This window comes from Megascapheus bottae, chromosome 3, assembly GCF_031878675.1.
Source record: "Megascapheus bottae isolate mThoBot1 chromosome 3, mThoBot2.hap1, whole genome shotgun sequence".
Taxonomy (NCBI): Eukaryota; Metazoa; Chordata; class Mammalia; order Rodentia; family Geomyidae; genus Megascapheus; species Megascapheus bottae.
Window position 1 is genome coordinate 63341115 of NC_143511.1, and position 144179 is coordinate 63485293.

The following is a 144179-nucleotide window of genomic DNA, read 5'->3' on the forward strand; positions in this document are numbered from 1 at the left end:
CAGCTCCCTCCTCCCACCCGCAGCCGGCGGCGGAGCCCGGGCAGCGCCGGCGGCACCAGCGGTTTGGGGGAGCTGCCCCGGAGTGCGGGGGCGTGGCCAGAAGCCGGCGCCCGCGGCTCCTCATTGGCTACCTGGTTGGGCCGTGGGCGGGGTTTGTGGCTGGGTCCCGCTAGGGCGCTCGCAGGCGGCGGGAGGCGGGGCCGGCGGGAGCCCGGCAGCCAATGGGCGCGCGTCCCCCGGAGCAGTTACAAAGGGCCGGAGCCAGGCCGCCGCGGCGGCGGGGGAGGTGGGGCGAGGCGAGGCTTGCCGAGGCGAAACGGCGGCCGGGCCGGGCCGTGCCACAGGCGGGTGGCGGCGGGACCATGGAGGCGGCGGCCGCTGCTCCGCGTCGCTGGCTGCTTTTCCTCGTGTTGGCGGCCGCGGCGACGCTGTTCCCGAGGGCGACGGGTGAGCGGCGGCGGCGGCGGCGTCTGGAGGGCGGGCGGGCGGGCGCGGGGCGCGCGGGCCGGGCTCGGCCTCTGGCTCGCTCTTGCTCTTTCTCAAACATGGCGCGGGGCCGGGGGCGCAGGTGGCGGTGCTGGGCCCGGCCGGGCTTTCCTGACCCGGCGGCCTTCCCGCGAGTCCCGGACTGGGCGCCGAGGCGGGGCGGGGGCGTGGGTCCGAGCGTGAGGCGTGGAGGGGCCGGGCGCGCCGTGGAGGAAGTCCGAGGCCGCCCGGCTCCGAGCTCTCCGGGGGCGCTGGCGTCGGGACGGACGCTTCGAGGTCGGGGCCGCCCGGGGGGACGAGAGTGGGCGAGGGAACCCGCTCCTCCGCCGGGCTCCGTGTGGCCTTCCGGGGCTCCCCGAGCGGGCTGGGCCCCGGGAGCTGCGGTGAGCGCGGGCGCCGGCGGTGGGCTCAGAGCCCGGAAGGCTTCCCAGGGCGGTGGGCCGAGGTCCCGCCGGGCTTGGCCTCGACCCTGCTGCCCTCGGTGGGGGCGGCTTCTCCGGCCAGGGGTTGGGGGGGGTGGTGGGTTCGAGAAGCTTTTGTGTGGGTTAGGGGGTCTGGCCGGCGAGCGGGGCGCTCCCTCCGTTTCTCCGTCTGGAAGGGAGTCCCCGAACCCCAAGGCTAAGGGGTCGTCTTCGCTCCTAGAAAAATAAATACATAAATACCGGAACGCGAGCCCTGGTTTTTCCGCGGGGCCGTGGAATGTTTGAATGGGAAGGATTCTGAGGCTCTGATCAGACGCTTCGATTTCCTCGAAGGATGGATGGAGACATTCCCGGCGATGTTTCTCTTCTTGGAGTGACTGACAGTCGTTGAGAGACAGATGTTCTTGCCATATAGCTGGATTTCAAGGGAGAATGTTTCCGCGGTTTTCCCAAGTAGCAAATCAGGTTGTGATCGATGGTTGTCCCGTTTACTCCGGTGAAGGAAAGAGTGGCGGAAAAGCATGGTTAGCAACAGAACCAGACGAAGAGGAACCGAAAGGTAGAGCGACGGCACTGGCAGCTAAAATAAAGCGAAAGTTCATTTGTGTCCGAAGTTGCACAGCAAACGTCAGAAGTACAACAGCACCCACCCCACAACCTTCCAGCGCGTGGATGCATGCCAGTTGTTAATCCTTAACAGCTACTGTCTGTTAGGAGCTTGCTATATTGTAAATACTTAACACACCCAAGTGCATTGTTCGACTGCTACACACAAAACAGTCAGAGCCAGTGGCTTGTGCCCTGTTAATAGATGTAAATACTGAGGTGTACACTGAGTCACGATGGATGCATACACGTACAGAGCAAAGTAGCCCCATTTTTCCTTTTCCATTTGTCTGATGAGCACCTGATATTTACTGCTCACTTTCAGGTTTTGCCCTAACAGCATAAATATCAGATTAGTGTCTTTCTGGTTCCTAGAATATTCTTGAGTTCTGACGCCTGCATTAGGGAAGACAAGAATATTTCAACCTTGGCCTGAAGAGAGAGGCAAAATAAAATAACTAAGTGCTCAGGTGGAAGAATAAATTATGTATCAAACGTAAGCAACATTTTCATGGCATTACTTGAGTAAGCTGGTTTATTTTTTTTCCACCGAGGTTAGGAAGTGTTCTTGCATTTAAGTAGCGGTATTGGCTTGGTGCCCTGAAGGAGTGAGCAGTCGGCAAGGGCACACACACCCTACAAAGCTGGTATCTTTGCTTTATGAGTGGAAGCCTGAGACATCACCTTGTTTGCTTGACCTGGTTGGGTATATTGATATTTGAGTCCAATCTTTAATACATTCTAAACAAGCTTGTATTATTCTTTCCTCAATAACTTAGCTTTTCTTGAACAACTTGGAAGTTCCTTTTATTCTGAGAATTAGTTGTGGGTTTTTAAATTTAATTTTGTTGTAAAGGTAATGTACAAAGGGGTTACAGTTACATAAGGTAATAAGTACATTTTCTTCCCCCCCCTTGTCCTCCAAGTTGTAAAGTTCATTTTCAGCTGTTGCATTGGTTCCACCCTTTGTCTAATCATTTTGTGATTTCCCTTACTCAAATCAGATAAATATAAATGTATGTACTGTGACACAGGCTACCTGTGTCTTTTGGTTCTGATACTGGGGCTTGAACAGGGCCTGAGGACTTGTCCCTTAGCTTTTTTTTTTCACCCAGGCTGGCATTCTAGCATTTGAGCCACACACCCCCCCTCCCCACTTCTGGCTTTTTGGATTAATTGGTGATAAGTGTCTCAGGAACTTTCCTGCCTAGGCTGGCTTTGAATTTCAATCCTCAGATGTCAGCTACGATTACAGGCACCCTGATCCGTATTTGCTTTATATCCTCTCTCCAACCATAGATTTTTCTATGGGAAATAGTCCTTTGGTACACAATTCAGTACTACTTCTATAAATATTCCTATGTGACAGTATTGTTTGTTACCTTTCTGCTGTTTCATAACTTTAAAAAAAATCTAAAATCCAACTTTTCCCTGGTGTGCAGTTATTAGTTTAGTCTAGCCTGCTTTGCTCCAAATCTAGTTGTTTTTGAGTGTTTTTTCCTTATGATTATTTTGTGTGTGCTGCTGTGGAGCCAGTTTTGAATTCCACTTTTGACTCTTTGCTAGTTAATTGGAGATAAGTTTTGAGATTTTTATCTGGCTGGCTGGCTGGCTGGCTTCAAACTGAGATTCTCAGATCTCAGCCTCCTGAGTAGCTAAGATTATAGGCAAGAGATACACAAGTGTCCAGCCTAGTGGGTTTTTGTTTGTTTGTTTTTTATAATCATCTAGGCTTTCCTATGAACTATTGCCAAGCTTAGCTTCCTGGCTATCCCTGTAAAGTTTTATAAGATTTCTCATTTGTACTCAGCTCTCAGAACAAAATGTGAGGTTTATGCTTAGGGTCACCTTCAGATATTCAACCAGATATCTCACTTTTCATGACTGCAAATCCTCACTTGTAGTGATTTCTGCTTCCCCACTGACTCTTGACTGTTTAGCTTTTTCTGTGTTTAAGAAGAGTAGTTCTCAATTTTGATTTCCTGTAGAGGTTTAATTCTCATTGAACTCTTTTCTCTTCTGAATTGTACAGCACTTATAGTTGTGTTGTCTATTTCTACCATCTTGCACTGTTATTTAACTGTGTTAGAGTTTATTTTAGGTACTCAGAGGGCAAGGTTCATGACTTTCTTTCATGGCCTTACAACCTAGTAAAAATTCTATTCCATATAAATGTTTGTTGACTAAATGAATTCTATTTGACTAAGCAGTCCTACTATTGTCTTTATGTAAGTACAGATTATTAAATGGTAATTTATACTTCTGCATATATAATCAGGAAAAGTTGTATGGTATTGTGAAGGAAGCAGGTGATTATTTAACTTATTACTCTCAACTTGACCACTAGCTATACCGACAATATGTGATTATGAAATCAAATTAGTGTGTATTTCAGTCTGAGTTTGCCATTTTGTATTGTTAGCAATTAATAGGACTAATGGTCAATCAGCAATTTCCATTGTGTCCCTTGTGTTTTGATTGGTTAGAACCCTTGTAATGTCAGTTAAGTACTTTTAATATCACTTCTTCAGAGACATTGGTATCCAAAGAGGCAAGTGATTAGTATAGTTGGGTGATGGGGTAGGTTTCCTGGACACTTTCATGTTTAAACTGACTTGGAAAAGGTATCTAGAATTTAGATGGCCAGAGAGCAAAATGTGATGAGTATTACATATTTTAATTATGTTTCCAACTGTACTGGAGTCTACTCCAGGAAGAAAAAATCAAAAGTTTTTGTGGTAAGTTCCTCATTCTGTATGTACTTTGCTTTGGAAGTTTGATTTATTAACTCCTATTGTTTTTTCCTATTTCTAAAAACTGTAATATGTCTCTTGCAACAAAAAAATAAATTGGCGAAGGGACCGAGAATACTGGGATGCCCATAAGTTTGGGGCATTCTAATGGTGAAAGTCATAGATGTATCCTTACTTCAGTTCATAGATGGAAAATTAAAGGTTAGGTGAATGGCTTAGGGGCCTGTAAGGGGCAAACTAAAACAGGAACTTTGATTTTCTGATTTGAAATCTTGTGACCTATATGGCACTTTAAAATGTGAAGGCCTAGAAGATGAGAAGGAACAGGGTTGGAATGACTTCCTTAAGTGAAGTAAGTCTTAAATTCTATAGAATTTATGAAAAGTAAATTCTACAGTAGGTAGGATAATGATTAGAAACTAAAAGTCCTTTAGTGAAACGGGCACTAGTGGCTCACGCCTGTAATCCTAGCTACTCAAGAGGCTGAAATCTGAGGATCACAGTTCAAAGCCATCCTCAGCACAAAAGTCCATAAGACTTTAACTCCAATAAATTATTCAGAAAAAGCCAGAAATGGTTGCTGTGGCTCAAGTGGTAGAGCATTTGCCTTGAGCTAAAAGAAGCTCAGAGACAATGTCTAGGCACTGGTCTAGGCAACATCTAGTCCCAGGACCTGTCCCCCCCCCCAAAAAAAAAATCCTCTAGTGAAAGACCAATATCTTTATGATTACCTATAAAAAGATCTGGTACAGTATTTGTTGATTGAAAAAAGTGAGGTGAAAGTAGTTTGAAATTTGGTCTTGTTTAAGTAAGGTGTAATTGAATTAGGGTATAACTGAAAAACTTTTATTTAGGTCTAGAATTTTAAGTGAGCTGTTTGGTTCTTGAAATTAAATGGGAAAATGAGGTGTTCAAATAATCAAGAGGATGGTACACTGGTTTATATAATTCTAGCTGAGTGGGAGATTGAAATCCAGAGAATCTCAGTTTGAGGCCAGTCTGGGTACCATGAGACTCCAAAATAACTAACAAAAAACTGGCATATATTTAAGTTTTAAGGGTGGCATTATCCTGAGGAAGGCCTATGTGATGTAAGTATATCTCTTTTCAAACCAATAGCATCCTACAGAGTTGTTTTAAAACTGTGCCTTTTGCTGCTCTCTTGGTCATGACTTACGTAAATACAGTATTCTCTTGAACAGATGAACTGTGGTTTGTTACCATGTGATTGAATCACATTTTTGCTTCCTGCTTCTGAATTAGGGCATGCTTTGCCGAGATTTTTATACTTTGTTTTTTAGAATAGGCAACAGGAAACTTTTGAAGTCTTTTCAAATGAATGATATTGACTCAGCCTAATTCCTTAATACTTCAGATAATACTGATGTCATCTCCTCCTCCTCTTCCCTCAGGCCCTGAGCTCTCTGTCCCTGAGCTTCTTTGCTTAGGGCTAGTGCTTTACCATTTGAGCCATAGCTCCACTTTCAGCTTTTTAGTGGTTAGTTGGAGATAAGAGTCTCACTAGTTTTCTTACCTGCACTTTGAACTGTGATTCACAGATTTCAGCCTCCTGAGTAGCTAGATTACTGGTGTGAGCCATTAGCAGCTGGCATTAATGTCTTTTTAAAATAAAATTTTGCTAGCAGTTACTACAAACATTAAAATTTGCTGCTATGGTGAGTTAAATCCATGTTTAGCCATGTAGATTGTTTCTTACCCAGAGTCATTCAGGTAGGCTTCTGGGGAGTATCCTTCTTCAATGTGAAATTTTAATTGGTCAATGTCTCAGGTTTTTTTTTTTTTGTTTTTGTTTTTTGGGGGGGGGGGTTGGGTCATGGGGCTTGAACTCAGGCCTGGGCGCTGTCCCTGAGCTTTTCAGCTCAAGGCTACCACCCTGCCCTTGAGCCAAGCCCCATTTCCCATTTTCTAGAGGTTAATTGAAGGTAAGAGTCTCAGGTCCTTTTGTGCCCAGGCTGGCTCTGAACCTTGATCCTCAGATCTCAGCTTCCAGAGTAGCTAGGATTATAGGTGAGAGCCCTCGCACCCGGCAGTTCTTTTTACTTTTTTTTCCTTACCTTTTTCTCAAATACCGTGGAATAAATCTAGTTTTTTGTGGATCCAGATTTATAGATCAGATCTGGCCTTTATATTTTCTTCCTCAGTTTAGCAGTCTGAAAGCAGTACATACAAAGAATGATTTTTAACTTGAAATACAATTATAGCTATTCATATAGGTTGTTTTGACATTTCTTGAAAAAAATGTTAGAATGTGCCAGTTAGTCAACCTATTTTGTCTTATTTGATTTTATAACTAGGCCTGAATGGTTGAACTTTTTTACTTAAGTGCCGATGAGTTCCCTAAAGACGTGTGTGTGCATGCACCTGCCAATATTGGGGGCTTGAATTCAAGGCTTTTCACTCTTGAGAGACTTTTTCTGCTTATAGCTGGTGCTTTATCACCTGATATTCTTTTTTTTTAAATTTTTTTTTATTGTAATTAGTAAAAGGGTTACATGATATTTGCCAGATAGGAGGTGCATTAATTCACATACATTGATACCCTTTCACATGTCTTGGTATCACCTGATGTTCTATGTTGAGCCATACCTCCACTCTGGCTTTTTGCTGGTTCATTGGAGATAAGTCTTTCAGATTTGTCTGCCTGGGCTGACTTTGAAGCCTAGAACCATGTTCTTCCGATCATATCCTCCTGAATAGCTAGGATTGTAGGTGAGAACACCAGCCCTTAGCTTCCAAAAGACTTAAAAAAATCCATTTATTCTTAGGTTCAGGTCACCAATGGTCTGAAGATAACTGGTATGGATGACACTGGCATTAACCCAAGATTCTCTTCAATTTTCTTCAGCGTCAAAAGAAAGCCACTTCAGTTAAAACAGACACCAACTAACAATAGAGAAATGATTGTGCCTTACCCATGAATTCAACCTGCTTGCTTTGATAGAATTTACTGGGAATTTGCTTAGATTGGAATCTGGTTTATTGTCTATAAAATCCTGTCAACTGAAGATCTGGTTTCCAGGTTTCCTAAGACTTGAGTCTTGCTGCTATTGGAAGCTTGCATTTGAGCACGCCAGAGTAAATGTTGTTTTCATATACAGTAAATATGTTGTTAGGACCATGTCAGCAAGAATGTTTATTCAGGGGCCGGGAGTTTGGCCTAGTGGTTAAAGTGCTTGCCTAGCATGCATGGAGACCCGGGTTCGATTCCTCAGAACCACATACATAGAAAAAAGCCGGAAGTGGTGCTGAGGCTCAAGTGGTAGAGTGCTAGCCTTGAGAAAGTCCAAGGACAGTGCTCAGGCCCTGAGCTCAAGGCCAGGACTGGCAAAAAAAAAAAAAAAAAAAAAGAATGTTTATTCAGTACTAGGGATTGAACTCAGGCCCCCAGAGCGGCTTCACCACTTGAATCATGTCTCCAGTCCTTTTGCTTTTAATTTGGTCCTGGGGAGTACATTCTCATACTCCTTTTTTTGAAGAAGTAGGGAATAGAATCTCATACTACTTTGGGGGGAGTGGTGAGTAGGATCTCAATAAGACCTTTTGTGGGGGGGTGAGGAATAGGATCTCATACTGTGGTTTTTTTTAGTAGGGAGGTAGGATTTTATACTGCTCTAGAGGGGAGTAGGATCTTGTATTACTTTAGTGGGGTAGGCTTCAGAGACCTTCTTGCCTCCCCAGGAGCTAGGATGTAGGTAAGATCCACCATACTATGCCTTCAGCTTTTGTTAATTAAAGTTTGGCTTCTTGAAACAGATGTGTACTGAGACTTGTAATCTTTCTTTGAAGTTACAGTCTTTAGGTAATTCGAATCTCCTTGATGATTCAACTATCTGATGATAGTTGGTTATTTATGTGTATTGGATTTATGTATGGTCTTAGAAACATTTTGCTTTTCAATGTAAGACAGGCACAGAACTGAAAACAACTGAAATTTTGAATTTGAGAAAAGGAAAAAAAAACTTATCACCAGCTAACATGAACTTTTTTGGCTTTTATCATGTCTCATGCCTATAGTTTTTTAAAATATATTTTGTAATCACTTCATGTACATCAAAGCTAATAAAATTGTTTTGAAGTTGGCATATAGCTAAACTTTTAATAAATATTTCCTAATGATTAAGATGCTGAAAGGTATAGAAAAACTAAAAGGCAAAATTTCTTTTCAAGACATATAATAGTGAGGAAACAATAAGTTTTTTTCCTTGTAGGAAATATCTTCAATAAGGAATTTGGCTAGAGAATAACTAAGGGGAGATTAATTCTCAATCAGGTAAAGGTGAAGGTAGCTAAGTGGACTTGTTCAGGCGGCAGTGAAGGTAGTAGACTGGAATCTGCTTAAATTGGAAAAGGATCTAGGCAAAGAACTGACTTGACAATAGTCCCTTTGTACTGCAGTCTTCTTCAGATTCCAGGTAGCTAAAAAGCCACCTTTACAGGAATATTGTAATCTTGAAGTACTAGCTTGGATTGAGAGCACTGCAGAATTCACTGTGATATTTTTCCCTTCTGCTTTATATCTCTCCACAGTCCCTCTCCCAACACACTCTCTCTCTCCCTCTCTCTCCCTCTCTCTCCCTCCCTCTCCCTCCCTCTCCCTCCCTCTCCCTCCCTCTCCCTCCCTCTCCCTCCCTCCCTCCCCCCCCCCTCTCTGAAACTTAAAATATTTGATCTCTGGTTCCTGGCTGACATAATAGACAGGAAGTTTGTGTTTGAGACATGAATTTGCACTACTGGCTTCAAGTCATGGTTGTTGAAGTTACAGGTGTCACTTTGCTGTTTCCTGCAGCTCCCTGGGGGCTATCTTGTTCAGTGCTACTGTTCTGCTTTACTAACAAAACACTGCTATAAGTTCTATCTCTAGTCTGTTTGATTGAAAGTTTTTTTTCTTTTCCAAGTTTGAAGACAGATTCAGTTCATTTGTAATGAATTGAAATTTATTGAAGTTTTCAGAAATTTTATAAAATCTTTGTTTATAAGAAGAGACATGGATCTGGCAAATATCATGTAACCCTTTTACTAATTACAATAAAAAAAAAAGAATAGACATGGACTCCTCTTTGGGGATCCTTTCCAAATGGACAGTCTTACTACTTTCCTTTCTTGGCTTTTCTTATACTTTCAATAAATTTGCACTGTTAACTAAAAAAAAATAGACATTTGGAATTAGGTTCTAATTAGTACATCTCTCTAGGGACTCAGTTTTTAAAGTAGGTTAACTGTTGACTTACAGTATTTATAACATGCCAAGCTCAAGCTTGACTTTAGTAGATATTCAGTCAATGAGAATTATTATATTTTTAAATAAGCAAAGGACTCTCTTTTGGATGAACCAGAATTACTTGATTGAGAAGCACATTTCAGCTCACAATGAGGAGCTATCAATAGAAGTTATCAAAAAATGGAACTATGTAAGGTAGTTTGTTCCCTGTGACTAGACTTACTCAGGCAGAGGCAAGGTAACCATCTTGTCTTAGAAGTTGTAGAAGAAATTTCTTGGATTATGTGGAAGGTTAAATTTGATTATCTCAAGTTCTGTTTTTACTTTAGGATTTTGTCCTTTTATGGGTAGTCCCAACTTGTGTTTACTGTTATTGGCCAACATACATACAGGCTAAACCACTTTAGAATTTATGGTTTTGAAAAGAGGACTATTGGAAATGGCACTGTGGCTCAAGTGGTAGAACAACAGTCTTGTGCTGTAGCTCAGGGATAGTGCCCAAGCCCCATAACCCCTCCCCCCCCAAAAAATGAAGACTATCTTATTGAGTGAGAAAAAGCCTACTTATTGATTGGCTTATACTTGAGCCCTTTTACGAAAAAGGATTGGTAACTGAAGAAACTTGATAATTTGCATAGATCACACTACCAACTAGTGAGATACCATGAGGATTTCATTGCTTATTTTGTTTAAGTAGTACTGAGGTGTGAATGCTGGGCTCTGTGCTTGAAAGGCAAGTACTCTTGTCAGTGAGCCACACCCTTAGCTAAATCTCCACCTGTCTTAAAATACCCAGATGCCAATTGCCAATGCTCAGAGACTCTCCAAGTAGTAAAGGGTTATCTCTGTTCTTGAAGATCTGATTCTTTTTCTCTCTGTTCTCTCCTTTTCAAAAAAAAAGAATCCAAGAAGCTTGAAATAAAATTGGCAGGATCAAAACTAAGGATCATGAAATAAAAGAAATAAGAACCAAAAGGTAAAAAGGAAGAAATTTCCTAAAACTATATCTGAGGAGAGTTTTGGTAGTCACGCACAATACTTAGCTTTTAGTTTTCCAGCAGCAAGAACAAATAAGGAAACCGGAGGATTTGAATGAATTCTATTGCTTCTTACTGAAAATTCATGAGGAGCCCACCGCCTTCTTAATAACACTGAAATGGCAGTATTCAGAATTTCCAGGAAGTAAGGACTTCGCAGTCCTGGTTCTTGTTCTCAGGCTTCCTAACATGTATTGGAGGGTTCAGTTTAGTACTAGTACTACACCATCTTTGTTCATTAAGACTCTGATCCAAGTATGTACGCAAGAGTACCTAATGCTAGTGCAGTCACTGATATAAAGATAGGACATTTAAAGCAAGCTTTGCTAAAAGCTACAGAATCATGAATAGAGAGCAATGTGAAACTATTCATGTTGGCTTACCAAAGACATTTTCTTAATGTCATTATCATTTGACCTGTATCCATTTGGCAGACATCTTGAGAGAATTGGTATAAAAAGTAAACAAAGCAAGATACATACTTTTGTTCACACAGACCCAAGCAGGGGAGATCTAGAGAGTGTCTTGGTCTTTCCTGTTTGAAGAGCTGCATTATATCTGGGTGATGGATTTGGGGAATGACAGCTTTGAGAAACCTCAAAGGTAGGTCTGTGACCCTACCATGCCAATCTCAAATAACCCCAATATATATATGGTATAATATATATAAATGATATATCTTACATATACTACTATATAATGTATATAATATACCTTACATGTCATATAATATAAATATGTATGAGACCCACAGACATTAATGTGAGGGGCATTCTTTGGTTGAAGGCATCCTAGTTTCTTCCTCCTCCTTAATAGAATCTATCATGAAAGTCTTTGTATGTCGCCATTGTGAACTACAGTGAACAATTTGTGTTTGTTACTCAGTGACTCATAAGGATAACTACTTATTCTGCAGTTGGCTGCTTTAGGCCTGTTTTAGTGTTTCCTTGATCTCACTAACAGGGCTGAACCTTCTTATTTTTGGTTCACTTGCATCAGGATAACCATTCTATTTAGATTTCATAGGTGTGAACCTCAATGATTACATAATAGTGTATATTTATAGGTCTAGGACACCTTGTGCAGGCATCCTATTACATTTCTACAATATAAGAGCCTGAAATATACAGTGAAATACAAATAATTCCATGAGAAATGCAAAAACCAGCAGCCTTTTCTGTTAGAAGCTAGGACTAATAAATAAGCAGGAGCACTGAACATGGAGGATATAACTAAGCATGAAGATTACAGAGATAGAAAAGCAGTAACTGTGACTTTTTATTTATATGTACATGCATACACATGAGCTATACATATGATTCTTTTGCTTGATGTATTCATTTACAAATTGAACTATAATGTGCTCTAATTGAGTCTCTTTGTTTAGCACATGGCTGTTGATTTGAGTATTCTCCAATTGAAAGGCTGACATTTTAATTTTGTTATTCAGTGTGCAACAGATTTAAATGAAAACATCAAGATGGTCTATTGTGGAATTCCTTCAACAATAATTATATGCAATTATTTTCCAAAATAAACAAGTGAAAGTAGTTTTATTTTCTCATTTTACATTTGGAAAAAACAATGTAAGTCAGGGACCAGCTTCTTGTCTTTCTCAGTGAGGACAGTTATTTTCCAGGATATTTTTTCCTGAGCTGTGCTGGACTACCATCTCTCTCCTAGGTATAACTTTTTTGTAGCTAGAGTGACAGATTTGTAACACCCTGCCCAGCCTTTTGATTGAGATGGGGGGTCACTTTTTCCCATGTAGTTGAAACTATAGATGTGAGCCACTACTCTCATTTCTTTTGTATTTTCTGTAAATACGGTGTGTCATCTGCAAATAGTGGCCATTCTGTATCTTCCTATTTTATTTATTTTTCCTGTTGTGGGGCTTGAACTCTGGGCCTGGGCATTGTTGCTGAGTTCTTCAACTCAAGGCTACCACCCCACCCCTTGAGCCATAGCACCACTTCCAATCTTTCTATTTTATGCTTTTTTTTTTTCCAGTTGGTGAGACCGCTAACATATTGCTGAGGAGATATAGTAATAGTTACCCTTTTTTATGTATGATTTCAAGGGAAAGCTGTCATTCACGGAGTTTTTTGAAAGATTTTATAAACACTGATTTTTACATCATATTTCAAATGTCATGTTTAACAAACAAGTATTCAAGAAGGGATTCTCTATATACAATCACTGGCCCATAGATTTTAGAACATAATTAAAATTAAGCTGAAGGTTTGTATGTCACTGATATATATTAGTCTATATAAATAATATAATATTATGTCTATAGGATATATATCCCATCATAAATTTTTATGTCTATGTAGTTATGTTTATACCTCCAAGACCATGTCCATAATCTTGGGTACCCGAATATTGAGTCATCGCTCTTGTACTGTTTGGATCTAGTATCTATGTATCAAGGAGACCATGCACCTTTTGTTCCTTTGGTCTTGACTTACTCAACATGATTCCTCTAGTTTCATCCACTTCCCAGAGAATGCCATTATTTTATCTTGTCTGTTGACTATGTAGAATTCCATTGTGTATATATATGTACATATATATGTATATATATATCACATTTTTTATATGCATTCATCTGTAGTAAGGCATCTGGGTTGTTTCCATCGCGTGGCTATTGTGAATAGTGCAGAGATGAACATGGCTGAGCAGGTGTCCTTATCATATCAGGGTAGATGAGCAGGAGTGGTATGGTGGGCATTCATGGATTTTTAAGTATAGTATTTATGTCTTTAACTTAATATGAGTATCTTCACCTTTTTTGAAGTTTACTGATTTCAACATATCATGATATGTTGAAATTTTATCAGTGTTTGGTCCCTTTCCTCAGGTGTCATTTTGTAGAGAAATTTCCCTTCTCTGTGTCTCTCTGCAGTTGGCACCTCTATTTGTTGGTGGCTTGTTTGTTCTTGGCCTTGTGAACTAGAAGGCAGGAATTAGATCATTACATCACAGTCCTCATGAAGGGGTGTCTTCTCTATTTCACGTTTGCTCCCCCTAAAGGGATAAACTTTTCTCTGTGTGCACACTTTACTTTTCTGGGGAAAGGTATTCAGGCCTTGTTCTCTGCATTTAAAATTATGAACTTGTGTAGCACCACAAGCTCATGTCTTCAGCTAGATCCTTTGCTGTTGGCAGGGCCAAGTGCTAACCTCCTCTGTCCTCAGTGGTGGATGGTGACCGTTCTCTTCTTATACTCAGTTAGGTTTTACACCTCAGTCTTTTAGCTCAGAATCATCCATCACTGTTACTATGTTGGTTCATCACCCCACCTCTATATCCATGCAGCCAAGTCACAATGTCTCCTACAGCTTTTTGCTTCCAAAAAGTCAGGGTTGAATTCTTTGTCTCGAATTTTTCCACTTGGTGGAAAACACCACCAGGATTATGTGGTAATTCTTTCATTTTTCTTTCTATGCTTTGAGATTGCATCTAGAGTGTATTGATGTAGCTTTTAGGACACTTCTGTTTCTTCTATAAAACAATGGGCTAGGATCAAATGTTTATCAAGTTTTATCTTGAACATTTAATGGTTAATAAATTGTGATATTAACTTATTTATTAGGGACAGTGCATATAAATTTACACAATGGATATGTTAAAAACCTTGTTTATTTGGTACCTCTATTAATTTGACACTATTATCTAAGTACCTCTCTACTACTAGTAAAGTTCTTGACCTTCCCCTGTTCAGACAATTATATTACTATATTATTATAAACTTCACGTAAGTGTTTGTGTATAGGGAGAGACAATAGCTCCTGTGAATGTTCATAGCTTACATGTCTATGGTTTATATCAATGTTGCTTCCCAAAACTGCCTAAAGACTAGTTGTGAAAGGGAGGCAAGAAGAGTGATAATGGAGATGAGATTGATTGGAATATAGTGTAAATAAACTAATTTTTTTAAAGGTGACCTGCGATTCTTTGTTCATGTTAAATTGGTGAATAGTAGAAGAAATAAGCAAAACTTTTTTTCTCCTTTGGTTGGTCGTAGGGCTTGAACTCTGGGCCTGGGTGCTATCCCCGAGCTCTTCAGCTCAAGGCTAGTGCCCTGCCACTTGAGCCACAGTGCTACTTCTAGTTTTCTGGTGGTTAATTGGAGATAAGAATCTCATGGACTTCTGTGCCCAGGCTGGCTTTGAACCGCAATACTCAGATCTCAGCTTCCTGAGAGGTATCTCCTAGGATTACAGGTGTGAGCCACTGGCTCCCAGCTACAAAACTGTTTTGTTAGATGCTGGTTCTGTGGTAAGTTCTAAGCCTTAAATCTTCATTTAAACCTCAATTTTCTTGTAATTAATACTATAAATTTAGGAAATAAATTGAAACAATTTAGGTTCATAAAAGACTTCCTTAGGATTACTTAATTCCTGGCTGGCAAAAGTAGGATTGGAAGCATGTTCTTTTGTCTCTGAAGTCTCTGAGTTTATATTCTTATAATACCAGTGAGTCCAATTAAATTTAAAGAAGTATGCCCAAACATGTTTAGGTGACTATATTTATATATGCACACATACATACAGAGTTCTTGTTTCAGTACTTGCTGTCAAAAATAGGTTTCCCTACTTTTTGTTTTCAAGGCAGAATGTACCAACCTACTTTTTTCTTAACATACCTCCAAAACTAAAAAGGCCATTTGACAGAGCTATAATTGGTGCAGTTTTGCTTCCTGCCCACTGATCCATTAATAATATGACCATTTCACTATCCTTAAGCATACTTTGAAAATATAGCTTTCTAATTTGGATTATATCATAATTTATAGCCATTGTATTGTTGATATTTTTAAATTTATAAAAACTATAAGGAATCTGTGTACTTATTGTGTCTTTGCTTTTATTAGTAGTTACTACAATTATTACTGTTTTTGTACTCTAGGTTTTGAACTCAGGGACTCAAGTTCAAGTGGTAGAGCTAGACAGATGTGCCGCCACTTAAGCCATGCCCATTTTTGCTTTTGCTAGGATCATGTAATTATTCTCTGGCTGGCTGAGATGGTCTTATACTTGCTATGTATCTGGGATAACAGGTGTACCACAACATCCAGCTTCTTGAGACGTGAGCTTACTTTTTACCTAGGTTGGCCTCTAACCGTGATCCTCCTGTTCTTAGCCTCCCATGTAGCTAGGATAAAGATATGAACTACTTTTTTTTTTTTTTTTTTTTTTTGGTCATTGGTGGGGCTTGAACTCTGGGTCTGGTGAACTGGAGATAATAATCTCACGGAATTTAGTGCCCAGGCTGGCTTTGAACCTTGATCCTCAGATGTGAGCCTCCTAAGTAGCTAGGATTACAGGCATGAGCCACTGTGTCCAGCTTACTATTTCTTTAGACTAAATTTTAAGGAGAATGAATGGATTAAAATTCTCATTCTTTCTCTCTCTGTCTCTCTCTGTCTCTCTCTGTCTCTCTCTGTCTCTCTCTCTGTCTCTGTCTGTCTCTCTCTCTCTCTCTCTCTCTCTCTCTCTCTCTCTCTTTCTCTCTGCCTCTGCCTCTGCCTCTGCCTCTGCCTCTGCCTCTGTGTGTGTGTGTGTGTGTCTATTTATCTATCTATCTATATCTATTTTTGTGTGTGTGCATCCCAGTCCTGGGGCTTGAACTCTGGGCCTGGGTGCTGTCCCTGAGCTTTTGTGCTCAAGGCTAGTGCTCTACCACTTGAGCCACAACACCACTTCTGGCATTTTCTGTGTATGCAGTACTGAGGAATCGAACCTAGCAACTACTCTACCACAAGACCATGGTCCCAGCCCCTAATTTTTAAAAATCATACTAAAGTGAGGACTGGTAAATTTTATATCACCTTTTATTTAATGTAGGAGATCATTAAGCCTGTGCTTAAATATCTTTAAAGAAGTCATGACTTTTTTTTTTTTTTGGCCAGTTCTGGGCTTGAACTCAGGGCCTGAGCACTGTCCTTAGATTTTCTCAAGGCTAGAACTCTACCGCTTGAGCCACAGCCCCACTTCTGGCTTTTTTCTATGTATGTGGTACCGAGGAATCGAGGGTCTTTGTGCATGCTAGGCAAGCACTCTACCACTGCCCCAGTCATGACTTTTTGAGAGAGCTGATTCTATTGTAGGGAGAAGTTATAGTAATTAGGAAATGATTTTTAAAAAAACTTTTAAAATTATTAATTTAATTTGCATCTCTAAATAGTTGGAGGAAGTTTCAACTTAACACATTTATTTATGTGTATAATGAATCTTGATCAGAGCCCATTATTCTCTCCCACTTCCACCTGTCCTGTCTACTCCTTCTGTTTCCCTAGTTCATGTTCCATTTCTATATGTGTATGTCGTCTTAATGATGCATTTTTTTTTATTCATTTGCCCCTTCCAATTTTCTTCTTCCCCTAGTCTCCCTTCTATGCCTCTGTGTGTGTGTGTGTGTGTGCACGCGCGCGCGTGCGCGCACGCTCGCTCATAGGGCTTGAACTCAGAGGCCTGGACACTGTCCCTGAGCTTTTGTGTGCAAGGCTAGCTCTCTACCTCTTGAGCCAAGGCTCTCTTCAGTTGTTTTTGGTGATAACTGGAGATAATAATCTCTTGGACTTTTCCTGCCTGGGCTGGCATCCAACTGCAATCCTCCAATTTTAAGACATGTTTTAACTTCTTAATATTCATTTTGTTAATTGTAGTCAGTTTGATTATATATGCACATTGCTCTGTATATGTTTACACACATGTTTTAGGTTTAATACAACATATGAGATGTGTTGTCATCCTTGAGCTTGGCTTCCTTTGCCCAATATGGTGAGCGTGCATGTGTGTGCTCGCGTGGAAATTGAATTCAGGGCTTGGGTGATGTCACTGTGCTTTTTAACTCAAGGCTAGTCCTCTGCCATTTGAGCCAACACTTCACTTCTAGATTTTTGATGGTTAATTGTAGATAAGAGCCTCACCAGTTTTCTTTCCTGGGCTCATTTTGAACCAGATCTCAACCTCTTGAGTAGCTAGGACTAGAGGCGTGAGTCACTAGCACCTAGCTGTGTGTGTGTGTGTGTGTGTGCGTGCGCGCGCGCGTGCACACACACATACAACATGTGTCTGTATACACATATATACATACACATATATGTACACATATATACACACACACACACACACATATATATGTATATATATTGCTAGTCCTGGGAATTGAACTTGGGACCTGGGCACCACCCTTGGACACTTTTTGCTCAGGGCTAGCACTCTGCCACTTCGGGCTTTTTCTGTGTATGTGGTTTCAGGAAATTGAACCCAGGGCTTCATGCATGCTAGGAGAGCACGTTACCACTAGGCCATGCTCCTAGCTCAATATATGTTTTTTAATGAAATAATATTTACTGCACACTTACTTTAGTAAAATAAGTGGATTTGGTTGCTAAATTGAGACAATGAAATGTTTGTCTCCCTGGCAATGGTAACTTTCAGTTCCAACTTCAATTCTGATTCTCAGACTTAAATCTATGTGGCAGGTTGATATTCGGGTGATACTTAGCACTTACAGTATTGGATATTTGGGGGATTTTGTGCTTAGTTTTTTTTTCCCTATTATCATGGATAAACAGTCCCTTCTGTGAAATTTCATCTTGCCATTGGATAGCTTGTGCTTAATGCCCCTTTCTCTGCTACTAGTTAACATATTGGCTAATTCTGTGGAGGCTGCAGGATTGAAATATATGAAGTATTGTGGACAAACAAGGAGCGGGTTGGAAATTTAGAAGTTCTTCCATTCTTCTGTGATGAGATGGGGCTTCAATTATAAATGACTCTTCTTAAGGTTTTTAAAAGTGGTGGTAGTTAATGGAATTTATCTTTGATGATAAAATTTTTATTCTGGAGACATAAATGTAGAGTTAAAATGTTACCCAGATGAGAGAAATTTTTTACGTTACACTTTATGGCACCTTTAGGGTATTCTATGTTGTTTTGTTTTGATTTTTGGCTGCTATTGGAATTTGAACTCAGGGCCTCTCACTCTCACTTGGCTTTTTCTACTCCTGACTGAACCATATCTCCTCTTCCTGGTTATTTAGAGACAAAAGTCTCGCAAGTTTGTCTGCCCTGGCTGGCTCTGAACCTTTTAGTTGCCAGATCTCAGCCTCCTGAGTATCTAGGTTTAGAGATATGAGCTACTGATGCCCATGGTTACTCAGTTTTGATAAGCTCACTTTGACATTACTGCTGCAGGATAATCCTAGGGGGATTGAGTTGAGAATCACTGATGACTTGAGAAATAAACTCCAAATAGATGGCCAAGGCCTTAGACTAGTCTACAGAGATAAATAGAAAAAAGAAATCTTCTTGATATGCTTCAACTTTGGAGGTAGAAGAGGAAGAAACAAGAGAGGAACAGTCTCTTTGAGAAGGGGGCAGACATGTCTTAGTGTTGAGAATGGAAAAAGGGGGAAGTATATCTAGTCTTGACCTGATGATAGAAGGGTTGTCATTAGTGCCTTGAGAAGAGGTGTATTAACTTTCACCTTCATCTTCTGTTGTGTGGTGAAGTAAAGTGTGGGGGGTAGGGTCAGGGAAATGGGGAGCATTATCAGCAAAGTGAAAGATTACAGTTTGGTCTTTGTTGCGAAATTGTCATCTCTTTCCCTTTAAAATTGCTGAGATATCTCAGCAAGAAGGAGCCTGTGAATCCTTCCAGGGTCCATAGTTAAAATCATGACCTTAGGGAAATAATGTTGCATTTGTTTTTAAAGAAGTTGGCTTTACCCAACATCTAGATAAGCCTAGCAATGTTTCCTTGAAGCAGTTACAGTATGAAGTTGGAACACAAGAGTAAAGCCAAGCTGTTTAGAGATGTAGACTTGAGATGTAGCAAAGGGTTGAGTACAGAGGAAATAGGAAAAAGGTAATGTGTCAGTTAATAAAAGGAAGCTTGCCACTTTGTCTCGTATATATAAAGCATACTGAATTCAATTGAAAGGTCAGGAAACTTAGAGAGGTGTTCAAGTGGAATTCTGGATTGAGAAATATGGCTAATAGAAGGATAGGGCAAAATACCAAGGGTTGGAAACAGAAAGAAAAAATAATTCAAACCCCAAAATGGTCAAAATTAAAAAAAAAAAAAAGACTGCGAATGTGGCTTAGTAGTAAAGTGCTTCCCTAGCATGCATGAAGTCCTGGGTTTGATTTCCCAGTACCACATACACAGAAAAGGCCAGAAGTAGCTCAAGTGGTAGAGTGCTAACCTTGAGCAAAAGAAGCTCAGGGACAGTTCTGGGCCCTGAGTTCAAGCCCTAAGACTGGCTAAGTAGATACATATTAAAAAAAAAAAATTAAAAGACTGGCCGGGAGTTTGGCTTAGTGGTAAGTGTGTTTGCCTAGCATGCACAAAGACCTTAGAATACATACATAGAAAAAGATGGAAGTGGTGCTATGGCTCAAGTGTTAGAGCTCTAGCCTTGAGAAAGCCCAAGGACAGTGCTCAGGCCCTGAGCTCAAGCCAGGACTGGAAAAAAAAAATTAAAAAGGGAATTGATGGTTCCATATATTATACCTAGGCTGTTTACCACTCTACTTCTCTCAACAGAAATATGGGTTTCCAGCCGGGAGTTTGGCCTAGTGGTAGAGTGCTTGCCTAGCATGCACAAAGACCTGGGTTTGATTCCTCGGTACCACATACACAGAAAGAAAGCTGAAAGTGGTGCTGAGGCTCAAGTGGTAGAGCTCTAGCCTTGAGAAAGTTCAAGGACAGTGCTCAGGCCCTGAGTTCAAGGCCCAAGACTGGGCTTCCAAACCAAGTTTTGGTTAATCTTGGCAGTAGTTAGAAGTAATAGTGTTTCCATATGTAACCCTCAGACACACTGAAATGGAGTTAATGCCCTGTAGTAGTGATCAAGAGCCAGGATTTCACCTTGAGAGTTATCATCTATACTACATAATACAGTGGATATAGCCCTAAAGGTTCTGCTGTTCCTTAATTGCATTACTTCCTGATGTGCTAGTACTTGGTTTCTGATCATCTTACATATTGCACTAAAATCTAGAAATTGAAATACTGACATATTTGGCAATATTTGGAAGTCTCATTGATAGTGAAGTCTTTGTGCAGGAATTTTGGTTAAGCTAAACTTTAGTTGCAAAACAGTGCAAACAATTAAATGATAATGATCGACTAATACCGTCTGTGCTGTGCCTAGCCAGTGTTATCCAGAAGGCTGGAGTTTTGTTTTGACTTTGATTGTGAAATGTATTCAGATTTTAGAAATGTTAAAAATGTGAGGAAATATGCATATTAGAATTAAGAAAGCTGTACCTGCTAGTAGAGATTTGAGTATGGAAACAAAGTTATACATTATAGTAGAAAAGGATTAAGCAGGTGTTTGTTACTTTGCTATAAAGCAGAAAGTCACAATCTAGAAATCTAAACCTGAAGCTGATCTATTGATCCACTCAGGAGTCTTTGTGAAGGGTAGGATTACTTAGTATGGGGATACCAGTTTAGAAAATGTATGTATTTTATTTATGTTCATGAGACAGTCCAGTGGGAATACATTCCACATGTGATCTTGGTAGAATAGTGTTATACTTATTTTGATATCTTAAGTTTTGATTTCTTATTACATGACAGAACTGAATCACAAGTTGATGATATTTAACGTTTTATGTTGTTCTGTCAATCTAGGATCCTTCAGTAGGATTTTATGCACTTTTTTTTTTGGTGGGGAGACATGTTTCATTGTTAGAGTACACATAAAAACCACATTTGGAACAGTGTTGTTTGTCATATGTAACAATTCTGTATGTTTATATAATTTGTATTAGTTTCAAAATATATACAGTATCATTTTCTCTCAATGAGATGATGAATTAATTTAGATTTGTTATAGTCATTTTGTTGATGAAATATTATGGTTAGCATCTTGAATGGTTACTTAAATTTATAATCTAGTTACTAGAAATGAAATCCTAACAATGAGGGGAAAATGCAGTCAGAATAGCTTTCTCATTTACAGTTATTTAGTAAGTTGGATGTCCTCTGTACATGGCCAACATGGGGAAAGCTTACCTTTTTTTTCTGGGAGATTTTGGCCTTAATTGTGAAATCAAATCCTCAAGTTCTTCTAACTTGAATGCTGTGTGTGTGTGTGTGTGTGTGTGTGTGTGTGTGTGTGTGTGTGTCTGTCTGTCTGTCTGTCTGTCTGTCTGTTTTAAGACAGTTTTGCTATGTAGCCCAGACTGGCCTGGTACTCCTGTAAAACTTATCTTGCTCTCCTACCTCAGAAGAGTTAAAGTACTTGGCTTATTCTCTTTTGGGACTCAGGGTTTTAGTATCTGTGTAATGCCTTATTCCTCTCCCCAGTGAGCTACTTTGTTTGGCCTAGTGGTAGAGTGCTTGCCTAGCATACATGAAGACTGGTGTTCAATTTCTTGGTACCACATACATAGAAAAAAAAAGTGGTGCTAAGGCTCAAGTGGTAGAGCTCTAGCCTTGAGAAAGTCCAAGGACAGTGCTCAGACCCTGAGCTCAAGCCCAGGACTAGCCAAAAAAAAAAAGAAAAAGAAACTTAAGCTTCTGGGTTCATGAGAATCTTTAAATTCTCTTAATTAGTCCACCGTATGTAACTGCATCTTGTGTTCAATCAAGACTGTTAGTGGCAAAAAAAAAAAAAATCTTATTCTTGCCTGGGTAAGCTTTGTGTTATATGATATTTATATTTTTCTGTGTAAACATGATTTGTTCTTATCAAAAGATTCTTACTGAATCTAGTAAGAGAAACCTTGATGCAGTGAGTTTTTCAGGTTTGCCATAATAACCTCTTTGAAAGAAAAAGTACAGAATGTGTTTTTTGTGATGTTTCTTAAATGATCAGATATAACACTAGACATAAAACTCATATGTGTCTGGCTTATTTACCTCTGTAAACCAGATCTGCAAATTAAATACAAAGAAAACTACAGAAAATTCAAATTAATACAATTGTTCAATGTGGCAGATGATGTTTAAATTTCATAGTAGTAAAAAATAGCCGTAGGCCTGATTTCATTTTAAATCTGTTTCAGTATTTTATCTTTAGTGACAATAAGAACTATAAATATAAATGAGACACTGTTTTCAGTATTTTAACTTCAGAAAAATAAAATCTGCAAGTGCCTTGTCTTATCAGTAGTATTATAGAAGATATTTATGACTTTAGGGCCTTGTTGATAAGTTCAGGGTAGTAAGATGTTATACCTAACCAAAACATTTGCTAGCAAGCATTCCTCAAATCTCAGTTTTAATGAGGTGACATTTTGTTCTCTGGAAGACAGAGCTAGCATTATTGAATTATTAAATCCTCATTAAATGGTTTTCTAAACCCATTGTTGCTGAAAGTAAAAATGGAAAAATGATATTGAATACTTAACACTCATATTACTACTAATTAACTTCTGCAAATTGTATTACCAGGACAGGAGTCATGTAAACTTATTATAGTGTGTATGTAAGATTTATTATTGTGCATATATGGTATTGGCTGTTAGTCTATTTGGGATTTACCATGCGTATTTGGCTCTATGCTCCTGTGATTCAGGTTTTCCCCTATCTTGTACTCAGGTAGAATTACTGAAAAACTTGTGTATAATATGCCACAAGGACATTGGGTCTGAGTGAGCTCTTTATACAGCTGCAGAAGCAGCAACAAAAGCCTAGCAACAGTGCTTATTTAGATACTGGTTACCTACGATCAGAATGTTTATCATTATTTTTAGATTATCTCTGAAATGAAAGTGTATACTTAATTCTTAGTTTCCTCCTCCTTTCTGATATGACTGTGAACTCTTGTTATGGGAAAATATTTTAGCAAATATTTTTCTGAGCATTATGTAAGGATCCAGAACTCAAAGATAAAACAAAAACAAAAGACATCCTCCTAAGGTGATGAGTGATACTTTAATAACAAACATATATAGATTTGTGCTTATCCTTACAGTATGCAGAGAGATATGGGAACAAACTAAAAGAAATATTATTTCTCTGATAGTCTGATCTGAAGAAGAGCTTGTTTGAAGAGGCTCTTAAAGGGTGAGAGGCAGAAGAGGATGTGTTTAAACTAGGCAGAAAGAGAGGTTATAAAACAATACATCATAATGAATTTTATAAGTCTTAATTGTAACAGTAGATGTTTATTTAGCACTTATCTCACATATACTGGAGCAGCCATGTTGATTTTAGAACTTACAAGTATTGATAGCAGTATTTTGTAGACAATAGCAGTTACTGCATTGTATTATAATGATGTGCATCCATAGCCACAGCTTTTGGGTGGAGTAACTGATAAAGGTGATGTTTAGAAAATACAATTAACCAACTACTCAAGAGTAAGGTCACTTAGGACAGTAGTGGGGTCTTAATGTTTTGTGAGACCACTTTGTATGTTCTGTTGAGACCTATAGAACTTCTTGAAAATGCAAGTATGTGAAACATTTGGCCTTGAGTTTCATGGGATTCAGATGTTCTGAAGCCAGTCCATAAATTCTTAGATCTGAGTCTTTCACTAGAAAATTGTACTCAGTGAACTTGTACTTAACCACCTAACATCAACCTCAATAACTACTGTCTCGTAACAATGTTTAAATAGGTTTATGGTTATTTCTCTTTCTTGTATTTTCTTTTTTTTTTTTTTTTTGCTTGCTTGTTTGTTTTTTGGGGTAAGCTCTTACTGTGTAGTCCAGGATGGCCTTCAGCTTATGAACTTCTTGTGCTGTCTCCTAGATACTAGGATTACAGGAGTATACCATCACTCCTACATCTCTTGTGCTTTTCTGAGTTTCTTTCATACTTGAGAAGAATTATGTCAGATAGTTAAGCTGTTTATAAGGAAAGGAAAAATTTTTTCTATAGTTAAGATGAAACTTTGCTGGCCTGTTAAAGGGGGGCACCTGTGGCTCATAATCCTAGCTACTCAGGAGTCTGAGGTATGGAGGATTGTGCTTTGAGGCCAGCCTGTAGAGAAAGCCTGTGAAAGTCCATCTCCCATTAACCAACAGACAGCAAGACTCTAAGGTAGAGTGCCAGCTGTGAACAATTGCCCCCGAGTTTAAACCGTGGTAGACACACACACACACACACACACACACGAAACACTGTCCTCTTCCACTAGAAAAGGGTAGATGGCTTTTCTCTCATTTTTTTTTTTTTTGTGCTAGTCCTGAGCTTGAACTCGTGGCCCAGGTACATCTTTTGAGCTTTTTTATTCAAGGCTAGTATTCCACCACTTGAACTGCAGCTCCCCTTCACAGAGTGTTCTGCCCAGGCTGGTTCTGAACTATGATTCTCTGCTTTCAGCCTCCTGGATAGGTAGGATTACAGGCACCTAGCTCTTCCTTCTTATAATAATGACATGTGATAGTACCTGCAGAGTGTTGCCAGCCAGAGAAGCCCACCTGAAAGCCTTGTCCAGGTCAGTTATTGTTTAAATCAGACCTTTCATTGCTGTTACAGTATACCTGACAGAGACAATGCAAGGCAGGAAGACTTTACATTGTCATCATTTTAGAGGTTTCCATCTTTCATAACAAGGAGGGTTTGAAAGAGCAGAGTCACTTACATTATGGTAGCCAAGGAACAAAGTGGGGAGGGGAAGGAAGCAGGGCGTTTCTTCTTTCTTCCATAGCGGCCCCTACCCCAGCAGCAAACATTGATAATCACATTGCTGGTATAAACTAACTTATTGAATTGATACTGCAAGTCAAGTCCTAAGGCATACAGAAATACTCTTATCAGGATAATATTCTAGAGATTCAGAGGTAATCCCAGAACTAGTCAAGGCTAGTTCTGAAGACAAGTCTTTTTGGGGAATGTATAGAATTGAGCAACAGAGCCCTTCTGAGTTGAACAGTAAATATTCAGGGAGTGATTATGTTCCTAGCATGTAGTCTGCTTAGCTGCTTCTTTTGTAGGTACAGTGGGCTTCTTGTGGTCTCATATTGGAGATCCCTATAACATACAGGCAGATTTTCCCTTTCCTATGCTAGTGAGTAGTAATTGGAGAGTCTTACTGGATTTAAGGACATAACTTTGCTTTGCAGATTTAGGTAACCACAGTGAAATTAAGTGTCCGTGTGCTACTTAAAAAGGGTTTTGTTTTGTTTTTTAAATGCTGCTGTGTATCAGCCATAGTACAAGATGGTAGACTTACAGAATGATTAATGGATGTCTGTGGCCTTAAAGAACTTAACAGATTCTTTATGGGAGAAAATATTGGATATATCAGGGTACACTTGCTTCATTGAAAAGCGTGGCTGAGGGAGTGTGTATATATCTGTATAGATAAGAAAATGTTGATAATAATTAAACTTTCCTAAAGGGGTCATTTCTGTAGTTGATTCATAAAATTTAAGTTGTTATGAATGGATTTATATTCTCCAGTTGTTTGTGTAGCTATGTTGTGTATGTGATTAGAATGTAAATGAGTTGCTTTATGCTAGCTAGAATATATATTCTCAGTAGTTTGCACAAAGAGTGTGCTTGGCTCAATATGACTATATTTGCATTACTCCGTTACTATAAATCCACTAAAATGGCATTTCCATCCTATAGTGAGTCCTGTGCTAGTGTTTTTACACATTACTTCTCATTTGGGATATATGTGAACGCATAGTTTTAGGAGGTGTAACATTGAAGACTTAATTGTACCTTGCTTCAAATGGGAGGGCAAATCCTTGTCATAACTCAGCAACATTTTATATAACAATTTTTGTTTTCTGTACTTAGTAGCAAAATATTTAGGAAAAACTCCGGGTGCAAATATCACTATTTCCTTGGGTTGCTGGAGATGTATGGCTTTCAACAGAATTTGGGTGCTCTAAGAGCAATGAAAAGTTTTGATTTTTGAACAGTGAATATAAATTGACATAGAATCAAGAATATATTAACAGAGCTGTGTGCTTGTTGGTCATACCTGTAACCTGGCTACTCAGGAGGCTGAGATCTAAGGATTACAGTTCAAAGACAACCTGGGTAGGAAAGTAAGTCCCTGAGCCTCCATCTTCAGTTAGTTACCAAAATGCCAGAAATGGACTGTGTCTCAAGCACTAGAGGGCCAGCCTTGGGTAGAAAACTAAGGGTCAGCATTCAGGCCCTGAGTTCAAACTCAAGTATCAGCACACAAATACAAAAAAGCATATATTAACAATAAACATTGGATAATTTCACACTTAATATTGCTTTTTTTCTCTAATGCAGTCTTGTTCTCTCTTTCTAGCATTACAGTGTTTCTGCCACCTATGTACAAAAGACAATTTCACCTGTGTGACAGATGGGCTCTGTTTTGTCTCTGTCACAGAGACCACAGATAAAGTTATACACAATAGCATGTGTATAGCTGAAATTGACCTAATTCCACGAGATAGGCCATTTGTATGTGCACCCTCTTCAAAAACTGGCGTTGTTACTACAACATATTGTTGCAATCAAGACCACTGCAATAAAATTGAACTGCCAACTACTGGTAAGTCATTCTGTGACAGTTTTGTTTTCTGGATATTATAAGAAAGCTTTTAGATTCTAAATATTATTTCAGAACTGGATGGGATTTAGAAATTATGTAGCCCAACTTAAGGTAGAGGCAAGAAGTGACTTGATCATAGATATAGAGTAATAACAGTAACCATGATTTTGACTACTGGATAGGTGTTAAAGAAAGTTAATACCCCCCCCCTTTTTTTTTGGTCAGTTGTAGGGCTTGGATTCTGGGCCTGGGCACTGTCCCTGAGCTCTTCAGCTCAATGCTACCACTCTATCCCTTGAGCCACAGCACCACTTCCAGTTTTTTAGTGGTTAATTAGAAATAAGTCTCATGGTCTTTAGTATCCATGCTGGCTTTGAACTGTGATCCTCAGATCTCAGCCTTTTGAGTAGCTAGGGATTACAGGCATGAGCCACTGTACCTGGCTGTGAATAGCCTTTTGATGAGTCCTACAGGACAATATGTCCTTAGGAATTCTGTTTTTGATCTTAGAGTAATTTTTTTTTCTTTCTTTTTTTTTTTGCCAGAGCTTGAAGTCATGGTCTTGGCACTGTCCCTAAGCTTTTGTTTAAGGCTGGCACGCTACCACTTGAGCCACTGTGCCACTTGGAGCCTTTTCTGTTTATGTGGTTCTGAGGAATCAAACACAGGGCTTCATGCGGGCTTGGCAAGCACTCTATCCTAAAGCCACATTCCAGCCCCTGTGTTCTTTTTATATAATGATACAAAAAGAAAACATTCCACCTTTTAAATTAGTCTTTTAGTAGGAAGAGGTTGACAGCAGCACTGAACAGTCTAGATGAGGTTTTTTTTTGTCCATTTAGATGCTTTTAACTTTGTAGTTTTACATATAAACTAATTATATATGACTTCTAGGTTGGTTTTTTTTGGTCAACATTCATATTTGGTACTATAGAAGGTCTTAGTAGAACTTGTACTTTGAGGACTTCATTGACTCTTAGGATTGGTTATTTTAAAGTTCTGAATTAGGGTCCGGAGTTTGGCCTAATGGTAGAAGTGTTTGCCTAGCATGCATGAAGACCTGGGTTCGATACCTCAGTACCACATACATAGAAAAAAAAAAGCCAGAAATGGTGCTGTGGCTCAAGTGGTAGAGCTCTAGCCTTGAGAAAGCCCAAGGACAGTGCTCAGGCCCTGAGTTCAAGGCGCAGGACTGGTAAGAAAAAAAAAAGTTCTGAGTTAAATGAAAACTTGCTACTCTGCCCAAGTCCCAGATGCCTACTGTAATAATTGGGAATATAAAAATAAAGGGAAATGTATACTAACACCAGCAGAATGAATGGAAGAATTCCACCACATACCAATACTTGGAGGAACTGCTGTGGTTTTTTTTTTTTTTTTTTTACTGATGACTAGACTAGCAGGCTATCCCTAGCAAAAACCTACCAGTACTGTTAGCTGGAGAATTGGGAATAAGATTAGTTTATAAAAGCAAAACTGAATTCTCCTTAGCAAGTAGTTGGTTTGGTATTGGCATTCAGGAACAGATCATAGTGCTCAATTAGAGATGGTGCATGTTTTATGTTGATTAAAATAAGAAGAGGGCCAGAAGCATGGCCTACTGGTAGGGTACTTGCCTAGCATACATAAAGCCCTAGGTTCGATTCCTCTGTACCACATATAGAAAAAGCTGGAATTGTTGCTGTGGCTCAAGTGGCAGAGTGCCCAGCCTTGAGAAAGCTCAACGACAGTTTCCAGGCCTTGAGTGCAAGCCCCAGGATTGGCAAAAAAAAGTTAGTTAATTAATTAATTAACAATAATAATGATAAAAATAAAGTAAGAACTGCTCCTGTAGTTCAGAGGAAAAAGGCTAGCCCTGACAGTTATGAAAGGGATACAGTCCTCTACTATGACTTCACAAGCCTGTAATTTCTTTCTTGTTTACTTTGCCAGTCCCAGCACTTGAGCTACAGCACCACTTCCAGCTTTTTCTATGTATGTGGTACTGAAGAATCGAATCCTGGGTCTTTGTGCATGCTGGGCAAACACTCTACCACTGGGCCAAATTCCTGGCGCTAGACTATAATTTCTTTGTGACATTATGTAAGCATCTGTAATTCTAATATGTCAAGAAAATGATCATTCTTGAATTTTGCATTCCCACTATTTGAACTTGAAATATAGAGTAGCAATTTGTAAGATCTTGTGAAGAAGTTACCTCATTTTCAATGCTAAACAGATTCCTCATTTCCAATAGCAAAAAATTACCAAAGAAAAAGGTTTAGTTTTCAAAGATGGGGAAGGATCGACTGAACCAAATAAATTAATGTACTTGTTCTCCTATGAAATGGTCTTACCACTCACTCAGGAAGAACTTTCAGACAGTCCAAGGTCTGCTTTCAGTTATTTACCACAAAATGAGGACTTTTTTATATTTTAAAATTTTTAAATAAATGTAATATTGAGAGCAAACAGCAGATTGGGATTATATAATTTTATATCAGTTTAGAGAAAAAGTAAGTGAGCAAATGAAGATGAGGACAAAACTACATTATCCAAACTGCATTCAGAGACGATCAAGCAAGATTAGTGAAAAATATTTAAACAAATAATTGCTAGCAGAATAATTTTCAAGAATGTGAAAGCATCATATAAGCAGTTAAGACACTAGTTAGCCTAGAAAAAGGTAATAGAAAAAAAAAGAAAAAGGTAACAGAAATATACCCATAATAAATAATGTAAAAGATTGTCACCCCCAAATCTGTCAATAAACCAAGGTTTTTTGTTTCAAAGACAATCCATTTCAGACAATTAGGTATTCAGTGGAAAATGATGTCCTTCCTAAAATAAATTCTATTTTGTATAATAAGAAGCTAATCCAAACAAAAATAGGATAGGAAAGATATGATATTTTTTAAAAATGGTGGTAAACAGTAAAACAAAAGTTCAGAATGAATGTCAAAATAATTGGACTTAACATGTGTCTGAATACACAAAATTATTAAAAAGAGATTATAAGAAAATAAATGGTTGGGAATTAAAAGCCCAGGTGGTTAACATAGTCTAAGAAGAGTATATATGTATAAAACTCTCCTTTAGGGGCCCAGAGCTTAGCCTAGTGGTATAGTGCTCGCCTACCATGCGCAAAGCCCTAGGTTCGATTCCTTGGTACCACATACTCAGAAAAAGCCCAAAGTGGCACTGTGGCACAAGTGGCAGAGCACTAGCTTTGAGCAAAACGTGTCCAAGGTCAGTGCCCAGGCACTGAGTTCAAGCCCAAACAAAAAACAGGCCGTGAGTTTGGCCCAGTGGTAGAGTGCTTGCCTAGCATGCACGAAGACCCAGGTTTGATTCCTGGGTACCACATACATAGAAAAAAAACTGGAAGTTGTGCTGTGGCAAAGTCTTAAGAAAAGTCTAAGGACAGTGCTCAGGTTTTGAGTTCAAGCCTGATAACTGTCAAAAAAAAAAAATGCTGGAAGTGGTGCTGTGGCTCAAGTGGTAGAGCACTAGCCTTGAGGAAAGCCCAAGGACAGTGCTCAGTCTCTGAGTTCAGTCTCCAGGACTGGCAAAAGGCAAAAACTCTCCTTTGATAAAAATAAGGATACATATCCATATATATATATATATTTGTGCATCATGGAGCTTGAACTCTGTCTGGGTGCTGTCCCTGAGCTCTTCAGCTCAAGCCAACTGAAATAAGGATATATTTTGCTTTTAAAAAAAAAAAAAAAGTAGCTACTCAGGAGGTGAGGTTTAAAGCCAGCCCAGCAGGAAAGTTCATGAGACTGTTTGTCTCATGAATGTTTGTTCTGGCCTTGAGTCCTGTGACCTGTGATGATAAAGCTCTGGGGCTAAGTGCTTGCCGTGGCCACTGATGAAATGTGAGGGATTAGGAAGATGTGAGTGCCACCTGCAGTGCTTTGTTACTGTTGATGTTTATTTCACTTGGGTCCCTTTTTCAGTGAAGCAGTCACCTGGCCTTGGTCCAGTTGAGCTGGCAGCTGTCATTGCTGGACCAGTCTGCTTTGTGTGTATCTCACTCATGTTGATGGTATATATCTGCCATAACCGCACTGTCATTCACCATCGAGTGCCAAACGAAGAGGATCCTTCGTTAGATCGGCCTTTTATTTCAGAGGGTACTACATTAAAAGACCTAATTTATGATATGACAACATCAGGGTCTGGATCAGGTAATGTAATTGTTTCATCTTTTTCCTATGTATTTTTTAAAATTACAGTATTTGGTTTATAGTATTTATTCAATTATAGTATTAGATTTTGTTAAAACTTAAGACAGTATTCCAGGTTTGCACCTAATAAAAGTCTTTAAGCTTTGTCTCTCTCTGACTATGACTAGTTTAGTATAGATAAATTGGAGCTTACATTTTTGCTCTTGGAACAAGTAAATCAGCTCCACAGTTGTATTAATTTCTAAGTATTCTTACATTGCCTAATTTGTTTTTCATGAATATGTGAGGTAGGAAGGATGAGGGCAACTGTTCTCACAGATGAGGCTCAAAGGTTTTTTTTTGCTGGTCCTGGAGCTTGAACTTATGGCTTGAGCACTGTCCCCGAGCCTCTTTGTGCTAATATTATATCACTTGAACCACCGTCCTACTTCGTGCTTTTTCTGAGTAGCCTTCATTTCTGCCCCAGCTGGCTTCAAACCTAATCCTCAGATCTCAGCCTCCTGAGTGCTAGGATTACAGGCTGAGCCACTGGTGCCTGAGCTAAGTTCAAAGATGTTTAAATGATATGCAGCTACCTTTTCTATTCAGGACTGGCTAGCAACTTTATTTTTGTATTTGAAAACTGGCACGATAGAAATGTGTGTGAAATTGGGATGTTATTTTATCTCAGGTTTGTGGGTTTTTTTTGTTGTTGTTATTGTTGTTTTAGTTAAACCAGTGGATTCTTAGTCATTTTCTTCAGAACAGAAAGTATGGCCACCTTACTATTTAATGTAGCTTTGTGGGCACATGACCTCTGAGATGTTTACTTTTCTGTTTCGTTGATTTTTATGGGATCAGAAATGATACTAATGGCCAGAATCATCCGAGGTAGATTTTAGCATAAATATTTCACTTTTAAAATGAGAGAGAAGTATCTTTTATTTTTTTTTCTCTTTGATGAGAGTGGAACATATTCCTATTCACTGCAGTTTTGGAATTTAATACTTGGCCTAGACATCAATGGATCAAATTCCAGCACAAGCTTGGTTACTAATTAGTCCTTGGTTAAGCCATATTTCCTCTTTGGACTTTTATTTCCTCATGAGAAGTACAGAACAGAAGCTAGGCACGGTGTCACATCCCTGTAATCCCAGTACCTAGGAAATAGAGGCAGAAATATCATGAGCTTGAGGCCAGACTGGGCTTAATAATAGTGGCACCCTTTCTCAAACAAATGAAAAATTAAAAGAATACAAAACACATTCTTTTACTAAAAATAAAGCAATTTGTTAGAACTTTACAATGACATATGTATATAGATTCTGTCTGTCTGTCTGTCTGTCTGTCTGTCTGTCTATCTTTCGAAAACCTTATCAGCATCAGAAAAGGGCAGCCTTGAAGCACAAAATCACATTAATGATGTAAAAAGCCCACATAATGACAAATATCTTTATTTTAAGGAACTTAATATCTATTGTTTATGTAGACCAGTACATTAAGTATCATGAGGAAACTTACTCTATGACCTGAAGCCTTCTGTAAAACTTGATAGTATATATTCAGTAAATTTATTCTTTCCCTGAACCACATACAGACTTTTTCTGGAGCCAGCCTTTTTCTTAAGACTACCTTAGGGGTTCCTTGAACCAGTTTGGGAATGAGACGATTAGACGATTAGACTAAGAAGGAGCAGCTTAAGTAGTGAAGATATAGTGAGAGAGAAAGAGACAGAGAGAGAGAGGGAGAGGGAGAGGGAGGGAGAGAAGGAGAGAGGGAGAGTGTTTCATTGATTTGGAGTTAGTTCAAAGGGTTCCCAAAGGGGGAAAAATATTTTTAAGTAAGTTATGCTGTTCTAAAAGTCACAAAAAACTGGGGTAGCCGACAATCATTTGAAATTAATCCCTTGGACAGTTAGGGTGCCAACTTGTACCCAGGGAAATCAAAGCAGTGCATGCTCACAAAGCTCACGTAAATAAAAGCATTACTGTGTGCATGGCAATGATTTCTTTCTTTTTAAAAAATTTTTAAAATTTTATTGTTGGGACGTTATACAGAGAGGTTACAGTTACATTTCATCGGGTAGTAAGTATGTTATTTCTTGAACATTGTTACCCCTTCCCATGTTTTTCTTTCACTTTTCCTCTCTTCACCCCCTCCCATTCATCTTGTTTTTCCCTTACCTTCCCTTTTTCAAATAAACGTATATGCAATATACCAGGTACCACATTCCGATACAGTAATAACATGAGGTAAACCATAAGGGGAAAAAAGAAAAATAGAAAAGAAATAGTTTCACATAGTACATTAAGAACAACAATCACAAAGATAAACCTGTTGTTTCCATATTGTGGAGTTCATTTCCCTTAGCTTCATCCTATGTGGACATTTGTATATAGCTTTTGAGTTATTATGATCCTCTGTTAGGAGAAGCCTGGAGGTATACTAATTGTTACAAATGAGGGAAAACATGGATCCTATGTTTCTTTTTTCCCTAGTCTTTCCATTTCCTTACAAATGGGCGATGTCATTCTAACTGATGGCAGCATAGTGAATTCCATGGTGTAAATATACCACAGCTTCATGATCATGGCATTGATTTCTAAACAAGCTTATGTTTGTCTCTTAAAATATAGACATGCAGAATGAATTATTCTTTTTCTACTTAATGTATTTTTCAAAGTTCATCAGGTATCCCAGCTCTGTATTTTCTGAACGCTTCTTTCATTTTACGCCTTGCTCTGTAAAACTTTGCTGATGTCTCATGCTTCATTTATTTCATCTTTAAACTAAAAGCTATGAAAAGCTTGTTAATGGATTATTGTGAAGTTCAAATGAGACATGTTTGTGAAATAATTAGTAAAATTGAGTCATGTCCAAATAGCCTTCTTTCTCTTTCTCGGTGAACTTCTCCAAGCAGAAAAGTCCATTTCCCTTACTGCTGCCTTGTACATAACATTCATGCCTGTGAACAAGCAAGATGATTATTCACAATACTCTTTTTAGTTCTTCACTCATTGAGGAAAAGGTAAAGTAAAGCATTTCCTGTTTAGAATTCACATGTTCATAACTCATTACCAGCCCATATTTGAGGAAAGACCTCATCTCTACCTCTCAAAGCCTAGTTTTAACTTCAGAACTACAGGGAAGACTATAAAGAACTGTGTTGTAGCAGCTCTGTGAAGATAACCTAATCACTGTTGTATTAATATTAATCACAGGTTATACCTGTACTCATATTTAGGCCGTAATTAGATTGTAAATTATATGCCAGTTTTTGAAAGAGTGGGGTATGTGTTTGTTAGGTTTTATGTGTGCTTGTGAGCTCTTGTATTTTATGTGTATTTTCGGGTCTTATTTTCTCTCCCACAGTTTTAAAAAAGGGAAAGTAATATGATAATATGAATTTAACATGCTTATTTTTGTCACTAGAAGAAAATTGTTACTTTAAAAATGCTTAGTTATTCATATGGGTTAAATCCAATAGAGAATATCATGAATCTAAATTTGGTTTTTAATTTTATTTCTGTATCTCGAATCCAGTGTGAAGGGAAGGCAACATTTCTCATTTTCCTGTTAATCTTTCCTGAGCATTACTGTTTATACATGTATTAAACCTGATGGGTATTTCTGGACTTCCTGTTTTTGATAACTTCTTTATTTACTCATTTGTAACCTCTCAATTTAATCTCTTGAAATGAACTCTTCAGTATGCTTCTAAATGTGTGCTATGGCTCTCTATGGCTCTTTACAAAGCTTTAAGAAAATTTAGTGAGTCATTTACAGTAAAAAGCACATAATGATTAGAAATGGATTGCTCATAGTTCAGAGTTCCTTGATTTATTTAAATCAGAGCTGTTTTTCACAGATTTGTTTTTAGCTGGAAATCTCCTTGTACATAAAACAATTGTTTATAATTAGAATGTTAACTAGGGAGGGTATACAACAAGAAGAAAAGACCCATCTGAGAAACTTAAAGACAGAAGAGAAGAACTTCTGACCACTTTCTGACCACATTTGGACTTAGAAGCATTTTACATCTAAAATCAGAGGGTAGATAGTTCATTTACTTTGATCTAGTTAAATAGATCAAAGACAGATTGTAAATGCCATATTTATGTCTACATATCTTGTGTAAATAAAATACTAGTATAGAAATTATGTTAGTATATTTTAAATGATAGTTCCTTAGTGGCTAGAGAATAAGATACTAAAAGATTGTCCCAAATATAGAATGTCTCTCTCCTCTCCCCTTTCTTTTTCTTTCTCTCTTCTCTCCTCCTATGTTTGTCTGTCTCTGTCTGTCTGTCTGTCTGTCTGCCTGTCTGTCTCTCTCTCCCTCTCCCTCTCTCCCCCTCTCTCCTCCTCTCTCTCTCCCCCTCTCTCCTCCTCTCTCCCCCTCTCTCCCCCTCTCTCCCCCTCTCTCCCCCTCATGTCTCTCTCCTCTCCCCTTTCTTTTTCTTTCTCTCTTCTCTCCTCCTATGTTTGTCTGTCTCTGTCTGTCTGCCTGTCTGTCTCTCCCTCTCTCCCCCTCTCTCCCCCTCTCTCCCCCTCTCTCCCCCTCTCTCCCCCTCTCTCCCCCTCTCTCCCCCTCTCCCCCCCTCTCCCCCTCTCCCCCTCTCCCTCTCTCCCTCTCTCCCTTTCTCTTTGTGCAAGTCCTGGGATTTTAACTCAGGGCCTGGGCATTGTCACTAAGCTTTTTATAACTCAAGGCTAAAACTTTGCAGCTTGGCCTAGCATTGAACTGCAGTTCTCAGAACTCAGCCTCCTGAGTAACTAGGATTAAAGGCACAAGCCACTGGTGCATAGCCCAAATATAAAATCTCTTAAACATATAGATAAGTTAAATTGGTTTTTTTACAAGTAAATTCCTTTAAGTGAAATAAGTATGACTGTATTTAAATATACATATTTTAGAGTAAAGCAATGTCAGTTACTAAAAATAAAAACAAAATACAACTTTTCCTATTACTTTGTATCATTCTTTCAGTTTCTATGTTACATTGGCCAGTTAGTAAGTCTGAAATCTGCCTTGAAACAGTTTCTATGTTAAAATTTATTAAAACTTAAATCAGAGCTTATTTCAGTATTTTTATTTATTTTTTTATTTTTTGGTATGCCAGTTTTAGGGCTTGAACTCAGGGCCTGGGGGCTATCCCTGAGCTACTTTGCTCAAAGCTGGCACTCTACCATTTGAGCAACAGCCCCACATCTGGCTTTTTTTGGTGGCTAGTTCGAGTCTCATGGACTGTCCTATCCAGGCTAGCTTTGAACTGTGATTCTTAGATATTAACCTCCTGAGTGGTTAGGATACAGGTGTGAGCTACAAGTGCCTGGTGATTTCTGTGTTTCTTTTTTCTTTTTCTATTCTTTTTTTTAAGTAGGATTTTTTTTTTTTTGGTGGGTTATGGGGCTTGAACTCTGGGCCTGGGTGCTGTCTCTGAGATCTTCAGCTCAAGTATATCACCCTACCCTTGAACCATAGCCCCACTTCCTATTTTATTAGAGATTAATTGGAGGTAAGAGTTTTAGGTCCTTTAGAGCCTGGGCTGGCTTTGAACCGAGATCCTCATATCTCAGCCTCCTGGTAGCTAGGATTATAGGCATGAGCCACTGTGCCCAGCTCTGTGTTTCTTAAGTTATCATTTTTTTTCTTCTGTCTTACCAAAGTCTTTTCTGAAATAAGATTTTAGTATCACTTCCCCCTAACCATGGCACTTTTTTCAAAGTCTGTCCTCTTTATGTACAGACTTCATTGGTCATTACACTGTCCTTCAGTGCTCTTCATGTTCTGGTGATAGTTTCCCCTCCCTTTGGGTAATCAGACTGGTTCTTGAAATATGCACCTTTCCTACCTATTGTATTTCTTTTTTTCTATTTTGGTTCTGTCCATTCTATAAAACACAGACAAATTGAACTTACTTTACAAAGCTTACTTTGACCTTATGGGCTGGAGTTTCTGGATTATTTTATTGTACTATAAAATTTCCCTTTTTCATTTGTTGTTTTTGTTTTGTTTCTTAGATGTAGTCTGTATCTCCTTAGTGACATTTAAGTTCCTTAAAGGTAGAGTTTTAGGACACCTTCTGAGTCACTGTATATTACAGTGTTTGAGGAACATGTTTCTGATTATGTGATTATTGTTTGTTTTTGTCTTTAGGTCTACCACTGCTTGTTCAGAGAACAATTGCAAGAACAATAGTATTACAAGAAAGTATTGGCAAAGGTCGATTTGGAGAAGTTTGGCGAGGAAAGTGGCGGGGAGAAGAAGTTGCCGTGAAGATATTCTCCTCTAGAGAAGAACGTTCATGGTTCCGCGAGGCAGAGATTTATCAGACTGTAATGTTACGCCATGAAAACATCCTGGGATTTATAGCAGCAGACAATAAAGGTCAGTAGCATTTGCTGACCCATATGGAGGATAACAAAGTGTAGTTAGGACTTTTTTTTAAAGATTCACTACTCACTATATTTGGTGAGAAATAGATTTGAATTGTAAAAATGACATCCATTTAGTCAAATATAAACGTTAGGAAACAGACCCTTCATTCAGGTTGTCTTATCTCATAGCCAAATGGTTCTTATTCTCAAATTGGCTTAAAATGGAGACCTGTAATAGAAAGTCACATACTTGTTCTGTTTTTCGTTCTGGGCAGTTAGTTGAATTATTATAAGGTTGAAAAAGTTTATAAACTGTGGTTGGTCAAAATTTGAAGTAGGGTAGGGCTTAGATGTTTGTTTCTTGTAATTTCTTCCAACCCAGTAGGATATTTTGGTATATACACCAATGACCTTATTAACAGTTTGGTCTCAGATGGTGGTTATAGATAATTTTTAATGAATTTTTTTACACTTCTATATTTTCAAATTATTTACAATAAGCATCTTTTGCTTGGTTAAAAATATCTGTGCATTTCCTTATATATATATATATATATATACATTTACAGAGTATATTCAGTATGCAGAAAAGTAGAGAATAATATGTTAATTACCCATCAACCAGCTTCAACAATTATCAACTCACTGTCAATCACTGCTCTCGGATCTACTTACTCTACACCTAACCAAATCGAACCAGTCCTAGATAACCTATCTTTTCATCCATATACATTTCAGTCCTTATCTTTAAGTGATAAAGAGTATCTTCTGTCAAACAAGCATGTCTACCATTGTGATTTCTAAATGTTTTTCAAATATCCTGTCTGGTTCAGCTCTTCATTTATCTATTTCCAAAAAGACAGATTGTTTATTCAGATACAGTCGCAAGTACACATACTGCATTTGGTTGATACTGCTCATATGGCTCTTAAAAATCTTTGGTTTCCTTGCACTGTTTTTTTTGTTTGCTTGTTTGTGTTTTGCAACTTACTTGCTGAAGAAAATAAATTGTCCTGTGGGCTTATCAAAATCTGCAATTTTCTAATTACAGAGACAATATGGAATATCACTTAAGCCCCTGTATTTTTTTTAAAACCTGGCTGTTAGGTTTAGAGGCTGAATCTAATTGAAGTTTTAGTGGTTTTCGCTAAATACATACTAAGTATACTTCCTTCTTATATCAAAAGAGACACATAATACTTATGCTGCTGTACAGCAATGGCTGTGGGTAGCAATAATCAGTGACTACTAATACTTTACTACTATTTAAATTAAAGCAAAAGTCCAAATAGACAAAAGTAGTAGTCACACTTAGACCAAATTCTTTGTTCTCATTTTGTTTTTCCTACGACCTACTTAACTCCTCCCCCAATCCTTAGATTTTTCTTTCCCCTCTGACTTTCCTTCCTTTTTGTCTATTTTATTTTTTATTTATTTATTTTTACCAGTCCTGGAACTTGTACTCAGGGCCTGAACACTGTCCTTGGGCTTTCTCAAGGCTACAGCACCACTTTCAGCTTTTTTCTATGTATGTGGTACTGAGGAATTGAATCTGGGTCTTTGTGCATGCTAGGCAAGCACTCTACCACAAAGCCAAACTCCTAGCCCCTATTTTTATTTTTATTTTTATTTTTTGTCAGTCATGGGGCTTGAACTCTGGGCCTGGGCACTGTCCCTTGAGCTCTTCAGCTGAAGGATACTGCTCTACCCCTTGAGCCACAGTGCTACTTGCGGTTTTCTAGTGATTAATTGGAGTTAAGAATCTTGTAGTCTTTAGTGCCTGGGCTGGCTTTGAACTGCAATCCTCAGATCTCAGCCTCCTGAGTAGCTAGGATTACAGGTATGAGCCACGTGCCCAGCTTTTTTATTTTTTTAAAGGAATATGAAACTATTTATTGACTATTGTTCACCATTATTTATAATAAAGTAAACAGTATATAGTTGGGTAACATTCTGATTAGTACAAAGGTGTTCTGGCTTTTGTGGAACCAGTAACCCAGTACTGAAAAAAATTGAGCCTGGGGCCAGGAGTTTAGTCTAGTGGTAGAGTGCTTGCCTAGCATGCACGAAGACCCAGGTTTGATTCCTCGGTACCACATACACAGCAAAAAGCTGGAAGTGGTGCTGAGGCTCAAGTGGTAGAGTGCTACCCTTGAGAAAGTTCCAGGACAGTACTCAAGCCCCAAGCCCAAGCCCAGGACTGGCAAAAAAAAAAAAAAAAAAAAAAAAAAATTGAGCCTGTAGGTAAGGAATGAGTTAGGGAAAAGAAAAAGCATGCAGGTCAATAAGTATAAAATTTTGTTCACTCATTTAGGCCAGCAGGTCCTAAGAACTCGAAATGTCTAGCCAGCTGATTTTACATTCCATGAACTGAGTCTTAGATAGCTCATGATCCATGAGCTTTTAGTAAACGGATTCTAATATTCTGTAAAGAAATGGTCACTACAGAAACTTTTAATGAAAAGGAATAAAAATTTATCTTAGTTTTCTCATCTGGGTGAGGGAAGTTGTTGGTAGAGATACTTTTCCTTTCAAGAATTTTTGCTAACCTGTTGCATTTGTATATTTATGGCAGAGGCTAGAGGACCTAAAGTTGAAGCTAGTCTGGCTGCTTAATAAGTTCAAGGCCAGCCTGAACTCCCTAGTAACCCTGTTTTAAACAACAAAAAAAGCTAAAAAAAAAAAAAAAAAAAAAGGGCCAGGAATGTAACTCAATGATACCTTGTTTGCCTATATATGCAAGGCTCTGGGTCTGATGTCCAACACCTCTAAAGCAAACTCTACCTCTGTATTTTGTTTACACAAAAAAAATTCAGAATGGCCCTTCAACATAACAGTTAAAGACAAGTTGTTCTGATTAAATAATAACCAATGAAGTTGCCTTATGTATAAAAAACACAATCTGTTCCTGAATGCAGAGGAGATATACTGTGGTATTAAATATTATTTTCTGGTCTTCAACTTGTGATCCTCTTGTCTTAGCTTCCCAAGGCCTGGGCCTAATGGCTTATTCTTGTTATTCCCTCAGCAAAGGTTCCAATTCTACAAGTACTAATTGTTCTCTTAAAGATTTTATCTGCTCTGATTTCATGTTCTACAATGGTGGTGACTCCTAGATCTGCATTTTGAGTTTAAATCTCTTAGGGTTTGTATTAGGATGTATATTGCAAATTGCAAATGTGGATAAAGATGCCAGAGCTGCTGTGTCTGACTTTCAGATCCATTTGTTAAAAAGCAGCAAACAGCAATCATGGTTTAAAGCCAGCTTGGGCAGGAAAGTCTCAGGGACTCTTATCTCCAATTAACCATTAGAAAGCCAGAAGTAGAGGTGTGAATCAAGTGGTAGAGTGGCTAGACTTAAGCACAAAACATCAGGAACATCATCTGGGCCCTGAGTTAAAGCTTCAGGACCAGCAGCACTAAAAAAAGAAAAAAGGGCTGGAATGTAGCCAGAGGCAAAGCATTTGCCCAGCAAGTGCTATGTCTTGGGTTGGATCCCCAGTACAAAAAAAGAGCTTCAACCAAGTAAGGGAATGCTGTCATCTAGTGGTCACTATAGGAACTACCTAGCCCTATCGGTTCTTTCCTATTCTGTCTTCTTTGTCAAGAGTTAATGGACTTACTCAGAACCTAGACCTTCTACCCCAGTTCCCTATTCCATTATTTACACCTTACTGACTTAGCTAACTACATCTCATAATCCATGTTTATGCTCAGGCTTTTGCCTAACTTTCTGTCTCTTTGGTCAGTTGCCTCGTGAAGAATCTCCTTTTCCTTTACCGTAGTTCCTTTTTATTTCTTATGTTTGTGAACATTTCAAATTTACTCATGGGCTAATAAGCATTCACCTAAGCTAGTAATGTACTTAAAGATAAAGATAGTTTGGATAGAGATATAAGGGCTATGAAAAAAAGTTAATTAAAAGCTAGGATTATTAATCTAGTTCTTTGGAAAATACTGAGAAATTCCCTCTGGAACCTGAAAAGCTACATCTCCTTCCTTAATCTCTTCTAATCAATGTTGTTTTTGAAGTAACAACCTTCAAAATGCAGGATTTATGTCAATTATTTCTTTAATATTACAGCAAGTGGGGAAGGAAGAAGCCTATTTTAAGCTCTTATTTGCCAAGTATTGTATTACCTGAAATTTATAAGACTAGTACTATGTTCTTTTTGAAATCTTAAGTGATATAGAATATGATACAATTTTTTTCTAGAGGATCACCATTTAATCTTACCTCCTTCTGTATAGCCTTAAAAACTGCCACCACCTCACAGTAATAAAAAAACAGAAAAATTAACAATTATAGACTATTACTTTCTAACAAATGGATTTTTTTGGTGGATTTTAAAAAAAGATTTAAAAAAAAATTTTTTTTATTGTAATAAAAGGGTTACATGATATTTGCCAGATAGAAGGTGCATTAATTCACATACATTGATACCCTTTCACATGTCTTGGTCCCTATTACCCTCCTCCTCACCCCCATGTTGTTTTCCCCCCTTCCCCATCCGATTTCAAATAACCAAATACAAATATATCCAATATATCAGATAACAAAGTGAGATACTGTAACAATATGAGATAACCAAGGGACAGCAAAAGAGCTGAGATTTTATTAACATTGATTTTTACATCATATTTCAAATGTCATGTTTAACGAAAAAGTATTCTAGAAGGGAATCTCTATATACAAATCACTAGCACATAGATTTTAGAACATAACTAAAATTAAGCTGAGGGTTTGAATGTCACAGGTACCTATCAAATCTATATAACATTATGTCTATCGAGTATATATCCCACCATATATTTTTATGTCTATGCAGTTATGTTTATATCTTCAAAACCTTGTCCATAACATTGCGTACCCAAATATTGAGTCATCGCTCTTGTAGTGTTTGGATCTAATATCCACATATCAAGGAGACCATGCGCCTTTTGTTCCTTTGGTCTTCACCTATCTCGTTCAACATGATTCGCTCTAGTTCCATCCACTTCCCAGAGAATGCCATTATTTTATCTTGTTTGTTGACTATGTAGAATTCCATTGTATATATACATATATATATATGTATATCACATTTTTTGTATCCATTCATCTGTAGTAGGGCATCTGGGTTGTTTCCATCACTTGGCTATTGTGAATAGTGCAGAGATGAACATGGCTGAGCAGGTGTCCTTATCATATCCTGGGTTATGATGCTTAGGGTAGGTGCCCAGGAGTGGTATGGCGGGATTGTAGGAAGGTCTATTTTCAGTTCTTTAAGAAACCTCCAAACTGCCTTCCAGAGTGGCTGAATTAGTTTACATTCCCACTAGCGTGCAGTAGGGTTCCTCTTTCTCCACAAACCCGCCAGCATTTCTCCATGATTATTAAATAAAAGAAAAAACAGAGAGGCCTTGGTTAAGAAACTTTCTACTGTCATGTGAGTGGTAAAACTGACAAGCCCTGGGGCCGGGAGTTTTGGCCTAGTGGTTAAAGTGCTTGCCTACCATGCATGAAGACCCGGGTTCGATACCTCAGTACCACATACATAGAAAAAAGCCAGAAGTGGTGCTGAAGCTCAAGTGGTAGAGCTCTAGCCTTGAGAAAGTCCAAGGACAGTGCTCAGGCCCTGAGCTCAAGCCCAGGACTGGCAAAAAAAAAAACCAAAAACTGACAAGCCCTGGATTCCAACCTAGGTCAGAATGACTAAAGTGTGTATCTTTTACTGAATTACTCTGTCTCTTAAAGTCATAGGATTTTTGGATTTTGTCTTCATAATTTAATTCGATTTTTCTAGCTCTTAGCTTTTAAATAATCTTTTGTGCACTAGTCTAACCTTGGAACCTACCAAGCATCTTTGCCATTATTCCTATAATGTAACACATTTCAAATTCATGTTAATGGCTTGCAAAGGAACTTTTAAGAATTCACATTCATACTGGGCTGGGAGTTTGGCCTAGTGGTAAGAGTACTTGCTTAGAATGCATGAAAACCGGGTATAATTCCTTGATACCATGTACATAGAAAAAGCCAGAAGTGGTACTGTGGCTCAAGTGGTAGAGCTCTAGCCTTGAGAAAGCCCAAGGACAGTGCTCAGGCCCTGAGTTCAATCCCCAGGACTGGCAAAAAAGAAAACCAAAATTCACATTCATAGTTGTTTAAGTCAAAATCACCTTAGGTAAAACTAAGTTCAGTTTGCTTATGTCACAGGCACCAGATTGGTTTTTGTTGTTGCTATTTGTTGTTTTCTTTCCTTTTTCTTTTGGGGTGGGGAGGGGTAGGGCCTTGAATTCAGCCTGGGCTGAAGTGGCCACAGCGCCACTTCTGGTTTTCTGGTAGTTCATTGGAGATAAGAATCTTTCTGACTTTAGTGCCCAGGCTGGCTTTGAACCTTGATCCTCAGATCTGAGCCTCCTGAGCAACTAGGATTACAGATGTGAACCATGCCTGGCTTTTGTTTTTTGTTTGTTTTTATTTTGGGGGGCGGGGTCATAGGGCTTGAACTCTGGGCCTGAGCACTGTCTCTGAGCTCTTCAGCTCAGGGCTACCGTCCTACCGCTGGAGCCACTGCCCCACTTCCCATTTTCTAGTGATAAATTAGAGATATGAGTCTCACATTCCTTAATGCCAGGGCTGGCTTTGAACTGAGATCCTCAGATCTTAGTCTCCTAGTAACTAGGATTACAGGTGTGAGCCACCACACCTGGCTTGTTGGGTTTTTTTTATTTGTTTGTTTTTTGTTTTTATATCCAATGTCTTACTTGCTGTCTTTGTGAACTATATCCATGGTCTTTCACTAAAGATCACTATTCACAGAAGGTCATTCACTTGTCTACCCTTCTATATACCCATTGTGGTAACAGTAGACTCTTTGATACTTCTTACCCTATTGTGGTATTTGTTTTTTATTTTGCTTTTTTAATTTTGGAAACTGGCATAGAACTCCTAATCTGACCCTAATGTAGGCACTTGAAAGTCCCAGACTTGATACTATATCAACTTCCTACAATTCCTTGGCTCTTTAATAGAATTCTTAATCCTTTTTTTAACCTTAAGAATAAATGGATTACTTGGAGTACTTAAAGGATGTGTATTAAAAGTATAGAACAAATTGAATATATAACCAATTGTGAAGGAAATTCAAACTTAAGGGGAGAGGGACCATGTAGTAGTATGATATGGAGTTGAGAGTAACTGTGATATTAAGTTTGAACATATAAACCATAAAGTTTCTACAACTCAACTGAAACATCATTGTTGTTTTGCAGACAATGGTACATGGACTCAGCTTTGGTTGGTGTCAGATTATCATGAGCATGGCTCCTTATTTGATTACTTGAACAGATATACAGTTACTGTGGAAGGAATGATCAAGCTCGCTTTGTCCACAGCAAGTGGTCTTGCCCATCTTCACATGGAGATTGTTGGTACTCAAGGTAACTTTTCAAATAGTTTTATTACTTAAAATTTCAATTATCGTGAATCTAATGTGTATTAAATAGCATTCAGCCTCTGTAGGGGTATTTAAATGGATTTTGTTTTCTTAAAAACATTTTCTGTAGAAAAATCTCAGTGTTAAAAGCCTGGGAATTTATTTAGAGATTTTTTATTTTGTAGGTTTTGCAACAACATGGGTATTTTTGTGAATTCTTAAAAGTGGTATTCAAACTGAGTGCTGGTGGCTCATATCTATAATGCTAGCTGCTCAAGAAGCTGAGATCTTCCAGCTAGGCAGAAAAGTCCATGAGACACTTGCCTCTAATTTGCCAGCAAATTCCTGGTACTGGAGTTGTAGCTCAACTAGTAAGCCATGGCTGAAAATAAGGTAGAGCTCCCTAGTCCTGAGTTCAAGCCCAGTATTGGCACCTGTGTGTGAACGTGCCCCCACACACACAGAGTTGAGATGTTAGACTGTAATTAGATTTCATGTAAAGCATCCATAAGATACCAATACACCAACAAACTTTTTTCATCTTCTGTCTTTTTTCACTGTAATTCTTTGAGACTTACGTTGTTAGAGCATCATATTTTGGAGCATCTTATTGTTTCCATTTTCTTTAAAGACAGAATTTCAGAAGCTTCTGGTATAGAGAGTCATTTGAGACTGTTTAGTAAAAGTCTAGGGGTTACAGGTGATATCGTGGAAAAGCCTGCATTACAAGAGGGTAACTTTTGAGCCTAAAGGGGATTGTGACAGGTAGTACTTCTTCAGCAATTATGGTTCTTTTTGTTTTTTTTAGGAAAACCAGCCATTGCTCATAGGGATTTGAAATCAAAGAATATCTTGGTGAAGAAGAATGGCACCTGTTGTATTGCAGACTTAGGACTGGCAGTAAGGCATGATTCGGCTACCGATACAATTGATATAGCTCCAAACCACAGAGTAGGAACAAAAAGGTAAATAAGTGGTATTTAGTGTTTCTTGAAATCAATTTCTTTTCTCTCTTCTCATTCATATGTGCATGTCTTTGCTGAAATTCAAACTTGGTATTTTACTGGATTGGCCACAGGAATAGTCCCATTGTCTTTCCTGTTCTGAAGGCAAAAAGATGTCTGATGATAAAAGGTAGCACTTCCAGAAAGTATTTTCATTAATTAGATTAATTGTAAAACAGTAGTAACATATTTATAGGTTATCCTCTATCACCAACATCTTAATAGGTATTATGTGTGCATGCATGTGCACGCACTCATGCATGTACATGTCCTTATTTAATGCCTACAATGAATTCAGTGTTGTAGCTACTCCAACTGTTCCCATTTATTAACTTGCCTATCTTCCTTACAACTTATGCATGGACCGTGTCCTTTGCTTTTTTTTCTTAACTTACATCCTACATTCATCCTTTCTCATAGAAAGCTTTTTGTGATCCTCAGAACTCTTGAAAAGCTTTTTCTGATCTCAGCCCAGGAAAGGCTGTCATAGCACAGTGAACCTAGACCATTGAGACATTTTCCATGTTATGTTGTAACTGTCCATTTATCTGTCTTGCATGTTTTATTGGATTGCACACTGCTTGTTTTGTGTATTGTAACTATCTATCACAGTGCCTGCCAAACATGTGGGAATCTTCTCAGAAGAACCTAATGAGATGTCCTTACCATTAATTCACAGATGAGGAAACTTCCTTGTAGAGGTTAAAAACTGTAAACTGTTTATATGGATGATAACCTGAAGAGCACAGATTTCTGACCCCAAAGTCCTTGTTCCATTTACCTAACAGAACATTTTTCAGAACTACTATTTAGAACTTGAAGAATGCTAGCAACTTTAGCCTATCTAGCATATACTTAGATTTCTGGATGTAGTGAGTATTTGGAATTCTCCATTGGCTTAAGAGATCCTCAACAGAGGTTGCTGCAAGTTTCCATGGATCTTGACATATAACCTTCACAGGGTTTTTGAAACTTCATAACCTTGTAATGTAGTTTTAGCTTAAAGGCTTGTTCCCTGAAATATGTGTCTGCCCCTTTTCAAGTCCTGCTTTAGTTTAATTATTGTTCCATATTAAAATACATAGTACATAAGGCTAGGGTTCATGAGGTTATATTTAAATTATAATTGTTATATGTGTGCCTTCTATAAGCCCAAATCAGATTTCAGGTAATATAATGAAAACTCAGGGTGAAATTACCATTAAGCTTGAAATTGCTGTTTCAGAATTTCTGGTCATTTACTTAATGTCATTAATTTACAAACTACCCTGAGTATTTGGATATTTTTCTTGAGTCTGATATCTCATGTAAATTGTGTATATGTGTATGTGTGAAGAATGTCAGAAAGGATATTCATTCAAATGTTAATAGTGGGGATAAAAGTACTTTGTACTTTATATATTTATGAAAGCTTTTTTTAAAAAAAATAGGGAATGTGAACCATTTTTTTAAAATTATCACAACTGTGGTAAAGGTAGGAAAAGTTAGTTGTAGTCTTATACTCCCAAGGAATTTAAAAAAAAAAATTCAAAAATAATGTGGCTGCTGCTATTTAGTAAAGTAGAATTTTGTCTTCTTTCTAGGTACATGGCTCCTGAAGTTCTAGATGATTCCATAAATATGAAACATTTTGAATCCTTCAAACGTGCTGACATCTATGCAATGGGCTTAGTATTCTGGGAGATTGCACGACGGTGTTCCATTGGTGGTAAATGGGCTCTTCTTTCTCCTTACAGTTTGTTATGAGCAGAAGTTGTTCAAGAATTGACTTAATTTTATTGAATAAAATCCTACAGTTAATGACAGGTGATCACTGAGAGTGCCAGAGAAAAAATGGTATTAAAACCTGGAGTGAAGGAAATGACAAGGCATGCCAGTCAGTTTACAGCTATATCTTTTGACTCTCAGGCAGCATCAGAACTCAATCTTTCATTGACTTAGGCTATAATTATTAGAATGAATGGCTGCTTATAAAGTCATGCAGAAGCTGTTTCTGGCATGGACCTTGTCAAACTTCTTTTTCTTGAGATTGTGGTTATTTTTGCCAGCTTGATTGTTAGAGAGTAATATAGTGATAATGCCATTACCACTAGGTTTTCTTTTAGATTAGAGCATTTGTCTTTTAGATTAGAGCATGTGTCAAGAAACAGTGTCATACCAGGTGCTGATGGCTCACACCTATAATTCTAGCTAGTCAGGGGAGACTAAGATCTGAGGATTGCCGTTCAAAGCCAGCCGAGGCTGGAAAGTCTGTGAGTCTCTTCTCTCTGGTTACACACACACACACACACACACAGCTGAAAGTGGTACTATGGCTTAACTGGTAGATTATGAGCAAAATGCTCAGGGACAGCGTCCCAGGACGGGCACACACAAAAAAAGTGTCCTCGGTTTTGAGATCCAGACTTAGCTGAAACTTAGGACCCAAGGTACTGAGGGACAGAGTATGCTTAGGAATTATAGCAACTGAGACATAGTATTGAGAAATACAAATAGAAAGGACTTTCACTTTAAGCTTGCTTTACATGGTTCATATCTCATTGATGAAGCATGTATATGCCAGTACCCAGAAAGACACTTGTACAATCACAAAATAAAACCTCATTTGATCTCTAGTAGTGCTATCGGGGGGAAATGTCAACTTGATCAGTATAGTTCATTAAAAATAACCTTTGCCTATCTCATGGCTTTGATTAATTTCAAGGTATGGGCCAAATAGTTTCTCAGTTGTGGCTGTTGATGCAGATAGACGCTTAGTGCTAATTACCTGATTTAGTAATAGGTCATTATAACAGTTCTCTCAGGTGGTACTCCTGATTGTGTGACATTGGTGGAATAAATTCTTCAGAATCTATTGTTTTAACCTCTATAGGAATTCATGAAGATTACCAACTGCCTTATTATGATCTTGTCCCTTCTGATCCATCCGTTGAAGAAATGAGAAAAGTAGTTTGTGAACAGAAGTTAAGGCCAAATATTCCTAACAGATGGCAGAGCTGTGAAGTGAGTATTTCTCCTTGACATTAAGCCATTTTCTAAATTGCTTCTGTTTTGTATCAAGAAATTTCCTTCTTTAAGGAAAACAGACTGGAATTAGAATTTAATTTTCTTTCTTTTTCAAAGTATTTAAACCAGTAAATGAAAGTGGTATGCTTTTCATGTTCACCTTTAAGCACATTACAAGGGTCAGAGAGCATTTTCAGTGGCACTGATAGATTTCAACATCGTTGATCCAGATGAAGTAAGACTGCTGCCCTTTAGATGAAGTCCTCCCTCCTGAGTTACTGGGACAAGTACTCCGTTGGAATTAGGAGATCTGTATTCTAAATTGTCCGGCTCCTATTTCAGAGTTGACGCTTATACAGATCACTTTACTTCTCTGAACGCAGCATCCCTTTGTAAGATGAAGAACTTGTTTAACATGATTGTGAAGCAGTTTTCAATGATTTTGAGTCTTATTTATCTGACTGCCCTGGTGACTATTAACCAAGAGTTTGGGGAAAATGATTTCCAACAGTGTCAATAGCTTCTTATTCCTAGATTTTCCAAAAATTTTTAAACTGTTTCTTAGTTGTAATAGGCAATTATTAATAGTGATGCAACTTTCAGATCTGATGTTTTGTAGCTTATGACTAAAAAACTAGTCATCAGTAATTGATATATAAATATATGTATATAAATAATGTAGGACTGCATGTAAACTGTATCAGAGAGTATGCTACCTATAGCAAAAAAAAAAAAAAAGTATTCAGATAGGCATGGAGGAGTGACAGTTCGTTGTTGTTAGAGAATTTGCATGTTGTGCTGGGAGCATGGCCTAGTGGTAGAGTGCTTACCTAGCATGGGCGAAGACCCAGGTTCAATTCCTCGGTACCACATACATAGAAAAGGCCAGAAATGGTACTGTGGCTCAAGTGATAGAGCTCTAGCTTTGAGAAAGTCCAAGGCCAGCATTCAGACCGAGTTCAAGTCCCAGGACTGGCCAAAAAAAAAAAGAATTTGCATGTGACACTACTTGACAAGTGATAATATCTGGGTTTCTTTTGAACACTTTTTTAAGAAAAGTTTTAAATTCATAGTGAAATTGAAGTCACATTGATTGCCCATAGCCCATATGTCCCATCCCCACACATGTATTATCCTTCGTTTTTATTTTTATTTATTTTTTTGTGGGTCATGGGGCTTGAACTTGGCCTGGGCATTGTCCCTGAGCTCTTCAGCTCAAGGCTACCACCTTTCCCTTGAGCCAAGCCACACTTCCTGTTTTTTAAAGGTTAATTGGAGATGAGTCTCAGGTCCTTTTTTGCTCGGGGTGGCTTTGAACCTTGATCCTCAGATCTTAGCCTCCTGAGTAGCTAGGATTACAGGTGCGAGCCACTGCTCCCAGCTGTCCTTTATTTTATCACATTGTCCATTGGTCACAAATGATGAACCTACTTTGATACACCATGATCACACTCTTCATTGGGGTTCATTCTTATTACTGTGCATTTTGTTACTTTGGGCAAGTGACAACAGTGTATATTCATCAGTTTACATAGCAGCATACAGAGAATTTTCAGTGCTCTAGAACCTCACTATATTTTTGTAAGTTCAACTCAGAGGTCATGTAGGCTCAAAACATATCCAGTTTGGCACGAAAAATATTGATAGTTCTGATATGACAACCCACTTGCTGCCCCAGCTGTAGATTATTTTATTTCAAATATAAATTATTGTTATTTTCAAGGTTTTCTACAGAGGAGTTACCATTTTATAAATAATGAGAACATTTCTTTTGGGGGGCAGTGTCACCCCTTCCTTTGCTTTCCCTCTGCTTCTCTTACTCATTTTTACCCACAAGTTACATAGTTCATTTTTCACATAGTTTTTACGGAATACTACAGTTGCATTTGTTTGCCCTTCTTCTCTCCCTTTGTACTTCTCCTTTGTCCTCCCACCCACAAGGAATAGTGTCTTTTATAAACGTTATCTGAAGCTAGGCTCTGGTGCCTCGCTCCTATAATTCTACCTAATCAGGTGTCTGAGACCTAAAGATTCTGGTTCAAAGCCAGCCTGGCAGCAAAGTTTGTAAGACTCTTATCTCCAATTGATCAGTAAAAAGCTGGAAGTAGAGCTAAGACTCAAATAACAGAAAGCTGTTCTTGAGTGAAAAAGCTGAAGGCCAGTGCCCAAGCTCTGAGTTCAAGTCCCCAATATTGATGTACACACACCAACCCCTACACACATACACAAATGATACCTGGATAATTCAAAGTATGGACTTGAAGTATTTACATATTCATTTAATAATTACAGCAGATTATTGCATGCAATTATTTTTAAGAGTTTATTAACATTTTTACATCATATTTCAAATGTCATGATTAACAAGTATGCAAGAAGGGAATCTGTATATGCAATCACTGGTACATAGATTTTAGAACATAATTAAAATTAAGCTGAGGGTCTGTATGCCATAGTTATTACATACAATTATTAAGCATGAAGAAAATTTAATGTTTATGAATACATACAGTTTTCAGTTACTAAATTAATGCCATTACTATCATTTTTATTATTTCTCAAATTGGTATTCTTTTAATGTACTTATTTAATCATTTACTTTTCTAGGATATATATGTACATATATATATATATATATATTTTTTTTTTTTTTTTTTTTTTTTTTTGCCAGTCCTAGCTTGAACTCAGGGCCTGAGCACTGTCATTGTGGTTTCTCCAGGCTAGAGCCATAGCACTACTTCCGGCTTTTTCTTTGTATGTGATACTGGGGAATCGAACCCAGCTCTTCATGTATGCTAGGCAAGCCAAACTCCCAGCCCCTAGGATTTATAAATTTTTTGAAAATGGAACTCATCAAGAATATGAAACTGACAGAATTCCTAAATATGCCTCTTCTAGAACCTTCTGACTATTTCCTGTCTAGACTTGTTCTCAAGGCCAATTGAATAGCTTTTATTTTGGGATTGCTTTTATTTCATATATTGAAATCCTCTTTTTTGGATCTCATGTCTTCCTGTGTCTTTCCTTATTCATTGCTCCACATTTCAGGTTTCTACTCTTAAGATTGCATCTTCCTCCCCTTTCATATTTTAATTCCTTCTCTAAATTATTTTTTTCAGCATTTACCACTAATAGGCCATGGCTTTTACAGTAATTTATGTATTATGTGGCTTAGTCCTTTGGACTCTTAAGCTTTGGGGATTTTGTTAGTTTAACCGCTATATCTCTCAGCTTAAAATGGTACCTGGTATATGTTGAAATTAATTTATGTATGTGCTTGCATCTAGTCCTTCTACTTTAGAAACGTGATCTTTTCTAAAAAATTCCCGAAGGAGTGTTGAATTGCTTCCTTCCCATTTTCTTTCTCTTATTCTACTCTAGTAAGCTGAATATTAAATTTCTCCTGCCCTTTACTTTTCTTCTAATTGGTCGTTTTGTCTTTTTCTCCACTTCCTGGAAGGTTTATTAGCTTCATCTGTTTTTTCATTTGTGCATGCTTTTATATTGATTTTGCTTTTGGGGGAACCACAGATATCAATCTCTTGGCTCCTTCTTCTTAGGCCATTATATTTCCAAGAATATTCTTTTGTTTTTTTGGTTGGTTGTAGGGCTTGCAGTTGATTTCTCAATTTAAGGGAGGCTCAGCAGAAATAGAGTCATTCTTTGCCTTGCCAGCACTGATTTAAGGTTCAACCTTTTGAGGTCTACTAAGTAAATTATCCTTGACTGTCTTTCTAACAACGGGCATGACTAACCTCACTTGGAAACAAATAATTTCTACTTATTTGCTGTTAAAAGTAACACTAAAAGAAGGGGGCCGGGAGTTTGGCCTAGTGGTAGAATGCTTGCCTAGCATTCACGAAGACCCAGGTTCGATTCCTCGGTACCACATACATAGAAAAAAGCCAGAAATGGTGCTGAGGCTCAAGTGGTAGAGCTCTAACCTTGAGAAAGTCCAAGGACAGTGCTCAGGCCCTGAGCTCAAGCCCACGACTGGCAAAAAAAAAAAAAAAAAAAAAAAAGTAACACTAAAAGAAAAACCATGTACCTAGATCATTTTAAAAGAAAATTTACGGGACTAGGAGTGTGACCTAGCAGTAGAGTGCTTGCCTAGCATGCATATGAAGCTCTGGGTTCGATTCCTTGGTACCTACCACATACACAGAAAAAGCCAGAAATGGTGCTATGGCTCCAATGTTAGTCTTGGAAAAGCTCAAGAACAGTGCCCAGGCCCTGATTTCAAGCATCAGGACTGGCAAAAAAGAAAGAAAGAAAAGAAAATTTACAGGTAAGGATTCTAACCCAGATAAATGACAAGTAGTGTGTGCATTAATTATTTTTCTTACATTTCTTGTAGGCTTTGAGAGTGATGGCTAAAATTATGAGAGAATGTTGGTATGCCAATGGAGCCGCTAGGCTGACTGCCTTGCGGATTAAGAAAACTTTGTCACAACTCAGTCAACAAGAAGGCATCAAAATGTAATTTTGCAGCTTTGCTGGAACTCTTTCTTCAGATCTGCTCCTGGGTTTTCATTTGGGAGGTCAATTGTTCTACCTCACTGAGAGAGAACAGAAGATATTGCTTCCTTTGCAGCAGTATAATAAGGTCAATTGAAAACATCCCAGGATTTCTCTGGACCCAGGAACAGCCATGTGGGTCTTTCTGTGCACTATCAAGGCTTCTTTCCTAGGAAAGTTTCAAAATATGTGTAATCTACCTTTAGTTTTTATTAACAAAACTTGTTTTTTTTTAAAACGATGATTCTGGTCTTAACTTTGAGTAACTCTACTGTGTTGAAGATCATCTTTAAGGGAAAAAGCGGGATTGCTGAATTACATAAAACATTTCTTATTTTTCAAGAAAATGATTTACTCCTGGTTAGTACATTCTCAGAGGATTCTGAACCACTAAAGAGTTTCCTTGATTCAGACTTTGAATGTAGTCTTCTATAGTTTTTCAGGATCTTAAAACTAATACTTATAAAACTTGTATTTTGAATCTAAAAATGACCTCATATAGCAGTGAGGAACATAATTTATGCAATTGTATTTTGTATACTATTATTGTTCTTTCACATATTCAGAATATTACATGCCTTCAAAATGGGATTGTACTATACCAGTAAGTGCCACTTCTCTGTCTTTCTAATGGAAATGAGCAGACCTGCTTAAAGTCTCTGTGTTAAATCTTTTAGTGTTTGAATTCAAAAAGTTATTTATCGGTGTAGCACAAACCTTTTTTTGTCTTTAGGACATTTTTGTGGTATGTTGTCCAGTATTCCATTTTGAAATGCCTTTTTCCTACCGAAATGTGCTTGAACCACTAAAGAAATGCAGTGGCATTAATAAATAAATGGTCACCATGGTCGTGCTGGAATATCCTCACATGGAGCTTTTTAGTTTGATTGTGTTGTCTGCATAACTTTAGAAGTCAAGTGGCACTCTAGAGGCTTACAGTGCTCTAATAATTGTTCCTTTATAGCAAAAAAACTGTTTTCTATGTGGGAAAGTTTGTCTAGCTGCTTGTGAGAAGTTGTGTGGTATTCTGTAAGCCATTTTGTTTTTTTTTATCTGATCAAAGACAGTGTTATTTTTTTTTAAGAAATCACTTACATTGAAGATTAGGATATGGGTAATGTTAAATACTGGGCCTTTTTCTAGGCAGGAAGAGCTAGTTGAATAGATCTGCTTGGTGGTCACATAGTCACACTTGTTATTTATGTATTTGTTGGATTCTCTGTAAGGTTAGAATAGAGTGAGCTTCACTTTGAGGAAGGCAACTTATCTCCTGCAGATGTTGCAACTGCTTAATTTACGTGGTTACATAGTAAATTCAGTGCACCCTTGATAATAGGAGGGGTAGTAGCTAAGGGACATTCTGAGTAGAGGTTCTACCATTTAAGGATGTTTTTACATTAAAAATACATGTTCAGGGGCCGGGAATTTGTTCTAGTGGTAGAGTGCTTGCCTAGCATGCACCAAGACACAGGTTCAATTTCTCAGTACCACAACATAGTAAAGGCTGGAAGGGGTACTGTGGCTCAGGTAGAGCCACAGTAGAGCTCTAGCCTGGAAAAAGCCCAAGGACAATGCTCAGGCCCTGAGTTCAAGCCCCAGGACTGGGGAAAAAAAAATGTTCAAAGTAAATTTGTCATGTTTTTTTCACATGGAGTTGAAACTAGCTTGTTAATGACTGGCTTTTACTTCCAGTTCTGTCAAGTGTTTACAGGGCTGTTACAGTTTTTGAAGGTTTTTGTTATTTTTTAAATTTTTTTCTACTGTGATCTCATTCAGAAGGGGAAAACTAGCTGTGAGGCCAGGCTGTGACTTCTGTGCTATTAGTTCCCCATAGAGGGGTCAGAAGAATTTTTTTTTTTTTACCATATTTGGGCTAGCAAGAGATGATGAACACCTGAATAAGGTACATTCTGATAATGTTTTATTTCATACATAGAATAAATTCGGAAGATGATTTGGTCTTAAAACCAAAGTAGATTTTGAATGAATGACATATCACATAGGAATATAGTGTCAATAACATAATGGGGAAAATGTGCTTCAAGTCAATATTTTGACTACAAATTTGAGTTTTCTCTGTCACTACCATGATTTCATTGGAGTAAATAAGTTTGAGAGGTTTGTTTTTTCATAGTTGTTTTATACTACCTGTTTAATAAGCTCTAGTTCTATGGTCAGGTACTGTTTTGGGCTGTTTTGTTTGCTATTTCTAGGCCTTTAAGGCCTGCTTTATGAAACCCAGGGGACCAATGCATTTTGTCACTAAAACTATTTTTATATAATTTTAAGAACATACCAAAAGTTGTCTGATTTAAAGTTGTAATACATGATTTCTCACTTTCATATGGGGTAATTAACTTTTGCTAAAGATATTCCTTATTATATCAAAGATTGAGTTACAGTTATACTGTTCTTGTCTTTGTAGATAAATGTATTTTTGATGAATCAGGGATTTTCTTTTTTCAGTTGGAATTTAGTTCTAAATTGAGTTTACATGTTACTACACTAATTTCCTTTTTTGGGTAGGGATAGCTTGAAGAATCTCAATTGACTAATATTGAAAATGAAATTACCTTAAAAAATGACAAAGAACATTTACTGTGGCCATCACAGAAGATAAATTTGACTTGAGTAGTACTTCAGTCCTGCAAAAAAAAAACACCTTTGTTTATACAGCCTATCTAAAGATGCTCAATTTCTGAGGTTTAACATGACTATAGTATATCTTGTGGCAAATGAACCTACTATATCTTCTTGTCAATACTCCAGAGGAGTGAGGGAGAAAGATGTGTAACTCATTAGAATGTAGACATCCCGGGTTCTTCTTTCATATCTCACCTCTGTTTCTCCCAGTCTGCTTTTCTGCTTGCCCCTGTCTCAGAGACCCTTTCCAATCAAAGAGTTGCTTTTGAGTCTTAAGAGTAAAATGGTGGATGGAAATTGTGGGACATACTTTGATTTCCTTGAGTTGTTGGATATAGTAGGTAGTAGTCTCCAGGTCTAGACAGTAAACGAAAGAGGCTTGGGATGCTCCTGCCAATTGCTTTGCTTTGACTCTTTGCCATGGATAAGAAATAGGGTGACTGCAAGGTAGCAGCTGTGGCAATGGGTGTTGTGACAGAAGCAAAGACCTGTTGTATTTCCTTGAAGGACCTCAGAGTGTGAAGAGCTGAACTTGCAATTCTGCTGTAATGTTAGTGCTCAAGAAGTGCCTTGAGTTGATGAACAGTGCCCTGGCCACCAAGAATTCCAGATTTCAGTTCTCACTGCAAAGTGTAAGTGGTGAACTGACATTCACAGTCCACACATGTATGACTTTTCTTTCTCTGAGAACTGTCAGATACTGACTTGTAAAATGAAGCTCTAATAAACATGCACAACAAAATCAGTATCCCTCTAGATATATCAAAAGTTTATTTTTCATGCAATGAAGTAATGATTGTAAGTCAACTGTTTCTTTTGTTTCATGATTGGCAGTGTTTGAATTGCAAGGCATGGAGGTTCCAAGTGCTGGTTCTTTCATAGGTCTGTAGAAAATATTCAGATGTTTAGAAATTCTGAAGAGTAGATGTATACTGCAGCTTAGCAGGTCTGGTTTGGATCCTGGAGTACCAGGGCCTCTTTCTAGGAATGCTATGAGGATGATCTTACGTTACGTTTGGTCCTGTTCCATAATCTTATTTGTAAACGTAAATTTTTAAAAAATATATGGTTCATAACATTCAACTTGTTTCTTAACACTTAAAAAATTTGTTTTTATTTTTTGATAAATTTGTGAATTGAATATCATGTACCATGTTTTGATACCCTCCTTTTCAAGTTGTGCCAATGGAATGGGGTATTTAATATTTCTTTATATGTCAAGGAGATGCTTCAAAATGTCAATTGCTTTAAACTGAAATTACCTCTAAGAGACCAAGGTACATTTACCTCATTGTGTATATAATGTTTAATATTTGTCAGAGCATTCTCCAGGATTGCAGTTTTATTTCTATAAAGTATGAGTGTTATTTTGCAAAATTACTGGAACGGTACTGTATTGTTTATATTTGTACCCCAAATAACATCATCTATACTGTTTTTATTGTATTTGTGCAAAATTTTTTAAATTTATCAGTGTAAGCTTTGCCCTTTAAAATATGTACAGAACATGTCCATATAAATTTTCATTTAAGTTGAATGATTTTCAGAAGCCTGTAAAAGAGGAGAGAAAACGTAAACTGCATTTCCCCATAAGTCTTTAAAAGCTGTATATTGTATTTGTAGTAATATCCAAATGAGCTGTAAATAGGAGATAGAAGAGTGATGCTTATGTTAAGTTCTTAACACTACAGTAGAAAAATGGAAACAATGCAAATAAATTCCTTTTTCCCAAATGCCAGTGGCTTCATTCTTTTCTGGAGGCTGGGTTTGACTAAGCTTCCAGCTCATTCAGGAAATTGTCAGACTTCATTCTATTCCATGGGGTTGTAGGACTGAGGTCTCTATTTCCTCACTAATGTTTAGCCACGCATCACTCTTAATATCTAGAAGGCACTCTCATTCCTAGGTTCAAGACCCTCTTCCACCAAGGCGCATTTCCTTTCTCTCATCACCTTTCTGCGACACCCCTGCCCCTTTGTTCCACAGCCTCTACAGTGAACTTGCTTCCCTCCTCTGGTTCTTTTCTTTTCTTTTTTTGCCTGCCTGGGTTTGAGCTCAGGGCCTGAACCCTGTCCTTGGACTTTCTCAAAGCTAGAGCTCTATCACTTGACCCTCAGCATCACTGCCGGCTTTTTATATGTATGTCGTACCGAGGAATCAAACCCAGGTCTTCGTGCATGCTAGGCAAGCACTCTACCACTAGGCCAAACTCCAGCCACTACTCTGCTTTTAAGAGTTCATTTTATTACACTAGGCCCATGTAAACAAATCCAGGATTACTTGTCTTGTCAGTAGCTTCATTTGAATATGCAAAGGCCTTTTACAGCATTGCCAAGATTTATGCTGGATTAAGTAAGCAGAAAATGGGGCTCTTTGGGATAGATACATTTGCCTGCCATAATAACTAAGTTGTTTTTTCTTCTTTAAGTGGTATTAGATTGTACAAAACAGTAATTTTTTATTTTTAATAAATTTTATTGTGATTAATAGAAGGGTTCATTATATTCACCAGATAAAAGGTGCATAACTTCACAAACATTGATACCCTTTCTCATGACATGGTCCCCATTTCCCTCCCACCCTTCCCCCAGTTATCTTGATTCCCCCCTTCCCTATCCAATTTCAAATAACCAATTAAGCACATATAAAATATATCAGATAACAAGGTTATCTCATATTGTAACAATATGAGATAACCAAGGGATGGCAAAAGAGATGAGAGATAACATAATACATTAAGGACAACAGTCACTCATTATATGGTTTTTGTTTCCTTATCCTGGAGGTCCTTACATTTAGCATCATACTATTTGGCCTAATGAAGAGACATTTCTTTAAAAAAAAATAGTACAGACTTAAAGGTAAGAAACATGGTATCAGACACTATTCAAAACATCTTTCAGACAAAACAGTAATTTTAACACAACTGTTAAGTTTACAGCAGAGATACAATGTATAATAGTAACACAGAGGAGGGAGTAGAAAATAAAGCAATATTAGAACAAAACTTTTTATTGGAATTACATTAGCCTTAATCTAGAGAAGACTTGGTAATTTGAGACATATTATTGCAGTCCTTAGAGCAATAACTGAAACATACTTAAAAATAGTTTGAATAGCAGCACACTAAACATGGAAACACAAAAGGCAGTCTTTCTGTGTCTGATAGATGTCCCTAAATCCTGGTTATTCCTTAAACCCTGTGGATTTTCTAGAAAAACTATGGTGAATGCCTTAGTGACCTAGTAAAAGAAGGCAAGCATTCTCTGTGTGTCCACACAAAGTGAAGTTACGGAAAGCGAAGTCATGACAGGAAGCAGATGGCCTATGGTAGGCAGACCAGGAAGTTTCTGGAAAAGGGTTAAAACTACAAAGAAGATTATACTGAGGCTTGAATGTGTTGGCCCGTCTGCAGATCCAAGATAATACTGTCTATTAAGATGTGCAAACATTTTTAAATTGCAAGAAGATAAAAGGCCAGTGATGTGATTTCAAGTTCATATTTGTTGTAAAGACAGTCACGAGGTCAAATTCACTTTAAGAAAAAAAAAGACCAACAGGCAAGCAAAGCTACATTAAATGTTAAATAAAATGAACACTCAAAAGTTAGAATTGATCAGGATATATAAAAATAAAAAGAGGGGCCAGGAAGTATGGCTAGTGGTAGAGTGCTTGCCTGGTATGTACGAAGTCCTGGGTTCCATTTCTCAGTACCACATACACAGAAAAAGCCGGAAGTGGTGCTGTGGCTCAAGCAGTAGAGCGCTAACCTTGAGCTGAAGAGACAGGGATAGCGCCCAGGCCCTGAGTCCAAGTTCCAGGACTGGCAAAATAATAATAATATAATATCAACTATCTGGGGCCTGCAGAGACAAACTCAGACAGAAAAAGTACAGAAAACTCAATCCCTAGCTTATCAACCAGCAAAAGGCAGAAAGAGCTGGCGCTCAAGTGGTAGAGTGCCAGCTAAGTGAAAAAATAGACAATGCCCAGTCCTTAAATTCAAGCCCCAGTACACACACACACACACACACACACACACACACACACACACACACACAACACTGCTGTTGGCTAACTTGTCCTGACATTAATCCCATCAAAGCAATACATTTTTTCCCCATGTGTGCATAAAATCTTGGCATGAAAGACCATATGCTGTGCCATAAAACAAGTGTTAAGGAATTTTGAAAGGATTGAAATAATAGAAAAGAAACTGAAAACAAGTTAGACTAGTCAACAAATATTGCAGGTCTTGAAATGTACAAACACTTCTAAATAACCAAGTATTATAGAAATCTCAAGGTATAATTAATTTCAACTGAATGACGAGAACACGTTAAAAGTCATGATATGCGGCTAGAACAGTGATTTAATTACATTTTTGTACTTTTTGAAATAATGAAGATAAGTACAAGATCTTTAAAAACACAATGTTGGGGGCCAGGAGCATAACCTAGTAGTAAAGTGCTCGCCTAGCATGCACAAAGCCCTGGGTTTGATTCCTCGGAACCACATACACAGAAAAAGCTGGAAGTGGTGCTGTGGCTCAAGTGGCAGAGGACTAACCTTGAGCAAAATGTGTCCAAGGACAGTGCCCAGGCCCTGAGTTCAGGCCCAAGGACTGGCAAAAACAAAACAAACCACAATGTTAACATCCAACAGCAAAGTTTATATACGAAAACCAAATGAAATGTGTCCTATCACTGTAAGCCCCATTAATATCCAAAAATCAATGGATTATTCACTAGGGATTCCATATTCCTAGATACCACTGGGTGCAATGAGTTACGACAGTGCTGTTCTGTGGGTGTTTGGTTTATTTCTCCCAGAATGCCACTTAACTTTCATTAAAGATAAACTATTTGTCAACAAATCTAAAACTTTAAGCAACATTACTAGCCCTTTTTGGCTTTGGGAGGATTTCTATAACTTTTACCTTGCTTTTGGGACACCATTTATTTTGAAAGAGGCATACATTATATATATATATATATTATATATATAATATATATATATAATATATATATATCTTTTTTTGCTGTTCTGGGGCTTGAACTCAGGGCCTGGACACTGTCCTTGGGCTTTCTCAAAGCTCTACTACTTGAGCCACAGCCCCACTTCTGGCTTTTTCTGTGTATGTGGTACCCAGGAATCAAACCCAGGACTTCATGCATGCTAGGCAAGCACTCTACCACTAGGCCACACTCCTATGTGTTTTTGTTTTGTTTTAAGAAAAAAACAGGTGGAAATGCTTAGATCACATGATAGATTTAAACAAGAATGTAGGATTGACTGAGTTTCCCATCAACTGAACTACGTATATCATGCAGTTTTGAAATTTCTTTTGATATTTTTAAATTTCTTTTTCCATTTTTACTGTTTGGTTAAATGTGTAATCTACAACTAAGGCAAGGTTAATGTATCACGTTAAGAAATGATGGAGCCCACGTGATTGACTAAATAACAATGAGTATGATGAGTATTTATTTCTGGACAAATTTGGTGTCAAGTTCTCAATCCAATGAAAGCCATCTCTGAGATGCCCACAGCTATGTACTTAATGGTGAAGAGAATGCTTTTCTCCTTAAATAAGGAACAAAATAAGATTATCTACTCAAGAAAAAAAAAATGCAAAGCCCTCATTCTTTGCCTCTCAAAGCTGACTTAAAGGCATTCAAATTAGGGGATAAAAAAGTTAAACTGTCAGCAGAAGTAATAATCTTGTGCAGTTCTAAGGAAAACATGCACAAAGCTTTAAAAATACCTCTAAAATGGGTGTAGGACACAAAATCAGTATTTTTAAAAATTCAAATTATACTTGCAGTCCCCCAAGAATTAAAAAGAAAACTCACAAAGAATTAAGAAAAATAGCAAATTTATTTCTCTGCAAAAACAAATACTACTGGAAGATTTAAAAAGAATTGAGGGGCCGTGAGTTTGGCCTAGTGGTAGAGTGCTTGCCTAGCATGCACGCAGACCTGTGTTTGATTCCTCGGTACCACATAGATAGAAAAAAGCTGGAAGTGGTGCTGAGGCTCAAGTGGTAGAGTGCTAAGCCTTGAGAAAGTCCAAGGACAGTGCTCAGGCTCTAAGCCCAAGCCCAGGACTGGCAAAAAAAAAAAAAAAAATTGAGGAGAGACTTTCCATGTCTATTGGTTAAAGCACTTGATACAATTATGCAGTTTTCACAGTTTACAAGTGCGATTACACTCTTGGAAATATCCCAGCAGAAACTTTTTTTTTTGATGGGTCCTCGGGCTTGAAGCTAGTGCTGTACTATTAGAGCCACAATGCCACTTCTGGCATTTTCTGAGTCGTATATTGGAAATAAAAGAGTCTCACAGACTTTTCCTGGCTGACTTTGATCTCAGCCACTAGTGACAACTAGGAGTAAGATTATTTGAAAATAAAATAGAGTGATTTCCTAACCCAGCTTTGAAATTACACTAAAGCTGCATTCATCAAGGTAGGTTGTTGGCATATAGAGAGGCATATGGAAGAGAACCTTTACAGGTATGTCCAGTCAACATATATGGCAAAGCAGAGGAAAAAAGGAAGTGTTTTCAGTAAGTAGTGCCAGGAAATCGGGATGCTTGTGTTTTTAAAGGAAACATGCTGCAGTGGCTCAAGCCAGTAATTCTAGCTACTCAGGAGGCTGAGATCTGAGGATCGAGGTTAAAGCCAGTCTGGGCACAAAAGGACCTGAGACTCATCTCCAATTAACCTCTAGAAAACAGGAAGTGGAGATTGGCTCAAGGGTAGGGTGGTAGCCTTGAGCTGAAGAGCTCAGAGACAGTGCCTAGGCCAAGTTCAAGCCCCATGACGATCAAAAGAAAGGAAAAAAGAGCAATGAGTAAAATAGACATTCTAGACCTAATAGCACCAAAGCTGTACAGTTACTAGTAGAAAATAGAAAATCTTGATGACCGTAGCTTAAACATATACTACACTATGGCACCAAAAGCAACAAAACAAAACAAGTCATTAACAAACAAATTGATTAGATTGCATTAAAATCATTTGGGCTTTAAAATACTTAAGGGTAATAAGAGATGACAACAGTTAAAAGGAGCTATTTTGAAATGATCTGATATAAAGTTTATTTGTATTCTGAATATATATAAAGGAGTTACAAATCAGAAGGACAAACAACCCAATTTAAAAAATGGCCATAAGGTATTTTCAGCTATGTTCCCAGGCCATAAACACCACCTTACATTCCCCTTTGAACCCCCATAAGCATTTTATTTTTTGCTTTTCTTATCTCCTTGAAGGAAGCAGGTTGTTTTCGCACATTTTCCTCCCCAAATACCTAATCCAAGAATGAACAAAATGGAATTAGTGGTTAGTTGTCTACCAGCTCTGCTAGACAGTTGGATATTTGTTTTCTTAGGGAACTTGGCATATTTGGGGTGCTCAAGTGCTTCTCTGAAGGACTCACCAACATGCTTGTTTCTGATGCTACATCTTTTTGTACACTCTTCTCTAAACCCCTGTGCTGAGATAGTATTGCATCCTGTGGGTCTGAGGCTGCCTGTTGCAGCTCAGTGTGAAAATCCCAATTCAAGTACTCTGACTTATTTCTGTGACTCGTGTGCCTAGGGCCCAGGACTTAGAACAGACTTGGACAAAAGCTTTCTGAGTGAACCAGCACCTGTTTCCAGGAGTCCTGAGTAAGATGTGACAGGGCAGGATGCAGCTGTGGAGCTGGTTACTTATAGGGGCAGTGTTCCACTTTGGGGACCCCCAGTTTTCATGCAGGGCCTTTTGTGAATTTGGTTGGTAGGTTTAGTTTTGGTGTCCTTCCTTCATGACTTACCAGTCTCCCACCTTCCTTGGCTACTGTATTTTATTTAGTAATCATTAAGTTCCATTGTCCTTTTATTTAAAGTAAAAGTGTTTTTACTGCTTGACAACTTGTCATGGGGCACTGAGTATATACCAAATCCTGCCCATATTACTCCTTTGCATCTCTTTTCTTACATAGTTTCTCTCCTCACATCTTAGAATTCTTACTTCTGTTATTCTAGACCTTATCCCATCTCAGGGGCTTCTTGAACCAGATGATTTTAGAGTTTTTCCAGTTCTCCTATTTGGTGATTCTAACATATATTTTACTCTGTTTCTTTTCTAAATTCGTAAGTGAGTAAAGTATGTTTAAGTCCTAGAGAGATGTTTATATTCTCAACCTTAATTTTTAAAATTTTATTTTTGGATGAAAGAGAAAAATCATATTTATTAGTTAAGACAACCACAGACTACACACAACACACCTGCTAGAAAGCCTTTTTATACTGTTAAAAAATTTTTTTGCCAGTCCTGGGCCTTGATCTCAGGGCCTGAGCACTGTCCTTGGGCTTTTCCTCAAGGCTGGTGCTCTACCACTTGAGCCACAGCACCACTTCTGTCTTTTTTATGCATGTGGTACCAAGGAATTGAATCTGGGATGCATGCTAGGCAAGCAGTGTACCACTAGGCCAAACTCCCAGCTTTACTGTTAAAATTTTTGAGGTTGATATTTTTTTCACAACTTCACAATCATCCCCATAAATGGTTCCAAATTAAAAGACCCTTATCAGGACAACGAAGGGCTAGGCGCATTGACTCATGCCTGCAATCTCAGCTACTGGGAAAGTGAAGATCAGGGTCACAATGGCCATAAGTTAATGGACGAAGGTCCAAGGTTGGTCCCTGGAGAAAATATGAGACCATATAAAAACAAAATAACAACTAAAGAGCCAGGCTGGTGGCTCACATCTATATTCCTAGCTACACAGGAGTCTAAGATCTGAGGAGAGTGATTTGAAGCCAGCTTGGGAAGGAAAGTCCATGAGACTCTTATCCTCAATTTACCACCAAAAAGCCAGAAACAGAGCTGTGGCTCAAGTGGTGGAGTGCCAGCCCCAAATTCAAGTCCCAGTACTTCCTCCAAAAAAGAAGTTTCAAAAGAGCAAGATGTTACTCTGTTATACCCCGCTCCACTTGTCCTTCTGAGTGCCTCTCTCCAAGCCTTTTCCCTAGTGTGGCCTGGTTACAGATTTGCCACACATGGGCTATTTATTAGAGTCAACAACATCCATTTCTTAACAGTGCTGACTGTTGTTTCCCTAGCTTCTCTATGTGAACCCCAGTTTCTTATACAGCCCAGCAGACTATGCTTCTAGTATAAGACAACCCTTCAAAAAGTAATGTGCTAAAAAATATAAAAAATAATATGCAAAAAACAGAAAGAAGAAAAAAGAAAAGACTGCCTTTTCAATTTACTTATTTTCTAAATCATCTTCAATAGGTGGCAGTGTTGCTCTTTCATTGGTTTTTGGTCTGTGGCAGGTTGTTTTGTTTTAATTTAAATTGTTATAAAGGTGCTGTACAGAGGAGTTACAGTTACATAAGTCAGACAAGAGCCCAGCTCTTTTCGAATAGTGTTGCCCCTTTCCCTCATACTGCCCAGGGTTTGTTTTTGTTTGAATTAATATAGCTGAGGTTTCTATTCAGCTTTGGGGAGAGGGTTCCTTAGATATGCTCTTTTAATTCAGTTTGACTGTTTTGCTTAAGGTTTTGGCCAAGACCAGTAAGTCCCTTAGGCAGACTAAAAATTGAATAAATCTTTAGTATTGAAAGTATCTTAATTACATTCTACATGGTTCTGAAGTGTCTTGCTTCTTAAACTCAATAAGTAAAAATGGAGAAAATTTCATGTGTTTTGTTATATGTGTTTATATTTTTTAGATATATTTTAGATTTGTGTTGGCTGTGGATGTATAGACGTGATAGAGGTCTTTGTTAATTGCTCTTATAGTGGTGGCCCCATGGACTGTTCTGGCTTTCTGTTCCTTGGCTCTTCATGTAGCATTGCTTTGCTATTCCTTTGAAGAAAAAGTTCTTAGTCCTGGTGTTTGGAGATGTAGTTTTCCTGTGTTCTTTCTTATGTGCTTCCTAGCTTCCAATATTTTCCTCATTAGACTTTCTGTGTTGTTTGCTATCCTTGAGAGGATTTCATTTTTTCAATAATCCCTTATATTTTATTCTAGTAGGTCCATGGCATAGTGGAAAAGGGGATAAGTGTGCTTAAGTTGTGACTTCTAATCTAATGTATTTTGCTAACAACCATTTCCTTCATTCATGTGGTTCAAAGGGCATAAGAAAGGTACACAAAATTAAACATCCTTTTCATTCTATTCTTTGTAAAGATGACTTGTACTTTTTATTGGGGGGGTGCTGGTCCTGGGTCTTAAACTCAGGGCCTATGCTGTCCCTGAGCATATGTGATCAAGGATAGCAATCTATCACGTGAGCCACAACTCCTGGCTTTTTTCAGAGGTTTACTGAAACTAAGAGTCTCATGGGTTTTCCTTCCTGGACTAACTTTGAACCACAGACTTCAGTTTCCCGACTAGCTAGGATTACAGATGTGAGCTTCTAGCACTATTTTTTTGTTCGATTGTGTGGCTTGAATTCTGGGCCTGGGCACCGTCCCTGAGCTCTTCAGCTCAAGGCTGGTGCTCTACCATATTGAGCCACAGCGCTACTTCTGGTTTTCTTATGGTTAATTGGAGACAAGAGTCTCATGGACATTCATGCCTGGGTTGGCTTTAAACTGTGATCCTCCAATCTCAGCCTCCTGAGTAACTAGGATCACAAATAGGAGCCACCGGTGTCTGGCCTCATTGCACTCTTATATCTGTGTAGCTCTTCTTCCTTTAGAAATAAATATCCAATGATTCAAAGCTCCCAACTGCTCAGCTAAGGAGGACATTGCCTAGATGTGTCCACGTGATTAAGATGTGGCCAGTGGTAGGTAAGCAGAAGCATTGCTTAGTGCTTCAGAGACTCCGCTGCAGGTGTGGCTGCCTTCTCCTTTCTTTATCCTCCTCCCCAACTAGTTGGGCTGGGGATATGGAGGTGAGCCATCTTCATGCAGGCAGAGGGCCATACTAACGATGTACTGATGCAGAGCAACAAAGTGGAAGGAACCTGGCCCCTGGCACTGTTTATTTCTGCCCTGTTTAGTGGGAGAGAAAAGAAATGCCAACTTTTTTTTCTTCTTTTGCCAGTCCTCAGGTTTAACTCAGGACCTGGGTGCTGTCCCTCAGCCTCCTTGTGCTCAAGGCTGGTACTCTACCCCTTGAGCCACGGAACCACCTACAGCTTTCTCTGAGCAGTTTACTGGAGATATGAATTTCACAGACCTCTTGGCTCAGGCTGGCTTCGAATCGTGGTCCTCAGATCTCAGCCTTCTGTGTAGCTAGGGTGCCCCCAGCACCTGGTTGCCATCTTTTTTGAATTTTGCATTTGGGGATCACTTCTCCTAACAGCCTCTGTGGTGTAACTGATACAGTAATCTCAGCTCCCATATAGTAGTCTCAACTCCCTTTTCTTTTCTAGGGCAACCATGTGAGCACGTTGCTGGGATCTGTCCAGGAATAGTTCACATGCAAGACCCAGTTAGCTCTTGCCTCCACGAATGCATGCATGCATACATACATAAACACACATGCATACCTATAGACCCTTCTTGGCTTTTACAGAAATAAGGCTGCTATTTCTTAAAGAGGTCGGGCTCTGTCTTCTTTATGCTGACAGGTTGAGCTCTGCCACCAAATATGTACTCTCAAACCCTCCCTCTCTTCCGAGACATTTCCTGCTGGGGACTTTTTTTCCTTTTCCCCTAGGGAAAGAGTGACAAAATTGTGCCAGCCATAGAAATAACCTCTCTGTGAGGAGTTCTGACTAACTCATTTGTGAGTGAAGAGTGAACCTTTCTGGGATCTTTGGATGCCAGACATTGGCCCAGGGTTGGCGGGTGGGTGAGGGGGGGGGGGTCACGGATAGCCAGAGAGGCCCACAGGTGAATTCCAGTACCCATTCCGTAACCCAGTCCAGGTGCTGCTCAAGAAAGGAAGCAGTTGTGCCTTTCCCTTGGCCTTTCTCCCTTCCCCCACATTTCTATGCTGGGCTTTAGACCCTGGCCTGCTCCTGTGAGGTAAGGCCCTGGAGCTTGGACAGTGTTCTCTCTGAACTTTCTCCCTTTATAAAAAGGAGTAGTTAAGGCTTCCACTCTTGTTGGCCTGGAAGGGAACAGGAGCCATCAGAGCTCAGATTGCTCCTCTACAGGGAGTTTCCTATGTTTCCTTTTTCTTCATAGCAAAGCCAAGTTTGCCTATCCCTGGTTTTCCTTCTTTCCCAAGGTGATAATATCTCAGGGTCCAGTATAGTTATTCCATCTATTGAGGGGATGAAGCAGTTTGAGCCAAGGACCCCTTGATTGATACCTGGCTTTGCTAACAAACTTGTAGCACATGATCCCTCAGTTCTCTAGGCAAGTGAAAGCACCACTGGGATTTTTCTAAGTCCTCGTTCTGATCACGGAAGAGTTAAACATATGCAGGCTCTGCTGTCCTGGGTGGGGGGCGGGTGCCAGCTGGTAGTCCCAAGGCCATTAATCATCCAGGACCAGCGCTGCCTGAACCACGCTTACCAGCAATTAACCCAAGGTAGAGGCAGCATTGTTACCGCCCCATGCCCTCTTCTGCACGCCCAATTACTCAAAATTAACATTTACCAAGCAAAATGCCTGTTAATTGGAAGGGCAGTCAAAAGAAAGGCCACACACCTAACAGTCTAACTTAATAATCTCAAAAGCAGCCATTAATTAACAAGGGAACATTTCCCATTCAGATCTTGTTTAGAGAGTTATCTCTGTCTGGGTTTCTGAGCTCAGCTGTGCACTCCAGCTGCCTTCCAGGGCACCTTGCTATCAGCTCGGATGATTGGAGAGAAAGGGGGGAACAAGCCCCACTCGTCAATAGAATGTACTCCCCTCCCGTCCCCATCTCCTGGCCAGGGGCCTAAAAGATTCCTGGAGACCATCTTCTAGTGCCTAGATGGGGGAAACTGGAGCATACATGAAGGGTTCCACGCTAGCAGTGGCCTCCCTGTGCTTGGTTATCATCCTTCCTCCCTCTGGAACTCCACTTGACCTGTAGAAAGCCTGCTACCCTTCAGCTAATGATAGACGTAGCTTAAGTCCCGCTCCTAGGCTCTGAGCCTCTTCAGAGCATCCTTCCTTCTCTCTGATCCGTTAGCATCTTCTTTTCTCCAGTGACTCCCATTTAAGACAGCTCAGCTAGCTGGGCACTGTGGCCCACATGCCCCTTCTGAAGGACTGGAGAAGCAGAGATGAGATAATCACTTGAGCTCATAAATTAGAGACCAGCCTGAACAATGCAGCAGGACTCCAATCTCAAACAAGACAACAAACCCTAAACAACCTCCCCTCGGTGTGGAACTCTTCCGGGTAGATATACTTTTGCCTCTTGTTCCCTCTCTCCCACTCTCAAATCACCATCACCTACCTTCTCACTGTCCTGGAGATGTGGAGCTACAGTAACTTTCTTGTCATGAAACCATGACCCTCCCTCCTGTCTTCCCTTCTTCCTCAAATTCACTCTCACTGAACTTCCCCATACTGTTCTTGTGTTTGTTTGCAGCCTTTCCTTTCTTTCTTATCCCCTCAAGATGTCTGTGCTGGGTTCCTTCTTATTCACTTAGTGGCTTCCATTGCCAGCTAGATGAGGAGGCGACCTGACAGCCCAAGGATCGTCACCATGACAACACTCAGATCTCTGTACTGACTCCTGACCTGACTCCTGAGCATCAGACTCATAGCCACCCACCCAGGAGGCATCTCGTGTGGGAGTCTTGTAAGCATCCTCTACTCACAGCCCTCTCAACAAGCTCATTGCCTTTCCCTGGGTCTGTTTTACCTCCAGAAAAAGCAGCCCCTCCCTGGATCATGTTCAATTGGTCAGTTAACTTCAAATCCCATATATTGATCTCCAATAAGAGTGTCCCCACTGCCATGAGTTTGGCTGCATCAAGTTCTAGGCTTACCTACCGCAGGCACAGTGATTCTGATAACCTGGGAGTTTTGTGTGTGTGTTTGGTTGGTTGGTAGGGTTTTTCTTTTTTCTTTTTACTTTTAGTCATGGGGCTTGAACTCTGGGCCTAGGCACTGTCCCTGAGCTCTTCAGCTGAAGGCTAGTGCTCTACCACTTTGAGCCACTCTGCCACTTCCTGTTTTCTGGTGGTTAATGGGAGATAACGGTCTCATGGACTTTTGTGCCCTGGCTGGCATTGAACCATGATTCTCAGATCTCAGCCTCCTGAGTAGCTATGTTTATAGACACAAGTGGTTGTTTGAGGTTTTGTTGTTGTTTTTGGTGGCTTTTTCTTTACTTTAAGTGTGTGTGTGTGTTAGTATAGGGGCTTGAACTCAGGGCTTGAGCACTGTCTCTTAGCTCTTTTGCTCAAGGCTGGTACTCTCCTATTTGCACCATACCTCATTTCTGCCTTTTTAGTGATTAATTGGAAATAAAAGTCTTGTGGACTTTCTTGACTAGGCTGGCTTCAAAGTATGATCCTCAGATCTCAGCCTCTGCATACTTACGATTACAGGCATAATCCACCAGCACCTGGTTTTTAAATCAAGTCACCCCGTTGACTGGCATAGCATGGCTCCATGAAGGTCATGCTCTGTAGAACACTGTACATGCATAATACATGGAGTCAAGCTCTTTAGAATCCTCCAGACCATGCCAGTGTGACATTCTGAGAAAGTTTCTGGACTCTTATGAAGGTTCTGATCCAAGCCTCTGTTTCCTTTCAAGAAATAAAATGAGAACGGGCACCAGTAGCTCATGCCTGTAATCCTAACTACTCAGGAGGCTGAAATCTGAGGATTGCTATTCAAAGCCAGCCTGGGCAGAAAAGTTCGTGAGACTCGTATCTCCAATAAATTAACTCAGAAAAAGCTAGAAGTGGCACTGTGGCTCAACTTGGTAGAATGCTAACCTCAATTGAAAGAGTTTAGGGATAGCCCTGAGGCCTTAAGTTCAATTCCCTTGAGCAAAAAATAAAATACAACAAAAATACTGCTGATAATATGTGATATCCCCTTTTATGTGTGGCAATAGGTCTTGAACTCAGGGTCTGGCCCTGCCCCTGTGCTTTTTTGATCAAGGCTAGTACTCTGCCACTGAAGTCATAGCTTCATTTTTGGCTTTTTTTTCCCTTTTCTTGACTAGAGATAAGAAGGTCACAGACTTTCCTACTTAGACGGGCTTTGGGCACAATCCACAGATCTCAGCCTCCTGATTATCTAGGATAATCGACATAGCCACCAGCACCCATCCTGATATCCTTTTCCTAAGGAAAGTGTTTCCATGAGGTACTATTGTACCCATTGTACAGATGGGAAAGCAGTGTTACAACTTCCTTGCTCACACATACAGTAAGGCATCATGGATGACGTTTTGGCCAGTGACAGATCAACTATAGGACAGTGATTTCCTGGGATCATGTGATCTAGTGAATTCATATCCATCTTAGTTTAAATACATGATGCTTTCACAATGATGACATCATCTCATGATGAATTTCTCAAAACTAATCTCTGTCCTTAAGCAACATCTGCCGGTGATAAAAAGCAGGATTCCAACTCAAGTATCACATTTCCTATGCTCTTGCCATGATCCCATGGGAGAGCAGAGGAGAAAGCGTCCAGTGATTCAGAGGCCACTCTGACCAGGCCACAAACCTAAGAGCCCCTCTCATATTGCACAGGTCTTTCTCTTGGGACCATGGTGTCCCTGAGTTCTGGGTCACAGAACACCCATCTCACCTCTGTTACAGATGGGACAGAGATGACAGACGTGTGTGGGATCCATGGCCCACTTGTCCAGACTTCCCTTGGCAAGCTGATCTTTCTAGTAAACATTTCATTAGCGCCTGCCAGGCTGCAGCACCTGCTGACAGGACTGTGACTGCATGGGGAAGGGGCCTCAGCTTTAGAGAATGGCTCCAATCTCCCTGGGGTCTCCAGTGCCCTCAGAGCCAGCTAAGCTCAGCTGAAATATGCCTGGTATGCACTGAAGGAATCCGGATCAAACTCAATGCTTGAGTAAATTCTAGAGACATCTTCTTTTTGTTTCCTCTAGGTTTTTTTCATGATTCACCATCTAAAGCTGACCTCCCCACACCTGTCCTATGGGAAGTTTTTATAGCTTTGGCTTTTTCCCAGCATGCTATTCTGTTGCTGCCGCCATTAATAATAATGCCTGCAGTATTAATAATCACAATAGCTAATGTTTACTGAGGCCACTGCCACATAGTATGGGTATTACTGTCATACTTTCCATTTCCACAGGAGAACAAGACACTGTGAAGATTCTGTAGAATGTAGGCATATCTCATTCTAAAACCTTACCTGTCAGTTTCCTACCTTCCATGTCAGTCAGCCTAACATTCCTGGGATAAAATCCACTGGGATCCATGAGCACATGGTTATAAGCAGGCAGTTATTGAGAAAGACTGAGATCTTGGGACCCACTGTTCACCTATCTAAAATTGACCCAGTTTTCCTATGTTGGCTGGGAGTTTGGCCTAGTGGTACAGTGCTTGCCGAACATGCACGAAGACCCAGTTCGATTCCTAGGTACCACATATATAGAAAAAAGCCAGAAGTGGTACTGAGGCTTGAGAAAGTCCAATGTCAGTGCTCAGGCTCTGAGCTCAAGCCCACGACTGGCAAAAATAAAAATTAAAAAAAATTAACCTAGTTTTCCTATGCTGCGTTATACTAGTTCAGAGCATCCAGAGTTCAAAATCAAATGGAGCAGGCTACAAGACTGTCACCGAGACTGCCTGTGAACTGAAAACTAGAGCTTAAGTTCTTTATATCTCAAGTATTATCAATGCATGATTCATTTTTCCCCCAGAGTGACACCCAATTTTGTATAAAGACCATCCATCTTTCAACCATCTAAAACTTATATTTTATCACTTTAATTAGGCACATTCACATTGACCATGCTTACTGGGTGCCATCTGCTTTTTGGAAAGGCAGATTTTCACGGAATGGATCACACACACTGATGCAAACAGAAGGGATGATAACGAGAGACTAGGCTTCTCTACACAAACTGGGCTGTGTAATGTGCACTTGGGAATTAAACATTTTTGTTTTTGAATTTTCTTTTTACCTTTTTAAAAAAATCATAAACTCTTGGTTCTGGAAACCAGATGTTTATCTTTGTGATTGTTGTTCTTAATGTACTATGTAAAGTTATTTCTTTTTTTTTTTCTACCTGTGGTTAATCTCATGTGGTTACTGAATCTGACTTTGTTACCTGGTATACTGTTTATTTGAAATAGGGAAGGGAAGGGCGAAAATAAGATGATTGGGAGGGGGTGGGGAGAGGAAAAGGGGGACAAAAAACATGAGAAGGGGTATCATGGTTCAAGAAGTAATGCACCCATTACCTGATGAATGTAACTGTAACCCCTCTATACATTAGCCTGACAATAAAATACAATTTAATAAATCATCCTTAGGCAAAAACTCATGTAAGTCCACAAATGCACTGTGCTTACTGATAATACAAGTTAAGGGAGAAAAGATCTGTTCGAGCTCGTGGTTTCAGACTGTGGCCAGCTGGCTCCTGGGCGGCCTGGCTGAGGCAGAGCATCAGGGCAGATAGTATAGACAGAGGGGCTGCCCACTTCACGGTGAGTGCGAAGCAAAGACAGAGAATGAGATCAGGGTTCCAATACTGACTGTCTTCAAGCGCACTCCCCCAAGGCCCTACCTTCCTCTCCTGGGCCCCTTTTCAGAAAGGTTCTGCTACATCAAATTAACATCCATCTGAAGGCTAAGCCCAAGCATGTGGACTTGTGCGGTGTGGAGGGCAATCCAGATCGAAACTACAGCATCCATCTTGACTGCATTTGCAATTTGTGGGTCTACTTGACTAACAGCTGGCTTTCCTAGCCAAATTTTGAGCTCTACAGAGTAGGACTGGATCATAACCCCAATACAATGAGATTTTTTTTTAAAGTGATACAAGGTATCATACATGAGTTATTTCAGTCTTTATTGCTCCCAGGCTGGTTTTTGTTTGTTGTGGAGAGAAACAAGATGTTTGCTTTTGCTTTGTAAATTTTCTCTCTTGTTTCTCAAACTACCTCCCTGAACCCACCTGGGAAAAGTGATCTCTGCTTAGCCTAGAAAGCATCCTGGCACAGGCCTGTAGCTCGTACAACCAGCCCATTGTCAAAAAGAAGGGACTTCAAGTTTGCATGTGCGTGTGTGTGTGTGTATGTGTGTGTGTGTGTGTGTCTGTCTGTCTGTCTTCTGTCTATCTGTCTTTCAGTTGTGGGGCTTGATCTCTGGGCCTGGGTACTGTCCCTGAGCTCTTCAGCTCAAGGCTGGCAGTCTACCACTTTTTTACATCATATTTCAAATGTCATCACTCTTATACTGTTTGGATCTAATATCCACATATCAAGGAGACCACACACCTTTTGTTCCTTTAGTCTTGGCTTTTCTCACTCAACATGATTTTCTCTAGTTTCATCCACTTTCCAGAGAATGCCATTATTTATCTTGTCTGGTGGCTATGTAGAACTTCATTGTATATATGTACCACATTTTTTATATCCATTTGTCTGTAGTAGGCCATCTGGGTTGTTTCCATCACTTGACTATTGTGAATAGTGCAGCGATGAACATGGCCGTGCAGGTGTCCTTACCATATCCTGGGTTATGATGCTCAGGGTAGATGTTTAGAAGTAGTATGGCTAGGAAGGTCTATTTTTAGTGTTTTTCAAGAACCTCTAAACTGCCTTCCAAAGTAGTTGTACTAGTTTACATTCCCACCAGCAGTGTAGTAGGGTTTCTCTTACTCCACATCTCCACCAGTATTTGTCATTGTCAGAGTTCAGAATATTGGCCAGTCTGATTGGGGTAAAGTGGTATCTCAGAGTTGTTTTTATTTGCATTTCCTTAATGACCACGGGTGATGAGCATTTTCTCATATGTTTCTTTGCCATTTTTACCTCTTCCTCTGATAAGTCTCTCTTTAGTTCCCTTGCCCATTTAATGATTGGTTTGTTGGGTTGGGGGATTCGTTTCTTGAGTTCCCTGTAGATATTGGATATTAAGCATTTGTCTGATGTATTATTGGTAAATATCTTTTCCCAGTTGGTTGGCTGTCTTTCTACTTTAGTAGCTATGCCTTTGTCTGAAACTTTTTATTTTTAGGTAGTCCCATTTGTCAAGTTTCTCTCCAATCTGTTGTGACCAGGAGGACAATATTTTTAAGAGATATGATAGTTGGCTCTCTCAGTAGTCCCTCTACACCCTCTCATGTGCCTCCATTAGTTTCCTCTTTCCAGCAACCTCACCTCCTAGTGATTTTGGTTCCGGAGTTTGGGTTTTCCCTGGCTTCCCTGGAAATGGCTGGTTTTGTATGCTTTCCAAGCAGAGAAAAGGGAAATAGTGACATCCTGCCAGGATGACTTCATGCTAATTGGGGTGAATCTGGGAAGGGGCAGCAGCTGCTGCTGTTGACAGACAGAAATGTGACTTCCTGGTACCAGCCTTCACTTCCTGTATTGCTGGGAGAGGACCATCCCGAACTCCTGCTGTCTGACCAGGAAGCCTTTGTTCTGGAGCCAGTGAACTCTACTAGCCAGGGTCTCTATTAGCCATGCTATGTGAAGATAAATAGAGCACACTGAGGAGATGAAGAGTTGAAACCACCCATCATTCTACCTAGACAACAGGGTTCAATGTGCTGTAAGGGAGATGAAAGTTTCTAGTTTTCTTGCACACAAAGAAAGGTGAATGTACCAAGCATGGGATTCTGCAGCCAGTAATTCTCATAGAGTCACGGATGGTGAATATATTTCCACATCAGCGCCTGCAGGCACATTGCATCTGCAGTGTATTGGTGACATTGTGGTGTTTGTATGGCAGGTGCTTTATTGACTTCATTGTCTGTTGATGAGAGCTGTTGCAATGCTTTCCCCTGAGAGAGCAGGGCACCTTGGGCGTCTACTCTTGTGTGCTCACATGCTTTCTTACCATAAGGCAAACTTTGTCAACTGTAATATCACTTTTGGGGGCCATAATTGCTATTCCAAGGAGCCATCCTGGGCCTGGGGCCATGTTCAACTTCTACCCACTAGGTACCAGTGGCATGCTGTCCCAGATGTAATGACAATCAATGTCTCCTGACTGCCACATGTCCCCTGGACAGCAAAATTGTCCCTGCATGTAGACATTTGCCCTAAGGGTAAAGTTCTCAAGGTAAAATAAACACTATGTTAATTTTAAGATTTTTTGATTGAACTGATTTGTCATTCCAAACAACTGAAGATGTCACCAATTAAAAACAAAATAAAAACCAAGGTACCATCAACTCAGGCCTGTAATTCTTAGCTACCCATATGAGAAAAGGTATTCTTTTCTGTCAAGCCAAAGTGTATTTGGTATTGTGTTGTTATTTTCTGGAATTATTTGCTTTATTACTTGAATTGTAACTATTATTTGTACTGCTTGTTACCAGCTAGCCATGTTAGGGGGATAAATCTTGTGTTGAAGAAGGTAAAATAGTAAGGTATAATTGCTAAGTGAATAAAAGTAAAACTTTTAATAGGAATTAAGGAATGGCCCCTTTTCTAACCTTAGTAATTAGTTGTACTTAGACTTAGTAATTAGTAATTAGTTGTACTTAGAGTGAGTCTAGTTTCTTGACGAGGAAGGATATTTTGGATTAGGATCAAAACCTAACAAACTGCCCTAGTGGTAAGCTTGCCTAACTCTGTGTAGAGTAATGGTATTGCACCCTCTTAAACAAAAGTTAATTGCCTTGATGACATGTCCTATATCTCTTATGTGTCCATTCATTTCTGGCACCAAAGAGTCATGCATTTCTAACCCTCAGAGGGCTGAGATCTGTGGGTGGCTGTTCAAAGCCAGCCTGGTAGCAAAGAATGTGAGATTCTTATCTCAAAAAGAAAAATAAAACAAAAGCAAACCTCATAATCAAATCAAATAGTTAAAATGTAAGACTAGCTCATTCACCCCAGAGACAATAGTGAATGAACAATGGACACTTAAAAGAGTATATCAGCCTTATTCCAGTAGCTATTTACTTATACCTAAACCCATGTAACCCGGAAGTTTGGTTCTGGCCTAAAATTCTGGATTCAGTGTCACAGGCAGGCCAGAGGCAGTCTCTCAACAGGTGCCTTCTTGGGGCTCTGAACTGTGTTCCCCCATTCTACCTCCAGTCCCCCCAAGTCTGCTTTATAGAGGCTCCTGCTCCCTCCTGCTCTTTACATTAAAACCTGCTGGATTCCCTTTCCCATCAGACAGAAAGTTCAGCTCTGAACAGGGCTGTTAGGAGGGAGCCTGACCTGGGGCTTGACAATAATTAGTTCAAGTTAATTATTGCCAATCGGTAGATTTACAGCCTGGGAGCCTCTTTTTCCCCTAAGCTGGGACCTCTGGAGGTTTCTTTTATGAGCTCTGAGCCCTGAAGGAAGTCTTAGAGTAATGAATTTTCCTGTAATCAGATTTGAGGGTTTCTTCTCTGAGGCCCATAGTCAATGGGAGGGTTGAATGCTGACTGGTTAATTTGACCGTGGGACAAAACAGGTGAGGCCCAAGGCAGCAAAGATGCTGACTCTATTGGAAAGTGACAAGACATGTTAGAAACACCTGCCTCTGCTTTTAGAGGATGTGGGTTATTTGCCTGCCTCTAGGGGAAAACCTTTGGGAGCCATCCCTAAAAAGTAGGGTAGTCTTACATGGAGGATCACAGAGTAAGATTCCTGCTCATTCTCCAGATGAGCTTTGGGACATTCACCTCAACCTGCACCGTGACCTTATGTCCTATGGAAGCAGCACATTGTGTAAATATTTGTAGACATGGAATTTTTATTTCCCTTTCAGCCACACTCCCAGAGCTGACACCCCTCCCTGCCCCCCGCCCTCCCAGCACAAGCACTCAAGTCTCCCTTCTGTCTCTCTCTACTTCATGCCCAGGGAGATGTCCCCTCCTCCTCTAGTGCTGGGCTCTTTTGAGGCTGCTGTAGGTTGTCGTTTTCACTTGCAGTATCTGCTGCGCACTTCTTTGCAGGTGTTTTCTAGGACTGGAGGTTGGAAAGTGAGGAGTGGGTGACATCCTACAAGTGGGGTTTATGAATGAAGGCCCCACCTGGCCCAGGTGGGAGGTCAGTGAGGCTGGAGGCTGCATTTTGCAGAGCACTCCCAGTTGGGCTGAACCTGCTTCTGGAGGCCAGTTCTGTCTCTTGTTCCTTACTTCCTTACCTCATGGCCTGCAATGGCCTCCCCAATAAAAGTGCTTGTACCCAAGGCCCTGCCAGGAGTCTGCTTTGGGGAAGTCTAAGCTGAGACAGATTCTCATCCATTTCACAGAGGGGAAGACTGAGATTTGGGGACAGGGCTGTGCCTCGCCCAAGCTATTCAGAGAAGGGCTTCTGACCAGAAAGGAGCTCAGTTGAGGTTCCTGGGCAGAAGTGAGGATCTGCTGGATCGCTCATGCTGCTCTTCTAGCTCTTTTCCTTGTTAGAAGGCTTTGGGGAGCACAGAGTCAGAATTGGGGGTCTTCTTCCAGATTTGGGAGAAGTTTTCTCCTGTTATAATTTGGGGTTGCCACTAACCTACCTGTGTTTTCACTCATGTGCCTTTCATCCATGTCCAGGGTATTCCCCAAACCGCACCATCTGCATTGCTCTTGTCTTGTGTCCCAAGGCCTGTGTGGCGCTCGCCACCTCAGCTCTGATTGGCCAGCTGGGCCATTTGCAGGTCACTACTTTCCATGCATTTGGTCTTGTGAACATTTTCCTTGTCTTGCCTTATGCAATTCTTATGAAATACAACTTCCCGGATTTGGTATCTCATTCAGAATGTGCCTCCCCTTCTCCATGGCCACATTTTTCTTCATGCAGTAGTGTATTTTTAAAAAAATTTACTTTATTTTATTTCTTATTGTTGGGGTAATGTATAGAGGGGTTACAGTTACATTTGCCAGGTAGAGGTGCATTACTTTTCATGCATTGATACCTCTTCTCATGTTTTTATCCCCATTTCCTTCTCCGACTCCACCCCCCAGTCATCTTGCTTTCCCCTCTTCCCTTTCCTACTTCAAATAATCAAATAAATGTATATATAATATACCAGGTAACAAAGTCATATACAGTAACAATATGAGATTAACCAAAGGGTAATGAAAGAGAAGAGAAATAACATAGTACATTAAGAACAACAATCATGCAAGATAAAACTCTTGTTTCCATATCCTAGAGATCCTTTCATTTAGTCTCATCCTATGGAACCTTATGTACCTAGATGCCGAGCTATTGTAATCCTCTGCTAGGAGAATCCTAGATGTGTGCTAATTATTATAAAGTGTATTTAACAGTGTATTTGGGCCTTATTTTCTGGTTTCTAGTCTCTCTGTTGTTCAATGTTGATAAAGCCCATGCTGAGATTTTTGTGGCCTTGTAACTTCTCAACACATGTGTGAGGACAGAGACCTATGCAGGCCCAGTGATGGGGTTTGCCAGAACCACAGCTTCACTTATTTCCTTTTGTTTGCTCTGACTCAGACAGTTTCTCTCTCTTGACCCAAGACAAGGTGATAAGTTGTGAAGAAACAAGCAACAGGTCACAGAGATGGCTGACTGACTGGCTGTAAGTTTCCAGAAGCTGTAGTGGCCATGCTAGGTCTGATCCTGATGCAGTCTTGCAAACTGACCCGCACATGGCACAGCGGAGAAATGTGGAGATGTGGCTCTGCTTTGAGTGTTAGTGGCCATCAAAGGCAGAAGCAGAGGAAGCCTTTGAATGAGGATGTCCTGACAAAGATGGGCCTGCTGCCAGCCAGGTGGGATGGGGGTCAGAGTGTGGGTGGAAGAGGGAGGCAGGCACCATTAGGGGTGAGGCACAGAGGCCTCCCTCCCGCCCCTGCTGTGTCCTCCTCCATGTTCACCACTTGTTTTTCTTTGCCATTGCTGATTTTCCTTCACCTTTGGGCAGATCTCACGGGTGACATGAAAGGAATTCTTGAGACAGTGATTTCTACTCAAGCTCTCCCTCCCCTCTCCCTTTTCACACTCATTTTAGACAGGAACTCTGTGAAGAATGGAAAGTGCAAAACCCACAGATATGATGGCCAGAGGCTTGAAGGGGGATTAGGAGCACTCACAAGTATCATTCTAAGTTCTAGCCTATGGTTAATTCCAGAAAAGGAGACAGGAAAGAGACAGCCAGAGACACAGCCATGGCTTCTCTACAGCTGCCTTCCACCAAATATGGGCAAGAAAGCTGTACACACACACACACACACACACACACACACACACACACACACGTACACGCACAGATTAACACTTGCACACACAAATGCATGCACCCCAATACACATGTGCACACACAAGCACATAAGCACACACACGTATGCATAGCAAATAGACACATATACATAAAGTGCTGCAAAAATCTAGAGCTGTGTTTAGGATGGTGATTGGATAGTTGGAGTGGTTGAGTTTTGCAGAAATTGGCAAAAAGCCTTTGCTGACTGTTCTGTCGAGTATGAGTTGCATTTAACTGCTGGCCACAGGGACTCTGACAACAATTGCCTGGACAGAATAGGGGGTGTTGCATGAGATTCCTTTGGTGTGTTTATAACTCCACCAAAATCTTAGGTTCTTTCTTCCATCTTAGTGAATGGATTTTATCCACAAGTTCATATCATGGACCAAGATGACTGTCAGTGCCCTTAATATATCTATATCAATATGCATCCATCTATCTATCTATCTATCTATCTATCTATCTATCTATCATTACAGATAGAGATATGTAGATCTACTTATTTACTTTATCTATCTATCTATCTATCTATCTATCTATCTATCTATCTATCTATCTGTGTTCCAGGCAGGAATAGGAAAGTCTGTTTGAAGTACTTCCTCCAAAATCCCTTCCCATACCTTCTGCATGCATCTGACTACCTTATCCGCTGAGAAACATGTTTTCATAAGCAGAGTACTTGCCATCTGAAACCACTGAGGATTCTATTTGTAAGGAAGGAAAGAATAATCAACTGGTCAACCACTAGCATGTTTTGACTCTAGCTCCAGGAAGATAATGAACAAAAAAGGAAAAGCCCTCCTTGATCCTCTCAGTGTGCAGAACATAGACATTTATAAGTAGTGAAAGCCCAAAGCTAAAGCTGTAGTTCATTCACATCTATTGTCTTGGTGATTGTAGAGGGAAGACCTGGTCCAGGGTGTTGGAAGAGACAGAATAGCACCTGTAAATGAGGTCAAGTACCACTGGGCACACGTTGGTGGCTCATGCCTGTAATCCTAGCTACTCAGGGGGTTGAGATATGTGGATAGTGGTTTGAAGCCAATCCAGGCAAGAAAGTCCATGATACTCTTATTTTCAATAAACTGATCAGAAAAAGCCGCAAGTGGCATTGTGGCCCAAGTGATAGAGTGCTAGTCTCGAGCAAAAGAAGTCAGAGACAGTCCCTGCCCCAGAGTGCAAGCCCCAAGTTCAAGACTGGCAATATGAATGAATGAATGAATAAATGAATAAATAAATAAATAAAAAATAATGCCAAGTGTCAGCTCCTGCTTAGATTTCAGCTTGAGCATGACAGAGCTGAGGTCTGAGAGGTCCCACAGACTTTAATGGTGGTAGGGCACAACTCTTTAATAGATTCATCTGACCTAAAGAATTTTGCTTTCTAAAAAATAACAACCCCAAGCTTATCGGGCTACAAAACTCACTTTTTTCTGGAACAACCCAGGGGAGAAATGTTCTCCAGAGTAAACACTTGGGGGGACATGGAATGACAGCTCCAGGTTACAATCTGGCATGGCTAGATTTCTCCAAGTGCCACCCTTGAGCGCCTTATATTTCTGAGCTCCACTCCAGAATCACCCTGTTAGTATCTCAGGCTTGTAAATGTGCGTTTTGCTAAGCTCTCTGAGCTACCCTCGGGCTTCCTGAAATTTGGGGTCTAGTTGGGTGACAGAGCAGAGATCCCACATTATGAACCCCAGGACTTGGTCATTTTCTATTCAGATTTTTCCTCTCAGGCCCTCAAAACTCATTTCTCTCATCACCATGCTCCGTTCAATACAGCTTGCATTTATCTTTATTGCAGATCTGTTTATTGATTTAGGCCCGTCTCTGCCATCTGTCAAGCTTGGATCACATTTTAATCTTGTCCTGTAAAGTGGCTGAGATCCCTTCCAGCTTTGTGGCCTCCAGAAATCTGATTAGCTGGGACCTCATTCCATCCTTCAAGCCATTAATGAAAATATTATGTGGCCCTGGTTTGGGACTGTCAGTAGATAGATGGCTCCCACACCTGTCACTGGCTCTTCCCTGTGCCCTTAGAGGTGAGAAAACACATTTCTGCTTTAGGTTGCTGCTTCCTCCCACATGAATATGTATGGAGTGCAAATATATGCAGAAAGCCCCTATTAATTAATCATTCACTCACTAAACACCAGAGCAACAATACCTTTAAGGCTCTACATCTTTCCACTCATTAATGGGACATCAATCTCAAATGAGGAAATATACAGGAACGATGTGTGACAGAAATTACCTTTTGTGTTCAAGGCAGCCTGGTTCTATCTTTGTTTGTTTGTTTTTGGTCTGGGCCTGGATGCTGTCCTTGAGCTCTTTAGCTCAAGGCTACTGCTCTACCACTTTGGATCACAGCGCCACTTCCAGTGTTCTGGTGGTTAATCGGAGATAAGAATCTCATGGACTCTCCGTGAGCCACCAGCGCTGGCCTAGCTCTTTCTTTAAGAAGCTTATGAAGCCGGATGTGGTGGTTTCCACCTGTAATCCTAGCTACTGAGGAGGCTGAGATCTGAGGATCAAGGTTCAAAGCCAGCTCTGGCTCTAAGGTGAGACTCTTATTTCCAATTAATCACTAGAAAATAGGAAGAGGGGCTATGGCTCAAGGGTAGGGCAGTAGTCTTGAGCTGAAGAGCTCAGAGACAGTGCCCAGGCCCAGAGTCTAAGCCCCAGGACCCACAAAAAAAAAAAAAAAAAGAAAAAGAAATGTTTCGATTTGTATTTCTTTTACGCCAGAGATGTTGAGCATTTTTTTCATGTGTCTATAGGCCATTCTTATTTCTTCTTCAGAGAAGACTCTCTTTAAGTCTTGGGCCCATCTTTTAATGGGATGGTTGTTTCTTTGGAGATTAGTTTTGGAGTGATTCATTTTTTTGAGCTGTTGATTTAGATAGGCCCTTGTCTGTTGTATGGTTAGTGAAGATCTTCTCCCACTCTGTAGGCTTTCTAGTTAATTCGCTAGCTATGTCCTTTGCCATACAGAAGCTCTGCAGTTTAATGCAATGCCACTTATCCAGACTTTCTCATCCAGAAACAAGGACATACTAAATCCACTAGCACAACGATGTTCATTGCAGCACTATTTACCATAACAAAGATATGGAACCAACCCAGATGCCCCTCAGTTGATGAGTGGATCAACAAGACGTGGTATTTATACATAATGGAATTCTATGCTGCTGTCAGAAAGAATGACATTGCCCCATTTGTAAGGAAATGGAAAGACTTAGAAAAAAATCATATTAAGTGAAGTAAGCCAGACTCAAAGAAACATAGGCTCAATGGTTTCCCTCATTTGGCATAATCAGTAGAAACCTTGGGCTCTCCTAGCAGAGATTTACAATGGAGCAAAACCTAGATACATAAGGCCATGTAGTATGACGCTAAATGAAAGGACCTCCAGGATATAGAAACAAAAGCCATGTAATGAGTGATTGTTGTCCTTAATGTACTATGTTATCTCCTCTCATCTTCTTTTGCTGTCTGTTAGTTATCTCATATTGTTACAGTATTTCACCTTGTTATCTGATATATTGATATATTGGATATATGCGTATTTGGTTATTTGAAGTCAGATAGGGAAGAAAACAAGATGGGGCCTGGGTTGGGGGAGGGAAATGGGGACCAAGATATGAGAAAGGTTATCAATGTATGTGAAGTAATGCACCCTCTATCTGGTGAATATAATGTAACCCCTTTATTAATTACAATAAAAATATATGAAAAAAACAGAATAAGAAAAGAAAGAAGCACATGACATGTACCTTCTTGCAGATCACGAGCTCACTTCTGCAGCTTTGTTTTGGCCCAGGTGGCTGCTGGAACATCACCCTCTGAGGAGGGTGCTGATGTCCCCTCTCCTGTAGAAGAGGCACAAATAACTGTTCTTCATCACCCCTGGAAAGCACTTTGTCCACTGGCCACAAGAGGGCAGTGGTTACACACACACAATCACACATTCCCATACAGGCCAAGCCTTGGCCTAAGAAATCTGCGAAATTGGGAGCCTTGACTGTGAAGAAGAAAAAGATGATGGGAATTCCAAGCCCAGGAAGTGGGTGGTGGCCTGTTCCAGTCCTAGGGAGCCTGTGGCTTAAGGATGGCTTCTTCCATACAAGGGTATCCGAATAAGAAAATGGAGAACTGCATTCAGACTAGGATGGATATTCTGGCCTTAGGTGCCTTCTGAGAAAAGCAGGACAAGCTTCTTGTCTCACCCAGTGATTTCAGGGTTTAAATAAGACACAGTAAGAGATTCTAATCAGGGCAATAGTCAGGGTTAAGGTGAGCCAAGTCCTCAACTATTGGAATATTAAAATTAAAATTAAGAAACATTCGAATACATTATTTGCAATAATCACCAAAGTCCAGAAAGCAAAATTCATTAAGAGTAGTCTCTTCTCAATTTCTCAGGAAGCAGAAATGGAATTGAGGTTCAAGGCCCACCTCAGCAAACATTATCAGCTCCTATCTTGAAATTAGGCCATGCTAATCCCAGCTACTTGGGAAACAAAAGGCAAAGGTAGACTCTGGATAAAGGGCCAGATCCCATTTGAAAGACAAACTAGAGCAAACAAAAAAACCTAGTGATATGGCTCAAGTGGTAAAGTAACTGGCTAGCAAACACAAAGACTGGAGTTCAAATCCCAGTATGGTGAAAATAAGTGGTTTCTTTTGGAGAGTAGAGTTAGTGGCAAAGAGGCACAGGTTTTTTTTTTTTTTTTTTTTTTTTTTTGCCAGTCCTGGGCTTAAGCTCAGGGACTGAGCACTGTCCTTGGATTTTTCTCAAGGCTAGAGCTCTACCACTTGAGCCTTATCCCCACTTCCGGCTTTTTCTAAGTATGTGGTACCGAGGAATCGAACCCAGGTCTTCGTGCATGCTAGGCAAGCACTCTACCACTAAGCCAAACTCCTGTCCCAGATGTTTTGATTGGTCATTGTAAGTTTTCCTCTGTTATTTGGCTTTGGAAATTTAAAGTTTGTTAGTTTAAAAAAATCTGCAAATCAGGTACAGAAGAAGCCAGTCTATTTCCCACTTCGTTTCACTAACTCAGAGTCAAACTTACATTTCTTAGGAGCGTAACAGTATCAAACAAAAGCAGGATTTTGCTTTTATTTATTATACCTTGAAGAATGTGCCTCGCTACACATTTAAGGCTTTTTTTGATGGCGAGGCCAGGAGTTTGGCCTAGTGGTTGAAGTGCTTGCCTAGCATGCATGAAGACCCAGGTTCAATTCCTTGATACCACATACATAGAAAAAAAAAGCCGGAAGTGGTGCTCAAGCTCAAGTGGTAGAGTTCTAGCCTTGAGAAAGTCCAAGGACAGTGCTCAGGCCCTAATCTCAAGGCCAGGACTGGCAAAAAAAAAAAAAATAGATGGTGAGTACCTATCATATGGATACACTGTGATCTAATTGATCCCCTCCTGTTAGATATTTGTTTCCCAATTGGTTATTAGCAATGTTTTGCATGTGTGTTAGTCAATTGGACTAAAGTCTAAATAAAACCTTGCAAGTGGAATGTCCTGGTCTGTGCCTTGGAAATTGTGAGTTTATAAAGAACTTGCCCTGTTCTCACTCCCACTAGTTATAGATAGATGCCCTGAACCAGTGTCTTATCAGAAACATCTATTGACTTTAGTTCATGGGAGTTAGTGTGGTGTGGTCTGTTTTCTAAATTGTTTCCTTCCTTCCTTCCTCGTTGAAATAAATGAAGTCAAGACTGTTATATAATATTACTTGCTATGAAGAGTTCTAAGTTAAGTTTTATATTCATTGAATCTTGTTTGGCTTTCATTTATTCTTTCGTTTACTCAACAATAACTTGTTGAGTTCTTTCTATGGTATTGGTCTGGCACACACATTGTGATTGGATGGCTGGATGAGGGGATGGATGGATGGATGAATGGATGGATGGATGGATGACTGGCAGTATGAATAGATGGGTGAACAGATGGATGGATGATGAACAAAGAGATAACAAAACATATTTCTGCTATAGTTCCAGTAATGGGGTTAATGCAGTAAAATGTTAGAGAGCTGGCATAAAATTTTTAAAAATGCAGACACATGTACATATGTATCTAAAAACCACTGATCCTTTTTCTGTTGTTTTGTTTTATTTTGTTGTAAGGGTGATGTACAGAGAGGTTACAGTTACACACCTAAGGTAATGAGTACATTCCATTGTTACCCTCTCCCTTGTTTTCTCCCCTTCCCCCCAACTCGCCCCCTAACAAGTTGTAAAGTTCATGTCCAACACAGTGTCTTGTGAGTATCGCTGTTGCATTGGTTCCCCTTCCCTTCCCCAAATCAGATAAACAGATGACAAACAAAGGCACCAAAATAGAAAACAACGACAACAGGGGATAAGCCAAAGGAAAAAAGGGAAAAAAAAGAAGGAAAATAGAAATAATTTCACATACTACATTAAAAAACTAATGAACAAACAAGAAAAGCTTCTTGTTTCCCTATCTTGGAGTTCATTTCAACTTGCATCATTTTATATGATCATATGCACATAGCTATTGAGCTAATGTGATCATTTTCTAGGAAAATCCTAGACATATTCTAATATTATTACAAACGAGGGAAACCATGGAGTCTATTTTGGGGGGTGGGGTTCTGGCTTACTTATTATTATTTTCCCCAATTCTTTCCATTCAGTTTCATTCTTTCTGATGGCAGCACAGAATTCCATTGTGCATATATACCACATTTTCTTGATCCATTCACCTACTGAGGGGTATGTGGGTTGGTCCCATATTTTAGCTATGGTAAACAATGCTGCAGTGAATAGTTGAGCTAGTGTGTTTAGTGTGGCCTTGTTTGTGATCATTTGAGTAAATGCCCAGGAATAGGATTGCTGGGTCACATGTTTAGGCTTTTGAAAAACTCCTTTACTGTCTTGCAGACTGGTTGAACCAATTTACATTCCCACCAACAGTGTAGTAGCATTCCCTTTTGGCCACATACCTGCCAGTTAGAAGTTAGATTCGTGCGTGCGTGCGCGCATGCATGTGTGTGCGTGTGTGTGTGTGCGTGTGTGTGTGTGTGTGTGTGTGTAATTTGTTTCCTTGGTGATGGCCATTCTAAATGGGGTGAGGTGGAAATTCGATGTTGTTTTGATCTGCATTTCTTATATGGCCAGAGATGTGGAGCATTTCTTCATGTGTCTATTTGCTATTCTCATTTCCTCTCCAGAGAAATCTCTTTTGAATTCTTTATCCCACTTGTTAATGGGGTGGTTGTTTCCTTGTGGATTTGTTATTGTTGGATTTAGTTTTTGAGCTCTAGGTATATTTTTGATATGTGCCCCTTGTCGGTTGCATAGCTAGTGATGATCATCTCCAAATCTGTGGGCTTTCTATTTTTTTTTTTTTTGCTAGCTCTGTCCTTTGCCATGCAGAAGTTCTGCAGTTTAATGCAATCCCATTTATCTAGCCCTTCTTTGATTTGTTGTATTTCTAGATTTTTTTTGCATGGGGGAGGGGGGTCATGGGGCTTGAACTCGGCCTGGGCACTGTCCCTGAGTTCTTTAGCTCAAGGCTACCACCCTACCCCTGGGCCTAGGCAGTGTCCCTGAGCTCTTCAGGTCAAGGCTACCACCCTACCCTTGAGCCAAGACTCACTTCCTGATTTCTAGAGGTTAACTGGAGATGAGTCTCAGGTCCTTTTGTGCCCAGGCTGGCTTTGAACCTTGATCCTCAGATCTCAGCCTCCTGAGTAACTAGGATCACAGGCATGAACCACTGGTACCTGGCATGTTTCTGGATTTGTATTTAGAAGTTGCAACCAAGGATCCCTAGGGTATCCCCTATCTATTCCTGTAATATGTTCAGGGTTTCTTCTCATATCAAGGTCTTTGATCCACTTGGAGTTGATTCTTGTGCAGGGTAATATATAAGGACTTAACCAGTTTTCTACATTTGTATAGCCAATTCTGATAGCACCATTTGTTGAAGAGGCTGTCTTTCTTCCATCTGATAATTTTGGCTCTCTTATCAAAGATTAGGTGGCCATTGGTCTGAGGGTTCATTCTTGGTCCTTCAGTTCTATTTCATTGGTCCTGTTCTTGTGCCAAACTGTTTTTTTATAACTACAGCTTTCTAATAGAGATTGAGGTTTGGTATTGATATTCCTCCAGAACTGTTTTTCCTACTAAGGATCATTTTTTGCTATTCAGGGTCTTCTTTTATACAATATGAATTTTTGGATTGCTTCTTCTATTTCATTGAAGAGTGTTGTTGGGATATTGATGAGTATTGCATTGAATTCGTAGATAGCCCTTGGCAGGATTGCCATTTTCACAATGTTAATTTTCCCAATCCAGGAGCATGGGAGATTTTCCCACTTTCTGAAATCTGCTTTAATTTCCTTTTTCAGGTTTTTAGAGTTTTCATCATAGAGGTTCTTTACCTCTTTGGTTAAGTTAACTCTTAGCTTTTTTTTTTTTTTTGAGGCTATTACAAATGGAGTTGCTTTCCTGATTTCAGTCTTGCTCTTCTCATTATTGAAAAGCTGCTGATTTTTTTTGGTCAGTTGCGGGACTTGAACTCTAGGCCTGGGCACTGTCCCTGAGCTCTTCAGCTCAAGGCTAGCACTCCACCACTTGAGCCACAGTGCCGCTTCAGTTTTCTGGTAGTTAATTAGAAGTAAGTCTCACAGACTTTCATGCCCAGACTGTCTTTGATCCTTAGATCTCAGCCTCCTGAGTAGCTAAGATTATAGGCATGAGCCACCAGCATCTGGCAAGCTACCGATTTTTATGGGTTAATTTTATACCCTGCTACTGCGCCAAAGGGGGAAAACAATCAGTGCTTCTTTCTCCAATGCTGAGTATGGAGGCAGTGATTTGAGAGTGAAGTTAATACAGCTGATCCCAATTCTTAGACTTGTAGTTCCCTCCCTCTTTCCCTCTGTCTTTTCCTCCTTCATTCTCTTCCTCCCTCCCTCTCTTCTTCAAGTTCTCTGTCTCCATTCCTACCACCCCTCCCCTGCCTCCCAACAGAGAAAGCACTCCAGGTCCACAGAAGCATGCCTTGGCTACTGAGTTTACTTTGCGAGTACAGCCTCTCATCCCAGGGTTCTGACACTAGCACTCTTTCCCAGGGCCTCCCTGCCAGGATAGACATCTTTGTGGCTACCTACAGTGTCTGCCCTGAGCCTGACTGTGGCTTCCTCATCTAGCTGGAGCTAGCTGAGTGTCAGTGCTACCATCATGGATAGGTTGCTTGTGATAACCTTCCAGCATTACTTGACTTCTTTCTCTAGGCCAGAATCTTCTTCACCTTACCTGAGGAGCTATTCCCTTTGTGCTTATTACTTTCCCCCAATATAAAGACTCCAAACCCCTGCTACACAGCATAAACAGAAGCTGAATGCATATTTAAAAGGAAGTAGTATATTAACAGTTACGTGGAGGTTGTAATACCCGCAGTGAAATATTCCATCTCTTCTTGCTGAAATTATCATTCCGAACCACGGAATACATTAAGTTTTATGATCGACTTGCTTCTTTGGGGAAATATAAATCTTGAAACATCATCTTCATATGACAGAGGAAAGAGTCCCCTGGGACACAAGATGTTTAAGAACATTAACTGAGAATCAGAAATAGTTGGCGATTAATATCAGGGTTTTGTTTATGAGCACAAATAAATCCTAGGCCTTAGGGCTGACCTGTAACAAAATCTGCCTGTGATGGAAAGTCGGGAAGGCAAATGATAGAATGAGAAAAGAATCTGAATTTAAAGATGCGATGAGGGAGGCAGGGTTCCGTTGTTTAGAAGCTAATATTGTTCTGGCCATAAATTTGTATGCTGTTCACCTATTCCTAGTCACCAATTCGAATAAAAATGATCAGTACTAGGAATTTATACTGCTGGCGCAAAGACAGCTGAGCTTTGTAAACTGGGTTTTATGAAATGGAGTAGCCTCTTTTTCTGAGATGGTTGAAGGACACACCCATGTTTTTCTTCATCCCTAAGGTAAGGAGCCAGAGGCAGTGCTAACCAGGGGGGATGCATTGGGTTTTAGAGGCTTGAATGCCTGCAAATGGGGTGAGATGGATTGTAATGGAAAGATATAGGGTGAGGAGCCCCCTGTTTGCCTCCCTGCTTGTGAGCAGGCCAGGCATCTTCCTTGGTCTGGAGCTACCACAGACTGCCCATGGCTTCTAGGCGTCCAGCCTTTAGGATCCTAGTCTGGCGTTGAATCCTCTAAGCTTTGCCTCTGACCCCGCTCCGGGCATACTTCGTCCCACACTAGGTTTGGGGGACTTGCTACACACTGGCTGTGTTATTTCCCGGTCCCTTTTCAGATCCTGCAACTTCTGCTGGGTTATCTTTCCTCTGGAGCCATTTGGTAAGCTATACCTTACCTTAAAACAGTTCAGAGTCATCTTCTCTCTAAGGTCTTCTTAGAGTCCTTTGGGAAGAGGTAGTAGGGTGGTCAGCTAGTTGTCACTATGACAAAAATATCAGAGACAATTGATAACAAGGGTTATTTTGACTCCCGCTTCTGCAAGATCCAGCCCATGGTTACCTAGCTCCATTGCTTTTGGACCTGTGGCAAACAAAGCAGCACATAATGGCAGAAGACCATGGTAGAGGAAGCTAACTGCTCATGCCACAGTAGGCAGGAAGCAAAGAGAATGACCAGTGTCCTGCAGCCCTCCTTGAAGGCATGCTCTAGTCACTTAAGACATCCCTTAAGATTGCCGTCGTCGTCGTCATCGTCGTCATTGTCCTCCTCCTCCTCCTCCTCCCCTTCTTCCTCCTCCTCCTCCCCTTCTTCTTCCTCCTCCTTCTCCTCTTCCTCCTTCTCCTTCTCCTCTTCCTCTTCCTCTTTCTCCTCTTCCTCCTCCTGTACTACCACCTCCTCCTCCTCCTTGTTATCTTTCTTCTGTCCTCATCCTCCCTCTTTCTTCCTTTTCTTCCTCCCCTTCCTATTCTGGTTCTTCTTTTCAAGTTTTTAAAAATTATCTTTAAGGTCCTCCTCTTGGTAAACTGCTCCTACTTCCTCTGCCACCTTGTTACTATGAGAGAGGAAATGTGCCGGGCTGTCCCTGGCCTTCCTGCTTTCATCTGGACATCTCAGTGTGAGGATCCAACAACCTATCCTCAGAACCCAAGGCGAGGTCCCCTCAGTCGTACCTGATCTTGCAACCTCAGGAGGAAGGAGCAACCAGGACAGCAAGGACCACAACTCTGGAGATAATCCTCAGCTTTAGGAAGTCAGTGGTCCCCAGATAACCGCTCCTGCCCCATCCAGAAGCTCATGCCTCTAGCATTTGTATAAAACCCTGTTGTCCAGTCCACTACGGGGACGACTGTACTGCCTGTCCCCTGACAAAATGATGTGTGGTCCTCTTTTTGCCTGGAAAAATTAATGAACCTGAGTTGGGTACCAGCAGCTCATACCATTAATCCTAGTTCCTTGGAAGACTGAGATCTGAGGATTATGGTTTGAAGCCAGCTCGAGCAGAAATGTTCTTGAGACTCTTATTTCCAATGAACTATTAGAAAAGGCCATAATTGGAGCTGTAACACAAGTGACAGACCACTAGTCTTGAACAAAAGGAAACTGAGCACCCAGGCCGTGAGTTTAAACCCCAGGCTTGGCACACATGCAAAGAAATGAATAAATCCATAGTACATTTTCTTAAAAGATTAAGTAGTTGTACAAAAAGATTTCAATTCAACATATCAATTTGTAAGTCACCCTTCCATCGTTCTCCCCATCTCTCCCAACACCCCTGGTCTGCTCCATGTTCACATATGTACATTGAGTATCATTTGCTCACCCCTCCTCTCTCCTTTTATCTGCCCTCCCTTTGACTCCCCCACTCCCTGACAACACAGGCTTCAGCTTCCTGGCATTCATTTTATGGAGCTACAAATTGGTTGTTTGAAGAATTTCTACTCCTTAGAGGTTTCATCACTTCTAATAGTGCCAAGATGGGGACAAGCCTTTGACCTGTGGACTGCCAGCAGGCACTTGAGATCTAGGCTAGTTCAGATGTTTTTTTCCTCTTCCAATGTTGTAGTCACCCCCACAAGGGTCACTCTCCAGAGGGAGGAGGTCTTGTGACCTTGCTGGACAAGGTGGAAGGGAGATGTGTTTCTTCTCTCCCTGATGTTGGGCTGTCCCAAGTGACTTGCAGAGACGGTGCAAAGACATCTGAGCCAAGGCCTGGAGAAGTGCGGAACCTCCTAGGCTCTCTGTGCCTCTTGGAGTTGCCATGTGTCTCTAGCCATGGCTTTTCCGAATGGACATGGCTCCCAGGGTGCAAATCTGAACCTAGTCTGGAGGTGGAGCCAGCTTGGGCAGCCCAGCCGACTCTGAATTGGAAATGAACAAGAGAAATGCTGGATGTGGGAAGCCACGGAGTTCGGAGGAGGTTTTGTTATGCAGCATGAGTGATTCAGAAGCTCACTTGTACATCCCCCTCATGGAGCCGAACTCCAGAGAAGAAAGTGTCTGCTAAACCTGGAGGAGTTAAAAGGTACCAGGACTGGCACTTTAAATCCCTCAGCAAAGGCACCTTTGCTTTGGTGCCATGTCTGATATGGCATAGAAATGGCAAAGTAGCCCCCTGTGATGAGAGGTCTGGCTAGAGGGCCAGGGACAGTGTTCCTAACGGGGTATCTGTGTCTTGGAGAGAGGCCAGGAATTCCCATGTAATTAGTGGGGGGCCGAGGAACCTGTGGTGAGAAGCACTGGATGTATATAGATTAGGGTTGAGCCCAGGGAAGCAGAGGACAAGCTCTCTGTCCACGGAAGGACTCAATCATGTCACGCTGCTTCTCCAGCCTGCAGAGTCCCAAACCGAGGTAGTAAAACTTCATTTGCCTTTAACCATTATATTCTTCCAGTTTCTCTAGTATGTGTATTAAACAACAGCAGCAACAACAACTCAAGAGTTTTAGAATACTTTGAAGAATTACCCACCTATGTCTTTCTGAAAGGTTATCTAAATGACATTCTCAATTGGAATCATCACAGCTGCTCTGGGGTGAGGAACCCAAGTCTGGAAAGCAGCCTCATCAGCTCCATCCCTGGGGAGGAAACCTTTTTCATTCTAATCACACCTTTCCCTAAAGAAACTTTCCTACTTCTGTCCCCACTGCGCCCCTGGCCTTACAGTCTGAAAGGAGCTCATTCACACAGCTGGTGGACAATGTTTCTCCGATGGCTTAATTGGGGGAAAGGAAACCTGTAGAGAGTCTTATCTGGGGGTGAGCGTCTCAAACATCCAAGATTATGTCCCTGTCACCTCATGACCCATCCTCTTCATGCCACCTTTTAATTTTGGTAGCAATTACGGTGTATATGGATAATGCCCATTAGCATATTCATGGTCATCTCTTCATATTTATTGTCCCCACAACTCATTAATCTTCATCTACTTTGTGTGCTTGACAGCTCAATCTATTTTGCAATCTCTGGGAAGCAGCCGTGGCCCCCCAAAGCCTTTGTTTTCCCGTAAATAAACTGTATTGGGGACCAGAGGACAATGGTGCATCCCTGTGTGATTGACACCAGCCACAGCGACTAATCAGGCTGGGACTTCATCGCCAGCTGAGTCGAGTGCATTATGGGGCCATTGTTCCAATACTGCCGGGGCAAGAACACACACAGCCAGTCACCTTCGCAAGATGGGCTGATTGTTCATCAAGATTAGACTGAGTTGCCTTATTATCTACCCATTCTAGACAACAAGGCATCGTACCTAAACAGACGCATTTGCAGCGATGGCCAGTGCACCAGGCAGATTTGAATTGCTAATGCCTAATCTGCCCAGCACAGATGTGCGATGAATATTTGGATGTTGTTTTTCCCATCCATTGAGGAGGATGAATTGATGAGGTGATGAGTGTTTAGTGATGGGTTCTGGACCAGAGCCAACAGCAGAGTTGGAGCCCTTGCTGGGGTGATAACCAGATTACCTCCAAAGTGCCTTTGCCACGATGCAGCAGCAAATTTGGTGACAGCCTAGTAGGGAGGGCTCTGTTTCTAGTTGGAAGAAAGTTTTCCTTCTAGTTTGCAATTCGATCTTTTGCTAAGCTTTTCAGACTTGCACAAGACCTAGAAGTTTCCTGTATCTTTTTTTTCCCCCCCTTATCTGACATCTCTTAAGGCTATGAGGAAATAGACTAGGGGCTAACTGCTAAGATTTGAATTCGACGCTACTGTTTTCTACAGCTTTTTGTACTTTGGTTTCTTATCTGTTAAAACAGACAGGTTAAAAAAATTCTACCAGCAATATACAGCTGATGTGAGGATTAAATTAATAGATATGTATAGATCTAGTCTAAGAAAAATAAATGCATAGTAAGAACTTACCCAATGTTACCATTTGTTACCAATAACATCTCCCATTATTATTGGTCGTTTGTTTTCTCCTCAAACAGCTTAGTGACACTGGAAATCCTCACTTCCTCAGGACCTCTCAGAGTGTCTACCATATCACTTTATCTGGTACCTTCTCAAGAAAATGGAATATTTTCCATACTTGTATGACTCTGAAACCCTTGACCAAGAAACATCCCTGGCAGCTTGTTTTTCCCCAGAAACCTTTTATAGAAAAAATTGCCACGGAAGGTAACAGAATACTTACAAAACTTTGAATGAAACCTGTGGTTCAGGGGCTGGGAATATGAATTGAAAGTAGTGAGGAATTATTCAAGAATGGACAGCTATTGATTTCATTTGTCTCCAGTGCCTCTCACCAGGGAGGTCCTATAGACTTAGTAGTAGAATTCATGTGGAATGGAAGCCATGGGTAGAAGGCATGTGGGAAGGGACGGCTTGTCTGCCAGGGCACCTTAGAGTAAGTTTTAAGGGGATCTCCCATTCCTGAGCACTGGAGAGAACCCCTGCTTACCTGCCTACTTCACCTTAAGAGAGGGCTTGCTTCCTTCCCCACATCCCCTGCTTCTCTCCCAGCCATGATTCCTGAGCCAGAGGGCTCAGGGTTAGGTGGCTGGCATGGACCTGGAAAGCCATACATAAGCCCCTCGTGGCTGGCCTTGCTTTATTAACATAGTTAGTAAAGGCCCCTAAATCAAGGGGAGGGATGGGGTCCACCAGGGTCCTTTTTGTCCAAATACGAAAGAAGATCTGCTACTTTGTGGTGAAAAAATTACTAAGATGGAACTCTTGGCTGTTAGAGGCTATATGTCCTGCCATGAGGAATAAAGTGGTCTGCAATGGAAAACAATGAGGCATTATAAAGAGATGGAGTTTTGATTTCCTAGCTCCCCTTGAATATTAAGTGTTAGCTGCATGAATACCCCTGCAGTTTTCCTTTAATTCTGTGAGCTGTCCCAGGAGTTTCCCAAAAAAATCTCTTTTTTCTGCCTAAAGCTTACAATTTGGCAATGCTAGCAAGTTAACATGGTCATTTAAAGGTTTGAAAAATAAATATTCTAGTATGTTTTTCTTTGGGAGTTTTTGTTTTCAGCAGCCCACTAGCCAGTTTTGTAGTTTTTATGTGCCTAGTATTCAGATTTTTGTTTTTGGTGCCTGTAATTTTTTGTCATAAAGGTGATGATGTATAAGGGTTAGTTATGTAAATCGGGTATCACGTTTCTTTTTGGACAATGTCATCCCTTCCTTTGCTCTCTCCCAGTTTTTATCTCCTGCCCCCCCAACTTGTATAGTTTATTTTCAAGAGAGTTGTATTTGCCTTTTAAATTAAAAAATATTTAGTTTCAGAATTTAAGGCCAATTACTACACCTCTGCGATATGTGTACTAGCAAAAAGTTATGAAGAGCAGAATTATTTATCTCAAATAAGGCATTATTTGGAAATCTTAAATGTCTAATGTTGTAAAATAGGTTTAGTTCTTTAAAAATGTTATTACTTTTTCTTTTCATGATCAAATTCTTACTTCCTCTTAAAGATGTATCTTTGGAACACCATTGCGCATACATATGGCTACATGTGGTTTTGATACATGCATCCAATATATAATAGTTAAGGCAGGCACTTTGCATTTCCACCATTTCATGTTTTTTGTGTCCTTGGTATGGGAACACTGAAACTGCTCTTCTAACAATTTTGAGATACACAGTATGGACTGTGGTTATTTGTGCAAGGGAATAAGTGTAACTTTGTACTCATCTCTCCCTACCTCTTCCTTCTCCCTGTCTTTCCAGATTCTAATCATTGTTCTGAGATGGGCCTCCAGATTCCATGGCAGAAGCAAGGTATTTTCCAGAAAAGAGACAGCAGAGAGCTGCAATTGTCCCTTCTTCTGTCTGGGTCTGTTACTTACCCCTGCAAGAGTAAACTGGCTTAGGTGACTCAGTCACTTCTGACTAGCTTTGATTCTGGGAATGCAAAGAAAAGAGGTCAGAGGACAGTTACTGGCCGTGGTAGAGGTGGCTAGAGAAGGGCTGATGGGATGAGGGGGGTGTGTGTGTGCAGCGATGTTTAGATGTTTCCATGCCTTATTTTTGCTAAGGAAGATACAGATGATAGTGTGAAACAGGTGTGTGGGGCAGGCTAGAAGGGGAGGATGGATTCAGAGTGACATGGTTAGCCTGCCCTGAGCTGGACAGACCTGGGCTTCTGTTCTGTTCCTTCCTGGCTGCAAGCCTCCAATTCTCACCTTCACAGGTGCCCATATGGCCTACAAGGATGCTGAGAAGAGAACACAAGACAACACAAGCCTGGCGCTGGTGGTCATGCCTGTGATCTTAGCAACTTGGGAGGCGGAGGCCTGATGTGAGGATTAAATGAGGCCAAGCTACATTCTTAGCTTCATGTGCCAACCAGCCCTGAGTCAGGTCAGAAGCTGGAAGCTCATGCCAGACAGGACTCTGCAGCCCTTCCAGACCTGTAAGAAACAAGTTACCAGATGGGGCTCAGGACAATGAAGACAAGCCAAAGGCCTACGAACCCTTGCAGCTATGATTTATACAGAAATGGTCACATAAGCAAAAGATACTGAGTTCAGAAAAGATGAGCAGTAATTACATATTACACACTATGAAATCACAACAGACTGATTTCAGGCTTCACCTCAGAGGTCAGAGCCACCAGAGGCTGCAGTTTCTCAAATGAATACCACCACGCCACAAACTACAGAAGACTGGATGGTAAACTTTCAAAGTGTTTGAAAGTCCACAGAACTTATGCAACACTCTTCATTTTGCAGAACTGTTTTTGTTTTTGGTACAGTACCAATTGGCCTAAATTCTCCTGCGAAACAGATGCACGTGAGGAACTTGATCCCTGAAGGAGCTCCAACACTGCTCTGATGGTGTCACACAGACCCATGTGAGTGCTGGCATGGACAACATCCCCAAAACGCAACAGCAAGCACCTAACATTTCTATCCTGTATGGCAAGTGTTGCTTTTAAGCACTTAGCATTCTGTGGATACCTGTCCTAAGCACCCTATGAGAACACAGCAAGAGTTATCCTTCTTTCCCAGTGAGAGCGTTGAGGGGACAGACTTTGTCTCAAGGTCACAGGGGCCATCAACGTCTCAAGAGCTTATTAATATGGAACACATGGCTACTGATATGTCACACTTTTATTACATGTAAAGGTATTTAAGACCGTGCTTACTATTTGCACTTAGATCAACAGGTAAGTAATGAAATCTAAGTTTCAGTGAGTACCATAGAAAAGCTGGGAGATCACTTGTAGTTTGAGATGTGAGTGGTCAAAGTTCATGGAAGACCCAGGAAATACACTTGTATTCTACACTTACTAGTTTGATCAATACAACACAAATACTAACAGAATTGGTGACATAAGAGCTTCGACATTAAAAACCAGGTCCTAAACAAGGTGTGTACTATAGTTCAGATTCTTGAAACTAAGTGTCTCACTTGCTAGAAAGGTACTTTACAACTTGAGCCATGTCCTCAATCTTTTGCTTGTTACCTTTTGCATAGTCTTACATTTTTGCCCTGGCCTGTACATGGCCCCCAATTCTATTTATAGTTTCCTGAGACGCTGAGAACAGTGTGGTACCAGGACATTTGACTTATTTGTTGAGAGGGGGTCTTTTGGCCCATGCTGGTCTGCATCCCGGAAGCCATGAGGTGAGGGCTCCCCCTCATCACATGCTCCTGCCAGGATGTACTGGGCCACCACAGGCCCAAACAGCACTGTTGCACAAGCAAGGGTGCAGCCTCCTAAACTGTGGGTCAAAATGAATATTGGCAAAGTGATGAACACAATGCACAGCACATAGGTAGCAATATGCTCCTCATGTCCGCAGAACTTACCAGGCTGGGTTACCTTATTTAGCAGCATCTAAAGGAATCAAGGGGGCTAAAATCCAGTGCTTTATTATCTGTTACTATGCGGGACATGTTCTGTCACGTCTCAGAATGTGAAACTATAACACATCACCTCTAACAACAGGGCATTTGTGCTATTACCCAGGGCCGGGGGGGGGGGGGGGGTAGTATATAGCCAGGATTTCCTAATAGCTGACAGTGAACACGCCAGTGGGCAGAGTCTAGGAATCACAGCAGTCTCTTCTCATGTTCTGAAGACAAATTAACCAATTTTCATAACCATGTACCTAAAACAATTAAGGCACAATATAATTAACTCCTTATATGCAGAACAACAATAGTCCAAAAGATAGAGTTAAAATATTCTGCTGAAGGTGGAATTCTATCATTTTTCTAACAGTGGCAGGACTTGGAATGCTTTTCTGAAAACACAGGTGGAGGTGTTCAGGAAGGCAAATCACACCCAAGACTCAACTTTATTTAAAAAACAAAAAAATCCCTCCGTATGGATCCTAGGATCCTTTTTTGGTCTCAAAAGTAGTTTTACAATCCATAAAAATGATAGTAGTGAATACAGCATAAAGAATCTGATTATACCAGTAGTTTGGTTACATACTGGTAGAGCTGTTCTGTAAATGCCTCACAGGAAAACTTCTGCTTTACCCTGGCCTTTCCAGCCAGGCCCATTGTGACTTTTAAGGATGGTTCCTGGATGAACTTCTCTATTGCTTCTGAGAAGTCTACTGGGTCAGGCTCACATAAAAACCCTGTAACGCTGTGGATGATGGATTCCAAGGGTCCACCTGAGTTGACAGCAATGACTGGGCATTGCATGTACATGGCCTCCAGAGGGACGATGCCAAAGTGCTCATTGCTGGGTGTGTAAAGCACACACGTGCAGCCATGGAGGAGTGAGATTTTCTGCTTGTCTGAGAAAGAGCGCAGGAAGGTCACATGTTGGTCAAGGTCAGACTGCTGGACTATGTTCTTCAGTTCCTGATAGTGCTCCACGTTCTCTAGGACTCTCTCATCATAACCACCTGCCATGATCAGATGAACCCGCTCCCAATCCTGTGAGGCCAATCTTCTTCGCAGCTGCACAAGGGCCTCCAGTGCCAAAGTCAGATTTTTCTTCCTTTCATATCTGTTGATGGAGAGGAAGAGGAATTTTTTCCCCTCGGGGACTAGGTCATCAAGTTTCTCGGGAACAGTGGAGTCAAAGCTGGTGACATTCAGAGATGGGTAGAGCACATGAGGGTCAATGTGAGACAAGGACTTGAAGGTTTCCTTAAAAATAGCGGCTGTGAACTGGCTGTTGACCAAGATACAGTCTGCCATGCCTGTGGTGTACTCCTCTAGCCAGTCAATTGGAGCTCTGTACAACCGTTTCAGAAAGGAATCTCTCCTGGTGAGAAGCAGATCTGGGAAGTGACAGTAGAATAGGATCTTCTTCCGCCTTCTGGCCAGCTTGAACACTGGGATACAGGCAGACACCTAGTCAAAGCAAGGCCAATGGCAGGTAAGTGACTAGACATCTTAATCATAACCAAACCAAAGGTACAGACACCCACCAGGAAACCCACCCGGTCTATGGACTCCTTCTGACACGGTGGGATTCAGCAGTGTGAACACTCATCTAGGTGTACAGAAGGCTGGGAGTCATTTGCAGGATGGTGTTTAACATTTAAATCTTCAAACCAAGTGGTTTCCTCGAGGATAAAACTAACAATACCCAATAACACATTTGAGGAGGAACGAATATACTATCATTTCGAAAAGGTAATGACACTGAGACGTCTTTCACATTACACCTTCCAATTCTAGTTTATATTCTATACTTTTGCGCATGTATCTCTCAGTTCAGACTGGCATATTTCAAGTGCTTAACAGCTATATGGCTACTACAGTGGTCCAGCTGTAGGAGCTTTCTCCTCCTAAGGAACTAAATAAATGAGCTACAGTAATTTAGAGCACAGTAACAGGACTGCCAGGGCTGGAACTTACACGGTAGAGTTGCAGATAGGTCACGTTAAATTTTTTTTTTTCTTTTTTGGAGCACTAGGTCAATTTTACACTTTTACATGTTACCCCTTAAACATTTATGTGTGCGTGTGCCTGCTTGTCTTGGGGCTTTGAACTCGGCCTGGGAGCTGTCCCTGAGAGCTTTTCTGCTCAAAGCTGTCACTCTGCCACTCGATCCACAGCTCCACTTCCTGCTTTCTAATAATTAATTGCAGCTATCAGACTCTTTCTCTGCCCCAGCGGTCTTCGAATCGTGATCCTCAAATCTCCGCCTCCTGAGCGGCGAGGCTTATCGGCGTGAACCCCCGGGGGAGCCGGGCAGCGGGCCGCCCAGCTTTCCCCCCCCCCCCCAGGCCCCGTGGCTGCCGCCTCACCTGGTCGCACACCACCACGTCGAACTCCTCGTCGGCGAGGAACAGCACGTAGAGGGCCAGGAAGACCATGCGCACGTAGGCGCAGACGGCGGCGCCGCGGCCGCCGGGGCCCAGGCCGCGGGGCAGCCAGTCCCCGGCGCAGCATACCGGCAGCCCCCGGCTCTCGGCGAAACAGTGGCCCGGGTCATAGTGCGCAGTCCAGATCTTCACGCTACAGCCGCGCGACCGCAGCGCCAACGCCGCATCCAGCACCAGCCGCTCGGCGCCACCCACACCCAGGTCTGGGTGCAGAAACAGCACCGACGGGCCAGGCCCCAGGTCCAGGGGAGGGTCCTGCTTCTCCGCCATGGCCAGAAAGCGGCGCCTGTGCCCTGAGCCCCGCGTTCCGGGGGCGGGGGGGTGTGCGGGGGGGGGGGACTTCTGTAAGCCCCGCCCCCTGACTTAGCTGGCCATTGAGGGACCACGCTGCCCCGCCTCGCCTAGCTCCGTGCGGCCACGTCAGCGCAAATCTGTGGGCGCCTAGCAACTGCCTGACAAAGTGCCCCATCAGACTTTGGTTTAGCTTCTCTCTGGGCGGGAATGGGTCCTGTAAAGAAGAATATCGTCCAAGCAAAGCATTTGAAAGGGCTTCCCTTCACATTTAGCCTCTAAGCAAGCTGCTTTTTGCAGAATTTCTGCAGGCGTATATCAGGGCATCTAAGGCGTCCTTAGAGTCGGCGAGGACCCTGACGGCGGGGCTGGGGGGCGGGGCCTGATCAGTCTTTCCTGTTGCGGGTCTTCTGGTTGTGCCGCAGCCTTCCCTGCGGTCCGCAATACCCTCTGCTGCTTTCCCTCAGCGGCCCACCAGCTTCCAGCATGGTACGCGGCCCCAGCCTCCGCCCCTGGCTCCCTGCCTTCCCGAGGCGCGCTGACTCCTGCCCGGCGCCCCATCCTCCGTCCGGGTCTTCCTGGTCTCTCCCGCCCTCGGGGATCTCACGGTCTGTCTGCTTGTCTTCCTCCACAGCCCGGCCCGACCCCCAGCGGCACTAACGTGGGCTCCTCGGGACGATCTCCCAGCAAAGCGGTGGCCGCCCGGGCCGCGGGATCGACTGTCCGGCAGAGGTAAGGAGCCAGGCGGCCCACTCGGGCGTGGACTCGCAGAGATGGGGTCCGCGAGATGACTGGGCCAGGGAAGGGAATCCCAGGGCTTGAAAAGAGTCCCCGGGGCGCGATGAGCCTGAGCTGACGTGGCCCGGAGAGATGTGGAAGGCCTTTGGGGAGGGGAGGCATCATTTTCGTCTCCCTTGCTCATTTTCCCGCCCCACTCTTTAAGAAGGAAAGTTAAACTAGACAAGGAGCTGGGACAGCCGACCCTGGTCCCTTCAGACCGATGTCTGTAAGTTGACGATCCAGGAGCTGAGCTTTGCCTTTATATTCCTATCCAGAGGTCCTGGGCACCCCCAATTTAACGTGACGTGTCTCCTTTCACCCCAGTTTTGTAGAGGGGACAAATAGACCATGAAGAGGGCTTGGCGAGTGGGGGCACAGTCCTGTAAATCCTAGGTATTCTGAAGGCTGAGATCCAGAGGATAGCCATTTGAGGCCAGCCTGGGCAGAAGAACCCACGAGACGCTATTTCCAATTAGCCAGCTAAAAGCCCGGCTTGCGGCATTGACTCAAGTCAGAAAGCACCAGCCAAACAAGCCCTGAATCCAGTACTGACAATACAGAAACAAACAACAACAAAAAAAAAGATTGCAAAGAGATGAGGTGTTGTACAATAACAAATCTAAAACTAATGGCTTGAAACATCTGTGAAACAGAGAAGAAAACTGTAATAGAACTGTCAGAAATGGCAAGGTCATCTTAACTGATAGTGTCCTGTCCTCTAGCTACTCAAGGGAAGTGGTTTAGAACCTGTGGGCTTAAGACTGCAGCCTTGGGCTTCAGAGATCCTTTGTATATAACAGATGAATATGGGAGTTGGGTGGATAGAGATTTTAAAATTTCAGTGCTAGATGACATCTTACAGGGTTCAGTGTAGCAGGGCCAGTGTAATCAGACATAGTATGAATGGCTGTCTGGAGGAACCCTACAATATTCTCTTTCAGAGGTTTGGTGTGGACTAAGTATTGTGAGTGTAATGGTTTAAGTATGGGCTTAACAGTATGTCCATTCTCCTAAGATTTTAGAAGAAAGTTGAGGTTCATGGGTAATAGTAATGCTTTAGACTAGATTTGCAATATTTGTGTATAAAGTCATAGGATAAATTATATCTTGGGGAAGAAGCAGTAGAGGGTTTAAGGTCATAGCCAGGGTTGGAATCCTCACAATGTGTAGTATAGTGTGGCTGTGAGAAAGAAAAGGAGCAATAATGCATCAGAAACAGTAAAACTACGAAGTATTACACAGTGTTCAAACAGAATTAGTGGGAATCGTGGACGTTAAGATAGTCATCGAATATTTATTAAAACTCTGCTGAATGGCAAGCAGTTTTAGCTTGAAGAGTATATGCATAAACAAGATAAGGCAGGGTCTGTCCTTATTCTGTGAACTTTACCGCAATGTAGGAGTTTATAAATAAAATGGTAGTTTTAGGCAATAAGAGCTATGAAAAGAAGTAAAGCTGGGTAGGGGTTTAGAGAGTATTGGAGATGGCTATTTTTATTCAGAGTGCTCCGGGTGGGCTGTGTCTGAGCAGAGAGCTGAAAGAAGCAAGAGAGGCAGAAGAAGAATGGTTAGCTGAAGTCTTTGAGCTTGGTTTGTTCTAGGAACAGCGAGCAAGCTATGGTATTCAACAGAGTATGTAAACAGTTTGATTAAGGTATGAGAAGAGGAGGGCAGTTACACACTGGTTAGAAAGCGAGGCCCAAATAGACCCCAAGTAGACATTGAAGAGAGTGAAGTGGACTCTGTTATTGACTGCTACTTAGCTTCCTAGTGAGGGAATGGACAATGTTTTCAGTGCATTTTGATACTTCTAGTGGTGGTCATAGATCTCCTGAACATCCATGTGCTTGCAGAAATATGGAATCTCCCATACTCATTTTGCTAGAGGTCCTGTCATCCCATCTTTGAACACAGGAATTAGATTTGCAAGATGTAGGAGTAGTAGTGAGTGCATGGCCCATACTGGGTTTATCTTCCAGCTTGGGTCCCCTTTTATAAACTAGGAAGAACATTCAGGAACTTACCGTATAGATTAAATAGCATGTATCTTTGCACACTATTTAAGGTGAATGCTTTGCTTTGCTTAGCTTTGCTTTGCCAGTCCTAGCTCAGGGCCTGAGCTCTGTCCTTGGACTTTCTCAAGCTAGAGTTCTTCCACCTGAGCCACAGCACCACTTCCAGCTTTTTTCCTATACATGTGGTACTGAGGCATCAAACCCTGGTCTTCATGCATGCTAGGCAGGCACTCTACCACTAGGCCAAACTCCTGGCCCTGTGAATGCTTTTCTAAGTACATGCCTTTGTCCATAAATTCTCATAGTATGTGCCCCCAGATCAACAGTCAGACCAGAGCATTCCAAGTTCCCAGCTTGCCATGTAGTCCATAATTAATGTCTGAAACATAATGCTGTGGTGCAGTAGTCCAAGTCATTGACCCAGATTACTTTCAGAGTTCTGTGATGAATGCAGCTCTTCCTGCTAGACCCAGGACTGCACTCTTCCACTTATGCAACGGGGCAGGACAAGCTCCTTGGGCTGTACTTAGAGTGTGGCATAGAGGCCATGAGGGGAAGGGGGGCTGAAAAGGGCATTGGGATCAGAATTGGGAGGAAAGTGGTGGTAGGGGTTGGGTTTTCCCTTGCATTTCCTTCCTGTGCATTCTTCCCTTTCAAACCATACCAAATGAGCAACCTACATCATAAAGTGGGATTTTGAAGGGAGCGGACACTGAGACAAGCCTATTCCTCTCCTCTTTCTCCTAACCTAGGGAGATGAATAGATTGAAAAAGATGTCTTTTTTTTTTTTTTTTTTTTTTTTGCCAGTCCTGGAACTTGAACTCAGGGCCTGGGCACTGTTCTTGGACACTCTTTACTTAAGGCTAGCTGTCACTTGAGCCACAGCACCACTAGGGTACTAGGGTACTGTGGCATGGTGGGGTGGGGGTCGGGCCGGTAGCTGCTGAATGGAGTTCCCAGGGAGGAGGAGGTTGCCTCAGGGCTAGGCCTCGTTTGCAGTCTTCTTTTGGCTGGGGTGCATGCATCACAGGCCTCGTCTGGCCCGAGCTACACCTGTTTGCTGAGGACAGGTTCTGTTTGGGTGTTTCTTGCCATTTTTCACTTCCTGCCACTCTGTCCAGGATATATGACCAGTTCATCCAAACAGCAGAATTTTCACAAAGTCCTTTTTAAAATAATATACACTCCATTTTGAGGACTGGCATATAATTAACAATGCTTTTTGTCTGTTCAAGAGTGTAATAATTTTAAAACACTTTTAAGTAGTTATTTTAAGATCAAATTACATCGATTCAGGATTCTTTTTACATGGGGGTTTCTTACTTGGAGTCACAAACTAGGTGTGAAGAGAAACTGGAAGACTGCTCAGCCAGGTGGTGTGGCTCATGCCTGTAGTCTCAGCTAGTTGGAGCATAGAAGTAGAAGGATCATGCTTTGGGATACCATGGCAAAAAGTTAGTGAGACCCCATTGTTAACCAATAAGCTGAGAGTATTAGCTTTAATGTCAGCTATGTGGGAGGTACAGGTCACTGGTCCAGAGCTGGTTCTGGGCACAAGTAAGACTATCTGAAAAGTAACTAAAGCAGGAAGGTTGGGGGTAGGGCTCAAATGGTAGAACCTCTGCCAATCAAGGGCATGAAGCCCTGACTTTTTTTTTTTCTTTTCTGCCAGTCCTAGGGCTTGTACTCAGGCCCTAGGCACTGTCCTTGAGCTCTCTCAAGGCTAGCGCTCTACCACTTGAGCCGCACTACCACTTCTGGCATTTTCCACATATGTGGTAACAAGAACTCAAACCCAGGGCTTTGTGCATGCTAGGCCAGCACTCAACCACCAGGCTATGCTCCTAGCCCCAAGCCCTGACTTTCTTAAACCCCTCTTAAACCCCATTACTGACTTCATTTATGAAGTAAGAAATTATAGCTGTTTCTTAGGGTGTTTGCCCTGTCATATGGCATGTGACATGGTAGGTACTAAGTTTATAGTTACTGGCATCATAGCAATAACTCTGCAATCCAAACTAGTACCAGCAAAACCATTTTTTTCCCTCCTTATTGATTCTTCCCCTCCTCCCCACCCCACAATCCCCTTCCCCCTTGGTGCCAATACTGAGGTTCAAACCAGGGCTTGAGCAGCTGTCCCTTAGCTTTTTTTCTTAAGGCTGTTGCTCTGCACTTGAATCACAGCTTTACTTCCAGCTTTTTGGCGGTTAATTAGAAATAAGAATCTCAGGCACTTTCCTGCCCATGCTGGCTTCAAACCAGTCTACAGGTCTCAGCATCCTGCATAGTTAGAATTACAGACCATAAGCCACTGGCATCTGGCTCCTTATTGATTCTTTAAAGGTACAATGGAAGCCTGTGTTACACTGTAGTTCAAAGGATCTCCAAGGAAACGCCTTTGGTAATGCTTTCCTTTGTTTCAGGAAAAATGCCAGCTGTGGGACGAGGAGCGCAGGCCGCACGACCTCCACAGGGACTGGGGGGATGTGGCGATTCTACACTGAGGATTCCCCGGGGCTCAAAGTGTAAGTCCTGGAAGCAGAACCCGTGTGTGCGTTCTGGGTTGCGGAGTGTGTCATTGCTGTCTGCCTCAGTCACGAGAGGCACTGGCTTTGATGACATTTGTGATCCAGGCAGGCCTGGTGTCACCTGCCCATTTGTCAGCGTCAGGTTAGGCCCTGAAATGACGTCGTGCAGGGCGTGAGTGAGAGGCATGGAGGCTCTGCCTGTCGCCCTGTCATAGTAAGTGATGGTAGCAGAGAGAACTGCAGGGAAAGCCACTTAATGAGGTGAAATTGCTCTTCATTTGGTGCTCCGGTCCTACACTGAGAAAGAGGAGGAACCATTTGAATAGGAATTGGGTGATTTTTCACAGTCCTCCTGGAGGCACAGGCTGATAGTATTACAGCCTAATGCAAGTTTTTCCGTTAGATCATGTCACCAAAAGTCCCCTGGTCTCCGTGTGTGCGTTGGTGTTTGTGGATTGGGGAGCAGACACCGCACTTTCTGGAAGTCAGTGTGTGAGGGAGGCGAACATCCCGGAGCCCCCATGCTGTGTTTGCCTGCTTCGCTTGTCAGGGTTTCTGGTGCTGTGTCTGGTCTAGCACTGCTGGACTCTGCCAGGCTCAGAGGCTTCAGAACACTGATCTGACAACCCTGTGCCTAGGACAGGGGTCATAGTGGCAGAAGTCATGAGGGGCCCTTGGTGCTGGGCACAGAAGCTGAGTATTGGATTCTACGTTGATCTGTCCAGACACCCGCTAGGTGGGAGAATGGCAGCTTGAAGGGGAGGCTCAGGGGAGACAGTGATGTGCCAAGACAGAAGGCTGACACAGGCTTGAGAGGATCAGTGCCTTTGCATTGTCCTGCTCATGGGACCTTGACCTGCACGGCAGGTGTAGTTTATGAAGGCTTCCTCAGAGTCTGGAGATGGGATTGACTTCCTTGCTGTGAGCTGGGAGATGTGGAAGAATGTGTTTGGGAAGTACTCTTGGGGTGGAAGGAGGGGGTGTGAGTGGGTGATCGTCCTTCCTGCCTTGATTAGAGGTAATTTTCCAGAACATTTCAGAGGCAGTGTGAAGTCTTTTGTTCTGTGGGGATATGGGGGCCTGTTTTAAACCCCCTCCAGAAGGTGGACAAAGGTGTTCTCCTGTGGCTCGTGCCTGCTGTGGCTTCCTGCTTCTGAACAGCCAGACTCGCCGTGTGTGTCTAGGCTTCCCTGGAAGTGGCTAAATAAAGCCACGTGCACCATATTCTTACCACAGCAGGGATAGGGGTTTGTAGTGAGAAGACACTGTGGGGAATTTCTGCCTATAAAGCCATGTCAGGAAGAAGTCACATCTTGATGCTTTGTTTTTCTCCATCAAGTTGATAACTAGCACTTTTTGAGAGGTATTGTAAGCCTACATCTTGAGCATTAGTGTACTTATTAATATTCCAGCAGTGATGTAAGATAGGTACTGTTCCACTTTACAAGTGGGAGGCTGAGGCTTGAGGAAGGTAAGGAATGGGGCTTCAGTGACAGGGTTGAGAATTATGAGTCTCAGGCTCTGGGACCACCCTCAGAGGTTGAGGTTTTAATAATGTCTGGTCAGAAGGAAGTAAGATGGAGTACCTTGTGATGTCATCTCTCCCTCTTTTTTTAATTAAAAAAAAATCAATTTTTTTTTTTTTTGCCAGTCCTGGGGCTTGAATTCAGGGCCTGAGCACTGTCCTTGGTCTTTATCAAGGCTAGAGCTCTACCACTTGAGCCACAGCACCACTTCCAGCTTTTTTTCTATGTATGTGGTATCAAGGAATGGAACCCAGGTCTTTGTGCATGCTAGGCAAGCCCTCTACCACTAGGCCAAACTCTCTCAGCCCTCCTTATCTCTTTTACTTTTGTTTGCTCGCTCAATTGTTATGGTTTAGGAAGCACAGAGTAGGGTAGTGGAGACCTCTGTACCGCTTTCATCTAGTCGTGGTCACTGGCATCTGCTGCCTCTTCCATGATGACTACAATGATTTCTCTTCTCTGTGGTCTTTCCCTCTCTGACCCCCAGTTATATGGGGCTGGAGGAGGCACGGGGGTGGGGGAGGTGACAGGAAGAATTAAAAGATGCAACTCCTGAAGTACCTGAAGTAAACTTGACAGCTTGTGTAAATTCAGGGAGTTCAGCTTTTCATTTAGAAACCCATCTATTAATTTGTAATCGTAAACACACGATGTAGGGAAGGGCAAATGAGTAAAATCTGCTTATTTCCTACATCAGATACATAAATATGGACTCGGATTTAATGTATGGTGCCTAGAATGCTTGTTCCTTGAAGATAGGACCTTGCGCCAGTCCAAAGGGAATCCAAAAACCAGAGTTCACATCTCTCCCTGCCTCTCTTGTGTGTTTTAGGCAAGTAATAATAATCCCTGTATTGCTCAGTTTTCTTCATGTAGCAGATGAAATCAATACTTGTCTTATGAATTTGTTGTGCAGGTCATACGGGATCATGTGTTTAAAGCCATTTTATCAATTACATCATGTGATTCTCATTGTATATCTAACGCATTGTAATTAGATGGGGCAATCTGTCTTTGTTAGAGGTGGTTTCTTTCCAGGACATCTGAGTATGACACTATATATTGTTTGGTGTTTTTCACTGCGAATGAGTCCAACTGCAGTGCCGTCATCACGCTTTCCAGCCAGTCACAGTAGCGATGGGAATATTTTTAGACGATGTAAATAATGCCCCTGGATAAATCTGAAGTCCCCCCCCCCAAATCCTCACTTTGCCCCTGGGCAATCTTGAGTGTGAGCTCTAATAATACCTTATTACTAAAGCATGCACGCCTTGTCTTCTCATTTCTAGTGGCCCCGTTCCAGTTTTGGTTATGAGTCTCCTGTTCATCGCTTCTGTATTTATGTTGCACATTTGGGGCAAGTACACGCGTTCATAGATTCGGCTGCATCCATCTGTCATCTGAAGAAGAAGAAGAAGAGAAAAAAAAAACACCCAACATATCTTGGACCAAAAGTGAAGTGATTTTTTCTGTTCACGAGAAAAAAATTTTCTGTAAGCGTATTGTTTTACAGGGAACAAAATACAAATTGATTGAGGAATCAGATTTTTTTCTATGACTAATAAACTTTTTAATTGATAAGTCCCTGTCTGGTTGCTTATGTCTCCTTGCTAGAGCCTTTGTCTGCCTATAAGATTGCCATTGACTAGGCAGAAAATTGTCAAGCCCTGGATTGACAAGCCCTTGAACCGTGTACTCGTCCAGGTTTCAGGATACTGTATGTAGTTGGCCTCGGCATGTTTTTATCCAGGGAGTTTTTGTCCTGGAGATTGTGATTTGGGGGTCTTCTGTGGTGACTGCCAAGAAGATCTGTGTTCAAAGGCAATTTGATACCACAGAACAAAGAAATGGAAACTAGAAATCTTGGATGGATGTTTGCTCATTCTGTTCTTATTTCTCAGACTAAGTTGTCAGATAAGGGGTCCTTTTGTGTAGCCCAGACTGGCCTCAAACTTGCCATCTTCCTGCCCTTGCCTCCTGAGCACTGGGCTGGCTTATAGGCATGTGCTACCATGCCTGGCTCCTTCTGTCCTGTAGCTCTAAAACACTTGCTTTTTTTTCTCTCCAATTCTTAATTTTCAGAGCGTACACCAGGGTTCCCATCTGTTTATTTCTCCTTAACCTAGTTTGAAAGAATTACTTGGATAAATTAGATTTATCAATAATGTTTTTATTTTAAAAATTAAAAGACCTTCAGCATTAGAGTGCAACTTTTTTTTTTCTTTGTGGTTTTGGGAGCTTGAACTCTGGGCCTGGATGATGTCCCAGAGCTTTTCAGCTCAAGGCTACCACACTGTCCCTTGAGCCACATTGCCACTTCCAGTTTTCCAGTGATTAATTGGAGATAAGAGTCTTATGTTCTTTAGTGCCTGGGCTGGCTTTGAACCTTGATCCTCAGATCTCAGCCTCCTGAGTAGCTAGGATTACAGGCGTGAGCCACCGTGTCCAGCTAGAGGACAATTTCTACACTTAAGTTTATTTAATTCCATCCCACTGGAAGTTTTGGAAGTGCAACTTAGCTTGTGCTGTCGTTAGATCTGAGCACATAAGGTTGAATTTGCTCAAGACTTAGCTCCCCCTGGCTGTGGCAGAGGATTTCAAGCCCAATTCCTACTGATGATGAGGTACAGGAATGAGAGACGAGTATTTGAAAGTCATACTTTCATCCAACAATAAGGCTGCTTCAAACAAATTCTCTGAGCATTTAAATGGTTTATTATGTGCTCTTTAAAACTCCTAGATGTAAAGTTGTTTTTAGATGGGTGTTGAAAGAATGTATCTTCGTAGAAGATTTCTTAGGGGGAGGGGTACTCTTGTAAATCTTGGCCAAATGGTATTTTATTGGGGGGAGAAATTGATATAAAACACGTTTTCTTGGATTGTGTGGGTTGCGTATTGCATGAAACAGGTGTTAGTGTTTGGAGAGCAGGAAAGAAGTCAGTTCGATTTGGAAGAAATTGAAAATGATGCTACCTATAATGGAGTATTTTTCCTGATGAGTAGATGAGTAGAATGACAATGGCTAAGTTATATGTTTAATTTGGAAAAGGTTCTGATTGTATGTGTGTCTGTATCTGTCTTTCCCTGTTTGATGCTGCAGCCCCACAGGAGTATTTGTGTGTTGGGGTGCAGGCTCCCGCCTTCCTAGCTGCGATGGTAGTGGGTAGAGGATGGTTTTTCTAAGCAGGTGGTAGGTTTTGGTGGTAGATGAGATATTCCATCTAAACGGAAGGAAGGAAGGTTGGCCTTGGGTGTAAAGATACACAACTATTAGCTGATTTTGGTTGATAATGAAATGCTAATACTGTCACTAAGAATCATAGTATTCAAGCTGGTCCTTTTGCTCTTGTTTAACATAATAAAAATTGTGGTAAAATACATATGAAACTCACCATCTTAACCGTGGGTCTGTGAGGTGAGTGACATGGGAAAGCCAGTTACACTGGTGATTGCAATTTGAGCAGGTTTTAAGTTCAGTAGAGAACAGCATGTTAGGGAAAGGCCAATGTTCTTGAAACTAGTGGATGGGAACTAGAAATTTGCATAGCTCTGGCACAATTTCTTTATCCACAGATCTATTATACCAACAGCCATCAAAAATCAAACAACAACAACAACAACAACAAAAACCAAAGAAATTTCCAGGATAAAGAGGCCAAATCTGCTTTTTGCTTGCCGATCAGCCTTCATTTCCCGGGCTGCATGATGAGACTTGTGTGGGGCCTGTGTCTGGCTTCACAGTAGAGAGGACAGGGTTGGTCAGTGAGGCAAGCCCGTCACAATGAAAACATGTTAGCAAAGATAGAAGAAAGTCAAGAGGTTCATGGGACTTCCTGGGGAGACAGCACAGGGAAAAGCAGCCAGCAGGAAGAACAGGACTGCAAACATGAGGTCAGCCAACCACAACAAGCTGACAAATAGGGTTTGAATAAAGGCTGACCTGTCTGAGTGTTCTTCCTGGTTACTGTGGCAACTGGTTCCTCTAAAGACATTAAAATGAGATGAAATGCACAGATGAGCTGAATAGAAACCCAAGGTGTAGTTGTACCTAAACTGGATGAGCCCATTTCAAAGAAACATCTAGAAGCACATGCCCTGCAGAGCAAATAAAAATGAGAGAGAGAGAGAGAGAGAGAGAGAGAGAGAGAGAGAGAGAGAGAGAGAGAGAGAGAGAGAGAGAGAGAGAGCACGCGAGAAAGGACTTCATTGCATATGAGGGTTTACGTTGATCCACTGACTCTGGTCCTGGGCATCATGATAATTAGTCTTGCAGCTGGCTGTCCTTGTCCTCCCAGGAGTTCTACACAAGCATGGAGTTACCCGTGAGAAGCTTCCAGCTCATCCTTCCCAGGTCTTAGCTGAGTCAATATGGCATGTGGAATTCGGGGCAGTCTACTGCGTAGATAAGTACTGAAATTTCTCCTTGCACCAGGGACACCAGGAAGGACCCGGTAGTTTTGGGAAAATTTACTCTGTTACTCATGACTTTTGTATTGTGTCTTAGTAGCCTGTTGGTGTGCATGGACTCACAGCCATGGACTGGGCAGTCCCCAGAGGCCAGACATCCCCAATTCTCACCTTGCCTTCTCACACTTGGACTCAGTAACTGTACCTCCTCTTAATGGAGCATGCTACCTGAACGAACAGCATAATCTCTTGGGAGATATCCTTTCGTGCCTTCCTTTTCCTCTGTGGCAGGCTGCAGGAGGCTCATTACTGACACCCCAGAGTGAGGACTTCGCAATCCTGCCAGGCAAGGATTTCCTTCCTGCGTGGACTCATAAACACTGCTGTGGCCTCCTGCTTCCTGCACGGTACTGCTGCAAGAAGCCGGGACTCCTGGGTCTATCCTCCGCCCCAGACTCTCTCTGCAGGAGGCTGCTGAATCTGTGCCTCTAGGGGAGAAGAGAAGGGTGACACTATTAGTGCACTGTTTATGTATTGTACTGTTTGGGACAGTTTGTGGATGAACCGACATGAATGCACATGCAGGCACGTGGTGAGTTGTCATTCTCTCTGCACCTTAGTGGTCCATACCAGTTCACTGCTTTTTTTTTTTCTTCTCTCTCTTCCTTTCCTTTCCTTCCTGCTCTTCCTCTTCCCATCTAGCCTTCCATTACACCCAATTATGTGACCATAATTGAGGAAAGGCTCTTGTAGTCAGGGTCAAGTTAAACTGAAGTCACTAGAGTGGCCCTGTCCAATATGGCGGATGTCTTCCTAAGAGGTAGGTGGTGGGCATGGACAGCATAGAGGAAGACTATCATGTGAGCTTGAGGACAGCCCTCCAGCCAAGGAGCAGCTCTTTCCCCAACATCCCTCAGAAGGAGCCAAGCCTTCTAGCATCTTGACTTTGGATTTCCAACCCCCAGAATGTAAGGCAATATATTTTTGCTGTTTAAGGCACCCCATTTTTGGAGTTTTGTTACTGCAGCCCTAGCACACTTAACACCCATGAGTGTTAAAGAAGAAGCCAGTCTAAAGTCTCCTTGATGCTTCTGAACCCCTTCTGTCCTTCTGGGTCTTTCACACCTATAGCGACTCTGTGTAGTCTCTTGATCTCTGAATCCTTGCCTAGTTTCTGTTTTTCCAGCACCTTCCTTTGGATAATAAGAAATTAATGCATTTCCAATCCACAACTCACAAGGCAATTTTTTTTGTCAGTCTTGGTGCTTGAACTCAGGGTCTGGGCATAGTACTTGGGTTTTCTCAAGGCTAGCACTTTACCACTTAAGCCACAGCACCACTTCCAGCTTTTTCTGTGTATGTGGAGATCATCTCACAGACTTTTCTGTCAGAGCTAACTTCCAATTCCTCAGATCACAGCTTCCTAAGTGGCTAGGGTTACAGGTCTGAGCTACTGATGCCTAGCTTCAAAAGCAACTTTTTGATGATTATGAGTTCTAGGAATCTTATGCTTAGAAAAGATGGCATCCCAAATCTGAAAATACAAGCATTTGAGGGGGCTCACTACAAAATATATCCTCCATTGTAAATAAAAAGCCAACCTTTCCTTAGAACCAAGGTAAGCATTGTTTCTTTATAGATTGTTTAGGTTGCAGGCTTATTCATCTCCTAGTGTATGGAGAAAGATCTAGAAAGAAAAAGACAATGGCTTAGTGGTAGAGTGCTTGCCTCGCATGCACTAAGACCTGGGTTTGATTCCTCAGTACCACATATACAGAAAAAAGCCAGAAGTGGTGCTATGGTTCAAGTAGTAGAGTTCTAGCCTTGAGAAAGCCCAAGGACAGTGCTCAGGCCTTGAGTTCAAGGCCCAAGACTGGCAAATAATATAAAAAAGAAAAAGATGGGTTTTGACTGTGATGAATCGCATAGCAAGGAATTTGGTAGTGGTACATTTTCTTAGCAGAGATGATGGCATTTATTTTATTGTCAGCCACATTTGGACCAGTAAGGACCAGTGAGGGTTGGGTCCAGCCAATTGAGATGGCTTACATGGCCAGCTTGAGGAGCCAGATTCATTTTTATTCTTGCATTTCTAGAAAGCTCTCAAGTTGATCATTGTGCTGAAAAGAATGATAATTTTTAGAAAAGCCAGTTGGCAAGATTGGCCTTTGGCAGGAATCTAGAAACATGGCATTTGAACCATTTGCTAATGAATACGACTAATAGACACTGATTTACCCTTTCCTTCTGAGACTTCATACTTTTAGCAGTTTCCAGACAGAACAGGCCTCTGTGACCAGGTACCAATAAAAGTCTCCGGGCTGAATTCTAGAAGGTTCTTTGAACAGACATTCTCACATTTCCACTGTTGGAGGTGGGAGTATCCCGGACTCTCTAGGAGGGGAGAACAGGAAGACTGAGCCTCTAGAGCTTCCTGCTCCATCCCACAATCTCTCTCTTCTCTTTGACCATTCTTGTGTGTCATTCTTGTGTGCGACCATTCTTGTCCTTGAGTCTAACTATGTCACTGTATACTGAGTCCCATGAGATATTCTAGAACATTCCTGTACATTATGGTCTGGGTAAGATGGTCTTTGAAGTATGATTTTAGTGTGTCTTTACATTGTGTTGGCTAGTATATTGTGTTGGCTATATTTTCTCTGTCATTATGTTTCAGTTTGCCAAGATTTAATTCTCATAAACTATTCTAGACATCTTGACTTTGAGTAATTTCCACAGATCCGTTTAGGTTCCCAAGATGACCTTGTTTTACCGATGCGAAAACTGAGATCCACCCAAAGTCATGTGACTACTGTCTGAATGACAGATCTACCCTACCCCCAAAGTTAGGGTAAACAAGCATCCAGGCTGTTCCAGGACATGAGACTTTGAGGACAAAATCTAGGGCAGTCCTGAGCAAACTGGGGCAACTGGTCACTGTCCATCAAGTTTGTGAATTAAAAAATATTTTATCCAACTAACTACTGCTGTTTTTCTAAAGGAAATTCAGTCTCCATTAAGAACTGAGTTTATCTAGATCCAATTTGGATCTAGACACCTTGACTTGCTGAAGTAAACCTCCCAGACGTATTTCTTAATGTCAAATGCTCTGCCTCTCCCCACCCAGGTTGGTTGGTGAAGAGCTCTGCCCTTTCCTCCCTGCCCCCAACTCTGACCACCCTATTTTTCAGCATTACTGCTTTTAATCTCCTTTTCTATCCCCTTTTCAAAATCTTCTTTCCTGATTTAATTACTATTCCTCTTAATTCAGTTTCATTCTCTTGATTGTCGTTAAACCCCTAAAGTTGTTTGCCCAAAGAATTTAATGGCCAGGCCCTGTGCTTTGAGATTAATTGTCCTCATTTTGCCTTTGAACACAGGTACTTTCTTACTTCTCTTTAATTATCTTGGGGAGAAGGAAAATGACCATCCTTCTTCACATGACTTCTTGGAGAACAAACACTGCTTGTGGCTCTGAAAATTTTTCTAGCACATTCTACTGGTCAATCTCATCAGCATCTAGGGATTAGCTAGGAAACTCCAGATTCTAGCCATGAAAAGCTCTAGTGCCCATAGCTGAGAGATGGAGTTCTCGCCACATGAGCTCAGGATGGGAAATGGGCTAACTCTGCCTCAAACATTCCACACAACAAGCTCACAGCCAAGCCTGTGGCTCCGAGGAGCAGGCACACTTTGAGCTAAAAAAACTTCCTGACTGTAGCATGCCCTCCTTAGGGAATAAGAGTTTCTTGCCTCAGTGTATCTGGCATTCTCTCTATTGCTGCCCTTCGGCCCCCAGTCCCAACCCTTTATTTTCCATAGTTCAGTTACCCCAGCCTCTCCTCTGGTTTCATGTGTAGACCCTTGCAAAGTGATTGCGAAGGAAGAGGGGGCACCCAGGCTGGAGTTTGGACTGCCTGCTTGGTTAGGAAGTGCAGTGACAGCCCCTGTGCAGGTGCGAAGCTGGAAGCGTGGGTTTCACAGGCCTCCCCCAGGGTCTGGGACTTTGCCTGACATTAGTGAGCCATATGATCTCCTGGCTCACCTATCTCTAAGTTCAGTTCTGTGACTGTGGGCAACCAGGTGTAATTTCATCAAAAAAAGTCATCCAAAAAATGGGGCCGGGAGTTTGGCCTAGTGGTAGAGTACTTGCCTAGCATGCACAAAGACCCAGGTTTGATTCCTCAGTACCACATACATAGAAAAAAGCTGGAAGTGGTGCTGAGGCTCAAGTGGTAGAGCTCTAGCCTTGAGAAAGTCCAAGGACAGTGCTCAGGCCCCAAGCCCAAGCCCAAGACTGGCAAAAAAAAAAAAGTCATCAAAAAAAGCCCAGGTGCTTGGTGGCTCATGCTTATAATCTTAGCTACTCAGGAGGCTGAGATTTGAGGATTGCAATTTGAAGTGAGCCCAGGCAGGAAAGACCATGAGACTCTTATTTTCAATAAGTTCCCCCACCCCCCCCAAAAAGCTGGAACTCAAGCTGTAGACTGGTAGAGTGCTAAACTTGAGCAAAAGAGACTCGGGGACAGTGCCTAGGCCCAAGTTCAAGCCCCAATACTGGCAAAATAATTGAATAAAAATAAAATAAGAGAGATAAATCAATTTTATGTGAGGAATAAATAAATACTTTCAAGGAAAATAATCAATACAGTTCTTAGCCCATACGAATAAGCTTTAAATAAAGTATTTTGCATTGGGTAGTATTGGTCACAGAATCTCTAGCTTCGAGATCTGAAAAGGGAGTTGAAGACTTTTAGCCCGACCTTGCCAGTCTCTTTGCCTTTGACCTGGCATCTTGCTTGGATTTGCTCCAGTGATGAGGAGTTCAGTGCTATTGAGGAACTCTCTCCTTTTGGGGACCACTCACAGGTGTCAGGCTGGAGGTGGGCTCACAGGCCTAGAGGGGACAGGACCTCCCGCTCCCCCCAGTTCCCATCATGGAGTTTATCACTGAGAGATAATTCACCATCCAAGTCAGTGACATACAGCTCGAAAGACCCCAGAGGAACCTTTGAAGCCACCCTTTCCCGGGTTCACAAGGATCATAAATGATAGCATCAATTTCTGGCGATTCATGCTCATTAAATGTCAGAATACAGAGATTAGGGCTCACGAGAGCCTCCATCCTTATTATGCAGAGCCTGCTGGGCTCCATTTATGATGAAAAGGCCCGGGAGTGTTTAGTGAACTGTCTGATTTGTCTAATAAAATCCTCCCTGGCCTGCTGATGTGACGGACTGCATGTCACATGCTGTCATATTATTGGGGGGCAGTACCAGAATGCCTTTTCAGTCCCCACTGTGTCTATTTGGTTTTTATTTGAAGGAAAAATGCTTGAGGTGGAAAGTAAATATACTTCAGTTCCTGGATGTGAGGAATTAGAACTGTGCTGTCTTATCAAAACAGGCCTGGGATCCTTTCAGGCTAAGAGAGGAATTGGCAACCCTGAGTTCACAGCTCAGCTCATCTCCTAAGAATTGTGATTTGTGAAATAGTGGATTTGCACATCAGGTGTCTGAATAGTAACATAATGCTGAGTTCATTTTCATTCTGTCCTGACCAGATTTTTATCTTACTTTACTGTTATAGCTATGCCTGAAAGGCCACAACAAGATTGAACCTTAAAATTTAATTTAATACTAGGCCCTGGTGTCTCATGCCTGTAATGCTAACTATTCAGGAGGCTGAGAGCTGAGGATCATGGTTCATAGGCAGACCTGGCAGGCAAATCCATGCGACTCTTCACTCCACTTAACCTCCAAAAAGCCAAAAGCAGAGCTGTGGCTCAAATGGTAGAGTGGTAGCCTTCAGCATTGTGCTTTTAACAACAATTTAAAAGCAATGTGGCAAAGTATCCAGAACATAGCACAACATTTTTTTTGTATTTATTTTTTTATTGTAATTAGTAAAAGGGTTACATGATATTTGCCAGATAGAAGGTGCATTATTTCACATACATTGATACCCTTTCACATGTCTTGGTACCCGTTACCCTCCCCCCCACCCCCCACCCATCTTGGTTTTCCCCCCTTCCCTATCAAATTTCAAATATCCAAATACAAATAAATTCAATATATCAGATAACAAAGTGAGATACTATTCCAATATGAGATAACCAAGGGACAGCAAAGGAGATGAGAGACAACATAGTACATTAAGGACAACAATCATTCATTATATGGCTTTTGTTTCACTATCCTGGAGGTCCTTTCAATTAGCTTCACATTATATGTCCTTATGTATCAAGATTTTGCTCTATTGCAAATCTCTGCTAGTAGAGCCCAAGGTTTCTACTGATTATGACGAATGAGGGAAACCATTGAGCCTAAGTTCCTTTGAGTCTGGCTTACTTCACTTAATATGATTTTTTCTAAGTCTTTCCATTTCCTAACAAATGGGGCGATGTCATTCTTTCTGACAGCAGCATAGAATTCCATTGTGTACAAATACCACAACTTGTTGATCCACTCATCAACTGAAGGACATCTAGGTTGGTTCCATATCTTTGCTATGGTGAATAGTAGCACAACATTTTAACTATTTAAAATAGGCAGTTCATTGGCACACAATGTACTCAACTGTTGTGTAGCCACAGAACTTTAATTCACCTTTCAGAACTACAAACTCCATGAGGACACCCCCCTACGCACCCACACTTCCTCAGCCCCTGGCAGTCTGGCAGCCACCAGCCTCCCTTCTGTCTGTGAATCTGTCCACTCTGAATATCTCCTAGGAAGGGACCCAGAACTTCTGGTCTTTTGTGACTGACTTAGTGCAGCTGGCCTAATGTCTTCAAGGTCATCCAATGGGCAGCATGCATCTCCTCTTAAGGCATAAAGATAATCTATTGTGTGTGCATTTTTGTCTTATGTTTCCACCCATGTTGGTGGGCTTGGGTTAATTCCACCGTGTGGGCTCTTGTGATCGAATCTGTGGCCCCAACATGTGGTCAGCTCTGGAATAAATTTCAGGTGCATTTGCCATGAACATGTGTTCTGTTATTGCTTATTAGTGTCCATTCTTTACCTGCCTATTTGGTCAAGTTGTTTTTATCATTTTGTTCAAGTTCTCAGTTCCTTACTTACCTTCTGATTGTTCTAGTCATTATTTAATTAGCATGCATTTAATTGGCATGATTTTGATTGTCCAAAATATGTTTCACAAAACCTATTTTCCCTCCTTCTCTTCGAGTTAATTATTAAAATCTCCAATTGATATTGTAGAATTACTCTTCTCTCCAAATTTTGTCAATTTTTGCTTTATAAGTTGTGCTTGTCTGTTATTGTGTACGCCAGTTCATTTCTCATTCCTAATGTATCTATGTAAGTCCTCACTTTTGGCAGCTCTCCTTTTGCTCTCACTATAGCTTCTACATCCTTCTACATACCACTTCCTGCTTACTGGTCATCTTCACAGTTGGGAAGTCTCAGGACTCAGAACTGTGTCCTGTTTATGTCTGCATCTCTCTCTAGATCCTGGTACCCTGGTGTTGTCTCCGGTTCATAGTAAGTACCAGGTGAATTTTCGTTGAATGCACATTTGTTACTGGAAACAGTTGTGTCACCTATATTTTCTACGTGGAACAAAAATAATTCTTCTCAGGAATTCTCAGCACAGTTCTGCTTTTTGTAAACTACCTTATGGCCTCCCAGTTCTTCCCCTTGTTGAACAATTTTTGCATGCTTCATGGAGACAGGACAGGGCATCCCTGTACAGATGGGAACTCCCAGACTAGGAGAGGCCCAGTGCCACCCATGTGCAGGGGCTGGAGTCACTGCCTCCCTGCTGCTTGTCCTGAAGTCACCCTCAAGGGAGAGAGCAATGTTGCCTGGAGTGCTCTTGGGTTCCCTTCTCACCTGCCCTGGGCAGCCTGACCCATAGCCTCAAGTCACGGGGAGAGTGTAGCGTGTCCTTCAGTGACACTGGTGTGAGGGCAGGTGATCCTCGAGGACGAAGACGAGGATGAGCCAGGCCTGACTCAGAGCCTCATCTGCCAGCCCTGGAGCCAGCTGGTTCCCGGCCACCACACAGGAGTCACGCCTTGGGGATGACATCAGGTGGTAGGAAGAGTCCTATTACCATCCCTGGCAGTCACCATGTCCCTGGTCCCAGAGCCAGGAAGAGGAAGGCAGTATCAGCCTGGCACCAACGGGTCTGAGAGAGCAGCTGACTCTCTGCAGGGAAAGCTGAGATGAAGCCCCAAGTTCAAGGCTGGCCATCTGCCCCTGGACAGGGATTGTTTACCATCTGATCCAGTGCTGGCCCTGGCCCCCTACGGCCTAAATCTTACCTTGACCTGACTGTGTCAACTTCACTGCCTCCTTGTCCCCTCTAGAACCTCGGTTCTCCCCGATGGCTCAGTGTGAGGTGGATAGAGAACGCCTTGTTTTGTGAGGTCACGAGTTAAGTTTGGAGCCCTGTTCCTTTAGTCATTGATGGAAGGAGTTCTATAAGGATAAGTAGGTGTCGTGACTGTCTGTTCAGGGTGCTACCTGAGCTGGCCGGGCATCTCCTCTCAATTTTTCTAGAAAGAATTTAGCCTCATTTGGGAGTTTGGGAAAGTGATAAGCTGGATTGTTTATGGTCTGTCAGAAGGAGGTTTGCAACTGACCCAAGAAATCTTGTTCCTGGTTTTAGGTCTATGTGAGTAGGCACTTGAGCAGCAGTGGTCACATCTGGACCTCAAGGGTCCTCAGAAGGGTGACATGTTTGGACCAGGGGAAGCCTCAAAAACTTCCTTCTAGTTGTTGTTGTTGGTTGTGGGGCTTGAACTCAGGGCCTGGGCACTGTTCCTGAATCTTTTTTTTGTAGTTTATATGATTCTCTTTTTTATTGTTATTTTTATTGTAATTAATGGAAGGATTACATTATATTCACCAGATAGAAGGTGCATTACTTCACAAACATTAATAACCCTTCTCATGTTTTTGTCCTAATTTTCCTCCCCCATCCCCTCCCCTCATCTTGTTTTCCCCCTTCCTTTTCCTATTGCAAATAAACAAATAAACATATATACAATATACCAGTTAACAGAGTAAAATACTGTAACAATATGAGATAACCAAGGGACAACAAAAGAGATGAGAGACAACATACATAGTACATTAAGAACAACAGTCACATATTATATGGCTCTTGGTTCCATATCTTGGAGGTCCTTTCATTTAGTCTCATACTATATGGCCTTATGTATTTAGGTTTTTCCCTATTGTAAACCTCTGCTAGGAGAGTCCAAGGTTTATACTAATTATGACAAATGAGGGAAACAATGGAGCCTGTGTTCCTTTGGTTCTGGCTTACTTAATTTAATATGATTTTTTCCAAGTCTTTCCATTTCCTTACAAATGGGGCGATGTCATTCTTTCTGATGGCAGCATAGAATTGCATTATGTATGAATACCACATCTTGTTGATCCAATCATCTACTGAGGGGCATCTGGGTTGGTTCCATATCTTTGCTATGGTAAATAGTGCTGCAATGAACATCGTTGTGCTGGTGGCTTTAGTATGTCCTTGTTTCTGGACGAGTAGGTAAATGCCAAGGAATGGAATTTCTGGGTCATAGTGTCCCTGAACCTTTTTGTGCTCAAGACTAGGGCTCTACTATGTTGAGACACAGTGCTATTTTCAGTTTTTGAGTGGTTAATTGGAGATAAGAATCTCAAGGACTTTTGTGCCCAGGCTGGCTTTGAACTGTAATCCTCAGATCTCAGCCTCCTCAGTAGCTAGGATTACAGGTGTGAGCCACTGGCACCCAGTTTCCTTCTAGTTTTGATGCAGGATTCCTAATGTTCCTGAGGGACTTTAACTTCATGTCCCCCACCTGGGTCTCAGGAGTGGACTGAATCAGAAGGGTGGAGATGTGAAACGACTTTACTACAAACCAGTTCAGGAGGACAAGACCTATGATCTTGATAGTGGCAAACAGAAATGTACAGCCTCACCTTGTTTGTAAATAAATACAATCAAAATAGGTTTATTAGGTCCATCTCTTACTCATAGTAGAGGATTTAATGGGCGATTATAAGAATGTACAAATACATCTCTAAATACACACACACACACACACACACACACACACACACACACACACAGAGGATTGGGTAGGTGCAGGGCAAACCAGCGCTTGTCCCTGAGCACATGTCATCGGGCAAGGGTGGGTATTGTCCTGGGCACCAGTCCCTTCTAGGATTGCCTTTGTGGGAGAGCCATGATTTATTTTACACTGACCTAGGGATTGTCCCAGGGGATTCCAGAAGTGTCATGTGAGCAGTGAGTACCCATTATTCTAGGGCTGCCTGCCAGCCAGCCAACCGCTGTGGGTGCCTGCCTCCACCACCTGCTGATGGTTAGCTGGCTATGGACCACCTGGGGCCCACATGGCATGTGGGTCATGTGAGAATCTTGGCAGGAAGCTGGTGCTGACTGATTCCTGTGTTTGGATGAGAAGCTGTGCCATGGAGCAGTGGGCATAACCAGGGGTGCTAGGAGCCCTCCGGGTTCTCAGCCATCCTGTTCGGTGGCTGGCACAAGACACCACAGCTACCTCTTCTGGGAACAGTGTTCACTTAGGTTGTTTCTGGAAGAACATGAGCTCTTGATGCCGAGCTGGGCTGTGAACACACTGGGAGAAAAGAATTGGGGAGCATAATTGCTTGGGAGGAAGATATGCAGACTTAACAGATAAGAAATAAACCAGTGTCCCTAGATTAGGTCACTAGCTCCTATGTACCTGACCAGAGAGATGTGACATAAGGAAAAAAAATAAGGCCAATTTAATAGATTCTATAAAATGAATGTAATGAAGAGAATTGTCCTTCCTGTTTAGACGATATCCTCTACTATTAAAAAATAACACTGGGGATTGAACTCAAAGTCTTGGGTTTGTGTAGACAAGAGCTGTGCCTTGTAAACCACAACTATAGCTCTTTTGTATGTATTTTGTTTTTTGAAATATTTTCTTACTGTGTCCCAACTGGCCTTAAACTCGAGATCCTCCTGCCTCTGCCTTCTGAATAACTTAGATTATGTATGTATCACTACACCTGAGGCGCTTGACTTACAGGAATGTGCCACCACACTTGTGCAGCTTGGATTACAGAAGTGTGGCACCACACTATAACTACTTTCTAATGGTAAGACTTTGTCCTGATACAGGATGAAGAAGGTGGTAGACGGGGAGAAAAGGCAGAAGAAGGGCAAGACCCACGGGTGGGTAGCCTTGATTATGAGCTCTGTGGTAGCAGGGGACCCTGTTTTGCTGGATGTAAGGAAGAACAGAATCTCCAGAATGTAGTACCAGCGTGAGTCAGCTTCTTCTATAGGTGCTCAGTAGCAAGCACAGGGGATGGTAGTAAGGGGAGGGGAAGGGGACTTTCTCAGTCACTACCTGATATTACCCTTAGTAAATGAATGAGCTGTGGCTATGTTCTAGTGGATAAGGGAACTGATTTGGTCCAGAGGTTGTAGTTAGCTGATTCCAGGCAAGCACAGTGCCCAGCAACTGGTGGGACCCAATGTGTATCTATGAAATTGGTATGAATTGTTTCCAGTGGACAGAGTAGACATGGGAGGAGCTGGAAAAAGTGGACAGCGTAGACAGGGGAGGAGCTGTAACATGAGTGGAGGGAGTGAGTGTGAGGCTGAGCCAGGAGCTGGGTGAGGAGCTGGTAATGGCTCAGCAGGAGGAGCAAGGCTGGTGGGAGGGAGGGAAGATATAGAAGGGACTGAGCCTATGCGATGGGGAGAGCGAGCGAGCAAGAGAAGCTATGGATGGCTGGGATTAATGCCTAGATTCCTCAGGCTTTGTCTTTCATGCCCTAAGCCATGTTCTAGAACTTAGGACCGAGTCTATCTAGAAAACACGGGCTCTTCCAAACAAAATCTGTGTGACTGTTGCTATGAACGTTAAAATTCAGAATTTGATCCTTTCCTTCTTTTTACCAGAGGCAACAGGCCTTGGATGGTGTAGGCTTCTAGTTTTCTTTTCATGGGAGAAGGGCTGTGTGTTTCAAAGGGAATGAGTACAAAGATGGACTTGTATACTTAAGCTATTTTTTTCTGTCATTCCCCCCCCCCCCCCCTTTTTTTTCTTTTTGTACCCATCCTGGGCTTGAACTCAGGGCATGGGCACTGTCCCTGACAGTGCTCTACCACCTGAACCACAGCTCTACTTCTGGCATTTTGGTGGCTAATCTCATGTATTTTCCAGCCTGGGCTGGCTTTGAACTGAAATCCTCAGATCTCAGCCTCCTGAGATGCTGGGATTACAGGCATGAGCCACAGGTACCTGGCTCTTCTGCCACTTTTGGTACAAATGAGCAGCATGAAAGTCAGGAGAGGGCGCTGTTCCTGCTGAGAGCATGCCTGCTAAGGGACTTGGGACGTCCACAGTTAGGGGAAGGGGGTACTAATTGTCCCAGTGTTAAGCTGGCTAGAGAAAAAAAGCAAGGAAAGATCCAGAAACACTGAAGTTCAGCCTTTGAGAAATATCAATGCAGATGGAGTAGGCGGCAGGTTTCGGACCTGGAGCAGCTACTCGATTTGATGGAGCATCAAGCTTAGGGCATGTCACTGCTCAAGGTTGGTGACTTTTGCTGGTTAATTGGAGATAAGAGTCTTATAGACTGGGCTGGCTTCAGTGATCTTCAGGTCTTAGCCTTCTGCATAGCTAAGATTACATGCATGAGCCACTGGCACCTGGCTTTAAATGTTTTTGTTTTTGTTCTTTCTCTTTTTAGAAAATAAAACAAGTTGAACATTGGTGACTCATGCCCATAATCTTAGCTGAGATCTGAGGATCATGATTCAAAGCCAGCCTCTGCAGGAAAGTTCGTGAAACTCTTATTTCCAGTTAGCTACCAGAAAACCACAAGTGGAGCTGTGGCTCAAAGTGGTAGAGTGCTAGCCTTGAGCTGTTTCCCTGAGTGTCTCATCTTATTGGCTACCAAAGGTGCAGTCAGAATGTTGTTTCCTTCTTCTCCAGGGCTGTCTTTTGTGGCAACTAGATTTGCTGAGTTATAACACAAGACTTTCTCTGCCTTAAACTGTAGGCTTCTGTATCCAGGTCTTTCTGCCTGTCTTAAATTATACCCCCTGGGCTTTCTCCAGCCAGTTTTTTTTTTGGGGGGGGGTGGAGAGGAAGAGGAGGTTGCTTTTCTACTCCATGTGCTTTTTACCTAGCAGATCCTGCAGACATGTTAATGTCCTCTGGGACTGAATTATCCCAGGATGGTACCCTTGCATCCCACATGGCTATTGACAACCCTTTGCCTTCTCTCAGAATGAAAACACTCTCCAGGCAGTGCTCAGGGACAAGGTGGAGCCGCCGCCTTCCCTTCCTCTGATCTGTCCCTCTGTCTCCAGGCTGTCATGGGCATCTCAGCCTCTTCCTCACGTTTCCAGCTAAAATCGAATGAATGGACTCTGAAAAACAAGATTATACATTTGGATCCTGACTTCTTTGAGCATGGTTCATGACTTTGAAATTTATAAACACAGACAGCTGTCTTCCCAGATGACCTGCCAAATCATATTCCCCTAGAAAGCAGAGCTCAATTAGATGCTGAGCGAATCGCCTAGGACAGTGGATGAGCTGACTTCCTGCCCTGCGCGAGGTGGGAGGCCCCTTGACAAATACTCACCTGCTCTTAGTTGACTATTTCTGGTCACAAGTACACACCTTCTTCTCACAGCCCCTCAAGTGGTAGGACAACTCTCATCCCTCCTTCTTCTTTTGGTGGTATTGAAGTTTGAACTCACAGCTTCACATTTGCTTGGTACCACATGGACCAGATTTCAAATCCAGTTTGGTTCTGATTATTTTTGAATAGGGTCTAGCTTCTTCTTTTTTTGGTGGGGGGCAGTCCTGGAATTTGAACTCAGGGCCTGAGCACTGTGTCCTTGTGCTTTCTCAAGGATAGAGCTCCACCACTTAAGCCACAGCACCACTTTGGGCTTTTTTTTATGTATGTGGTACTGAGGAATTGAACCTGGGTTTTCGTGCATGCTGGAAAAGCACCTTACCACTAGGCCAAACTGCTGGCCCATGGGCTGGGCTCTGATCTTATTTATGCTTCTTGCGATAGTGAGGATGACAGGCAAATCTCACTATGCCCACTGAAATGAGGGTTTTGTAATCATTTTGTGTGGGTTCATCTCAAACCTCAATCCTCTGGATGCCCACCTTTCAAGTATGTAGGATTGCAGGTGAGAGACACTAGTGCCTCATTGGAAAGCCCTTGACATTGAACCCAAAGCTGTCAACCACTGGGCTTGGTTTGTCCTCTGTCAGTCTCCTGATCACCTCCACTGCCTTATTCCAGCACAACCTGTCAAGTTTTGAACACAAGACCATGGCTTCTGTAAGTGTTATCTAGACAGAATAACCCACTTCTATCAGTCCTCAATACTTTGTAAGAAATAGTACAAATAAGTGGAAGTAAGTGGTGAGCAATTATGGTAGTTTTCTCCTTTTGTTTGTGGCATATTCCTAGACCATGCAGATCATGCTAGACCCTGAGTGCGTCCAAAGTCGTCTGATGACGGAGATGGTTGCAGGTATATGGTGTAGACAGAGTGGAGGAGGGGCCAGGCTGAGAGGGGCTTTGTGAGACTCCATCACACTACTCAGAGCAGCACATATTTAAAAACTTAGGCATTGTTTATTTATGAAAATTTCCAGATACTTCTATTTTAACAAGGAAACAAAACGAAGAAAGCAAAACTAGAGATAAAACGATTAATGTATTAGGAATACTCCTTTACAAAATAATAATAATAAAAAACCAGCCTGGAGGCTGGTGGCTCATGCTAGTAATCCTAGCTGTGCAGGAGGCTGAGATCTGAGGATCAGGGTTTAAAGCCAGTCAGGGCAGAAAAGTCGAGGAGTCTCTTATTTCCAATTAACCAGCTAAAAGCCACAGGTGGAGCATTGGCTTCAGTAGAGTCCCAGCTTTGAAGGTTCACAGCTCAAGTTCAAGCTCTTGTACTGGTGCACACACGTGAAACGTATCAGTAATCTAACATCACACATGACAATATTAAATCTGTCCTCTTTCATATCTAATAATTCAGCATGTAGCACGTGCCAGGAGTTGTGCCAAGCACCTAACACAGCCCAACCCTTCACCCTCATAATCACTGTGAGGGCTGTTAGGTTTCCCTGTGACATATCAGGGAAACTGAGGCCTGGAGAGGGTCAGCCTCTTGGCCAACGTCTTGGGATGACTGGCTAAGATGGTTTTGAAGGCAACCATGTCTTTTGGGAGGTGCGGGGAACCCGTCGTGGACGTGGCTTCCACTCCTGAAGTGGGACGCGCCCTCCCTGCACGCTCTCCCCCCCCCCCCCCCCCCCCCCGCTCCCGGCCCGACTCAGCAGGAGGCCGCGCCGGATCCCCTGGACCCTGCCTGGCCTGCCATGTCCAGCCGTGGACACCCACGCCTGCAGGCTTCAGTCATGGCCTCTGTTCTGTCTAGATGACAAATGCTTTCCCCCTCCTGGGGTTCCTCGGGGTGAGAGCACTGGGGGGTGAGTCCTGGCCACCTCTGTTCCCAGGACGCATGCGCAGGCCTCTGTCTAGGGACCTTGTCCAGGCCGGCCTGGGGCAGAGGCGGGGGTGGGGGGGGTACGGCGGGGCGGTGACAGGCAGCCGTGTCACCTCACCTCTGCTAGGTGGCGTTGCAGCCCGCGGGAGCGGAGCCCGGGCGAGGCGGGTCCTGCAGGGGATCCCCTTCTCCTCCTCCTCCTCAGGAGGCCTGCCCCCCCCCCCCAGGCCTCTTCTCCCCGCCTCCCCCTCCTAGCCCGAGAATGGTCCTTTCCCTCGCATGTTTTATTTTCGAGAGAACCGACGTGTGTTTTGTGTCTCCTTCACGAGACAAATGAACTACAGTTAAGGTTGTGCAGTGGTTGCAGCATCGAATGACTTAGGATTGAAGAGGATTAATGTTGGCTAGAGTGGAAAGTGTGTGTCTTTCTGTAAAAAAAAAATGTAGAATCATTCGGGAAGGACATTTGACATTGTTAGGCAAAGTCCAGGTTCTGGATCATTTCTCTTTTGTCTGAGTGCTCAGACATGCAGAGCTTTAACTACCAGGGCATTCAGGGTCATGGGAGAGTTTATTCTAAATATACCAACAATGAACCCGAAGTAATAATGGAGCGGTTAAGTAAATGTTGGCCTGGTCTTGTGTAGAATTGTATGCAGCCATTAAAAAGTGACCTGCTAAACTGGGCACACCGTTCCTCCTCTCCCGTCTTTATTTCTTTCTTGGGAAGGTGAGGGTAAGTAAAGTTATTTACCTTATTCCCTTATTTATCTTATTGGTAAAGTTAGGATAACATTGCTCCTCTTGTGGGATTGTTACATAGATGACGAAATATTTCAAAGGTTGAAACCAAGTATTTTATTAGTATTTATTATTAGTGCTGGGTATGGGATCAAAGATTTAATAACTGTTAGCTTTTGTCATAAAATATGCATCAGAGAAAGTCTGGAAGGAAATACAGCCACTTGTTAAAGATGGCTAATGTTATTCCTTGAGCCACAGCACCACTTCCAGCTTTTTCTGAGTATGTGCTATTGAGGAATCAAACCAGGGCTTTGCACATACTAGGTGAGCTCTCTTGCCACTAGGCCATGTTCCCGGCCCCAAGCGGAGGTTTTTCAATTGAACACCTACTATGTAAAGTTGGACAATAGTAAGTGCCCAGAAAAAGGCAGAATATTATTGTATTTCTCCTTATTCTTTCTATTATTTTCGTTTTTCAAGCTGTTCATTGCAGCTGAGCACTGATGACTGGTGCCTATGATTTTAGCTACTTTGGAGGTTAAGAACATAGAGGATCATTATGTGAGGCCAGCCCAGGTCGAAAAGTTTATTCTACCTCTATCTCAGCTTATAGTTAGGACAGTGGAACATACCTTTATCCAAACCTGTGGGAGAGGCTGTGTTGGGGAGGCTCACAGTGTCAGGCCAGCCTGAACAGAAAAGCCAGCAAAACTCTGTCTCCACAGGTGACAGCTGGATGAGGCCGCAGGGCTGAGGGTCAGGATCAGCAGTACAACACTGGCCCCGAGTTTCAAACTCCCAATGAATGCCACTCACTATTGTTGGGGGCCAAGTAATGCCATTCTAATAACTTTCTGCTGAGACCTGTAGAAGGAGTAGACAAGTGGACCTATCCTGCCCACCTGTTGTGCTGATAGGCTCCCGCACCCAATATAAGGAGGGGAGTTTTAGAGAGAGAGGAGATTCCTGCCTTGATGAAGCTGCATGTTGAAGCTGTTCGTGCTCCGGAGAAGTAAGGCTGAGTGCGGGAGGACAGTGGGCCCTCTCCTCTCGCGGCTTGGACTGGTTGGGGTGTGCTTTTTCCCCATCCCTCCTCAAGAGGGACTGGGAATGAAGGACCCCGACAACTATAAAAAATCTATGTACTGTAGCAAACATGGAACAGTAGAAGTGCTTTGAATCCATTCATTTATTAACCAGCCCTAAAATGTCCTCTGTGCCAGATTTGGTGACAGCCATGGGACTCGGTGGTAAGGGAATCATTTCTCTTCTGCAGGGAAAGGCTGTTTACATCACCTTTTTAAAAATTGTAATGTATAGAGGGGTTACAGTTATATTCATCAGATAGTAGGTGCATTACTTCTCATGCATTGATACCCCTTCTCACGTTTTTGTCCCCATTTCCCTTCCCCAACCCCTCCCAATCATCTTGTTTCCCCCCTTCCCTTTCCTATTTCAAATAATCAAATAAATGTATATACAATATACAGGGAACAAAGTTAGATACAGTAACAATATGAGATTAACCAAAGGGTAACCAAAGAGAAGAGAAATAACATAGTACATTAAGAACAACAATCACACAAGATAAAACTCTTGTTTCCATATCCTAGGGATCCTTTCATTTAGTCTCATCCTAGATGACCTTAGGTACCTAGGTTTTGTGCTATTGTAATTCTCTGCTAGGAGAGTCCTAGATGTGTACTAATTATTACAAATGAGGGAAACCATGGAGCCTGTGTTCCTTTGGACATGGCTTACTTCACTTAGTATGATTTTTCCAAGTCTTTCCATTTCCTTACAAATGGGGCAATGTCATTCTTTCTGACATAGAATTCCATTGTGTATAAATACCACATCTTGTTGATCCACTCATCAACTGAGGGGCATCTGGATTGGTTCCATATCTTTACTATGGTAAATAGTGCTGCAATAAACATCGTGTGCTAATGGCTTTAATATGTCCTTGTTTCTGGACGTTTGAGTAAATGCCAGGAGTGGAATTGCTGGGTCATAGGGGAGCTCTATGTTTAGTCTTTTGAGAAATCACTATATTGCTTTCCATAGTGGTTGAATGAGTTTTCACTCCCACAAACAGTGTAGTAGTGATCCCTCCTGGCCACATCCTAGCCAGCATCTGCTGTTATTAGATTTCTTGATCATAGCCATTCTAACTGGAGTGAGGTGGAATCCCAAAGTTGTTTTGATTTGCATTTCTTTTAAGGCCAGAGATGTCGAGCATTTCTTCATGTGTCGGTAGGCCATTCTTATTTCCTCTTCAGAGATGTCTCTCTTTGAGTCTTTGGCCCATTTTTTAATCAGATGGTTGTTTCTTTGAAGATTTGTTCTGGAGAGATTCAATTTTTTTAGCTGTAGATATATTTTAGATATGAGTCCTTTGTCTGTTGTGTGGTTAGTGAAGATCTTCTCTTACTCTGTGGGCTTTCTATTTAACTTGCTATGTCCTTTACCATATAGAAGTTCGGCAGTTGTCCAAACTTTCTTTAATTTGTTGTGTCTTTATTAAGAAAGTTTCAACCCATTCCAAGGAGACCTAGTGTATCTCCTATTCCTTCTTGTAAAGGTTTCCCGGTATCTGTTTTTACCTCAAGGTCTTTTATCCATTTGGAATTAATCCTGGTGCAGGGTGACATAGAAGGATCCAACTTTAGTTTTCTGCAGTGCTTAACCAGTTCTGCCAGCACCACTTGTTGAAGAGGCTGTCTTTCTTCCATTCTATTTTTTTTGGCTCCCTATCAAAGATTAGGTGGCCATGTTTGTATCATCTTCTATTTAAAGGCTTAGCATGTTCCTGCCCTGAGGCCATTCAGTAACTCTCCCTCTTTCCCTCCCCCCCCCCGTTTTGATAACCTGTTCCTTCTATAACTCAGTCATTTGCTCTTTTGCCATTTCTGCCTCAGATTTTCCTTTTTCACAGCAAATTCCATGACTGCCTAAACTGCCTTTCCCTGATTCTATCCCAGGCCGCACACTCCTTTCCCATCCAACACAACTAGCAGTCCGCACCTCCCCTGAAGATGAAGTCAAGACTGTGATCATAATCACTTCTGCTTCTTTTACATCCAAATAAAAGCAAAGCACATAAGAAAGCTGGGATTCAAGCCTGAGAGGAAAGGATGACGAATTTGATGAAGGATATTGGGAAATTGGACCGTTTTGGAGAACTACATAAAAATGAGCGGGCTTCCTCATGACATACCTCACAGCAAAACCAAGTCCAGCTCGGGGAGGGGCTCACTGTTGTGGAAATCAGAAGGAGATGTTCATGAAGATCTTCCCTGGACGGGAATAGCTTCGATGCCTTAGGATCCATGAAGGTTTACACATCTAAAGAATCATCAAACTCCCTCCCAATCAATGAAGTCCCAAACAAAATGGATGACAAAAATATTTACACCATTTGTGATCCAAATCAATATCTTACAGATAGCAGAGGTCTCTGTGAATCAATCATAAATAGGCCACGTTAGAAGTGACAGACTAGGAGAAAGTTTTTGTAGCAAATAAAGTATTGGCTATATAAAGAGCTCCTCTGAATCAATATGAAAAAGAAAAACAACACCATATCAGTAAACTGGCAGAGGAAAGAGGTTGTTTCTGGAGAAGTAAAAAGAGGCTGAAGAAGAGGCCCAGCCTTACTAATGGCCAGGGAAATTCAATTCTTCCTCTTCTTCTTCCTTTTCCTCCACCACCACTTCATCCTCTTCTTCCTCTTCTCCTTCTCCTTCTTGTCCTCCTCTGCTTCTTCTTTACTTCTCTCTCTCCTCTTCCTCTCCTCCTGTGGGAGATTCCATTTTGGAATTAGAGGTGCATGCCTGTCACCCCAGCCAGTCTCGGTGACATAGCAAAATGCTCTGTCAAATAAAAATAATTCCTTTTCACCCAGAAAATTGTCAAAAAAACCCCCCTCAGTTAAGAAACTAAGAGGCAGGCAGTAGAAATGAGGAGAGCAGGAGCGGCCACCGTGCCATTGCTAGGAATGTGTACACCAGTGGGTCTTCGGAAGTGCAGTTTGGCAGTGCATTAAAACCAATGTGTATCCGCTTTGCCCAGCAGTTCTGCTTCAGGGAACAGATCCTCAGGAATACCCATGCATACCCACAGAGATGTGCACAAGAGTATGTATTACTGACTGTCGTGAATACCTGTTCACAGATGTACGCGCATTATCACTGCATAGGAGTTTTCCCTGAAATTTTGGAAGAGCTTGGAAAGACCTCAGATATCCAATAAGGGCAGACTACTGAATAAATGATATAGAGCCTCATCACGGAGCCTACACGGCCTGTGAACCCAATGAGGTAGATTTGTACATCTAGGTAGAAAGATACGTTCATAAGAATAGTTGATGCCCAAAGTCATTACTTTAAAATAAATCTGCTTATAGTGTTGCGTGTAAGCTGATTGCTCTTGGGTAAACAGAAGTGCGACCCCCCACAGTCAAGTTCTGCCCTCTGAGGAGAACCCTCATGTACAGAACCCTGCTCAGCAGCGCTGACCCTTCACTGCTGGCAAAGCTGACAGGCAGCCCTGGACACACTGCTCTCCCTTTGCACAAATCGTGTGTGTGTGTGTGTGTGTCTTCTTAAGCATTCTGTCTCTTCAGTCTGCTGTGTGGACCTGGACCTGGCACACCAGGGCCTTGTTATTGTTGATTTGAAGTTGGACATAACCATAATACCAAATTCTGAAGGGAGTGTGTGTGTGTGTGTGTGTGTGTGTGTGTGTGTGTGTGTGTGTGTGTGTGTGTGTGTAAGTGTTTAAGAAAGCGATGGATGAACTCTACGTCTCCATTAGCAGCAGAATAGAGGGCAAACTTTCAGAAGCTCCCATTCCACTTTCAGCTTGATCCCTTTTCTAACCATCACAATGGACTCTATGGCGCTGGTCAGGATGGCATCTAACCCAGAGGGAGGGAGAAAGATGGATGGATGGATGAGACTGTGACACCTGTGGAGACAGCCCTGGCTTCTCCCTCGTGGGAGATGAAGATGTTTCTTTCAGATTCTGTCCCAGTTCCTCATGCCCTTGAGATCAGGTTCCTCTTCCTAAAGGGAGCCCTTTAGGACTTCAAAGGTACCATCTGTGTTGGCACTTGTCAAGCCTTATAAGCTGGTCATGGGTGAGAGAAACGGCCAAGCTGCTTCTAACTCCATGAGTGAGGGACTGGACTGGATAGCCCTGCCAACCTGTGGACCTGCCAAATCCCCTTAGATTCTGTGACTCTGGAGTTGAGCTGATGGCTGTGTTCATTTTCCTAACTCTTCCCTCATGGCCTGTCTTTCTATGTTGCACCAGGGATGCAGTCAGTGAGTGTAGAGATGGACCTCCTGAATGAGTGGCAGGAGAAAATGAGCCATGGAACTTAGCCGCATCCCCCACCCCACAACCCACAGCTATAAAGACAGATGCTCAAGGTTTCTGGGTACTTGTGGCTTTGGTACCTTTCCCAGCATTTACAATGGGTTATATAATGGGTTATACAGGATGGAAAGCAGAGGGAAGGAGCAAGATGGAAGGAGGATGAGACTATGAGAGCTGAGGAAGGACTATTTTTTTTTTTTGTGGGTCATGGGGCTTGTACTCTGGGCCTGGGCATTGTCCCTGAGCTCTTCAGCTCAAGGCTATCATCCTACCCTTGAGCTAAGCCCCACTTCCAGTTTTCTTAAAGTTAATTGGAGATAAGAGTCTCAGGTCCTTCTGTGCCTGGGATGGCTTTGAACCTTGATCCTCAGATCTCAGCCTCCTGAGTAGCTAGGATTACAAGCATGAGCCACTGTGCCTGGCTAGGACTGTTCTTCTTAGTGAGGGTACTCCTGGAGACACCTTTTCCTTTCTTAAGTTATAATGATTCTGAACTGACAGAATGTTCTAGAAACTTTCAGGGATAAGGGGAGTCTGTATGGAATCAGGTGGCTGGGTGAGCCTTGTGGTTCTTTCAGGACCAGTGTTTCTTTGAGGAAAATGAAGATGGATTGACGATGAATACAAATGGTTGGTGTCTTCTTTTTCATTTGGATTCCCTTCAGTCACTCAGAAGACAAGATGGTAGAGTGCTTTGGCAAAGGATACCAAAACAAACTCCTGAATTTTCCTTTTCCAAAATGTCTGTATCTCAGTTCTGTCAATAGGTCTCACATATGGAACATATAACTATTGTAGGTGCTGGTTCTATTTTTCAAGAATTCATGGGAATTGACTAATTTTAAGGAAGTTGTAAAATTATAATTTTGTAGATTGGCCTAATGCTACCAAAACCAAACAAAAGCCAAAGCAGCTATTTACTTGTAGAAGGTAGCCTGGCTGAAACTCCTCCTTATCAATTCTGAAACATGTGGGAAATAATGCCTCAATCTATCCATTCTCCCTTCCTTTCCTTCCCTAGAAATCTACTGGGAGCTTGCTGCCTCTGGATCGCCCATCACTGTGCCTCATCTGACCCCTGCCACTCACACTGAAATGTGCTGATTCCTTATAGGAATCCCACCTCCCATGGTGGGGCTGCCTGTCCTTCGTAATTAAGTGACTCTCTGGAATTTTCCACACTATGAGTGAGGAAGAGAGAATGAGAGATGACTCTGACAGTCTGGAGGCTTAACTGTGGCCCTTCCAGCTTCTTGCTACTGTAAAAATATGCCATTAAAAAGCAAAAGATCCTGAGCAAAGAGATGAAGGGAGAAGAGCAGGTGGTTTAGAAATGGAGAGAATTCTTCCAAGACTGTACTTGATCTAGAATCTCCTCAACTAACTGAAAGATTTTTTTAAAACTTTATTTTATTGTCAGGGTGACACATAGAGGGGTTATAGTTACATTGAACATTGTTACCCCTTCCCATGATTGTCTCCCACTTTCCCTCTTCCCCATTCCTTTCCAAGTTGTAAAGTTCAAAACAATATATTGTTTTGTGGCTGTCGCTGTTACACTGATAAGAGATTGAGTTTTAAAAAGCTATGGAGGAGCTCATTGTCGTTAGGTCTAACATGACATTCTAGCAGTTATTAAATGAATATGCTGCTTGGATTGGGAGTGTGGCTCAAGTGGTGGTACCGCCCAAAGTAAAGTGTGCATACCTACAGCTGTATCATTGCAATGTGTGGCAGCTAAAGAATCTATGGCTTTGGATTTGCCTTGCCCCATCCATAGATCATTCTTTCCTCACTCATGTCAACTTCAAAAATTATCCCTGTTACATGCTAAACCCACTAGCACAATGATGTTCATTGCAGCATTATTTACCATAGCAAAGATATGGAACCAACCCAGATGTGATGAGTGGATCAACAAGATGTGGTATTTATACACAATGGAATTCTATGCTGCTGTCAGAAAGAACGACATCGCCCCATTTGTAAGGAAATGGAAAGACTTTGAAAAAATCATATTAAGCGAAGTAAGCCAGACTCAAAGGAACATAGGCTCAATGGTTTCCCTCATTTGTCGTAATTAGTATAAACGTTGGACTCTCCTAGCAGAGGTTTACAATAGGGCAAAACCTAGATATATAAGGCCATATGGGATAAAGCTAAATGAAAAGACCTCCAGGATATAGAAACAAGAGCCATATAAGGTGTGACTGTTATTCTTTTTTTTTTTTTTTGCCAGTCCTGGGCTTGAGCTCAGGGCCTGAGCACTGTCCTTGGACTTTCTCAAGGCTAGAGCTCTACCACTTGGGCCTCAGCACCACTTCCGGCTTTTTTCTATGTATGTGGTACCGAGGAATCGAACCCGGGTCTTCATGCATGCTAGGCAAGCACTTTAACCACTAGGCCAAACTCCCGGCCTTGACTGTTATTCTTAATGTACTATGTTATTTCTTATCTCTTTTGCTGTCCCTTGGTTATCTCATATTGTTACCATATCTTACCATGTTATCTAATATATTGTATATATATTTATTTGTTTATTTGAAATAGGATAGGGAAGGGGGAAAACAAGATGGGGGGGTTGGAGGAGGGAAATGGGAAGAAAAACATGACAAAGTATATGAATGTTTGTGAAGTAATGCACCTTCTATCTGGCCAAAATAATGTAACTGCTCTGTTAATTACAATAAAAATATATTTAAAAAAAGAAAAAAATTATCCCTGTTTTCCAGCCCCTCATGATAATGTATAATCACTTAGTTCATCATCAGATTTCAGCGGAAGGGCAAAGAGTGTGATACTTTGATCTGAAGCTCAGTAGATGACTTTATACTTTGACAGAGTTCCATGTTCGTGGCTTGTCTCCTGGAGATTTGGGAAACCCTCTGGCTCTGGGCGTGTATCTCTGAGGAGGGTCCCCACGCCACAACAGGGTGTCTAGATCCTGTCACCTACGTGTTCTGCATCATAGACATTTTAGATTTATATCACAGCTAGAATAGTGATTCTCTGAAAACACAGAGTGGGCAGAGTGGATGCTATGGGGCTGGCGAAGGCTTGTGCTGAAGGATGTGTGGTTAGAAAAGCATATTCAGTTTTTACAGCATAATTTTTGGTCTGGAAAATGAATAAAAAGAACAAACACAGTCAAAACTGAAAGAAGTAGACAGTAAAATCTTTATGATTGAGAGTCACCCAAAAGAAAGAGTAAGAAAGCATTCTGTTTTTGTTTATTTTTAATTGACACATTAAGATCCTACATATTTTATGGAGTACCATGTGATGTTTTGGTGTACGTATACCTTGTGCAATGTTAAATATGGGTAAGCATGTCTGTCACCTCAGACATTTATCATTTTCTTGTGGGGAACACAATCAAAATAATTAATGGAAGATTTTTTTTTCTATTTTGTTTGTTTGGTTGGTTGTGGGGCTTGAACGCTGGGTCTGGGCACTGTCTCTGAGCTCTTCCACTTAAGACTAGTGCTTTACTACTTTGAGCCAGTGCCACTTCCAGCTTTTCTGTGTATCTGGTGCCAAGGAATCGAACACAGGGCTTCATGCATGCTATGCAAGCACTCTATCACTAGACTACACTCCTGGCTAAGGTAGATTAAAAACAACAACAACAACAACAACAACAAGACATTATGTCACTGAGCACATCAGAACTTCACTTCTCCAATAATCACTTAGCATTCATTGATCAACCTTTCTTTATTACAAAGCATTCTAAATCAGTAAAAGATAAAGCTATATCAGAAATCAAGTCTATGCTAATAAAAATAGACTAAAACGAACATTTAGTAGGAGCTGTAGGAAGGCTAGAATATATTCAAGAGCATGAAAAAGACATAAGGTAAGGGACAAAAAGTCAGAAGGAAAATGGCTGACACAGTAGACAGACAAAGGAGAATCAATGTACATAGAAGTGAGATGATTTTCATGGAAATTGAGTTTCTGCAACAAATAACTTTGGATCAAGAATCCTCTACAAAAGCAAAAGTGTTGTTTGAAGTAGTCCCTTTAGGCAAAAAGCATAATTTTTTAAAATGTTGCACAAATGGAGACACTCTCCTCAAGTATTACATTTGTGATACTGCCAAATTTTACTTGGAGATAAACTTGAGCTAAAATACCAGAAACTGTCTTTTTTTTCTTGTGTATAGAACTAAAGTCAAGTGTCAAACTGACGTGTTAATGACATTCACCGAGTCCATTTTCAGAAGCAACTATCTTCTCTTTCAGTTCATGTATTTAAAATTTTAATGGGAGTGCCATGCTATTTAGATCTCTTCTCCCCACCCCTCCTCTCTCCTCTTGTGTCAATCCTGGGGCAGGGCCTGGGCATTATCTCTTAGCTTTTTCACTAGTGCTCAACCACTTGAATTACTGCTGCACTTCCGGCTTTTTGGTGGTCCATTGGAGATGAGAGTCTCATGGACTTTCCTGCTGGCTCTAATCCATGATGTTTAGCCTCCGGAGTAGCTAGGACTGGCTCCAGTCCTTCAATGTGTCCTTTTTTTTTTTTCTTCTAAAGAAAAAGCTGGGGCCTTGACAATGTTTCTTGCTACTGCTGGACATTCTCATTTGCCTTTGTGCTTCCAGTTCCTGGTTCCTAGTGTAGGCTGAAACGCATATTTTTCTCTTCATGCTGTTCACTATCTGTCAGGGCCACCATCTGATACAATCTCTGAGGTCTCTCCAAGGCCTAATGGCCCAGGCCTGGCTGGTTTTAGGGCCAGTGGGGAGCAAAGTGGCTGCCATGGCTCCTTCTCTGAGTGGAGGGAGGAAAGACATGCCATTCTACTTCAGGGACCAAGAGTGCTCACTCTATTTCCTGTTCCCCTGCAGGTCCTCTGAGGCCAGGAGACCCTGCCAGGGATACACAGGATTGAGCTCGTGTAGAGAGACACCCAGGACCCTGTGAAGCTGGTGCCTTCACAAGTGCACCCTTGAGGAGGAGAATGGGAGGGAAGGGAAGCAGAGACTTTTTTTTTTTTTTTGTGCCAGTCAGTCCTGGGCTTGAGCTCAGGGCCTGAATACTATCCTTGGACTTTCTCAAGGCTAGAGCTTTACCACTTGAGCCTCATTTCCAGCTTTTTTTTCTATGTATATGGTACCAAGGAATCGAACCTGGGTCTTCATGCATGCTAGGCAAGCACTTTACCATTAGGCCAAACTCCCGGTCCCAAATCAGAGACTTTTAACAAGGGCTTACCACCCTCAAATTTCTGTCTCAACATATATTATTGCTTAGGGTTTACAATGGAGTTCTTGCATTTTCCAGCATCATTTCAAAGGAAAGGAAAAGGAGGGGAAAATAAGCAAAAGGTCACTAGAAGCACTCATTCTCATATGCCATGTATCTGTGTGTGTGCATGCGTGTGTGTGTGTGTGTGTGTGTGTGTGTGTGTGTGTGTGTACAGCAGGTACATGTTATACTTACAACATATAAAGTCCAGATGTGATCCCAATGCAGAAGCCATAAGCAGGACAGCCATTTGTCCCTTGACTGGCCCTGTCTTCTTTAGGCTCTGAGAGCGGTGGTCTCCCCAGGCCCACAAACACTGAAGGGCTTCGCGGGGTTCTGAGCTCAACAACCTAACATGTTCTGTTATTCTGCACTACTGCATTTCCCTGCAGGCCTTGGGCTGGCTTTCCTGTTACCCTGTATCCCCTCATTTGGGGTTTGGTCAGAGAAGGGAAGGCCACTTGAGGCAGGTATATCGGGAGCTCTGTGGAGGGATGTGACTTTCTTTGGTTATGGGACCAGGTCAGTCTGTGTATACAGGAGACCTGCTATTTCTACTTCCAGTGCTGGGGACTAAAGCCTGCAGGAGTGCTGGACAGTAAGTGGGGATCTAGGGCAAACTGGAGCCTACAAGGATTGGCAGGCAGAAAGCAGGGGATGGGCTGGACGCTGCGGATCTTTCATTCACCTTGCTAACTTTGTCCAGGTAGGATCATTTGCAGAATTTGTGTCTTTCCCCAAAAGGCATGTCACAGCAAGCCCATATCTCAAGAAAGTAGAGTCAGGGAGAACTGGAAGGTGGGACCATGGGTGCCTATTAACATTTCTATTTGCATCCAGTTTTGGTTATAGACTGCAGAAACACACTGGAAGAGAGTTGATAAATAAGATTACATATATATATTTAATATATATATTTATTTTACAGATCAAATTATAGAACAGTAAAGAGTAAGACAGCACACAGTCTAACTTTTACAAGCTTTGTTCAGCTAGTCAGAAGCAGGCTCTTAGAAATGCCCCTGCATTTCTGCTTCCTGTGTTTATTGGGAAGACTCTTACACGGTTGTTATTTACAGAGTCAAGAGTTTATAGAGGGTTTGAAAACAGAAGTTTATAGAGGTCTTCGTGTACTTGTTTGCATGCTGATTTTCTCAAATTTCTCATTCCACTTCCCAGTTTTGGAGAGGGAGGTTGTTGAGATTGTTCTGAGGTTGTATTTGAAAGTCCAGTATTTGAAAGAGAGATGATTTTTTTCCTTTTTGGTGCCAGTACTGGAGCTTGAACTCAGGACTCTTAGCTTTTTTGCTCAAGAACTGGATCTTTACCATTTGATCACTGATCCACTTCTGGCATTTTGGTGGTTAATTGGAGATGAGAGAGGCACTCAGGCACTCTGCTAGGGCTGGCTTTAAACTTTGATCCTCAGATCTCAGCCTCCTGAGTAGCTAGGATTACAGGCATGAGCATGGGTTCCTGGTGAGATTGGATAGTTATCTTTTAGGGTAGTCTTAGTTCCTTCTGTAAGGGGTGTGGAATCTTAGAATAGATGCATTGGGCCACTTGGAATGCTGTCTGGAGGTTAGCCAGGACAGTAGTTCTTTGGATCAATGTAAAACTTATGCACACAGTCACCCCATGATCCTGTTCTCTGTAACAGTTGCCTTCAAGATTCCCACAGCTTTGGGAAGATGTTCAGACACTTGAGGTGACTCTAGTCTTTCAGCTAGAAGGTTCTTTTTTCTTTTTTTGGCCAGTATTGGGGCTTGAACTCAGTGCCTGAGCACTGTCCCTGAGATTCTTTGTGTTCAAGGCTAGTGCTCTACTACTTGAGCCATAGAGCTACTTCCAGCTTTTTCTGAGTAGTTTTATTGGCAATAAAAGTCTCACAAACTTTCTTGCCTGGGTTGACTTTGAACTCTTTTCTGAGTAGCTAAGATTACAGGTGTGAGCCACCAGTGCCTAGCTAGAAGGTTCTTCAAAGTTCTGTGGCCAAGCCATCTGTGGTGAGGTGAGGCTTTCCAGGGAACTTCAGAGAGCCATCTTCAAGCTCTTCAGCTAGCACAGTTCCCAAGATTTGGGGAGTGTGGTTTAACTGGAAGAGCAGCAAGGAGTGGAGCTGCATGCCCTGTGGTAGTTTTCCATTTGCTAGCTCTCTTTTTAAATAAAAGTACCATTTGATATAGCAGTTTACTAATACAATGTGTCTTGATCTGTGTCACTTCCTTCAATATTCTAACATTCCTTTGACCAGCCCCTTCCCTTACTTTTCTTAATTTTGTGGCATTTACAATGAATTCTTGACTGCATTCTCCCCGCCCCCTCCCGCCCCCACATTCTTCTCCTCTCCTCTGGCCCACTCCTCCCATTCGCTTTGCATGTATCCATTTTCTGGTGTTGATTTTGTTGGGCCTTGGCTTCCTCTTTCTAAAAGATTACTATTTGAACTCTGCACAGAGTCTATCATGCTTCAGTTAAGTCATTTATAATCACTTGAATACCACCTATTGTGTTTACTTATAGATTTATAGGTACATTCTTATCTACCACAAATGAAGGAAACCATACAACCTTTGTCTGGATTGGATTTGCTTCATTTACTATAATTTTCCCCAAGTCTTTCCATTTCCTTACAAATGGTACAATATCATTTCTTTCTTTCTCCATCTATTTGTTCATTGAGTGTCATATGGGGTCATTCTATATCTTGACTCTGGTGAATAGTGCTGTGAGGATCATGGTTGTACTGTAACCTTGATTGTGGTCTATTGGATTTATGCCCAGGAATGGAATTGCTCAGTCCCAGGGAAGCTCTATGTTTAGTTGTTTGAGAAATCTCCACACTGTTTGCCAGAGTGGTTGAACAAACTCAACATTCCCACCAACAATGTAGTAGAGTTCCCTTTTGGCCACATCTTTGCCAGCATTTGTTATTGGTTTTCTTGATACTGTCATTCTAACTGGAATTTCAATATTATTTTGATTTGCATTTCCTTTATGGCCAGAGATGTTGAACATTCCTTCATGTGCCTACTGGCCATTCTTATTCCTTCCTCTGAGACTTCTCATTTAAGTCATTAGCAATTTGTTATTTGGTTTGTTGGTTATTTGAGGCTTTATATTTTGAGAGTTTAATTTTTTGAGCTCTAAGTATATTTTGGATGTGAAGCCCTTGTCTGAGGTATAACTGGTAAAAATCTTCTCCCATTTGGTTTGCTTTGCTAGCACTCTTTTCTCGTGGAAGTGAAAAATCCCTGGGCTGCTGCCAGCAGTACCATACTAAAACTCCCAAGCTTTTAATCCAGTACACAGCCTTCCCAGCTGCACACAGCTTCCCACTTCCCACCCTGTTTCTATTTGAACCTAATTGCACACTATCGCAGAGAAGCATGCAGGTCAGTGCTTTGAATTGAAGACAAGTCCAGGGTCACAGAGTATAGTATATCATAGCCAAACCTGGATCCCGGGTCTCTCCCTACCCCTTACAATTACTATGGAGGGTTCAGGCTCTGACAATCCATTATTGTGCAGTCAGCTTTGGAACCACCACATCTAGGGAGAGGGGAGTGAGGATTTCAATGGAGAATGTAGCTTTTATGTGAAAGATGTCTCAGGGCAGAAGTATTTGTGTAAAAGCAGACGAGGAATAGGGGTGTGGAATGTCTCTCTGGGAGAATGAGCTTGTCAGTTTATTAAATCCTGATTTAATGCTGATTCCCTTACCAAAAGCATAACGGCTTGCAATCCATCACATAGAGTAAAAAATGTGAGTACCTGGGATCTGAGAAAAAAAATAAAAAGGGAAGAAAACTTAATGACCTGCCCCCAGGAATAAATCTTAGTGGTCATATAAACTAGGATGGCAAGATTCTTTTTTTTACTGTTCTTTAGTACCTGAATGACTAATGTGGTCCAAAGAGGGACACGCAGAAATAATTTCTCTGAACAAGCCAGCCCTTGTCTGCAGGCTCTTGGAAGTACTGTTGGAGTGAAGGAATGTCACAGTATGCTCAGAGTGGGAGTGAGGGGTGGGGGTCAGAAATCTTTTGATAGTTCAAGACTCAAGTGACATTACAGCCATGTCCTGAGACCTAACTTGGCTGCTCCCAGCAGATCTGGAAGGTTCTGAGTTAACAGGAAGCACCTCTGTCAGGAAGAGGCATTGTGGGGCAGGGGCAGCTGCAAAGGGCTCCCAAGTCTTCAGTGGGGATGTGTACCTCTGGGCCAGTCCTCTATTTCACCCAATGCTGAACTTCTGGGTTATGCAGCATCAGTATCACCAGATTGGGAGTAGAATAAGCCCCAGGATTGGTTAGTTCAACACCCTTGTCTTTCAGTTGAGAAGATGGAGGTTTGAAAATAAATAGCTCACACCTGTAATCCTCGTTACTCAGGAGGCTGAGATCTGAGGATCATGGTTTGAGGCCAACTCTGGCAGGAATGTCTGTGATAGTTTTTTCTCCAACTAATCACCAAAAAGCCAGAAGTAGATCTGTGGTTCAAGTGGTAGAGTGCCAGAAAAGCTCTGGCCTTGAGTTCAAGTCCTACTACTGGC

The 144179-nt window shown here is 41.6% G+C and overlaps 3 protein-coding genes across 4 annotated transcripts; 2 read left to right on the forward strand and 1 right to left on the reverse strand.

Moving 5' to 3' along the window:
* The first annotated feature begins 301 nt into the window (after positions 1–301).
* Positions 302–57870, forward strand: Tgfbr1 (transforming growth factor beta receptor 1). Of its 2 annotated transcripts, XM_090330315.1 has the most exons (9): positions 302–447; positions 26766–27011; positions 30956–31186; positions 37326–37556; positions 44804–44971; positions 45776–45932; positions 47555–47679; positions 48844–48974; positions 53335–57870. In XM_090330315.1, the coding sequence occupies exons 1-9, from the start codon at positions 363–365 to the stop codon at positions 53458–53460; spliced, it is 1500 nt and encodes a 499-aa protein (XP_090186441.1). In that variant the 5' UTR covers positions 302–362; the 3' UTR covers positions 53461–57870. The 2 variants fall into 2 exon arrangements, with proteins under 2 accessions (XP_090186441.1, XP_090186442.1); XM_090330316.1 differs by lacking the exon at positions 30956–31186.
* A 41255-nt stretch (positions 57871–99125) lies between these two features.
* On the reverse strand, positions 99126–101421 carry Alg2 (ALG2 alpha-1,3/1,6-mannosyltransferase). The gene is made up of 2 exons (XM_090330317.1): positions 101070–101421; positions 99126–100167 (listed from the first exon to the last, which is right to left on the reverse strand). The coding sequence occupies exons 1-2, from the start codon at positions 101415–101417 to the stop codon at positions 99265–99267; spliced, it is 1251 nt and encodes a 416-aa protein (XP_090186443.1). The 5' UTR covers positions 101418–101421; the 3' UTR covers positions 99126–99264.
* Positions 101422–101807: 386 nt separating this feature from the next.
* Sec61b (SEC61 translocon subunit beta) lies at positions 101808–109869 on the forward strand. The gene is made up of 4 exons (XM_090329152.1): positions 101808–101927; positions 102073–102170; positions 106658–106759; positions 109578–109869. Exons 1-4 carry the CDS (start codon positions 101925–101927, stop codon positions 109663–109665), a joined length of 291 nt encoding a protein of 96 aa, XP_090185278.1. The 5' UTR covers positions 101808–101924; the 3' UTR covers positions 109666–109869.
* The last annotated feature ends 34310 nt before the right edge of the window (positions 109870–144179 follow it).

Excerpts from the sequence above, each read along its gene's own strand:
- Tgfbr1 (XM_090330315.1), top strand. The coding sequence starts at position 363 with ATGGAGGCGGCGGCCGCTGCTCCGCGTCGCTGGCTGCTTTTCCTCGTG. Across the intron at positions 44,972-45,775 it reads GGAGATTGTTGGTACTCAAG|GAAAACCAGCCATTGCTCAT; the intron begins GTAACTTTTCAA and ends TGTTTTTTTTAG. Across the intron at positions 45,933-47,554 it reads CACAGAGTAGGAACAAAAAG|GTACATGGCTCCTGAAGTTC; the intron begins GTAAATAAGTGG and ends TCTTCTTTCTAG.
- Alg2 (XM_090330317.1), bottom strand. The coding sequence starts at position 101,417 with ATGGCGGAGAAGCAGGACCCTCCCCTGGACCTGGGGCCTGGCCCGTCG. Across the intron at positions 100,168-101,069 it reads ACGTGGTGGTGTGCGACCAG|GTGTCTGCCTGTATCCCAGT; the intron begins GTGAGGCGGCAG and ends TGCTTTGACTAG.
- Sec61b (XM_090329152.1), top strand. Across the intron at positions 102,171-106,657 it reads GGATCGACTGTCCGGCAGAG|GAAAAATGCCAGCTGTGGGA; the intron begins GTAAGGAGCCAG and ends CCTTTGTTTCAG. Across the intron at positions 106,760-109,577 it reads GATTCCCCGGGGCTCAAAGT|TGGCCCCGTTCCAGTTTTGG; the intron begins GTAAGTCCTGGA and ends TCTCATTTCTAG.